Source organism: Apostichopus japonicus, chromosome 10 (genome assembly GCF_037975245.1).
Source record: "Apostichopus japonicus isolate 1M-3 chromosome 10, ASM3797524v1, whole genome shotgun sequence".
NCBI classification, from domain to species: Eukaryota; Metazoa; Echinodermata; class Holothuroidea; order Aspidochirotida; family Stichopodidae; genus Apostichopus; species Apostichopus japonicus.
Genome location: NC_092570.1, coordinates 9,007,004 through 9,131,281, shown reverse-complemented (window position 1 = coordinate 9,131,281; position 124,278 = coordinate 9,007,004). Strand labels below are relative to the sequence as shown.

The 124,278-nt window shown below is 38.6% G+C and overlaps 2 protein-coding genes across 6 annotated transcripts; one reads left to right on the top strand and one right to left on the bottom strand.

The window, feature by feature from the left end:
* The first annotated feature begins 17,223 nt into the window (after nucleotides 1-17,223).
* Nucleotides 17,224-111,490, top strand: LOC139974767 (unconventional myosin-XVI-like). Of its 5 annotated transcripts, none has more exons than XM_071982174.1 (30): nucleotides 17,224-17,379; nucleotides 21,340-21,395; nucleotides 28,956-29,219; nucleotides 33,730-33,800; nucleotides 37,542-37,685; nucleotides 38,331-38,439; nucleotides 39,599-39,723; nucleotides 41,843-42,044; nucleotides 42,270-42,411; nucleotides 44,228-44,486; nucleotides 45,877-46,170; nucleotides 47,035-47,149; nucleotides 47,722-47,869; nucleotides 48,947-49,052; nucleotides 49,625-49,817; nucleotides 51,313-51,524; nucleotides 52,867-53,016; nucleotides 53,473-53,640; nucleotides 54,829-54,904; nucleotides 56,250-56,419; nucleotides 60,211-60,291; nucleotides 60,733-60,938; nucleotides 62,790-62,889; nucleotides 63,399-63,495; nucleotides 65,166-65,290; nucleotides 85,467-85,588; nucleotides 101,938-103,127; nucleotides 106,429-106,539; nucleotides 108,458-108,741; nucleotides 109,065-111,490. In XM_071982174.1, exons 2-30 carry the CDS (start codon nucleotides 21,380-21,382, stop codon nucleotides 109,317-109,319), a joined length of 5,535 nt encoding a protein of 1,844 aa, XP_071838275.1. In that variant the 5' UTR covers nucleotides 17,224-17,379; nucleotides 21,340-21,379; the 3' UTR covers nucleotides 109,320-111,490. The 5 variants fall into 5 exon arrangements, with proteins under 5 accessions (XP_071838275.1, XP_071838276.1, XP_071838277.1 ...); XM_071982175.1 differs by having other exon boundaries at nucleotides 17,235-17,369; XM_071982176.1 differs by lacking the exon at nucleotides 17,224-17,379 and adding an exon at nucleotides 20,211-20,342.
* Nucleotides 111,491-111,771: 281 nt separating this feature from the next.
* LOC139975332 (glutathione peroxidase 2-like) lies at nucleotides 111,772-120,407 on the bottom strand. The gene is made up of 2 exons (XM_071983187.1): nucleotides 119,958-120,407; nucleotides 111,772-113,229 (listed from the first exon to the last, which is right to left on the bottom strand). The coding sequence occupies exons 1-2, from the start codon at nucleotides 120,219-120,221 to the stop codon at nucleotides 112,798-112,800; spliced, it is 696 nt and encodes a 231-aa protein (XP_071839288.1). The 5' UTR covers nucleotides 120,222-120,407; the 3' UTR covers nucleotides 111,772-112,797.
* Nucleotides 120,408-124,278: the final 3,871 nt, after the last annotated feature.

Genomic DNA, 124,278 nt, shown 5'->3' with positions numbered 1-124,278 from the left:
TTAGGTTCATAAGGATACTACGTAAGAAAGATAAATGAATAAACTGAACTGAATATACCAGTTTAACTTGTTTGAACTGCTCATAAAGGAAAGCCTGATTGGTGACCGCTGAACCCACGGTTACGTCATCGTTACATAAATGATAACGTTGGGGTACATTTTGGGAAACTTTGAACATTCATGTCATGTGTTTCACGCCCATCAGCCAGTTCTGTACAAGCTTTCAATGTATTACCAGTCCTGCAGTCGAGTTCAACAGATTCGCCAACCACTAATACGGATCCTATACCTCTATGGCGGGCCATCAGTCTCAAAACATGGGGAATCGACTTATACCGATTTAAATCGACATACACCAATTTCCTTCGACTTATACCGTACCAGTTTCCAGCAGCTTAAATTGACTTCTACCGATTTAAATCGACATATACCAGTTTAATTCGACATATCACTGATTTAAATCGATTTAGCCTATACCAATTTAAATCGACATATACCAATTTAAATCGACAAATACCAGTTTGAATCGATGATATGTCAATTTAAATCGGTATATGTCAATTTGAGTTGATAGAAACTGGTATAAGCCAAAGGAAATCGACTTCTACCGATTTAATTCGAAATATCATCGATTTAAACTGGTACCGGTAGATGTCGATTTAAATTGACATATACCGATTTATTTTACATTATCATCGATTTAAATTGGTATATGTCGATTTAAATCGGTATATGTCGATATAAATTGGTATATGTCGATTTAAAGCGATGATATGTCGATTTAAACTGGTAAAAGTCGAATTAAATTGGTATATGTCGATTTAAAATGACATATACCGATTTAATTTGACATATCATTGATTTAAACTGGGATGTGTCGATTTAAATTGGTATATGTCGATTTAAATTGGTATATGTCGATTTAAAGCAATGATATGTCGAATTAAACTGGTATATGTCGATTTCAATCGGTAGAACTTGAGTCAATTTAATCTGCTGGAAACTGGTATAAGTCGCAGGAAATGATATGTCGATTTAAATCGGTATAAGTCGATTCCCCATGATTTGAGACTGATGACCCGCCATATACCCAACCCTCTCATGCACAACTCAGTCAACACCATATAGCTATAGTAGGAAGGCAGGGTTAGGGATACATTCCCGTTGAGCGGTACTATCTATCTACCTACTAATGCACAGAATTAGTCAAATGTTCAGTCAGATTTGTGATACATATATATCAGGGGTTCCCTAACTGGGGTGCATGAACCCCCAGAGGGGGGGGGGGTGCGTGAGTCCATCCCAGGGGGTTCGTGAGACGTTTCTGAAAGTCAAACTAGAGTACTTTTTTCTGATAAATCATTTTTTAATTTTGTAAAGTACAAAAGTCGTAGGCCCTACCTATCGACAAACTTTACAATATTACACTATGAACTTGATCTTTTACGAAGCGCTGTTATATGCGTATTATAGTATAATAATGACTCAGATCGTGTCTCGAAAAGTTGGGGGTTCGTGGACAACTCTAACATCCACAGGGGGTTCCTGGGAGGATAAAGTTAGGGAAACCCTGATATATATCCTATCCTCTTTAATTATCCCTATGCGGAGATCTTGCAAGTCACAGAAATTTAAATCAGTTTTTAGAGGTCACCTTTCGGTCACAGAATGTCCTTTTGCGAACGGTTGTTATTTAAAGGCCACCAGAGTCAGGCAAAACACGGCAACCAAACGTGACTTCTTAGTTGATTTTTCATCTTTGCTAGAAATTGTTGTCCCATCACCTGGGATTCTTCTGATTGGTGGTGACTCCAACTTGCATCTCGGTCACTTCTCGAGTCCCGTGTTTCTAAAAGGGTTTTGGATTTGCTTGAGTCACGTGGTCTAGTGCAACACATAGTTGATGCCACACATGCGAAAGGGCACACCCTAGATCTGTTGATAACCCGCCCATCTGATCAGGTGATTAGTGGTGTTCGTGTTAGTGAGGACTTGGTCTCTGATCATAATCTTGTACATTTTGGCATTAACCTTTCTCGTCCACCGAATGACCAGACTATATACACACTCCGTCGTATCGTAAATTCAACTCTTTTGATTAATTGTGCTGATTTCAGCATTAGACTACGGTCGATATTTCCTGATTTTCAGGCAGGGGTGGGCCCAGATGGCTTGTACAACTTTTATAATGAGTCTGTCACTAGTATTTTAGATGAAGTCGCCCCATTGGTCACAAAGTCTGTCATTGAGAAACCACGTGCAACTTGGTGTTCGGATAATTCCGATGAACGTACTGCAATGACTGAGGAGAATGGTCCAACACTAACGTGAGCGCCAATGACGCAGTACTAGACTTGCTGTTCATCGTGATGCTTTTGTTGCCAAGAGGTTGGAGTAAGCCCGTCGCTGTGATGAGCCTGAAGCGTAATTACCATCGTAATATAATCGAGAATTCTGACATAAAAAGGCCTCTTCGTCATTTTTGACGAGCTTACTGGTAACAAGAAATCAAATTCACTGATTAAAAACCTAACGTCCATTCAAATCAGTTGTGCAGCGACGTGTTTGCATTTTATTTCCAGGAGAGAATAGAATTACTACGGAACGGTCTTAAACCAGTTTTGGATTTGTCACCACCTTTGAGTCATTCGTTCAACGAATTCTCTACTGTAACCCCCGATGACGTCATAAAAAGGGTAATAAACTCTCCAGCTAAATCTTGTACTTTTGATGTTTTATACCCATGCAGGCTCCGCTTTTTAAAGGCATTGAAGACTCGCCCAAACCGCGTGCCGCCGTCTGAAAAATTTAACTTTCCGTTGCTTGCAAGTGAAGTTTTTTCGTGTCGCTACAAAATGCAGACAGTAATGAAACGTGATACCTTGTTATCTGTTATCTAGACCTGAGATGTCCATCGCTGCTATGTACACTGTGTTGTGGGTATCGACCGTATCTGCATGTATTGTCTGTACACTAGTGTCTAAGTACCGACGGTAGCAAGCTGTGTGTGTACTTTCTGGGATCGATGGTGGTGTCTGACACTTCTGTTACACCTCATTCGAAACTGGGTCAGATTACCGGCATGAGACGTTTCTTTGTGCGCGAGTCTTCAATGTCTTTAAAGACAACATAACTATACTAGCTCCATTTCTTGCATCGCTTTTCAACTCATCGTTAACATCTGGAGTCGTTCCACAGGATTTCAAAACTGCTACTGGCAAACCACTCTTGGAGAAAGTTGGGCTCGATCACAATGATTTGAAAAGCTATCGTCCGGTCTCGAATCTTTCATTTTTATCAAACTGGACACTGGAACGCATTGTAGCTTATCAACTATGTGATTTCCTATGTCTGAATAGCCTGTTTGCTAAGTTTCAGTCAGCTTATCGAGCTAACCACAGCACATGCTGAGACAGCAATATTGAAGGTTCATATACTGACATCATGAACGCATTAAACTGCAAGAAGGAGTGAAGGACGTTGTGTTAGTTTTACTCGATCTTTCAGCTGCCTTTGATACTGTTGACCATTCAATTTTAATCCAGCGCCTTGAACATCGTTTTGGTATCGGTCATGGCATAGCTTTGAATTGGTTCAAATCCTATCTTGAGGACCGATCGCAAAGTGTTTGTGTGATGGATTCTGTGTTGTCTAAACCATCGAAATTATTATTTAGTGTTCCTCGAGGTTCTGTTTTGGGCCCGATCTTGTTTATTTTATATACTGCACCCTGATGAGAGGACATTTTTGCTCGACATGCTATTGATTCAATGCTTTATGCTTATAACACACAATTATACATGGTTTGTAATAAGCCTTCTGATGTTACTAACGTAGTCGAGGAATGCCTTGAAGATATTTGTACCTCGATAAAATCTAACCATACTTATCCTCAATTCAGACAAAACCCAGGTTATTCATTTTTCTTCGCGTCACAAGAAGGTTGTTGAAGAACTGAACTCCATGAGGATCGGTGATTCCGTTATTACCCCCTCAAAACTCTGTTCGTAATCTTGGTGTTCATTTTGAATCCAGTGTCAATTTGTCTAGTCACGTGAATCAGATCTAAAAAATCCGCTTATTTTGCGCTTCACCGTATTGGCAAAATTCGTATGTAATTGGACCAAGCTGCAACTGTGAAGCTATAGTGCATTTTGTTTTGTGACATCCAAGCTAGACTATTGCAACATTGCTCTCTATGGATGCCCTGTTGTTCAGCTAGACAAACTACGGTGACATACCTATGTTCCGACGTCTCTATGTCCAAAATATTTGGAGTACAAACAAATTTCGGGTCACATAAGCAAGTTTTGGTCACAAGCACTGTTTGGGTCACAACAAATTTTGGGTCACCTTTTCTATTATTTTTTTTTGGGGGGGGGGACAAAAATGTTGGTCCGAAAAAATTTGTTCCGAAAAAATGTTGGACCAAAAAAATTTAGTCCAAAAGAATTTTGCTCACGAAAATATTGGGGTCTGAAAACTTGTTTTCTTGGTACAAACGAATTTTTGGATAACAAAAATTGTCCCGCATTATTTCTTTTTGTCGGAACATAGAGACGTCGGAACATAGAGACATAGATCAAGAGATGTAACCCAAACTACAATCTGTTCAAAATGCAGCTGCTAGGCTTGTCAGATGCCAAAAAAATCTAAACATATTTACACCAATTTTATACAACCTTCATTGGCTTGGGGTACGTGAAAGAATTGTTTTTAAAGTTCTTCTGACTGTGTACAAAATATTGAATAATTTGGCTCCTTCATACCTCTGTGATGTAGTTGATTGGTACATTCCAGGTAGAGGTGGCCTTCATTATAGTAATACTGACCTGCTACTCTTGAAAAGGCAGGATTCTAAACATACTATGAAAAACATATGTTACACGAGCTATTAATGTTTACGCTCCGCTTTTATGGAATGACCTCCCGGTAATGATTCGACAGTCCAAAAGTGTACACAGTTTTAAGACAAATTTAAAGTCTCGTCTTTTTAGAAAACAGTTTAATGTTTGAATCTTTTATTGCTGTATAGTGACTTTATGGTATTTTTGTATACATCTGTTTATATTTACTTGTGAATCATTGCAATACTTTTGTTGTTGATTTTTTAGGCTTTCGTATCTTTTATTGTATTTTTGTGGTGTTTACTGCTTAATGTTTGTTCTTTTCCTTGTGTTTATTTCACTGTTAAGCGGTGCGTGACGCAGTGAGCGTCGCTATATAATATCATATTATCATTATGATTATTACTATTATATAAGTAGGTATGGGGTCATATATATTTTCTTTTTCTTTTTTCTCTGAAAAGGCATGGGTAACGTATATAGCGATATGCGGCGCTGATGATGCAAAATCAACAGCGCCATCTATTTAGCGCACAATAGCACGCAGAACGATCAAAGCAAAGAGCTTTAACAAATTCATACATACTAAATGTCTGCAATTGACCATCAAGGAGGGGAGTGCATACGAGGGAGGGGATGGAGTAAGAATCAAAGCCGTTCTCAGATCGATGCAAAGTCGGTCTTAAAAAGTCTTACGTCCAAAAATGTAAGAGTGATAAAACACAGAAGACGAAAACAAAAACGTTCTATATGTCCCTAACGTGTATACATTTCCCAGCATGGATAATATTAGAATAAGTGCTACAGATTTGCAGCCGGACCCCATCGGGATCCCCATGATCCCTAAACGAGGGCTTGAAATATATCCCAGGGAACTGTAATTTCTCTTTCAGGCATGTGTTTTTGTGATATGATGTCGCTATACGAGAGAATAATAAATATACCACCAAATGCTAAAGCTTATTGGGTCTTCGCCTATTGAACCCAGCTACCATGCAGGCGTGTAATTGAATTCCAGAGAGTTGGAGTTCTTCTCTCTCATATTTGGGCGTGTGTTTTTGTTTTTGTTTTTGTTTATGTTTTGTTTTCGTTGCTTTAAACTGGATAAAAGAGAACAAGAAAATAGAGTAAATCCTCTTTCTATATTCTTTTTCTTCTAAAAATGAAGCGGTTTCCGGTGACTTCACCCCACCCCTGTGCTCCCATACATGTTATTTGTCGGTTATAATAATATAAAAAAATTGTCGCTTATGTTGGTTAACTCACTTGTTCGGCTATTCTAGCACTATAGTCGGTCACAGAAAAGCTAGACGGCGGTCTCGAAATCGCTTTTCATCCCGCTTGAAAAAAGAAAATTGTGAACGTGCGCCCCTGCATCCAAGGGACGCATAATATTTTAATGAAATCATTTGTCCATCCTGACGACAAGGGCGGCGGAAGCACTTTCAATCTGGGGGGGGGGGCACCGATATCAAAGGGCACTTTGCAGAAATTCGATTGGACTGCCATGTAGCCTGATATTTAGTACCCTTTATAACTCTTATTTTATTATCTTATTTGCGTATACACATCACTCCATCAACGCCTCCCCCCCCCCCCCTCAAGGAAAATATGCATACTAGCACTGCAATATCCAATGTGCAAATTGGGAAACAAGGAACAAGTTTTCTATTGAGACAAATGAGGTGAAATCATGCTAGTTGCTAATGTAGGAATCTTCCGAATCAGAGTTTATTTCTTGTTAATATCTTAACAAATTGTTTCCATTCGAAATAGCTTTGAGTTTGACCCACATAAATTCATTAAAAGTCAGGGGCGTAGCCAGGATTTGCAAAGTTGTATGCACGACTATCTGAGCGGAGCGCCACCATCGGTTGGCGCGGAGCGTACAAGAAAAATTTTGGTTTTACAAACCCCTCAGATGGCCGGAAACGGCCCTCCCCGAGTGTTCATTCTGGTTCCCTGGCCTCTTGCTAACTTGATACACCTCAATTTTTATGTAGAAAAAGGGCACATTTTTAACCCTGAGGAAAAGTGGGGGGGCACGTGCCCCCTGTGCCCCCCGGTTCCGCCGCCCTTGCCTGACGAGGAGGCTGCCAACCAGCATTCACGGGCGTTTAGCGGTGGATTCTCTCGAAGACTCGAACTACATGACGTGTCGAGCCCTATGGTCCAGGAAACTCGAAAAAATTATAGTTTGCAAGAGCAAGCATTCGAATTGATTATAATTGGTCAATTGACGAATGTATTAAAAAGGTAGATTGATAATTAGCAATATCATATTACGCTGGGTTGAGTTGTATTCGGAAACCAGGGCATTTTTTTATTAAAGAAATGACAACGTGGGGAGGGGTGAGGGAAGGGGGTGGGGTGGAATAGCAAGCAGTCTACATTTTTAGATGTCTCCCCCCCCCCTTCTGCGCACACCATTGATGCGACTCTAATTTGCAGGCGATATGACGATGTGTTTTGTGGTCGAAGGTCGAAGACCAAATTCTAAGTCGCAATAAATTAAAACTTGGGTGAAATATGAAACAATGAGAAATTTTGCCCTATACCTTGCTAATGAATCAAAATATTAGTTAACATGAGGAGGTGCTTTTTGTTTGCAATACACACATAACAGAAGAAGTATCTTTTATCAAGTTTGATCAATTCAGCAATTCCGGTTTTAACTGGCGGAATTGCTTTTATTTTTAAATCGGGGGAATACGGGGGGTATACGGGAGACAAGATTAGCTGAGAGTATGCCTTTAAGATTTGGAGACAAAAGCAAGTATAGAAACATAACATCACATATCATACGGTTTTTCAATTTTTAACGTTTTTTGCGTTATTTGCTAGATTGTTTATTCCCGTTGATGCTGATTGTAGAGTATTGCAAGTTCTAAATATTACATGATGTTGGCATATCAATTAACGACACTTTTCATATTCAAAACTAAGTTAAACAAGAAAGAAATGCACATGGCAAATAGTAAGTTTGAGATGCACCTGTGGCAATAAATATCTTCAAAGTCATGGCAGTCCACTTAACAAGTATATATATAGCCTCCTCAAGTGAAGCATTTTGTTACAGTAATTTGAGTATTTGAAATGTCGGCAGAAAAGTACTATATATCAGTAAGTGCATTAGTTTTTCAACATTTAGGCGGTTTCATGCAGCACTTTGACAACTTTCGAACGGTAGGCCTACATAACAGATGGATAATTCGCAAGTCTGCCATCTATCAGTTCCCATGCACGTTAAGGCTATTGCTAGTCCGGGAGCCCAAAGGGGTCAGCCTAACTGGAATGTTAACCAATTTTCATGTACATATAAGCAATGGCCCATGTGCATGCCTATATAAGGTAATGGACGTCTGCCGGGCACATTCTGGTGGTTGTTGTAAGGAGGGCCACAAGAATGTGGTCCCAAAATCGGGCTATCAGCTCATGAGTATAACCTGATGAAACCAACTAGAAAATTTTCTTCCTATACCGGTTCCAAGCAAGGGCGTAGGAACCGGGGGCACTGGGGGGCGCCAGCCCCCCCAGTGAAAAATGTGGAGGGGCGGAAGTATCATTCCGCCCCCCCCCCCCCGCTCCGCAAGTCAGAAAACCCCTTTTTCATTTCCAAATGAGAAAAAAATCTCATTTGGAGCACCAAATTGCATCTAACGCCAGGTGAAAATACAAAATTAAGTTTACAAAATGGAGTGGGTGTTGAAGTGTGCTATATATATTGCACCAAATTGCATCTGAGGCCACCTGGAAATGCAAAAAATTCCAAAGGGGAGGGGGACACCCCCTCCCCTTAGACCCCTCCCCCAGGCCGGCCATCAGTCTTCAGCCCCCCCACTCAAAAGTACCTTCCTACGCCACTGGTTCCAAGTATCATGAATGGCCACTGGCAGACCTTTTCAGTGGCGGTGGAATGCCCGCCAGACACCCCAAAATGCCCCCCTCAATGAGCTAGATCAGCTAATGAATGGTACCATGTGCGGGATTACGGGGGGGGGGCAAGAGGGGGCATTTGCCCCCCACCCCCCACTTTTCCCCAAATCTTAGTTCACTTTTTTTTTTTTTCTATCAAATAGGCCTCTTTGTTTCGAATCTAAGTCGAATTTGTGTTTAAGATCGTAACATGTAGCATGCAGAATAACTGGAGCTGGAGCTAGCACATGGTTCGCAGCACAGGTTACGAATCCTGGAGCTAACACACTAGCGATTCAATTCTGCATGTGATGAATCCGCGGCATGTGCTACAGTGCTAGCTTCAGGAATTGATTTTCAACGTTGCTGCTCTACTGAACGCGTTGAATAACCAAATCCAGAGAAACTATTTACGAAAGCCAGATTTGCATATTGGGTATATCAATAATTAAATTCAAAACACTGACACATGACACCCCCCCCCCCCCCCGTGTCATTCAACAATATGCAATGGCAATGCCGATGTAATTTCTTTACTGCTAGAAATCACCCCTCCTCGACTTCAGTGGCGACGGAACCGGTGGACTTGAGGGGCTAATCCCCCATGAAAAAAGTGGGGGGGGGGGTAAAGGTATGTTCAGCCCCAATATTTGCCAAGTGCTCCAAGAAGTGGGGACCGCGGGGAGAATTTCGCAGTGGGTGCTGAACATATTCTTGATCGGTCCAAATGCGCAATATACTAATAAGTTTAGGGGGAAAGAACTGTCTAGATGCGATTTATTGTTACCGCTTAGATAGTGACGTATAACAAAAGTTGTACATCACCATCTGACCATATGCTGGGGCGGATCCAGGGGGGGGGGGCCCGGGGGGCCCGGGCCCCCCTTTTTGAAAATCCTGATTTTTTTTTTTACCGCGTTCGAGGGAAAGGGCCCCATGCGTGATCAGTGGCGTAGCTACGGGGGGCCTGGGGGCCGAGGCCCCCATGAAATAGGCTGCCCCCCACTGGCCCCCCACTGGGAATGGGGTTAAAAAAATGGTGTAAAAAAATAAAAATAAGTGAGATTCACTTATATTTTTTGTTCAATAATTTGGGAAATAGAGTTACACAATTATCTCGTCTGCATCTGGCAGAATAAGAAAATACAATATCTGTAGTAATCATGAGAATGGTCACACAGCATGGCATGGCAATGGTCGATGCGACGATTGCGACCATATACCACGAACCTTGTTGTGCTGCGCGATATCGATATCTGCTGAAAATATGTTCAGTGCTTCCACCTAGCGCAATAATCTATCAAAAGATTGGCTCCGTTTGTACTGAGCCGAGGTATCAGGTTTTCATATATTGCCTCGAGTCAAATGAATATATGCAGGCGCGGATCCAGCGGGGGGGGTCCAGGGGGTCCGGACCCCCCTGCTCTTGGCCAAAAAAAAAGAGAGAAAAAAAAAGAGAGAGAAAAAAAGAGAGAGAAAAAATAATTAAATTAAACGCCAATTTTAAACATGTAGGACGTCAGAAAAGCGGTTATCCTCACAAGTCATCCAGGTGTGTCTTTTCCGTCAAATGAACTATAGTGTGCACGCGTGCTACACGTGCCAAAAATGCCTAACGATCTCAATTTTCAGACCGAAAAGTTTCAAAATTGAGGTGGTGTTCGAATTTTTTTCGGCGGTGAGGTTACAGAGCGGTAGGCTGCTAGGATGCACTAACGAATTTTTCATGAGCAAACCCCTCACCCTTGCAGAATCCTGGATCCGGCCCTGCATCAAACAGTGGTGACGGAACGGGAGGGGATTGGGGGCTAAAGGCATTATGATTTTTGTATCATCTCAACTCATCTGATATGTAATACCATATATCATTGATTGTTTTTTTCTCATCAATTGAGAAATTGCAGACATGAGATCCATATTTTCAGGCTAGGTACATGCTGCTTAGAATACTCGGGAAGTGCCGTTTCCGGCCATCTGGGGGGTTTGTAGAGCCAAAAATTTTCTTGTTACGCTCCGCGCCAACCGATGATGGCGCTCCGCTTAGATAGTCTTACGTTCGGGCGCGGCTGGACCAGTCAGACCCCCCTGTCACAAATCCTGCATCCGCCCCTGATATGTCATTGAATATTCCACAAAACAACTTTTTTATGCCCACGAAACTGTCGAAACACTACTGGTAGAGATATAAAATATTGGGAATTCTGAAATTCCTGCAAACATGCGGCTGTGCCTGTTCAATACTCACTACTGTATCGCCTTTAAAAAATGATGAGTGGAAATAGTTTCTCCAGGACCGTATCGTATCGTGGGTATCGAGTGCGTCTGATATACGAACGTACGTAGTACGTACGTCTATGATGATATGCACTGTACTGTACTGATAAAAACATAGGTGAATTTCACTCCATGGGAGTAATCACTGAGCACATTCCGGTATAAGAGTGAATTTCCACTCCATTGGAGTAAATCTTTACTCCTAATAGAGTTATATTCACTCATATTAGGAGTGAGGGTTAACTCCAATAGAGTTAAATTTCACTCTTAATTTGAAGTGCGCCGAGCAAGGGCGTAGGAACCGGTGGGGCTGGGGGGCACCAGCCCCCCAGTGAAAAATGTGGAGGGGCGGAAGTATCATTCCGCCCCCCCGGTTCGCAAGTCAGAAAACCCCTTTTTTATTTCCAAATGAGAAAAAAATCTCATTTGGAGCACCAAATTGCATCTAAGGCTAGGTGAAAATACAAAATTAAGTTTACAAAATGGAGTGGGTGTTGAAGTGTGCTATATATTGCACCAAATTGCATCTGAGGCCACCTGGAAATGCAAACAAAATCCAAAGGGGAGGGAGACACCCCCTCCCCTTAGACCCCTCCCCCAGGCCGGCCATCAGTCTTCAGCCCCCCCCCCACTCAAAAGTACCTTCCTACGCCACTGGCGCCGAGTGATCACTCCAATGGAATGAAATCCATTCATTTGTTTTTAGAGTGTTGCTAGATATATGAAGAAGAAATTTACATACCAATACATGTTATCGGTCATCGATTGGCACAAAAACCCAAATTCTGATGACAGCTGCCTCAAGAAACCCAATAAATGGCCTAATTAGCACCGAGCCACCAATGTGGACCATTACCGAAACATCGATGCGTGTTAGTCTTCCATCCCCTTCCACTAATGCTATTTAAGTCCACATGTGGGCATATCCTGCAAACCTACCGGTAGCCCACAGGGGTTTTAGTTGGGAGAAAGGCCTTGACAGCTTGAAACGACAATTGATGCCAACTTCCCTCAAGTTAAAGTCTGGCTGAGTTGGCAAGGCCAGTCAGCATGAAAGAGAAAAAACTTTTTTTGCATTTCTGTCACCAAAGTTGCACATCTTTTTGGTTGCTATTTTGCCTCACAGGTGCCATCTCCTGCGATCTGGGGGGTGCTGAAATCTCAAATTTTCTCTGTACGCTCCGCGCCAACCATGGTGGCGCTCCGCTTAGATAGTAACCTCCGGCCCCCCACAAGAAAGAACAGCCCCCCATGGCCCCCACTCAAAAAAATCCTAGCTACGCCACTGTGCGTGTAATTTTTGTAAAATAAATTTGCGAAAAGAGTACACCATCATTCTGATAAAGTGAAGGTGAGAGGGGCACTCTGACTGCATCAATAGTCTCCATCTGCAAGGGGGCATCCAAGATGAAATGGCCTGGAGTAGCCTGGTAAAAAGTAGTTTGCATCACCACCTACTCCCCAAAGACGTAAATCCCAGCTCATTGCTCGAAATTGCAAATATATGCCCGGCAAACCATGAATACATGATTTATTGGAAATAAATTTTACTCCAAACTTTCACGAAAAGTAGCACGAGATTGCACCGAGGACCTCCATATTTTGTGAAATTTTCCAAAGGGGAGGGGGGCACCCACTCCCCTTAGACCCCTCCCCCAGGACGACGATTAGTCATTTCCCATCTGGGCCCCCCCCCCCCCTTCGGCGAAATCCTGGATCCGCCACTGATATGTTCTACTATCAATCCTCTTCAAATTTTTAAACAATAATTAACTATCTAGATACAAATTGCAGACATGAGATCCATATTTCAAGGATGGGTACATGCAGCTTAGAGCACTCGGGAAGTGCCGTTTCCGGCCATCTGGAGGGTTTGTAAAGCCAAAAAATTTCTTGAACGCTCCGCACCAACCGATGGTGGCGCTCCGCTTAGATAGTCTTGCTGGCAGGTTTGCCCCCCCCCCCCCCACTTTCACAACTCAAATCCCGCCCCTGAATGGTACATTACAGTATACTGTCTGTTGAACTTCCCTGTGTTATGTGGATAATTATAATGATACACCGATATTTACTTATAAATTGATATCCACTCAGATTCAGACTCGGATTGCAATGTATGGGAATGCATATAGGACTCTGTACAAAGAGAAACATGCATATGGCAGTTTGAAACTGGTACTTATTTTCTCTATCACCTGTCCACCAAATGGTATACACCTTAAAGAAATAGCTGAGACGTGTACCAAACTGAAACTCCAGCGTGATTGGCAGTGGCGTACCTATTATAGTTGGCACCGGGGGGGGGCGCATCCTTCCTTTGTTACTGTGACCCAGTGGCGTAGGGGGGGGGGCTGAAGACTGATGGCCGGCCTGGGGGAGGGGTCTAAAGAGTGGGGGTCCCCCTCCCCTTTGGAATTTTTTGCATTTCCAGGTAGCCTCAGATGCAATTTGGTGCAATATAGCACACTTCAACACCCACTCCATTTTGTAAACTTAATTTTGTATTTTCACCAGGCCTTAGATGCAATTTGGTGCTCCAAATGAGATTTTTTTTCTCATTTGGAAATGAAAAAGGGGTTTTCTGACTTGAAGCGGGGGGGCGGAATGATACTTCCGCCCCTCCACATTTTTCACTGGGGGGGCTGGCGCCCCCAGTGCCCCCGGTCCCTACGCCCTTGCTGTGACCCCGTGCAGGAGATGCCGTGCGGGGGGGGGGAGTGTTACTAAAACGAATGACAATTGCGTTACACATAACGAATGACAATATGTTGTACACACTAAAAAATTGCGTTGACTAAAACGAATGACAGTGAATGACAGCACAGACATTTGCTTCAACCGGATATCACAGTTCAGACTTCGTGGGTATACCAAAGTCACACAAACCGAGTGGACGCGAAGTGCGTGGCTTACAGATCTAGCAAAGTACGGACAAGATACAAACGCACCATATAGTAAGCGAAATTTTAAGTCTGATTTTAAAAAGTTAATGTAACGTCATTTTTCCGATATTAATTGTTAGAAACTAACAATACTATAATTTTGAACGGCTAAAAATTTCAGGAAGAGTCCTTATATTGGACATTTCTACGACAAAAAGAAAATGATTTTTTTAGGGGGGTGGGGTGCAAAAGGGACTGGAAAAGGAGAAAATTTGCGCCAGTTATATGGAGCTACTCTGTAACAGTGGCGTAGGGAAGGGGGGGCATCGTACGATTTGCGATTTTCTGAAGGAAATTCTAGTGCAACTTTATATTCTTCTTTTGTCATTCGTTGTCCTTCGCGAATGATAATTAACCCTGTACAAAGTCAATTGTCATTCGGTCATTCGCTGTCATTCGTTTTAGTTTGTCCTGTGCAGGGGAATGGTATAATGGGAGGGGATGAGTAATGTGTGTTTTGTAAGGTGGCTTAGATGCAAAATGGTGATTTAATTGGCAAAGCTTTGGGCTGATCATATGATCGATATGTGGCATGGCACCCCGCTGACTGCATGGTACCCGGGCGGACCGCCAGCCCCGCTTAGTAGCCACTGATGATTGGTCTCTCGTTTTGGTCTCTCCTTGTGGTCCAGGGGGCGCAGCCCCCGGAAGCTCCGAATTTTTAGCGCATTTTTGAAGAAGCCAAACTACTTGAAATTCACGCTAAAACAAAATATACAGGTTAAGTAAAATATTAGTAGTAAACATGCATGAAGTAACATAAGAACTCCAAAGCGTGTAAGTAAATTTTACCTTACCACAGATATGTAAACGTTTACATGTAATTGGGGTACGGATCGTATCCAGGGGCGGATGCAGGATTTGTGACAGGGGGGGGGGGGTCTGACTGGTCCAGTTGGATGGAACGTATAAACTATCTAAGCGGAGCGCCACCATCGGTTGGCGCGGAGCGTACCAGAAAAGTTTTGGCTTTACAAACCCCCCAGATGGCCGGAAACGGCACTTCCCGAGTATTCTAAGCTGCATGTACCTAGCCTGAAAATATGGATCTCATGTCTGCAATTTCTCGATTGATGAGAAAAAAAACAATCTATGAAATATGGTACTATATATCAGATGAGTTGAGATAATACAAAAATCATAATGCCTATAGCCCCCAACCCCCCTCCCGTTCCGTCACCACTGTTTGATGCAGGGCCGGATCAAGGATTCTGGAAGGGTAAGGGGTTTGGCCTCCAGTGATCCTAGGGTCTAAGGGGAGTGGGATTCCCTCTATCCATTGTGAAATTCTCGAACACCACCTCAATTTTGAAACTTTTCGGTCTGAAAATTGAGATTTTTAGGCATTTTTGGCACGTGTAGCACGCGTGCACACTATAGTTCATTTGACGGAAAAGACACAGCTGGTTGACTTGTAAGGATAACCGCCCTTCTGACGTCCTACATGTTTAAAATTGGCGTTTAATTTAATTATTTTTCTCTCTTTTTTCTCTCTTTTTTTTTTGTTGGCCAAGAGCAGGGGGGTCCGGACCCCCTGGACCCCCCTCTGGATCCGCGCCTGCGTATCTCATTGATTGATGGCGGGGTGGGGTGGGGGGATTAGGACATTCGGGGTGTCTGACGGGCATTCCCCAACCACTGAAATGCCAGTCTGGCAATTAATAGCAAATCATGATATTCCATGGCACCATGCCGGTTATTTTCCGGTAGGTTTCTTCAGGTTTACTGATTTAACCCAATGTTGGGGTCCCTTTCTTGTAACCCTAGCTCCTGACCATACCCACCAGAATGTGCCCGGCAGATGTCCATTTCCTTATATGGGCATGCACATGGACCATTGCTATATACATGACAATTGGTCAACACTCCCAGTTATAGATTTGACCCCTTTGAGCTCCTGCTCTATTTATAGAATCATTCATTTCCTTCTTCGTGTGAGTAGAACTATAGGCCTACTACTTGGCACGGATTGTATGGAAAAACTTGCAACACACATAAAATAGGCCTACTTATAATTCGTAAGAAAGAATAATAACTTTTAAGAAGGAAGTATAGCCTATATAGCTGCTTTTCAGTCTGATGCAGTGATGCCGCAGTCACATGCTATTGACTTTTGACAGTTTAGTCAAACTATTTGCTTTTTCTTTTGTTACAATGTTGAGACTGTGTATTGAAGCAGCATTTCTTTGAAGAGGCATTGTATATCCTGTTCAATCAGAAAGTCTGAACTTGTTTTGAATCACCCGGTCCCGGACATATAGTATAGGGTGAATTAGTATATCTTGTCATCCGTAGAACGTGCCCGACCGGTCCATATCCATAAGGAAATTATGTCCAGCTGGACTAAATATCCTACAAAATTTCGGATCGAAACCATAGGATACAATTGTCCCCCGCTCGAAAATGTCATGAGGAAAGGGAAATTTTGGGTAGGGATGTTTCCAAATATGGCAATAGTCATTCAGGCTGAAGGCAAATTTGGCCTATATGCAACTATATATCCCCATGTGCGAAGAACTAGAAGTTTGTGTGGTATATAGCTATATATAGGACAGGTTTAAGTCTATACTACATAAAAATGTTTGAGATTTGTTTCATTCAACTGCTTTCATTCGTATCGTTTACAATATGTAACGTCATATATACTCAGTGCCACCAGAAGATATCAAATAGTATTTGCAATGAAACTATTGTTAATCATTTTGATTTTCAATTTCTATATGAGAAGATCAGACAGTAATTCAAGGCACATGACAATTGATTGTCATGTTACTACAAACAGTTCAATTCAAAGGTAACCCGCAAAGGCCTTTGAAATATATGTTGTTCTACATGATATCAAATTCCCTGAACTTTGAGAAACATAAAGAGTCTTTTACAGTCGGACCTCAAATCCGTTCAGTTAACTCTTTTGATTTTTTTTATTCGGAAATCCCTCAACAAATAGTCACAATCGTTTTCTGTTTGCAATATAAGTTACTTATGTAATCACTCAAACCCAAATCCCAACTACAATTATTTTGTGGATACATAGTGTCGAGCACCAAATATTCTGGGTAGATAATATTTCAGGGGGAAGGACGAAAATATTTTGACGTGAAAAATGAGGTTCGTATATTTTAACCCGCAGAATATGTGTTCTGGGAAAATAGCATGGTCATTCATTATCTATAGCCAGGGGCACTATTTACTGTGACACCCGGACGTGTGTGTATTTGGCAGCATAGACTTCCTGTTCATGCAGCGCTCATAACAATCGCAAAAAAAATGTTTAACAACAGTTGGTATGGCGACTAGATCAGACAGAAGCAGCTTTTTCATATATTTCATAAGTAAGAAGCAGTGACCACAGCTAGCTACAGGTAGAAAAACTGCGGTACCACATCGATCGGTACGCATGGGTAATTAAACCTAATCTTCTCTTAATTATCAGTAACAGATTAAACTGAACTGACTTCGGCTGGCTCTTAAAGTTAGGCTAAGCTGGAAAATAATTAACAGGGTCTAACGTTAGTGATACTACTAGGCCTAGTATTACACTCAGACTTAGGATTCTAAACTCTTAAGGCCTATCTTAGCATAGCATACCTTTATGTCTTTGGTGAGAAATGGCCAAAGCTCACCACAATGGGCCTAGCCTAGGCTTAATCCAAACATTGTGCCCATACAAAAAGCAGCAATGCGGATAAGGGCTCACCTTTCCCATTCTCCCTACTGCTGAACAAGTAAGGAAATGCCTGACTAGGGCATATGTTTTTCACCTCTGAGGCATGTACCATCTCTTCTGTTCGATTTATGATAGGCATATACATACTGCTATGAAAGACACACTGGAAAATTATATTTCTGTGCAATACGAATTTTAAATTTGATCTACTAAGAGAAAGTAATGAATAACATTAAACATGCCACAGTATCATTGATATGCTGGCTTGAACCTGTGTTATCCCAAACAAGGACTGATGTCACTGCTTTGGGTACAAAGGTAGGTTGTCTTCTGTCAAAAACCTTGTAGCTAGGCTTGGGAGAGTAACCTAACTTCACTTCTGACTCATAGGTACACAGTACACGTGCTGTTAGTTACAAATTGTTTTGCCAAAATTCTTTGTTGCCATCTTCACAGTGGCGTAGCCACTAGCTGGGGGCATGGGGTGGGCGACAGCTCCCCATGAAAGCTTGTCACCCCCCAAGTTGCCCTCCCACTGGGATTTTGGGTGTCGAAGAAAAAATTACATGTGCGAAAAATATATCATTGGTCTGGATGGTCTCGAATCTCCATGATCACCACTCATGAACGACCCTTAGACCGCGGACTGGCAGTAGGCTATAGTTGCTGAAAAACCTGACGTGACATAGCGCATACTCCGAGAAGCCATCTACAGTAGTCGCACTGTACCGAAAATGCATGTTAACGACCGTCGAATTATATAATTCCTGCTGTTCACTACAACACACATAATGTTTACTACTGAATCTGTGTGTTCGACTGTTCGGGCAAACTTTGCTTTTGTTTCTCTTTTTTAAATGGACGTTGACATCACAATGGTACACGCTGAACATAGATGAGTTTGTTGACAAGTTCGCAGCAGCACATAACAACAGGAGGATCAAACTTGTCTAGGCATAATCACATTGACTTGATGGATTTTCCATTAATTAATTATCAGCCACACATATCCTATCCTTTGTCGTGGTTGGTCGGTTAGTTGAGTTTAACAACACAGCAACATTATCATGTTATGTAGTGTCTCCACAGAAAAAAACAGGGTCGATGCACACTGATTTACAAGAATTTCTCTAATTGGTTAAACACTATCCCTAATCCCTAACATACAAATAAATACTAATACAAACAGCCAATCAGGATCTTGTAACCAGTGCGCATTTACTGATCAAACAAGCTAGTGAGCTATACTACCCTTATAGAAAGGTGGTTTCCAGGTACTGGAATGCCAAAGAAGATGTTAAGAGGTAAAAAAAAATTCACTTCTGGGACGTACCCTGATGCTCTTAAAACCTCTAAAAAACCAAATTTTCAAGAAAGGAGACAATACTATCGCTGAGAACTACAGGCCAATCAGTCTATCACCCTAATTACATTTCAGACGCAATCTTTGATGTCAGCTTGACATATAGTTTGGTCATTTAATTCAGTATGTAACTTGACTGAAAGCCCAGTCAATCTTTCCTTATTTTCCATGCACAATTTGCAGATTTGTCGAAAAATGTCAATGCCGGTGTCAAACTCACAAAAGATATGTCATGATTTTTCAAAGTAACTTTCAACTGTTTTTTTCTTCTATTTCACTAAACTATTTCATGACCATATCAAGACATGGGATATCAAAATAAAGGATGTTGAGAAAAATTAAGAGCAGCTTACAAGGCCTGGGAAGTGTCATTTCCAACGATCTAGGAGGCCTTTTTAGCTAAAAAATTTTGGTACACTGCACGCCAACCCATGGTGGTGCTCCTCTTAGGTAGTAACAAGACGCCCTCCCAGGAAATGGTCAAGTCCCCCCCAGCACCCCCCCCCACTGAAAAAATCCTGGCTTCACCACTGCATCTTCAGTGCATGCTTTAGCCTTTAGGTAACACAATATGAACATTTGGATGTTGTTAAAAATGTTGTTGGTTATAAAGTTAAACCTCACCATACTTTTCTTATTTCTTGTTTATTTACATTTAAGGTTAAAGGTCATTTGAGTTCAAACAGAGCTCAAAGTCTGACAACATTGTATCTGTCTAGAGCAATAATCCCAAAATGTAAAGCTGATCTGTGTTAAGATCGCAGTTGGCAATACGTGGGGTATTTTTGTTGTTATCGTTGCTGGTATCTTTTATGTAAACTTGCATGATCTTTCAATCTTCTGGTAGTCTGCATGTCATGGTCACTATAGTCTGTGTGAGGAGTGGCTAAATAACAAACATGTCATGTCATGTACACAAGATGCTACTCTCCATCGCTGTACTACTCCTTATATATAAACGCAGGTACGTTTATGTGAAGAAAAGGAAAAGCTAGCCCATTTTACTCACTTGTTGCAGTTCAGTGGTTCTGAATGGAAGGGATCAAAGCATCTCTTTAAGCCTGTAGATAAACAACTACCACAGCTCTTTCTCATACTATGTATGCCAAAGGTTCATCCTACAACAAGGCCACAGTATTATTATAGGGATTGAGTGTAACTTTGATGATGTATGATTCAGGTTTGAGGAAACTTTTATAATCGTAAGAATGACTGGGCTGATAGAAACCAAATATAGGTCAGTTTTCTTGCGGATCTCTCTTCTCATCTGTCTTGAAAGTCTATCCAAACAAGTGTCATGCTGATTTAGTCATCTTTTGGAATACATTTACAGTGTAAGTTTTATTTGAATATTCTCACTAGCATTGTTTGTCTAGCACTGATATTGTGAAAATGCTGTACAAAAATTTGCAGATTGCTACACAATTGCAAAACTGTGTATTAGTTTTGGTGCATTGGACCACATCATTGTCAGTGATTTAATGGGAAGCATAACTCATAAGCGGTAATGACAGCTATACCAATTGTAAGCACTACACTATACCCTGCTTTGAATGGCAGATTTTGCATATGAGAAAAATGGTCAAATTCTAGACACTACACCGTTTTCAAGGGCATGTATAGATTTTGTGGGTGTACTCAAAACCTCATTATTTTATAAACAAACTTACATTACAATTTAATTCAAACACCTAGAAATATCTACACTAAATGTGAATGCTAAGTGGTTCCCTCTGAAGTGCATTTCTGAGAACACACTGAAACAAAAGGCTGTGTAAGATTGAACAATGGGCCACAGACCTGTTAATGTAAAACCAACATCTGCTGTTTAGCAGATCAGTACAATTTATGCTTCCTCAAAACAAAGACTAGTAATTCAATCCTTTCACAGTAGTATTTAGATCTGCATGTCTGTGTTTTACTTTTCTCCTAATTATCTCTAAATTATGTATCTTTGTTACATGTGACTAGGTTGATTGGTTAAACCTGCCTGTAATGTCAAAATGATTCTTCATGCTGAATGGTTGACTTCCTTGTAATGTTCTAGGATAGAATGTTTTCTTAATGCTGATTTGTAATGTCGTAGGATAGAATGATTGCACAATATGTTGATTGGTTGACTACTTGTAATGTAGTAATTCTTTATTTCTGTTTAGTTAAGCTGCTTGTAATGTCATATGGACGTCATCTTGCTTGAAATGAAAACCTGAAAAATATCTTTATCTTCTTTTCCTTTCATATGGTACCATGAATGTTTGATTTATTTCAGGGTTGTTTGGTTATACTCTGTCTGTGCAAATCATCAACTTATCTCTTTACCTTCATTTTCAGGTTTAATGAATAGACAACTGTTTTCACCGGATTACTGAAAATGCCGCTTGGAGGTGGTGAGTATTACCATCGTCGTCTTTGGAATGATGATGGCACAAGGGTGGCTTGGGGTCCTTGGGCAAACTTTATAGCAATGTGGTGAAAAACTTTTGTAGACTGTGTCTGTCAAAGTGGATGCAAGTGCCTCATGTTAAGTGCAGCTTTCATTTCAAAAAGCATGAAATACATTTGTGTTTAATAGCTAAGTTACCATTTTATTGCAAAGTACACAGATGTGTACAAATATGTAAGTGTAAGTAGGCCTAACGTAAACAGCCTGGAATTGTGTCAAGTAAATATTATGACCACTGGACTTTTGTTGACCTCATAGAAATCAGAAGTGGTACAAAGTACCTCATCACGATCGTGTGGTTATATACTACACAATTATACATACTTTTCGCAATCACTGTGCTTAGAAATCATGATGTAATGTCTCTCTAAGTTTTAAATAATGTTTCAATAGCAGAGCAAGCTGCTTGAAGGACTCATTGAGCAAATGCCCTTGAGACAATCCTTGCTTTCTAGGCAATTGAATACATGGCTGTTCTGAGTCCAATGAATATGTTCTCTGCATAGGCCTTTATGGTTTTTTAAATATTACGTATTGCTGTAGTTTTCAGTTGACTGTTTTGACAAGCACAGAACACTGATATTTTTGTTCCTTTTTTTTGGTTCCTTTTTTTTTTCTCGATCTATGCAAATGACTAATGAAATGAGACTCAATTTTGAAGCAAGAAAAAAAACCCCATCATTGCTACACAATATTGTGGGGATATTCCTGTTATGCTTTCTACTCAAACTCACTATACAAGAATATATAGGAATCTTGACGTCTGTGACCAGCAAGAAAAAATACAACCCATGACACAACACTTATTTGTTTCACTCAAGGAAGTGCTAGGGTTTAGACACTATGAAGTGTTGTGTAAATAGTACCACCCCAAGACAGAATAATTGAGGGTAGCCATGCATTTGATACCAGGAATCTGCTTCGTCAGAAGTGTGACAGCTACCTTCAGTTTATTTATTTCCAGTATAAATATTAATATCTATAAAAAGGACATCAAAACTTCAAAAAGTCCATTAAGAAAATTGAAGATGAATTAGTAAAGAGTTCATTTAAACATAAAATTAAAATATAAAATATGAATATTAGTATAGAAAATTAAATATTTAAACACATTTACTGAATATTAAAATTACAACAAAGGTTCACCTTTGCCATTTTGAATATATATAGCAGCTTGGTATACAAATGAATTTTTGTAAGCACATATTCTGTATTTGGGAGTTATTGACTTGTTTCTTAGATTATAGTTCTAAGTCGTTTTCAATAGAGATGTCAATTCATTGTGTACAGTAGTGGATGATTTTCATTTTTAGAAATATTCGTACTTACTCTTATAAAATCATTTGTGGCAGTATCATTTACCTTCGCTATCAAAGTTTCAAAGTCAAGTTTAAACATTTTGGCACAGTATTTTAAAAAGGTTATAATTCTTTGCTTGTCTTTGGCCAGTAAGAAGTGATACCAAGCAGGAACAGCATAAACAAGATGTGGCAATATACTGGCAGTTAAAACATTATCCCTTACCTCTCTAGTGAAATACAGAGCAATATAAATGAAAGTTGAAACAATAAAATATACTCTCTTAAAAATTCTGGAAATTGTAAAATTTAATTTATCATCTATGCAAAGTCCTAGATATACAGTTTGGGATGTGCGCTCTACTTCTGTTTCATGAATTACAATTTTTGTATCTTTGATGTAAGGAGACCTTCATTCTTTATATTTGACATCAGCAAATACCATTTCTTTTGATTTCTTCGAATTAAGTAACAAATTTTTTTAATCACATAGTTCAACTGTACTTGAAACAAACTTTCGATAATTGAATTGGTCACTCATATTTGTATGTTTTGTTATATTACATGATATAGCAGTATCGTCTGCATATTTAATAACATTACAATTTGAGCTAGAACGTATTTCGTCTGTATATATATAGTAAATAAGAGTGCAGATAAAGGGCCTCCTTATGGAACGCCAACATTAATATCTGATGGTTCAGATAATCCATTGGTTAACTTAATTTGCCTTGACCAACCTTTCATGAAATCATGTATAGAGTGTATCAACCATTGCTCGTTAGTGAACTTACAAAGGTCATGTATTAAGTAATTAGGGAGAACGGTGTTAAAAGCACTTGAGAAGTCTAGAGTTAAGACCTTTACTATAATTGTACCATTTAAATTCAACCCAGAAACCACGTTATGTAGCAAAGTACGTATAGCATCTGTACAAGAAAAACCTTTCCTATAGGCAAATTGGCAGTTATCACCGTATAATTCGATGGAACGTGTTATAAATGGTGCAATTAGTTTTGCATGCTATTGAAGCTTATGCTGGCCAAGTCGATTGGTCTATAATCAATCTCTGATATCGGATTCTGTCTTTTCAGAATAGGGGAAGTTAATGCGTTTTTCCAAATATATGGTATTGTAGATTTAGATAGACATTCATTAAAAATTGATGTAAAAGTAGATGATAATTCATTGCTACAAAACTTAAAAATCCACCATGGTTAATGATCAGACCCACATGCAACGCCTTTCTTGACACCTCTAAAGACTTTCTCAACATGGCTTTGTTCAATTATATACACTTCCCCATTATACACTTCCCCATTTGGAAAACTTAATTCTTTCTCTAATATAACAGCATTATTGAATCGTCCAAAATGTTCACTTAATTTATTTCCTTATTCTTAATCTATAATATTGTTCGTTTTTCTGGATTGCGTATTGTTCTCAGTAGGTCCCAAAGGGTATTGGAATTTGTACCAATGTCTCCAAAAACTTTGTTTCTGTTGGTATGGACTAGCCTTTTTGATATCCCTTTGAAGTTTGTTTCGCTTAGTTCTGTCACCTGCTTCTATTGCTTGTTTCTTTTCTTTTTGTAACTGTTTCATGATGCCTCATCATCTGCACTAAGGGTGTTTCTTTCTTTGGAACGCAGAAGTCGCTAGTAAAATTAATATAGCATGATACCACCTCTGTATACTCATTTCGATCGTTAAAAACATTCTTTAAACATATTCCAATCAGTGATGTTTAGCATATATGTCGTAAAGTATTTATATTATCGTCTGATAAGTTTCTTTCCATTTCCTTTTTCTTTGTTGAAATATTCCTGTTCCTGTTCCTGTTCCTACTGGACTTTATTTGCAGAATGTGTTAACTAAAATTAAACTTATATCTGGAATCATGAACTTTGCCATGCAAGGCTAACATACATTGCAACTAAATCATAATTAGAGTACAGTATATGAATATATTGCAGGGATAAACTTAATGTGTACATGTTGTTACTACCCCTCCCCCTTAAAACATTGCTCTTTAAGGAAATCATCAAGACTATGTGTAGAGATCTTACTTCAAGAGTATTAAGTCATTATTATGTAATTAAAATGAAAACATAGTTCTGTTTAGCTGCTTTCATCATCGGAGGACACATAGAATGAAAGCCAGAAGGAACTTAAACGGAAAAATATTATAACTCACAGAAAGATCATAGTCTAAAGTGATTGGCTGGTACAGGATAGCGACCTAGAAAGAAACTTGTCAAAGCACCATTTGTGTACATTCAGTGATCCATGACATACCTTTTGTGGTCATTATCTTTATATAAAATTCTTCGTCATAACAAACCGAGAAGGAAATAAGTTGACTTCAGATACAGTACTGGGTTAACGTTGCCTGTGGCAGATATTACCAGAAGTTACCGTAAAATCACTGAACAGTAAAATTATTTGACATGTATTCTGTGCATTATGACGTGTGTGTTATGATGTTCTCGTAGAAGTGTTTCATCTACGCATGGATTGAGTCTGACAACAGAATACAATCTCAGATGACATCTTCCAGGAACAGCTTCCTGGTCTAGCAGGCCAGTTCTATTTGAAAGATGTGAATAATCACAAACTTCAAAGTACTGACTTTTCTGTTGCTCAAAGTAGATATGTCTACATGCCGGAAAAACACCTTGCGGAGTACTTTACCGCGTAGGCCCTTAGTGAAAGAGCTATTTGTTAGCGAGCTCGATGATATTGGGGAAACTATTATTTCATGTGTCCCCAAAGCAGTCACTGCTCCTCTCTTTGACGGAAAGGAATCTTTGGTTCGAAGCCCAAGGCATGGGTCGTTAGGTAAGTTTGGGGTTTTATCATGTCTCTCGGTTTTGGTTTCGATGATAATTGTAACCTTCGCAATCATGATTGGGTGTGTGTGTGTTTGTGTTGTGTGCATTCAGACTGAGACCTTGGGACAAACAAATTTCCTCAGATGTCATTTGAATAGAGGCCAATGTTTTTAAGTGTAAAAACCTTTGTAAACACAATATCTCAACAGATCTCATACTTTGTATGTGAGTAGAAGAATCATATTGTGTTTTTGAGGAGGTGAAAGGTTATTTGATATCAGTTACTATGGTTGCTATGGTATTAAGCTGTTCAACTAACCCCTCTCCCCTATTCTAATGTTTTGCACCCTTGTTGACTGGACTGTTCCAGTGTTAGTTCTACAGCACTAAGTGGTAAGTTGGTAGCATAGTCATAAACAGTCACATAAATACATTCTTTCAGTTTGTTTGGATTGTTATACATTATATATGTATCATGATGTTTGTGTGTTGAAGACAAGTATAGGCCAATGGTCACATGTAGTACACAGTATTACTTGTCTATTTCTTGACTATTTTTTTCTTAGTTAAGTGTTGTAAAAGCAGTGATATATTTGAATATCACTTTTTTATACTTTGCTGAAGGCAAACGGAATCTTTGCGATGGCGATGGCTTGTGTGTGCAACTGTGCATGTGACACTTGCTTGTAATTACTCTAATTTTAGAAGGATAACTGGAGAACATTTTATATTTAGTATGTAAGTTCCCCTCAGGTAGAATTGGTTTGGGATTATTGTTGGAAGTGGTCAAATGTCAGTTGAGGTCAACAGGAGAAAATATCTCAAGGAAGGTTGCCTGTGCAGTTCTTATATTGGGCATGTGGATTTCTTGTAATTAGTTCAGGGAGCCCTATTATTTGTGGTGGAGGGAAAAAGTCATTCGTGGTTAGCAGAGGGCAAAATGTGAATATATCAAAAGTGCTATATCTCCAGAACCAGGACATGAATGGAGCTCATATATGCATAGTATGATAGTCTATAGTGTATTGTATAGTTTGTAGACAATTTGATGTAGGTCAGAGTTCATTTAAGGTCACCAGGTGTCAAAACTTGAACACTGTAAATAAGGATATTTCCAGATAGAAAACTGCAGTGCTGTGGCTGGTATGTATTGTTACATGGCTTTTCTATAATGAGTACAACAACCCAGATTGTCTTTGCTGCAGGGTACAGGTCATTTGGGTTCAGCAGAGGTTGCAATCTGGAAATATTAAAACGTGACATCATAAGATAGGCAGCTTCTTCAGATGTCATATTGGCATATGACTTTCCTATAATGAGTATAAGAGCCCAGTGATTCTTTGTGAAGGTCATAGGTCATTTGAGGTCAGCAGGGACAAAAGTTTAAAATCCTTTAAAGCACTAGCTGGATAATTTTGTTTCAAAGAGAGACTTGTAAGTTGCTTCAAGTCAGTGGTTGTTTAAGGCTAGCGGAATTCAATCCCTAGTAACCGTTATTCTTAGTTAGGGATGTGGCCAGTAAGAAGCTTTTAGTTTTAGCATAACATTTTGTGCAAGGACATGGTGTACAGAAAAGCACATTGGTCAGACCTTACAGTAATTGACATTGCTGTTATGAAATTGAGAATGATTTGTATTTTTAAGAACCTAATTAATAATTCCTGAAAGTTTATACCATGTCAGGGTAATATTTCATTGCTCTCAATATCTTGGTATACATCCATGCTCTCACCATAGTTAATTGGTACAAGTTCAAGATGCTTTTTAAGATGTCATTTGTATAGGTTTAAGTCAGAAATTACTGCATAATATGTATTCTTAAATATTCTGAATTCTCAATATTAAAGGGCTCAGGGAGTTAGTTTAACACAGAACACCAGACCTTAACCCATTACAGTTGCCCTTATTAGTGCTTTGCTACACTTAGTGACAGATATTTGTACAATTTCTTTAAGAGCTTTGAATTCTCAATATTAATGGCCTGGGGGGGGGGGGATTTACTTTGACACAGAACAATTGACCTTAATCCATCAGAGTTGCCCTTTATAAGTGCTTAGTACAGGCTGTTGTCAGAAGATATTTCAAAATATAGGAAAACTGAATGAGAATTTTGGTAGACTTGCTCAAATATGACCAGCCTGTTGCCAATCAATGCATGGACTTGCTTGCACTATGTTATCTACGTTATCACTACCAAACTCCCAACAACAACAACAACACTAACCAAGAAGCAATAATGAGTTCATGACTATAATCTCGACAAACCTCCATAAATGGCATCGTCAACTAACAACGCTGCCTACATGAGGAAATGGCCAAACATTTAGTATTCCAACACCTGCCAATGGATCTTCAACTGTGGCCTTCAAAACACCAGAGTGACACACCTGCTATATAATATGAAAAGAATCATACCCTTGATATGCTGTAGGAAACGATCAATTCTGTAACATTCTTCAAATTTACAATCAATCAATCAGAAGACATTTATATTGCGCCAAGATCAACAGAAATTGTTCAAAGGCGCTAAATGTACCATAGCGTGTACAACTTAGCCTTGGTCATTGGTAACTTGTCACACCTACACACCAAAGTGTGCGCAATTCAATCAATCTCTCCTGGGGCACCACAGTGCAGCCACAACCAAGTGTCCCCCGGGGGACTTCCCATAGGGTGCAGCCACAAACCTGCGCACGCAACTATTTTTTCAAGTTACCTCGCAAGTTACCATCAACCAGCACTACAAATGCTTTGCATAGTGTAACCATGGAGCTATAAACTGGGAGTTTATAGCTCCATGGTGTAACCAACACAGGAACTTTGAGAAGCAGATCTGAAGATACCAAGTACAGGTTGACAGTGTGTCAATATTAACACTGCTTTCTACCTTACCTGTTGAAAGATAAACCACACACCTGAGTCATACCTTCATTTTAAGGGGTTTTATACCAGAATATATATTCAGGCTAATGTTCATGCATGAATATATCCCTACATTGATGTTGTGCTCATTAGTTAGTGAACACACAAAATCTGGCAACAGACTTAACATCATTTTAATGTATGTATTTTTTGGTATGTATGTATTTTAGATCCTCCTGCAAGCAGGAACTCTTGAAGAAGCCTCAATGGCTTATCAAAGCCCCAAGCTGACCGAAGTCAGTCTCTTACATTCATATTTAACGTCCATGATTATGAATTGTTAATTGTCAACAACTCTGTAACTGGACGACATACATTAATCTGGGAGAACCGGGGACCTTATAATTGAAAGGCACCGGTGTTAACCACTTAGCTAACACTCCTCCATTTTAATGATGGCGAAGAATCACTTAACCGCTTGGCTTTCTGTTTTTTTTTGTTTTTTTGTTAGGAGGGATTGCGAACAGTGAAAGTTCAGCCTTGTTTGATGATCTTAATGAAACGAGTGGCACAAACCAACCGAGCAGGGCACAGAAAATCAAGAATGCCAGGGAACATAGGCAGAAGCAGTTGAAGCATTACTATGAAATTGTAAAAGAGGAAAAAAAATCTGGCCCTACTGCCCGGCCACGGCAAAGTGGGGGACGCAGGCATGTTAACTTTGACCTTTCCGTGAAACTCCAAGATGCGGTTCTCCGTTTCGATACAAAAGAAGGTAAGAAAGGATTTCAACTGGGTTAGATCTGGTCAATTTTGTTATGAAATGTTCGCTAAAGTTCTGTCAAAACGTTTGTATATATATGAGTGGGGCCTTCAGTTGGTATGGACCTTGCAAACCGATCAGAATATCCAATCAAGCCCTGGTCGGCCCTGCTAGACAAGGCCCTTGGATAAGATTACCTATACATAAAAGTGACCGGGCTTAAAAAAAAGTTTGTTCAGCCTTGCTGTGGTAAGCTCTTCAATACCTTTAGTCAAACAATGAATGCAAAGAAGTTAGAGAGCAACATCTACATTTGAATTTAGTTTGATAGCCATGAATTTACTTTTCCCTTTACCCAAGTCTTTTTATGTGGTTTACCCATAGCCATACATATGTATCTATGCATGAATTGTTCAGGTATAAAAATCAATTGCATTGTGGAAATCTCTATGTCACTATGACAATGTTAGATCCAGTCCAATGGTTTTATATTGTTCAATCAAGTAATTGTTTAAACTAGTACAGTACTTGTTCAAACTAGTAATGGTTCAAACTAAATTTAGTGTAACCATTTATTTACACAACAAATCTTTTGTGCTATTGTTACTGCTTTTAGTCATAACTGTCTACCTCGCATGATGTTAGCTGACTTTATTGTAATCAGGGCATGACAAGTCTGTGGTGAACACTAAGGTATTCCCCCTCGTCAGCTGATCCCACACTCATTAATTACACAGATTTCCTGCCTATTGTACATCAGTGTGCCCCCCCCCCCCCCATGTTCAAATGGAAATCTCCTGTAATTTTAGTTAATTACGGCCGTTCAAATTTCCTTCACGGAGTCTGTTCATACTGTATGTGCTCTTCTCAGTCAACATTAATTAGTCAAACTTTCATTATGTTTAATACTTGGAGACATTGGTAGATACATACATTATTCATGTAGAATAAGGGTTCCCTTACCTGAGATTAAGGCTAGGGAGTAAAAGAATCCTATTGGGATCTGTAGAGGTTAAAAGGTCTGACAAAAGTTTGAAAATTCAGTAAATTAAATTCAGTAAATTCAGTAAATTCAAAAGCAAAACTGGGATGAACTTCATATTCTGTATTATGCATTAACTTTAAATGTTTTCATGTAGACTAAGTGGCATGGAAACATTCAGTCTGTTTGCATTCTGGTTGAATGTATCAGTTGAGTTGAGCAGGTGCAGTAGTAAAATTGCCATTGTAGTTAATTGTTCCTTTTAAAGGACAAGTGCAGCAGTGTCGTGTTCTAATACAATTTCCATACAGTCAGTATGGAACATAACTGGACAAGATTCTCCTACTCAACTAGTCCCTCTCCCCCACCCACAACCCCCATCCAGTTCAAATTCTCATGGACAACCGATTTATAGAGGTCCAGGTTATTGTCCATACTGGTCGCAGTACGTATGTTGTAAGAAAAGAAGAGTTTTGTGTTCGGTATAATAGGTCATGGAGGAAGTTATAACGTTTTGGGGACTTGAATAATTTCCAAACTGGAGTTGATATTAACATTATATAGTTTCTGAGAGATTAAGATGTTATCAGCTGATGGAAGACCCCCTTAGAGTTATAGCAGCGGCTGCACATGCTTGTAAATATTTATTCTTTGATTGAATTAACATTGTATACATCTTTCTTCAGTTCAAGAATGGATTGAATGATATAATAAGGTAAGCAGATAGAAACTGATGTGCCTTGCATGAACTATTAGTTTATATCCGTTGGTTATTTTTTATATTTTTTATATTTTTTTTTGATTTGATTTGATTTGATTTTAACAAAAGTTACATGTCCAGAAATCTGGATCCACCTCTGTGTGGTATACTTTGCTTGCATCTTGCATGTAATGCTATTGTATGATTGTTATGTCTGTGACTGTACTGCTTATTTCATGCAATTTTTTTTTAAAGCCATTCCTTTTACCTCATTTTTTAAGTTATATCTTTAGTACTCACAGCAGTTAACCCTCAATACCTTACTGCATTTATTTTTTCCTGTCGTTAGGGTGTGAACCTACTGTATATTGATGCCTTAACAGGAACACAAATCTGACATCTTTAAAGTATATGACAAAGATCTTCGAAAGCTGTGAAGGACAACGGCTCAGAAAAAGCCATATCCATAGTGGAGATATTCTATTATCTGATTTAATATTGTGTCTTTGGCAAACAGTCATTTTGTAAATCTGTGATGTGAGAATGGATCGGTGTTCCATAAAGAGTGGTTACTTTCTTTTTTATTGATTTTCAAACCACTAGCTACGAAGCTATAATCGATACCTTGATCTAAGACACGTTCCTTGATTTGATATTAGAACATGAGCCCTGAATGAGTGTTACATTAATCTTTGATACATTCTAGTTCTCATTTGATGTCATGGTAAATGCCACTACCATGGAACATGGGGGTTATTGTTGGTGATACACTCATGGTTTAAATATGGGGAATTATTTTTGACTTTTCGTATTAGATTTACTTAGCTTTTACTTGGATGAATTATGCATGCATGTTATTTAAAGCAGATGTATTAACTCTTACACATTCTTTGCTTATAAGATCTTGAGCTCTTGAATCACTTTCAATGTTAAAGCTGCAAAGTGTCATCCCTCACCTGACACATACCCATTACGAGTTTTGCAATCTATTCTGCGCCTTCCTGGTTTATATTCAATTAAGGCCATATCACGGATCTTATCACGTCACAATGCAAAGTGTTGGTAGCCATGTTTGTTCAGTCACTTTTGCCTTTTCTGTCGACATGCATTTCCTATAATGCTTTGCATGAAATTGTACGTCATGATCATTTGCATGAAAGAAGCGAGGGAATTGCCCTCTTTTTTTTCTTTTCTTCATTTTTTTATTGTTGTTCTTATATTGGAGTGTGTGGTTTCGAAAAACTATTTATATAATTAAAATCATTCGATTCAATGTACAGGCCTGTCACCTACTGTACATGGTTCATATGTTTCTGTGCCACTACCTGGAGCACTAATAGAAAAGGGGGGGGGGGGGAATATATAATGGGCAGAGTTGTTGCTATTGTCAAAGAATTCACAGACACATGTTAAAACCAATAGTCATAACAATAGTACTACAGAACACACTTGTGACGTCTGATGTAGTGGTTAATGACGATTGCTACAGTTTTCAAAATCCAAAATGGACTAAAATTGTAAATTTGATAGCCACACGACACGAAGTAAATGTAATAGGCCATACGGTTCCTCCCACATGCAGCATGTGGCAGCTCAGTGTGGTAAAGTAACTCCCTTCCAGGCTGATATATTATTAGATGAATAACATTTCAACAAATGAACAATCGTGTACTACAAAAATATTGTTTAAAGGCATTGAAGACTCGCCCCAAACTGTGTGCGGCCATCTGAAAAAGTTAACTTTCTGTTGCTTGCAAGTGACGTTTTGTTTGTGTCGCTACATAATGCAGAGAGTAATGAAACGTGATACCTTGTCATCTTAAGCTGGACCTGAGATGTACATCGCTGTATCGTTTGTATACTGTGCTGTGGGTATTGACCCCAGCTGTATGTACTGACTGTACACTAGTGTCTAATTACCGATGGTAGCAAGCTGTGTGTGTATTTTCTGGGATCGATGGTGGTGTTTAACACTTCTGTTACACCTCATTCGAAACTAGGTCAGATTACGGGCATTAGACGTTTCTTCTTGCGCAAGACTTCACACCCTTTAAAGGGTAAATATGAGGAACTTCCTCTACCATGCCCAAATAAAAACTTGCTTTCTTTCTCTCGTGTATTGTTACTCCTATTACAGTATGCTCAATTATTTCTGCTATTTTCAAAATTTCCTTAGTCCAAAGAAGAATTAGTGCAAAGGTGGGTGGCTCTGCTGTTACAAGAGGCATTGATGTCTGTAGTAAATTATTTAGAATATATATAATCAATAAATTAGTAAATTATGCTTTGACAGGTCCTGAACTGGCTGATTTGCTTTGACCTTCCAACCAGGTGAAGAAGTCTTGTAGCAAAATTTAAATTTAAGTGATTACCCCATAAAGTGACTCTTAGTACTTCCATAGAGTGAGTTTGGTTATTGTTGGATTAAACTGTACTGTACTTCCAACCACCAAAGTTGTTTGATTTAATTGGGAAGGGTGAGTGTAATGGCCTGTGACAGGTCACTGGGGGCTGGGGGTGAAATGCAAGAATGTTACCACTTGTTGTAGGCAAGGTAGAGTGTATGGGAGACATTGAAGTATCGTCGTTCGTAAAATGCCGAAAACCAGTAAGTTTTTATCGTTGTTCTTTAATTAAATTTAAATAAACAGTACTAAACAAAAACCAACCACTTGAATGTATGTGTCATGATTGAAGCTGTTCTAGTGAAAAAGGCAGCTAACAGAAAGTGATGGAAGCATGGGGGTGGGGGTGGGGGGTTGGGGAGGGGGACAGGTACAAAGAGAGGGATACCATGCTTCTTTATCTTTATTATCCTCTCTATTATTTATTTTACACAGTTATATCACTTCTGGATAAAGGAGCAGACCCTAATACTGCCTCCACCAGCGGAGTTTCCATCTTGCATCAGGTCGGTAACTCTCCAATTTTTTTCCAGCTGGTCTTTGTATAAAGAACTCTGCGTGTCTTTGCTTTTTCAGGGTCACGTTTAAAACGTAAACAGAATGTACATCAATAAATCAGCTACCCCCTCGTTCCTGTATCGATTACATCCACAAAAGCATGATTTGTAATAAAAATTGTTGTTGTCAATAAACACACACATATATAATTACATTAAGAGAGTACTACTCAAGGAAAAGACAAAGTTACATTTGGAAATGTGCACTGGTCACTATTTTACAGAGGTAGGTGAAAGCTGAGACTGGTGTTCATCATTCCTTGTTCTACTGGGCACTCAGAATTACCTTTATTAGCCTGATAGATCTTATCGTATGTACCAAATTTAACCATGAGTCTTTGGTGAGTCTTTTTGTGTTTGTTATCTTGGTAAGCAATACCAGGTCTCTTCCGGCTTGGAATAACTTCATCACCAGTACATGTGATGTTTTTTCGCTCTATACTCATGTGTTTACACCGTCTAGAGAACGGCAGGTGTCATTTTGTTCAATATTATACGACTTGGTTTACAAAGTTCTGAGGATGTTTTCTTTCATCCAGTGATTGTTAGTGTGTTTGTGCATACAGGTTACATGGGAACCATAGTTACTGGTCTTCTAGTATTCCTGGTACTTTCTGCTATATTATTGTACCTCTGGTGATGAACATGGTGCGCATCATCGTGACTACTGAAGGTGTTTTTATCAGAAAGGCTTGTGATATATTCATATAATTTATCATATTTCATACTGATGATGAAGCTGTTGTGATTTCATACTGTTGATCAAGCTGTTGTGATTTCATACTGTGGATGTAGTTTTTGTGATTTCATACTGTTGATGAAGCTGTTGTGATTTCAAACTGTTGATGTATGTCACAACCCGTTCGGGGATAACCCCCTCAAGTATTTTATTGATTGCTTTACGTGTTTATTTAATTGGATGCTAATTATTTAGCCATGGTTTTGTGCATCCTTAAGCATTACGTAATCATTTCTTTGTTAACGAGTATCGGAATTCCGTCGGCATCGGGTATAAATAGCACAGTAAAGCCACGTGCTCTCTCTTTTCAATCTCGGTGTTGAACCGAAAGCAAAACCGTAAGTTGCTCTTGTTTAATTATAACATGTTAGCTCAGAATTTTAGTTCAAAAGAAACCAACCAGGTTACATGGGAACCATAGTTACTGGTCTTCTAGTATTCCTGGTACTTTCTGCTATATTATTGTACCTCTGGTGATGAACATGGTGCGCATCATCGTGACTACTGAAGGTGTTTTTATCAGAAAGGCTTGTGATATATTCATATAATTTATCATATTTCATACTGATGATGAAGCTGTTGTGATTTCATACTGTTGATCAAGCTGTTGTGATTTCAAACTGTTGATGTAGCTGTTGTGATTTCATACTGTTGATGTAGCTGTTGTGATTTCAAACTGTTGATGTAGCTGTTTTGATTTCAAACTGTTGATGTAGCTGTTGTGATTTCATACTGTTGATGTAGCTGTTGTGTTTTAAAACTGTTGATGTAGCTGTTGTGATTTCATACTTTTGATGTAGCTGTTGTGATTTCAAACTGTTGATGTAGCTGTTGTGATTTTAAACTGTTGATGTAGCTGTTGTGATTTCAGACTGTTGATGTAGCTGTTGTGATTTCAAACTGTTGATGTAGCTGTTGTGATTTCATACTGTTGATGTAGCTGTTGTGATTTCAAACTGTTGATGTAGCTGTTGTGATTTCATACTTTTGATGTAGCTGTTGTGATTTCATACTTTTGATGTACAAAGCTATGATGATTTCATACTGTTGATATAGCTATGGTGATTTCATACTGTGGATGAAGCTGTTGCGATAACATAGCAGTTGTGAGTTCATAATGTTGATATCTATATCAGCTGTTGTGATTTCATAATATTGATGAAGGTGTTGTGATTTCATACTGTTGATGAAGCTGTTGTGATTTCAAACTGTTGATATAGCTGTTGTAACTTCATAGCAGTTGTGATTTCATAATGTTGATGAAGCTGTTGTGATTTCATACTGCTGATGAAGCTGTTGTGATTTCAAACTTGATGTAGCTGCTGTGATTTCATACTGTTGATGTTCATAGCTATGATGATTTCATATTGTTGATGTTTGTATTATAGCTATGATGATTCCATACTGTTGATGATGCTGTTGTGATTGTATAATGTTGATGAAGCTGTTGTAATTTCATACTGTTGATGAAGCTGTTGTGATTTCAAACTGTTGATATAGCTGTTGTAACTTCATAGCTGTTGTGATTTCATAGCAGTTGTGATTTCATAATGTTGATGAAGCTGTTGTGATTTCAAACTTGATGTAGCTGTTGTGATTGTATAATGTTGATGAAGCTGTTGTAATTTTATATTGTTGAAGAACTTTTGCTTCCATTCCATAATTCAAAATGTCTGTGCCTCCATTCCATGTTGCTGATGTATTTATCATGTGATTCAATACTGTTGATGTAGCTTTTGATGTACTTATACCTTCATTCCATACTGTTGATGTAGGTACAATGTCATTCCATTCTGTAAATGTAGATATGCCTCTATTCCATACTCTTGATAATAAAGATGTGCCTTCATTGGGTACTGTTCATTTAGCTATACCTCCATACAAGTATATAAAATATCTATGCCACCCTTCCATACTGTTTACTTAGATATAGTTTGAATCTATGATGCTGAGGAAACTTTGCCACCATACCATGCTTCTGATGTATTTGTGCCATCATTCCGTACACAGTATACTACTGTTGATGTAGCTATGCCTCCATGTGCTTTATATGTATTAAACAATACTTCCATTTAACCAGGTTTATCATCAGTGGCGGAGCTAGGGGTATTGGTCAGGGGGGCGAGAATGGATGGTAGGGGCGCTTTCGACACTATCTAAGCCAGGGTTGTCCAACCTATGGCCCGCGGGCCACAGTCCGGCCCCCCGCAGGGTTGCGTCCGGCCCGCCAGGGATGCTCTACTGTGCGAAATTTTAGTGAGCAGATTTATTGATTTATATAATCAGTCACACGAACCTTCTGGGTCCAAAAAACTGCATACTGGTCAGTTTGTGTGACACTCTCTCAGTGGAGGGGGGGGGCGGCTGAACTTTATTCATCTGTTTTATCAGTAAGGAAAATAAATCAGTGCGCTCCGCGCGCAGTGCTCACATTTTGTTGCCTTGTGCTTCGGGCAAAAAATCAAAAATCGAGCGTAGGGTTCATGCGGCCCCTCATCATAATCATTCCATGTGGCCCTCCTCTGCAAAAGGTTGGACAACCCTGATCTAAGCGAAGCGCCACCACAGATTGGCGCGGAGCATACAGAAATTTTTTGAGTAAAGATACTCCCTAGATCGGAAATGACCCTTTCTGGGCCTTGCTAATTTGCAGATAAACGAAGAATAAATGGCTGTTAGAGCATTTTGTCAGAAAATTACACCAACAAAATGTGACAAATGTCCATATGGTAGTTGAGGGCGCAATAAAAAAGTCAATAATCGCGAATAAGTAAAAAGTGGTAAAAAGCTGAAAAGGGCGCCAGCAGTCCATTTGTGTCCGTCAGGGGGGGCATTCGCCTCTCCTGACTGTATGGACGCTCCACCATTGTTTATCATGCAGGTGTTAGTCCATATACAGCATGTACCCACAATACTTTTTACAGCTTACTTATTTCCTTTCTGTTTTGTAGTGTTGTATGGAAGACAATGTTACAGTGGCTTCGATATTAGTCCAAAGAAATGCGGACATTAATGTAGTTGACGATGATATGTGGACTCCCTTACATACAGCCTCTGCTTGTGAATCTGTTGAAATAGTTCAGTTACTCTTAGAGGTAAGTAGTAACACCATACCTCAATCCATGAATCTATCACATAAAATTAGATTAGATATAAGTAGCTAGAAGTTGTCTGATGGAGAGCATATGTTCTTAGCTAAATATTTACTATTTGGGTGTTTTTTTTATACTATGGCTATGTACTGTTTCTCCAAAAATCGTCTCTTAAATTTTCATTCATCCTTTGTAGCATATCGTTTCATAATGCCTTGTTTAAATTAATAATTGTTTAAATGTTGATTGTGCACTAAAATTAAGACATTATTGTTGTACATTTTTGGGGGGGATTGAAAAAGTGAGGTCCCAATTAAGGCTTAAATGGTTAATTATGATAGGTTTTTGTTGTTGTTGTTATTATTTATGGCATTATAATGTAAATGTCTCTGGTAATTACTTTGATATAACCCTTTGAGCGTGTATTGCTGTCATCATGACACACCAAGTCCAAAGGAAATTAAATGAAAACTGTCGGTTTTTGGTGAGCACATTCAGGATGTGAGACCCTCGGAATATTGCTGCGTGATACTATAAAGACCCTTAACCGTGTCAGAATTAATTTAAGAGAGGATAGCTATAATAATCGCCGACCTATTTTGGTCTCGAGTCAGTGATTATACGGCGGTCTTGATTGTGTTGTTTCAGAATAATGCTGTTGTGACATGTCTCGATGTGGACGGTAACCTTCCCATGGACCTATGCACCAAATACAGTGATACCTACACAGTGATTGAGCAGTTTATGAATGAGAGTGGTAAGTCTGTTTCATTCTTAACACACGAAAAAAAAGAACAGCCAATAGAAAGAACAAACATAATTGGATACAGCGAAAGAATGTTTCTCATGCACCCAGTGCAGAAGCAAAATGAGGCAGGCATGTTAATGTTAAGCTTAAAGTACTGATCTCTTCTTTATGCTGTACACAGTCTGCAAGTGTTTACCACAGCTTGGATGTAAGAGGTAGTTAAGGTGCAACTATTAACAACAGATGTATCACAAAGGCTTAGCTTCATGATTTATTTGCATTACGGAGGGAGTCTTTAGAGACCACAATAATATGCAGGGATCTCATTGCGGGGGGGGTTGGGGTGGGGGTAGCAACCTACCCAAACATGGTCGTCGCTGCACCACTGACTGCGGGCAGGACTTTTGAATTATGTTCGGTGGAGAGAAATTTATAAAACAACATTTTGTGTGATCACACAAAAGCTGATTGTTTTGACACTGAAAAGTTAGGCTAAAACCGACATGGTTTACTGCACTGAACCAACTGTTGTCGGGACTTTTACCAAGATTGGTGTGAGGCTGGAACCAATGTTATCTGAACGAGTACCACTATTATTTATTGGGACAGGGTATCAATTGTGTTACTGAGACTGACACCAACCGTGTTGGGTTAGCACCAACCGTGTTGGATGAGCACCAACGGTGGTACTGGGAATGGAACCTACCGTGTAATTGGGAATGGAACCTACCATGTGATTTGGACTTATACTAATAGTTTTACACGTTAGTAGTGTTATTTTGAATAATAAACAGCAGCAATATTGAAGCCTAAACAATAGCAAAGCTTCAGCAGGCAGGCAAGGATACAAACAAAACAAAAGACTAAGAAAGATGGATGCTGATTGGGTTATTATTCTCTTTGCATTTAAAAGATCATTTCATCAAGAGAAAACCATTTGACTAGTTAAGTTACATCATATTCTTCAGTTTTCAGTCTTACCTATTATAACTCCTTCTCTGACCGGTAAATAGATACAACTGTCCAAGATGTATTTAAAGTAGAAACATACATAAAGTATAAAGTGCACTTTGTTGTGCCTGGCCTCCCCTGCCCCCCCCCCTCACCCACTCAACCCATCCCTTAAGCCATAAAGATAGATAAGCTAATATAACTTGCTTTATTGTAGGTTACGACGCTGCATCTATTCGAGGTATCAAAGAAAGCGATGCCCTGTTGATGCAGGCGGAAGTCCAGGATTTTATACAACAGGGTGGTAGTGTCAATGCTGCAAACGATGAACAGGTTACTCTGGTAAGCAGTGTCCTCAAATATTTGACCTTGTTTCTAAATTTGTGGTGTAGCTTCCTTGTTTTGCAATGTCTAAACTGTATTTATTTTGTTGTTATTATTATTTACCGCTGTGCTCCCCTCTCACTGTACCTGTCTGGTATTGACGTTTGGTGAAAGTCAAAGATCATTTTGAGACGAGTAGACATATAACATTTTTGTACAAAAGTCTGATATATATTCTTGAGTACTACATAAAAATTAGACCTTGATAAGTATGTATGTATTTTAGAACTCGCGAAGAAGCCATCATTGGCTTATCAAAGCCGCAAGCTGACCGAAGTCAGTCTCTATGATCGATATTTAACGTTCATGATTATGAATTGTCAATTGTCAACAACTCTGTAACTGGACGACATTCATTAATCTTGGAGTGACTCGAACTGGGGACCATATGATTGAAAGGCACCGGCATTAACCACTGAGCTAACACTCCACGATATCTTTTCTTCATTTCGCGCATAACTATGGTGTTTGTTTTAGACAATAGATCCTGTTGTATTAGGGGACTTAAACACACTTCCTTCTCAGCAGCTCAGTTTGAATTGAAAACGTCAAGGTTATCTTTAAAAAGGCTGGTCTGAGACATTTGTCAGAGGTTCTGAACTTATTTGACTTTTTTCTATCAGTAAAGTGGAGTTGTTGGTGGCTGATTTAATTTGTTTGCTAAATTGGTCAAGAACATAACATATGTGATACCTCCACACATGAAGACTTGTCATGCTGGATATTAGAAAACTTTGGTAATCCATGTATATTTGGCAAAACTAATCAGATATTGATTGGTTGGTGTCCACAAGTGTGGCATATACAGCTATAACTGAAAAGAGAGTGGAAACACTCTGAACTTTTATAACTTGTAATTTACAATTTGGTTACATTTCATCCGTTGCCAATCAGGCAAATGTGTGTAAACTTTTAAGGTAAGGAATTAAAAGCCTTCTGGCTTTCTGGTCTTGTCTGCTCTTACCTACATATTTTTTACACAGAGGAGTATTATTACAACATTTTTCAAAGAAACAAGAAATCTCAAGAATTATTTCATCAGTTTTGTATATATGTTATTATGATGGGAGGTCAAAGGTCGTTTGAGATCAACAGAGGTCAAAGTCTGGAAAAATTTTAGCACAATAAATGCCAAAGCAAACTGGATGAACTGCATACTTGGTATGTAAATTAAGATTTGCAAGTCAAAGGTTATTTGAGGTCAAAAGAGGTGAAAGTCTGGAATTTTTGTAAACATGATAACTTCAAGAGAAAAGCTCAGAAAGAGCATCATACTTTATGTGTAGATTCACCCAATTGAGTACAAGTATCCTGATGTCTCTATGGAGGTCAAGGGTCCATTAAGGTTCAAACAGAGGTCAAGACATGAAAACATTGTAAACACAATAACTCCAACAGCAAAGCACTATATAAACTTGTCAGTTGCATGTGAATCCACCTCATTAAGTGCAAGAACCTTGTGTGCACAGTATACACCTCCTCATATGAAAATATGAAGAGGAATCACTAAAACCTATTAGCTTTATGACTTTTTAAATTCTCAAAAGCAACCAGATATCTAATAAATTGTGCTGTATCGGCAATGATACATCAGCTTTCTGGTCACTTCGCCCAACACCAAATGACCAGGCTGGTTGGGCAAAATGACCAGGCTGGTTGGGCAAAATGGCAGTTGGGCGAAATGGTTGTTGGGGGAAGTGACCTGCTTCCATACATCAGACTTTCACTCTTCTTTAAACAAACTCAAATGAAAGCATACTATACTTGTTCTATTAGCTTCACATTGCAGCAGACAACAATTTAATACTGGGATGTAGCTAGCTCTTAGTAAGGCATTGTTCTACTTCAGAGTAGTTACCCTTTTTCCCCTTTCGTTAGCTTCACATTGTTGTAAGTAATAAACTTACTCCCCATGTATATACCAAACTCTTAGCAAAGCATTTTTCACGGTGCTAGTTTAGAAGCACAATTTTTCTTTCGCCAACTTCCCTTGGCAATAAATAGCAAATAATCTGGATGTGACCAAACTCTGAGCAAGGACGATTGCCATTTGAAAATATCATTACTTTATCTCTAGCTTCACATTGCAGCAGCTAACAATTATTTGGAAGTGGCGAAACTCTTAATGAGGAATGGTGCAAGTTTGCAATTGAAGGATGATAGTGGGTCTACCCCACTTCATCTAGCCGCCAAGTTTGGACACACAGATATGGTCAAGTTTTTGCTATCTCTAAATGCCAACCCGGACGTTAGAAATCTCACCCGTATGACTCCTGCTGGTAAGCACTGATCCCTTACTCTCTTTATTGCAAATTGGTTTTTATCGAATCATTAAATTATTCCTTCCTAGACTCCCTGCGCACAATGTCAGAAAATGAGACATTTCCTATCTAATCAAATCAGATTAGGGTTAAGTAAAGGTATCATGAGATAATACATAATAATGTGACCACAACTTCTGTACAACATTATTTATTTTACATTGTCTTACTCTAACATGACAGATGTAGCTGCCACTGATCTTATTGAAGAAATGGTCAAGACAGCAGCTTTAACCTTTGACCCCAGTAAGCATGCTTCCGAACTGATAGAGGAGTTCTTTCCTGGCAGTCCAGAAGATGTACCTACAGAGACTCTGTATCGAAAGTAAGTATTGATATTCTGCGCAGACAAGATTATTGAGATGAAGAATTGAGTTTGTGGGATGTATTGTGTATCTGCCTGCAGAGTCCTGAGGCTGGTGTATCAAGTAATGCCCCCAATGTTAGAATTTGTGCTGATACTAAACATAACAAACCCTCTTTCCCCCCCTGCTTTGCCCACCTTTCCCCTGCTTTTCCTTTCATGGCTGCAGAACTGACTGTCTAATCATGTTACAGCTGTTATGGAATCATCACAGCTTTAGCACTGCCTGACAAGTCATGTTACTCACAGCTGTTATGGAATCATCGCAGCTATATAATTGATTGATATATCATGTTACAGCTGTTATGGAATCATCACAGCTATAGAATTGATTGATACATCATGTTACAGCTGTTATGGAATCATCACAGCTATAGAATTGATTGACATATCATGTTACTCACAGCTGTTATGAGATCATCACAGCTATAGAGTTGCAATGGCTGATACATCATGTTAGTCACAGCTGTAATGGAATCATCACAGCTATAGAATTGACTAACATATCATGTTTGTCACAGCTGTTATGGAATCATAACAGCTAAGGAATTGACTGACATATCATGTTAATAACAGCTGTTATGAAATCATCACAGCTATATAGTTGCAATGGCTGATACATCATGTTAGTCACAGCTGTAATGGAATCATCACAGCTATAGAATTGACTAACATATCATGTTTGTCACAGCTGTTATGGAATCATCACAGCTAAGGAATTGACTGACATATCATGTTAATAACAGCTGTTATGAAATCATCACAGCTATAGAGTTGCAATGGCTGATACATCATGTTAGTCACAGCTGTTATGGAATCATCACAGCTATAGAGTTGCAATGGCTGATACATCATGTTTCTCACAGCTGTTATGGAATCATCACAGCTTTAGAATTGACTGATACATCATGTTACAGCTGTTATGAAATCATCACAGCTATAGAGTTGGCTGATACATCATGTTACTCACAGCTGTTATGGAATCATCACAGCTATATAATTGATTGATATATCATGTTACTCACAGCTGTTATGGAATCATCACAGCTATAGAATTGACAGACATATCATGTTACTCACAGCTGCTATGGAATCATCACAGCTTTAGAATTGACTGATACATCATGTTACAGCTGTTATGAAATCATCACAGCTATAGAGTTGGCTGATACATCATGTTACTCACAGCTGTTATGGAATCATCACAGCTATATAATTGATTGATATATCATGTTACTCACAGCTGTTATGGAATCATCACAGCTATAGAATTGACAGACATATCATGTTACTCACAGCTGTTATGGAATCATCACAGCTATATAATTGATTAATATATCATGTTACTCACAGCTGTTATGGAATCATCACAGCTATAGAATTGACAGACATATCATGTTACTCACAGCTGTTATGGAATCATCACAGCTATAGAATTGACAGACATATCATGTTTCTCACAGCTGTTAAGTAATCATCACAGCTATAGAATTGGTTGATACATCATGTTTCTCACAGCTGTTATGGAATCATCACAGCTATGGAATTGACTGATACATCATGTAACAGCTGTTATGAAATCATCACAGCTATAGAATTGGCTGATACATCATGTTTCTCACAGCTGTTAAGTAATCATCACAGCTATAGAATTGACTGATATATCATGTTACGGCTGCTATGGAATTATCATAGCTATAGCACTACCTGAAATATCATGTTACTCGCAGCTGTTATGGAATCATCACTGAGATATCTTGTTGATTTATTTCTCCAGAATTTCAAAATTATCAATGGCCAAAACAGAGGCCCAGTATGAATCTGAAACTAGACTGCCCCCTGATGGTAGTGAAGATGCTTTTCCCTTGGTTGAACGGTGTAGAGATTATCAAGCGAGTTTGCGCATTGTGAATGAAGATGATGCTACCTATTTACCAAATCCAACCGCCTCAGACAATTTATCAGCTCTACCAGAACTGACAGAGAATATTCTCCTACAGGAGATAATGCTGCGATACAGCAAAGACTTGGTTTATGTAAGTTGATATCATTGTTGTCAGTTATTCCATCATTGTCTCGTTGTAATTCATTACCTATATATATATATATATATATATGTACATATATATATATATATATATATATATGAAAATCGTAATGAGTTGGAAAATCAAGAACAGTGAAAAAACTTCCAGCCTCCACCGGGATTCGAACCCGGGCCTCCCGCTTTGTACGCGGACACCCTAACCAACTAAGCCATGGACGCTGATTGTATGTCCAGAGGTTCTATACCGGTAAGGAAGGTCGTAATTCCACTGTAGGCGTTTGTCACCTGTATCGAACTGTATCGAATACTAATTCTGTTTTGGTGACATATTTTGCCTTACTCTAGAGATCAAACATGATGCTAACCAACTCGAAAATCATTTGTGATTCCTAAAGCCGGATCTCGAAAGAGATACTTTATATATATACGCATGATGAAATGTTCCACGTGTTGGATAGAAATAATATTAGAAAAGATAAGGACAGCATGTAATGCCTTTAAATCCAACATTATATTTAGAATAGAATAGATATAACTACACGCTACACAAATTTTCGGACACCCTGGTCCTTCGTCAGGTGTAAAAAGAGTGATTGAAATCACTCTACCGTAAGCCCCAGACTGCTCAAAGTGCTTGAACCCGGAAAGAAAAGCCATATCCATATTAAGACCATGACAGTGTGAACATACTTAAAGGATCAATTCGACTTCCTTTAAGTTTCTTTTATTATGGTCAGACAAATTACCTAGGATTATGGGAAACTTAAGACAGTCGATATTGTGTTGTGGAAGATTAAAATGTTCAGCCACTAGATAACTGGTTTTGTTGAATTTGATTGTGCTTTTGTGATTATTTAGTCGTAAACGAAAGGGAGTGGAGGTTTGGCCAATGTATTGTATATCAGGACAGAGAACACAAGTGATAAGATAGGCCTATATCACAAAGGGAGTGCCACAGTTGTACGGGCCTAGATGTAAACACACCCCTGAGGGAGAGAGATGAATGTCAGGGTCCGTTTTCATATGATGACAGACCTTACACCGGGGTTTACCACATTTAATATTCCCCTGGGTTGGGGAGTGTCGGTGGAGGGTAAACAACTCCTAACAAGGATGTTACGTAGGCTGGGAGGTTGTCTTCTAGCAACTACGGGGGTTAATAAAAATAATATATATATGTAAATATATATCTATATAAGCCATGTTTTTCTTGATGTTTTCTGCATGCGTATATGAACATTTCTTATCTTTGATGTCTCTGAAACATAACAAAAGACAGCTCTAGTGATGACAAAGGCCTAAGTGTGGAAATACTGCATTGAAGTCCCTGATGTTGCGTTAATAGCCGCATTAATTGATTGATTTTTTCTCATCGGTAGACTTACGTAGGTGACATTCTGATCGCTGTCAATCCATTTAAGTCGTTGCCCATGTACTCCCGGAGGGTATCGAAAGTGTACAACAACATCACGGACAGAGCAAGTGCGAGCCCTCATGTATTTGCTGTGGCTGACAAGGCCTTTCAGGCCTACGTCTGCGAGAGGAAATCACAGTGTTGTATCATCAGTGGAGAGAGCGGCGCCGGCAAAACGGAGACGGCAAAATACTTTGTTCAGCATCTGTTATCTCGAGCCAGCAGTTATGAATGTGACATGAATGAGAAGATTCAGCAGGTAAAAATAAAGATATTTCAATAGCTAGCCAGTCAGACATAAGTTCAAAGACTATACAGAATGTATGTAAACAAGACACACTGTAATGTAAATGACGTATAAATGACGCATTTACAAACTCACAATATAAATCCGAAATCTGGTGAAAACATCAATTGGCAAATCCTACATCAGAACCTACCCAATACCAGTGAAAGAAAAATAATCGAAGCCCTTACCATTAAAGCCAGTAATAACTTAATGAACGGCTGTGCTGGACGTCAATTGGATATTTAATTTTTTCGCCTTTTGCCGGTCCATCTGTGTGCTCCGAATACAGTTTGTTCGCTGGTGCGTTTCAGCTCAGGGGAATTGGTTGTAAAGTGTTTACTTATATACACTGAGTCGGTAGTTTGCATCTCATTCCTTGATAAAGCCTTAACCGGCGAAATATTGGAACATACAACTTTGTATAATTTCTTACTTTGCTTGTTGAAGTCTCATATTCTACAATTAAATATATATATATATATATATATATATGTATATATATATATATATATATATATATATATATATATATATATATATATATATATATATATATATGTATATATATATATATATATATATATGTATATATATATGCCATACTATATAACTATGTATACTGTAGTATACCATACACAGTACATAGTTTATGCCATATAGATAATGTAGGGAATATTATCTTTTGCCATGCACACTAATTTAAGCTTGTATATAAGCTATATCATGCAGCACACATAATATGTAGTATATATTGTATAATATGGTATGATATATTATACAGTATGTATCATAAGCTAAATATACTGTATATCTTTCACTTGATCTTATTTACAGGTGAACCCTCTCCTCGAAGTCTTTGGAAATGCTCAAACTATCATGAATGACAACTCAAGCCGTTTTGGAAAATTCATTGAGCTTTTGCTGTCGGAGACTGGAGCAGTAGCTGGAGGTACAGTAGTATTTTTTCCTGCTGGTCTTTGCTGTTAGTTGGGGTTTGGTGAATGTTGTGGAAGACACTGTGGGATGGGCAAAAGGTGTAACGAGGAATAGAAAGGTTGGAATGGAGGAGAGGTAGGCAGACAGATAGGGTGGGATTGTGAGCTGTAGGGTGGGATGAGGATGAGGGTGGGATGAGGGTGAGATGAGGATGAGGGTGGGATGAGGATGAGATACCAAGGGAGATTAGTTAGTGATTGTTACATCCATCGTAATTGGTTGGTATCGCTGCTAATCTCATTGCTTGTGATATTTACATCTTCTATCACTTCCAGAAGACCCAAGACCTTGCTCTTGTCATCAATATAAGCATGTAGAGCATGTTTGTCATGAATTTTAATCTGGAAGTGTCTTAACATAAATTTTATTTATTTGCTCATGTTTCAATATTTAAGATTTTCCCTTTTTGCAGTGTGTGCGTCAATCTTCTAGGTTCTGTATGTGAAAGATGGGCTATTGTTACTTTTCAAAATGGTTCTTTGCATTTTTCCGGTAAATCTGTCATATATTTTTTCGTTACTCCAGCACGTATTTCAGAATATCTACTCGAGAAGTCTAGAGTTACCCAGCAGGCAGAAGGAGAGAGGAATTTTCATATCTTTTATTTACTATTCAATGGTATGGACCGGACGGAGAAGGAAAAACTCGGCTTGAAGAGTCCTCATGATCACAGGTATTTAGCACAGCTGCCTAATCCCAAATATTTATCCATTTTCTACATGCATTATTTCCAAAACGATCAAGTTTGGGCAGTCCTCGATAACAGAGTCGACTTTTGTTCTCAAGTTATTGCAAAAATACTAGTTTTCGACCACTAATTGACCTTTGTTGACTTTCGATCACATGACCATTATGTTCGGAAACGATCCCTTACCCCATTCACAACTACTCCCAAAATATCAACCATGTAGGACCCTGTCAATGGGAGTTATTGCTGTTTTCAATATTTTGGTTTTGGGCCTCTAACTGACCTTTGGTGACCTTCACAGGCACCATAAACATAATAGGGCACACCTTCTCACTATGGCGGATCTATATACCAAGTTTGAGTTAAGTCCAACTTTCTCTTGTTGAGTTACAGTGTACCCAAGCAAGTGTCACAGACGCACACACACACACCAGGGGTCAAGTAAATTTAGTGTTGCTTCAGCCTCTGCTTATATAATACATGTCTTTGGTTGGAAACTTGTTTCTTTAAGAACACAGGGAGGCTCCATCTAGTGAGTGATTTTGTATCTAAAGCCGGGAATAAATTTAGTGAGTGACTTTTGTACCGCACTATTGCAGGCTCTGAATGTTCCCTTGGTAAAATATTATAATAATAATAATATGTGCTATATATAAAGCACTTTCCAATAAAATCTCAAAGTGCTGTACAGAAATAAATACCTAAAAGATATCAAACAATACCAAAAATTGCACCAGGTAACTTAAAATAGCAATACAAAGAATAAAAAGGAATATTTAAAACATAAGAGCAAATATTTACATTACATTACAAGTATAAAGTGTTCATATTAAACATTTAAAAATATGTATTTTCAAATCCCTTTTAAAATGATTGAGATTGGCTAAGGAACGGATATATCCTGGAAGACTGTTCCAAACCGTGGTACCTTGTGTACAAAAAAACCTGCTATACATCTTTGCAAGCTAATTTGCCCATTTTGCATAGCATTTTGGGATACCTGATGTAACTTATTATTCCCTGTAATGTTCAGTTTTTGTGGCTGTTTCTTCGTCCGTATAGATATCTGAAGAAAGGAGATCTGACCAGTCTGGACGATACGGAGGTCTCCGGCAAGAGATTCCAAGCCGTAAAGAGCTGCTTGACATACATTGGATTCTCAAACGATGTAACTTTTTTGTTTCCTTTTTCTTTCCTATTTTGATCTGTCATATTAATGATCTTCATTTATTTTTCAAACTCAAATTACTATTAAAACAGCAAATCTGTCATACTGTGGGTGCTGTTGTCTTCAGTGCATACAAGAAGTTAGTCAGATATGTTAGTTTAACAGAGAAGCTTTTAACGTCCCAGTACCAGGCGCGTAGCCAAGGGGGGGGCGAAGGGGGCAGCCGCCCCCCCCTTGAGCATATTTTTTTTGTATGTTTTTATGATATTGCTAATAATTTCAAAGAGAAAATGCTAAGATGCAACTTACAAGGCCTGGGAAGTGCCATTTCCAGCGATCTGGGAGGCATTTTCAGCCAACATTTTCTTGTACGCTTTGCGCCAACTCATGTATCTACGGCTCTGATAGTTTGCCTACAGTTTCGCCCCTCCCTTGGCAATTTTCCCGCTACGTGCCTCCCCAGTACCGCGAAGGTTTTATTGCTGCTGAATGCAGGCTTGTATAAGAATGACTCTCTACACAGATCAGATTCAGAGTTGTAAGTTGGATTCCAATTCTCTTGTCTCTTTCAGGATCAGGAGAGTTTGTTTATTATCTTAGCTGCAGTCATTCTCCTGGGAGATTTAAAATTTGTAACAGATGCAAATGTGGATGGTGTAGTGGCAGTTCAGGACAGAAGCACTCTGTCAAAAGTTGCTGAATTGCTACAAGTGGATTCTGAAGATCTGTTGACTTCGATTACATCGGAAGTCATGATCACCAGAGGTGAGTATCAACATGATTCATTAATCAACAGGGGTTTGCATAAAAAGATGTCGTAATCACAGGGAAGTGTGTGTCAATTGATGTCACAATCACCCTAGGTGTGAATAAATAGATGTCGTAATCACAGGGAAGTGTGTTTAAATTGACAGCACAATCACCCGAGGTGTGTATAAATAGATGTCGTAATCACAGGGAAGTGTGTTTAAACTGATGTCACAATCACCCTAGGTTTGTATAAATAGATGTCATAACCACAGGGAAGTGTGTTTAAATTGATGTCACAATCACCCTAGGTTTGTATAAATAGATGTCCTAAACACAGGGAAGTGTGTGTCAATTGATGTCACAATCACCCGAGGTGTGTATGAATAGATGTCATAATCACAGGGAAATGTGTGTAAATTGACAGCACAATCACCCTAGGTGTGAATAAATAGATGTCGTAATCACAGGGAAGTGTGTTTAAATTGACGGCACAATCACCCGAGGTGTGTATAAATAGATGTCGTAATCACAGGGAAGTGTGTTTAAATTGATGTCACAATCACCCTAGTTTTGTATAAATAGATGTCGTAACCACAGGGAAGTGTATTTAATTTGATGTCACAATCACCCTAGGTTTGTATAAATAGATGTCCTAATCACAGGGAAGTGTGTTTAAATTGATGTCACAATCACCCTAGTTTTGTATAAATAGATGTCGTAACCACAGGGAAGTGTGTTTAAATTGATGTCACAATCACCCTAGGTTTGTATAAATAGATGTCCTAAACACAGGGAAGTGTGTTTAAATGGACGGCACAAGCACCCGAGGTGTGTATAAATAGATGTCATAATCACAGGGAAGTGTGTGTCAATTGATGTCACAATCACCCTAGGTTTGTATAAATAGATGTCGTAATCACAGGGAAGTGTGTTTAAACTGATGTCACAATCACCCTAGGTTTGTATAAATAGATGTCCTAAACACAGGGAAGTGTGTTTAAATTGACGGCACAAGCACCCTAGGTGTGTATAAATAGATCTCGTAATCACAGGGAAGTGTGTGTCAATTGATGTCACAATCACCCAAGGTGTTTATAAATAGATGTCATAATCACAGGGAAGTGTGTGTCAATTGATGTCACAATCACCCGAGGTGTGTATAAATAGATGTCGTTATCACAGGGAAGTGTGTTTAAATTGACGTCACAATCACCCGAAGTGTGTATGAATAGATCTCATAATCAATACAGATATCTGTAAACTTGATTAATACCAGAGGAGGCATTCCTTACAGTAGATGTCATCATAATTAAGCTTTAATATCTGAGCTGTGAAGTGAGAAATACAATGAGAAATCACAATGATTTTATCTGGAAGAGTGATTAGACTAGCAGTGATAGCAATAGGTTTTTTTCTGTAAAAGATCAGAATGAAGGACACTTATTTGGTTGGAAACAATAAACAAACATTAAACAAACAGGCTCATGTCTTCATATAATTTTTTTTTCAGGTGAGGAATTTAAGAAGTACCGCACCACACTGCAATCAGAAGACTGCAGAGATGCATTAGCCAAGGCACTGTACAGTCGTCTTTTTTCTTGGGTCGTTAATAACATCAATCAGCTTCTGCAACCAACTGACAACGAACAAGCAGATCTCAAGGAAATTGGTGTATTAGATATTTTTGGATTTGAGAATTTTAAGAAAAACAGCTTTGAGCAGGTTTGTTTCCATTTGCAGTTTAATATTTGGGTTATCTTCCTCTCCTCTCCTCTCCTCTCCTCTCCTCTCCTCTCCTCTCCTCTCCTCTCCTCTCCTCTCCTCTCCTCTCCTCTCCTCTCCTCTCCTCTCCTCTCCTCTCCTCTCCTCTCCTCTCCTCTCCTCTCCTCTCCTCTCCTCTCCTCTCCTCTCCTCTCCTCTCCTCTCCTCTCCTCTCCTCTCCTCTCCTCTCCTCTCCTCTCCTCTCCTCTCCTCTCCTCTCCTCTCCTCTCCTCTCCTCTCCTCTCCTCTCCTCTCCTCTCCTCTCCTCTCCTCTCCTCTCCTCTCCTCTCCTCTCCTCTCCTCTCCTCTCCTCTCCTCTCCTCTCCTCTCCTCTCCTCTCCTCTCCTCTCCTCTCCTCTCCTCTCCTCTCCTCTCCTCTCCTCTCCTCTCCTCTCCTCTCCTCTCCTCTCCTCTCCTCTCCTCTCCTCTCCTCTCCTCTCCTCTCCTCTCCTCTCCTCTCCTCTCCTCTCCTCTCCTCTCCTCTCCTCTCCTCTCCTCTCCTCTCCTCTCCTCTCCTCTCCTCTCCTCTCCTCTCCTCTCCTCTCCTCTCCTCTCCTCTCCTCTCCTCTCCTCTCCTCTCCTCTCCTCTCCTCTCCTCTCCTCTCCTCTCCTCTCCTCTCCTCTCCTCTCCTCTCCTCTCCTCTCCTCTCCTCTCCTCTCCTCTCCTCTCCTCTCCTCTCCTCTCCTCTCCTCTTCTCTTAGAGTTAATGGTGATGCAATTGCGTGGAAGTGCAGAATGTGCAACAAGATTCACAGGAAATATTAACACTGTCACAAGGATATGACTATTTGATTAACAAGACATAACTAGTAGAGCCAGTACACTTAAAAAATTCAGGGCTTTCACCTAGATGTGTTGGAGCAACTGTACAATTTTTCGTTCTCGACACTTCTTCAGAACAATTAATGTAATGCAAATGGAGTAATATGAAGTTACGCAGAAATTAGATCATGAGGAGTTAATTATCTGAAGTGGTTAGGTGTTGTACTTCAGTTTAATATGCTATCGTGTGTGTAGTATCTGATCCATAGTAAAATCCATGTCGGAAAATAGCTCTGGTAGTGTTAGAGTTAACAAACTTGTGTCAGGAGTTAGCGCTTGGACTTTGGGTTTTATAATGTTAAGATAAGTAAAGATCACACACAAAGGGAAAGTGCAGATACACTGAGATACTGGAAAGACTGTACGCAGAGATAACTGAGCACATGCACAGAAAATTCCTTCATCTTTCTGCCTTTTTTATATTTATTTTTATTTATTCATCAATGATTGCATTTGACATTTTTTACTATCTTTGTTTAGATTTGTATTAACCTTGCAAACGAAAAGCTACAGGGATTCTTCAACGAACATGTCTTTCAACGAGAGAAGGAAGATTGTGAACAACAAGGACTGGACATGTCTTGGTTTCAGTTCACTTCCAATCAACCAATCATTGATGTATTTCAGACGGTAAGTGCCAACATATTTCTCACTGCCATTCATTTTCAGCTGTAGGCCAAGACTCGCTTACAAGTTTCTTTCCCACATCTTCCTTTTTTACAAGCAGGTTTAATACAGTGACATTGATTTGACATATCACTAAAAGTTACCGACTAAACCCTCAGAGAAAGTCATCATATTCACCTCAGTAGTTGCAGAAGTTTTGCATTATGTCTGTTTACAGAATGACTATATTTGTAAAAAGAAGGTTATTATCAAATTCAGAGGGCGTGACGTTTAGATCCGAGCAGGATCTCTAAAGCCACCTTTCTCCTTTGAAATAGATCTGGCTGACCATCTCAGATCAACAGTTTGTTAACTGTTTTGTTTTTGTCTATGTAAAATACAAATGGCAGATGTATTAGACGGACGGACAAAAATGTGACACAGTTTGAATATCATTATTCCTCCTCTATCCATCCTTAGAAAGCAGGTGTCTTGGATCTTTTGATTGAGGAAAGTAAATTTGCAGCAGGAACAGATCAATCATTAGCCAATAAACTCCACCAAGGGCCAGGAAACTGGGCAAAATCCATCTACTTTAAGCCTCGTGATGAAGGGAAAAGCTTTTCCATTGTTCACTATGCTGGCATTGTAAGTAGACTTTCCATTTGCATGATAATGAACATACAAGCCTTTCCATTGTTCTGGCAATGCTGACATTGTAGACTTGCCATTTGCATGATAATGAGCATACAAGCTGTTCCATTGTTCACTATGCTGGCATTGTAAGTAGACTTGCTGTTTGAATGATAATGAACATACAAGCTGTTCCATTGTTCAGGCAATGCTGGCATTGTAAGTAGACTTGCTGTTTGAATGATAATGAACATACAAGCTGTTCCATTGTTCAGGCATTGCTGGCATTATAAGTAGACTTTCCATTTGCATGATAATGAACATACAAGCTTTTCCATTGTTCACTATGCTGGAATTGTAAGTAGACTTGCTGTTTGAATGATAATGAACATACAAGCTTTTCCATTGTTCACTATGCTGGAATTGTAAGTAGACTTGCTGTTTGAATGATAATGAACATACAAGCTTTCCCATTGTTCAGGCAATGCTGGCATTGTAAGTAGACTTGCTGTTTGAATGATAATGAACATACAAGCTGTTCCATTGTTCAGGCATTGCTGGCATAATAAGTAGACTTTCAATTTGCATGATAATGAACATACAAGCTTTTCCATTGTTCACTATGCTGGAATTGTAAGTAGACTTGCTGTTTGAATGATAATGAACCTACAAGCTTTTCCATTGTTCACTATGCTGGAATTGTAAGTAGACTTGCTGTTTGAATGATAATGAACATACAAGCTTTTCCATTGTTCACTATGCTGGAATTGTAAGTAGACTTGCTGTTTGAATGATAATGAACATACAAGCTTTCCCATTGTTCAAGCAATGTTGGCATTGTAAGTAGACTTGTCTTTTGCATGATTTTTAATACACAATATGCTATAGGTATATGAATCAGGTTATCATCATACACAACCCAGCATGGAGGGGGTTGCCCCCTCCCCCCTTTCAAACCTTCCCTCCCCACCCCACCTTCATCCTACCCTACATCATTTCAATCAGACCATACTTAACTCTTACTGTTGTTGTTTTTGGAGGTGATTGACTGCACGTTTGTTAAATTGATATAAAAAGTCACCAAGAGTTTTTGTCAGAAATGTCTACTTTCAAACTAATTGGATCATACCAGGAACAATTACTAAACTACCAAAGTACTAAATTTGTTGAGTTCATGTTTGCTAGCCTATTTCTCTTTCGCAGGTTACATATAGTCTGGAAGGTGTAGTGGAGAAGAATAGAGATAAGCTGGCCAAATCTCTTACATTCACCATGAAATGTATGTATGGGTGTTCTGATATTGTGATGTATCATGTGACTATAATGACAATAATGTCCAAGTCATAAAGCTCCCTTCCCCCCCCCCTCCCAAAAAAAATGCAAAAGCAACATTTTAAATGTCTGTATTTTACTTGAGAATATGGAGTTTGATATTTTAAGATGAGGGATTTCTTGTAAATAATGTTTCAACCAAAATAATTTTTACATATTACTTTGTTTGCACTTTCTGTTGTGAAAAGTAATATTAAGAAACCTTTCCATGACCACTGGGAACTTTTGCATGGTGAATTTGTGTATTAATCTCAAGGGGGTTGGGGGGAGGTGAACAGATTTTGCCTTTAACAAATATTTATGGATAACTATTGCAAACTTTATTTTCTGGGATAGTTCATCAGGTCTCTCAAAGAATTAGGGATTACGCTTACTTATTGCCAAGGCTAATGTTTGGCTATAACCTATGCATTGGTTAAAACCTATGCATAGGTTATAACCTATGCAGTCAAGTTGGCGTGCGTGTGTGTATGTGACGCCCTAGCTTGTAAACACAATATCTCCCGATAGGTAACCTGTGCAGTTCTCATATGTTGGCATGTGGCTTCCCCATAATAGAACAAAAAGCCTATTATTTTGGGTGGAGGTCAAAGGTCATTTGAGGTCAGCAGAGGTCCAAATGTCATCAGGTTAACTATTACAAATGCAAATTCAGCTCTTTGTTTGTTGTAGTTAGCATGCAAAATAAATTATCAGCAACAAACAATTTCCCTCTGTCTACCATCGTTTTGGTATTATGTCACACTATACCCAGTCATTAAACCATGTGAGCTCTGACTCTGTTTAGATTTATACTGCTCTCCATCTATAGTTTAAACTTCAGCCAGGGTTAGCTTGCAGACTACTCTTGTGCTGCATTTGTAATGTACTTAAAGGCAAGTAACTGCTGGGAGGGGTTTCCCTCTGGTTAATTTGTGACTAGCTAACAAGATATCATGCCTTACAGTGAGTTTTTAAGAGCGTGGTGGCCAATTGGCTAAGACGTTGGACTCGTGATCCAAGGATTGCTGCTTCGATTCCTGCCTAGTTCATTACGCTGTGTATTTGGGCAAGATGCTTTATCTCGCTTGCCTCTCTGCACCCAGGGGTTAAATGGGTACCTGTGAGGTAACTTGTCATTGGGCGCAGTATATAACTGCTGCCGACTGGAGGGATTGTCTCTGGGACATGTTATCATTGACCAGGGGTAATATAACGTCTGTAAAGCGCTTTGAGACCTATCGCTGGTATAAAGGGCTATATAAAAAGCAAATATTATTATTATTATTATTATTTATGTCTTATGTCTCCAGGCAGTAGGAATAAAGTCATTCGAGAGATGTTTGCAACCAAGCTAACGAGGAAGGGATCCATAGCTCCTAGTATCAGACAAACTGAGCAGAGAAAGCCAACAGGGGACACCAATGTCACGTCGCTGCTAAAATTTCATCAGGAGAGGAATAAATCCCAGCGGAAAAGTATGGTGAGTTTTCCTGATGTTATTGTTGATCGGTATAAAGCCCAAAATATCTTCCAAAATAAGTCTGTGAAATGATACACAAGCCATGTGTAAACCCTAGATTATTTGATAACATATTTCTGGTTTATCCTGTACCATCCAATCATTCCCTTAACACCATATAAATGTTTACAGGATGGTCACTGATGTATGTGGTAATCTGCAGGTTATTAAGTTTTTTTCAGGATGGTCACTGATGAATGTGGTAATCTGTAGGTTATTAATTGTTCACAGGATGGTCACTGATGAATGTGGTAATCTGCAGGTTATTAATAGTTTACAGGATGGTCACTGATGTATGTGGTAGTTTGCAGGTTATTAAATGTTTACAGGATGGATCCTGATGTATGTGGTAATCTGCAGGTTATTAATAGTTTACAGGATGGTCACTGATGTATGTGGTAATCTGCAGGTTATTAAATGTTTACAGGATGGATCCTGATGTATGTGGTAATCTGCAGGTTATTAATAGTTTACAGGATGGTCACTGATGTATGTGGTAATCTGCAGGTTATTAAGTATGTTCAGGATGGTCACTGATGTATGTGGTAATCTGCAGGTTATTAATAGTTTACAGGATGGTCACTGATGAATGTGGTAATCTGTAGGTTATTAATAGTTTACAGGATGGATCCTGATGTATGTGGTAATCTGCAGGTTATTAAATGTTTACAGGATGGTCACTGATGTATGTGGTAATCTGCAGGTTATTAAGTATGTTCAGGATGGTCACTGATGTATGTGGTAATCTGCAGGTTATAAAATGTTTACAGGATGGTCCCTGATGTATGTGGTAATCTGCAGGTTATTAATAGTTGACAGGATGGTCACTGATGTATGTGGTAATCTGCAGGTTATTAATAGTGTACAGGATGGTCACTGATGTATGTGGTAATCTGCAAGTTATTAATAGTTTACAGGATGGTCACTGATGTTTGTGGTAATCTGCAGGTTATTAATAGTTTACAGGATGGTCACTGATGTATGTGGTAATCTGCAGGTTATTAAGTGTTTTCAGGATGGTCACTGATGTATGTGGTAATCTGCAAGTTATTAATAGTTTACAGGATGGTCACTGATGAATGTGGTAATCTGTAGGTTATTAATAGTTTACAGGATGGATCCTGATGTATGTGGTAATCTGCAGGTTATTAAATGTTTACAGGATGGTCACTGATGTATGTGGTAATCTGCAGGTTATTAAGTATGTTCAGGATGGTCACTGATGTATGTGGTAATCTGCAGGTTATAAAATGTTTACAGGATGGTACCTGATGTATGTGGTAATCTGCAGGTTATTAATAGTTGACAGGATGGTCACTGATGTATGTGGTAATCTGCAGGTTATTAATAGTGTACAGGATGGTCACTGATGTATGTGGTAATCTGCAAGTTATTAATAGTTTACAGGATGGTCACTGATGTTTGTGGTAATCTGCAGGTTATTAATAGTTTACAGGATGGTCACTGATGTATGTGGTAATCTGCAGGTTATTAAGTGTTTTCAGGATGGTCACTGATGTATGTGGTAATCTGCAAGTTATTAATAGTTTACAGGATGGTCACTGATGAATGTGGTAATCTGCAGGTTTAAATAGTTTACAGGATGGTCACTGATGTATGTGGTAATCTGCAGGTTATTAATAGTTTACAGGATGGTCACTGATGTATGTGGTAATCTGCAGGTTATTAAGTGTTTTCAGGATGGTCACTGATGTATGTGGTAATCTGCAGGTTATTAAGTGTTTTCAGGATGGTCCCTGATGTATGTGGTAATCTGCAGGTTGTTAATATTGTACAGGATGGTCACTGATGTATGTGGTAATCTGCAGGTTATTAATATTGTACAGGATGCTCACTGATGTATGTGGTAATCTGCAGGTTATTAATAGTGTACAGGATGGTCACTGATGTATGTGGTAATCTGCAGGTTATTAATAGTTTACAGGATGGTCACTGATGTATGTGGTAATCTGCAGGTTATTAATAGTTTACAGGATGGTCACTGATGTATGTGGTAATCTGCAGGTTATAAAATGTTTACAGGATGGTCCCTGATGTATGTGGTAATCTGCAGGTTATTAATAGTTGACAGGATGGTCACTGATGTATGTGGTAATCTGCAGGTTATTAATAGTGTACAGGATGGTCACTGATGTATGTGGTAATCTGCAAGTTATTAATAGTTTACAGGATGGTCACTGATGTTTGTGGTAATCTGCAGGTTATTAATAGTTTACAGGATGGTCACTGATGTATGTGGTAATCTGCAGGTTATTAATAGTTTACAGGATGGTCACTGATGTATGTGGTAATCTGCAGGTTATAGGATGGTCCCTGATGTATGTGGTAATCTGCAGGTTATTAATAGTTGACAGGATGGTCACTGATGTATGTGGTAATCTGCAGGTTATTAATAGTGTACAGGATGGTCACTGATGTATGTGGTAATCTGCAGGTTATTAATAGTTTACCGGATGGTCACTGATGTATGTGGTAATCTGCAGGTTATTAAATGTTTACAGGATGGTCACTGATGTATGTGGTAATCTGCAGGTTATTAATAGTTTACAGGATGGTCACTGATGTATGTGGTAATCTGCAGGTTATTAATAGTTTGCAGGATGGTCACTGATGTATGTGGTAATCTGCAGGTTATTAATAATTTACAGGATGGTCACTGATGTATGTGGTAATCTGCAGGTTATTAATAGTTTACAGGATGGTCACTGATGTATGTGGTAATCTGCAGGTTATTAAATGTTTACAGGATGGTCACTGATGTATGTGATAATATGCAGGTTATTAAATGTTTACAGGATGGCCACTCATGTATGTGGTAATCTGCAGGTTATTAATAGTTAACAGGATGGTCACTGATGTTTGTGGTAATCTTCAGGATAATAATAGTTTACATGATGGTCACTGATGTATGTGGTAATCTGCAGGTTATTAAATGTTTACAGGACGGTCACTGATGTATGTGGTAATCTGCAGGTTATTAAATGTTTACAGGATGGTCCCTGATGTATGTGGTAATCTGCAGGTTATTAAATGTTTACAGGACGGTCACTGATGTATGTGGTAATCTGCAGGTTATTAAATGTTTACAGGATGGTCACTGATGTATGTGGTAATCTGCAGGTTATTAAATGTTTACAGGATGATCACTGATGTATGTGGTAATCTGCAGGTTATTAAATGTTTACAGGATGGTCACTGATGTATGTGGTAATATGCAGGTTATTAAATGTTTACAGGATGGCCACTCATGTATGTGGTAATCTGCAGGTTATTAAATGTTTACAGGATGATCACTGATGTATGTGGTAATCTGCAGGTTATTAAATGTTTACAGGATGGTCACTGATGTATGTGGTAATCTGCAGGTTATTAAATGTTTACAGGATGATCACTGATGTATGTGGTAATATGCAGGTTATTAAATGTTTACAGGATGGCCACTCATGTATGTGGTAATCTGCAGGTTATTAAATGTTTACAGGATGATCACTGATGTATGTGGTAATCTGCAGGTTATTAAATGTTTACAGGATGGTCACTGATGTATGTGGTAATATGCAGGTTATTAAATGTTTACAGGATGGCCACTCATGTATGTGGTAATCTGCAGGTTATTAATAGTTAACAGGATGGTCACTGATGTTTGTGGTAATCTTCAGGATATTAATAGTTTACAGGATGGTCACTGATGTTTTTAAATGTTTACGTTCTGCGTGTCTTTTGTTTTTCAGAAAATGGGAAGATCGGTCAAAGGGAAACGAGCAAACAAGGGGAAAGGACCACAGTTGACCACTGTTGCTGATTACTTTAAGGTCTGTTTAAGACTTGAAACTATCTTCAGTTTGATGATGTGTTGACCACCCATTACAATGGATCTACAGTTTTAACCAATGCATTACAATTCGTTAGTTGATAACTCTAGTTGAAATATGTGACACCTTTCACTACATCTGTACTGCATTTCAATTGATTATATCTGGCTTTTTCATGGTATGTTAGTTTTATTATCAGGCATGAGCTTTTTCCGCGAATTCGCGGAATATCCGTGATTTCTGTTCTACCTCGGGGACAAAAACTATTATCCTAACACACTATAGCATACGCAAACTGGAGCCTATACCGCAAGTTTTGCAAATTTCTGTGATTTTTTTTTTTTACCCCAGGCTCATCCCTGTATTATGAATGTCTTGCTCATCATTAGAACTGGCTTTTAATTTAACGTATCTTTTTTCTTCTTTTTCTTTTTTCATCAGAATTCTTTGAGTGAACTCATGGAGAAGATGCAGCGGTCTACTCCACATTTTGTTCGATGCATTAAACCAAACACCGCAAAGTTACCGGACAAGTTCACACCCGAGTATGTGATAGCACAGCTACGTTACACTGGCATAATGGAAACCACAACGATACGCAGGAACGGTTATCCCTTGAGGTTGACGACTGCTGAACTCATCGAAAGGTACGATCAGTGATAACCTGGACCTACCTCCAACCGGGCTACCCCCTACACCCCCCTCCTCCTTGTCCCTTCCACAGTCCCATAAAGTGTCCATGCCTCTCACAAGCATAATAGACATTAAAGGCATTGAATACTCGCCCCAAACCGGCCATCTGAAAAAGTTAACTTTTTGTTGCTTGCAAGTGACGTTTTGTTCGTGTCGCTACAAAATGCAGACAGTAATGAAACTTGATACCTTGTTATCTTGAGCTGGACCTGAATCGCTGTATCGTTTATACACTGTGCTGTGGGTAATGACCGTAGCTGTATGTACTGACTGTACACTAGTGTCTAATTACCGACGGTAGCAAGCTGTGTGTGTATTTTCTGGGATCGATGGTGGTGTCTAACAATTCTGTTACACCTCATTCGAAACTAGGTCAGATTGCCGGCATGAGACGTTTCTTTTTGCGCGAGTCTTCACACCCTTTAAAACAATGTACAGGACTGGATGTCCTCTCTGCTTAACAACTGATGCACTAATTGGAAGGTACTCTCATTAATACGCTATATCTATATGTTGTTGTCCTCTGAATCAACCTTGCTCCCTAAACCACCCCCCCCCAACCCCCACAACCTTCCCAGTCGGAGCCTCTCAAAACAATGAAGACCACAACAAGACCTAGCAATGCAGATCCTGCCAGGTTCACCACTGATGAACTAATAGGAAGGAACTCCCATAAATAAACTGGAGCAATTTTCTTTACAACCTAACCCTACCCCCCCCCCCCCCTCCTCTCCCCAAATATATCCCTACATGCCTCTATCTCTGCTGCCAAGTCCCTTTAGTACTAACGATTAATGAACAATAGAGGAATTTTATGCTCTACATTTCGATTCACATTCATGTTGATGTCAGGAAACCATATTTAATAACATTACTCATGCGTCGAGCATTAATGCCACTGTTGCTCATGGATGTATGGGTGTGAGAAACTCACATAGAGGTAAAGGTGACAAAACTGTCCCAGTTAGTTCACAAGCAGAGGGCGAATCCTATAAAAAATCAACTGCACAGAAAGCTGTACTGGAAAGTCGCTTTTAAATGCAGTTGATATTATAGTGTTGCTTCGTCCTGCCAGCCCCGACTACAGATGTCTGTCCTATTGATTTAGTGTAGACGTCTATCCTAAAGAATGGATGTAGGTTATTACCCTGACATTGTTTTTATGTTTGATCCACCTTACGATGAATGGAAAGAGTTGTCTCGGTTACCCATCACTTTCAGTCATGTTATGACGGTACACAATACTGTCTAGATACACAATAGAACTCAAAGTGATGTTTATAGTCATTGACATATTTAGGAAAAATCACCTGTCTCTTTTGCTGAAATATTTTACCAGTAAGCTACTAAGGTCACATCAGCTTTTGCCTTGTTTCGTTTTAATAATGGAAGTTAATGTAAGACAGTTTAAGGTTGAAGGAATTGAAAGTAATTTAACATTTATTCTCTAAAGGGATACAGTAACAGAGCAGCTGAAATCAAAATAAAATAAAACTGTTAGCAAACTGCTTATCCACTAGAGAGCCTGTGTAAAAGTAAGTTGGCCTGATGTTTCGATCCTAGCAGGATCTTCTTCAAAGGCTAAATGACAAGTAACAGTAACAGAAGGGACAAAATCACACACAGAATAAACTGAAACACAAGAATTTTCTTGAATTGTCTTTCTAATTTGCCATAATCAGTCACATATTTCAACTTAGACTTGAGATCTAGTGATTGTCTCTGGTTTTTGACCTCTTCATTTAATCATAAATCTATAGTTGCTTTCAAATTGTCTCAAGTCAAAGTCTTTTTTTTCGCTGCAGGTTCGGTGTTGTGATACAGCTTACTCCTACCAATATTCAAGCACCTTCACCACAGAAATGGAGGGAAGCACTGAGTTACCATAACCTGCAAGGATTTGTGGTAAAATATCACAATTTATGTTGGTTTTTTTCAAGATGATAATTGGGTTTTACAGGAAAAGGCAGAGACATTCTGCTGGAGGGGGGTTAGGGTGGCAAAGGTTTGAATAGCTCTGCAAACTTTTGTTAAATGTTAGGAATAGAGCTACCTAAGGGTCTTACAGCTGCCCCCATTTCCCCCCCACCCCCGACCTCAATTCTCCCAACTACCTGACCTTTTTAATTTGGTAAATTACTCTGATGTTAATCTGCATCATACTGATTGTAACACTACTGATTCTAATTTCACTATCTTGAAGTAGATAAAATGTTAAACTTTTGGGTACTTTGCTCCTGCAGCGCTTCTGAGCAATTTTTTTTTAACTGGATAAATGCGCTTTACAAATTCTTATATTATATTATATTATATTATGAACTTGTCTGGTTAGAGAGCATATAGCTCATGCATTTCATTTTACATTATTCATCATTCTGAATTCTGTTTATTATTTCTTCTTCTCTGTGATGCAGATTGGGAAGACCAAGTTTTTCTTCAAGCACTATCACACAGAACAGCTGCAGCAACTCACCTATAATCTCGTGAAGAAAGTCATCATCTGTCAGAAAGGTACATGAGCGACCCTTTTCTGACTTCATTAAAATATTCTAAACAGCCAGACTGCTATGATATAAGTAGCAGGCGATCTGATCCGATTTGGTTACAAAAAGAGCCAGACAGCTGTGACGCAAGTAGTACTTGATTAGCTAAAGTAATGATAGCTGAAACAATTAAAAAATATGATCATGTTAAGCTCCTAGAGCTAAAGTCGGTGGTAAGGTCACAGGGTCAAGGGAATCAAAATTCATCATGCACAAAAACAATGTGACTCAAAAACTTACAGGAAATATATCACTAAACCTATAATAGGTTTCTGCTCCAATGATTGTAACTACTGCTAGCAGGGGTATCAAATATGGGGTTGATAGGGGACACATCCCCTCACTTTCTGAAGGGTGGGGGACACAATATCAAATGTCCCCCAGGTTTAGTGACTGACTCATGTAGGCACCAGGCCTATTAGGCTTATAATGACTTGTGTATCTCATAAAGGAGCTCAAACATTGTGCTGGGAGATTAGTAGTTATCAATGTTTTATTCTTAACTGCTCAACTGCTGAAAAGTAGAACTTTTCAACTGGGTTGAAAAAGGAATTACAGATTTTATTGTAGTGTAAATTAATTGAGGATTCACTTCCATATACCGCTGAGGCTATATGTTAAGCCAACAGATTAGTTTCACATTCAGATGAGCATTCGCTAATCTCTTTTCCAGTATATTGTGTTTTTAATATTTTATTGTATGTTGTATGATCACGGACAAGCAATATAACACTACACTTTAATTGTATTGTGATGAATTGTATTGGTGATGAGCCTGGGTGCTAAGCTCCTAGTTATGTCATTGTAACCTTGTTACTCATGTATACCTCAAATTCTAGTTTAGTAGTTATTTGTGATTAAAAACTATGCCAAGTACAGGGCCATAGCCTGTGGAGGGGGGGGGGGGCAGGGGGAAATTGTCCCCTTGAGAGTTGCATTTCCTAGATGGAAGTAGGCCTACGATAATGTGAACCCCTGGACAGTATGCGCTATTTCAGTCAGATTTAGCAAAATATTCATATCATTTCTTCTGTTAGTCATGAGTCAGTAGTGTGCAACATAAAGATTAAAGGCACGTATTGTAGGACTGGCGTTCAAAATGAACACAGGGTTTACTTTAACCGCTAATCACGTATATGCATGATCCCGAATGTGATGACTGCGTTTGTTTGGTTTTTACGAGTTTTTGTTAGAATAACAATAAACATAGAGTAGCAGTCTAATATGAAAGTATTGCTCATTAGTATAGTTATTATTTCTATATGTTTTATATAGGCCAATCACTTTCATCATTAGCTCTAATGTTATAACTAAGAATATCGAGGCACAGTTCCTATACAGCCCACCCTAAATAGAGACAAACTTGAAGACTTCTAGATGTGAGTCTGCCCCTGGGTCCCCACCGAGGCTTTGCCCCTGGGCCCGTCAGGGGCCCTAATGCGGGCCCCTGGACCCCACCTGATAAAGGCTCTGTGCCAACACCCTCGCAGTGTGGGCTACGTGTGCACTCTTTCAGTTTGATCCATTTTCAGTCATTTATGCCCCTCCCCCCCACCCCACTTTTTAATTGGGATTGATGCCCCTGACTGCTAGAATCAGTCCTCATAACATCACTTCAACTATTCATGTTCTCCACAGTTATCAAAGGATTTCTTGCTCGCAGAAAAATGAAAAAGCATTTCCTCAAAGTTGAGGAAGAAACTACAACTGCTGTGAATCATTTCCTTAGAGATGTTGAACTCAAGATGCTAGCCATTGTAGAGGTGAGGCATATATGTCTGTATTGTGTTGCCTATGTATTTGTTTGGGTTTTGTTTTGGTCTATTTTTGGTATGTTTATAAATTTACATTTAGCTTCCTGCTTATTCTTATATCTGAGTTCAGTATCTACTACGTATTGAGATATTATAATGCTAGATGGGAACATGGTTTCTTCGCTTCTGCTGCCAGATCTCGTGGACATTATCTTTTGAAAGTTTTTGGTCGGTGGGTTACTGTATGGAATTGCTTAATACAAAAAGTGACTTCTATTTTTGTAGCCTAAAACCATTCCAGAGACAAATTAGGAGACATTTTGCCACATATTTTGGTGCATGAAACATCTAAGGTTTACATATAACCTCATGTAAGGTTACTACTTCTTATTGTTCATCGCTGTTTCGCAATAACCAATGTACATGTTTCCAGACCCTTCTATAATGCTCTCACGCATTGCTACTGCAGAGATGAAACAAAGGATGTTATGCATCAGATGTTAAGGGAGCTACTTACACACTTGACCGAGCAATTATGTAATAGACTGTGCTTTGTTTATTTTGAGAACGACACTTCACATCGTTAACCTATTTTAATTCAGTGAGTTAATATTATTATTATATGTATAATTATCAATCTTGGATACTCTATGCCAACCTTTTACCATTGTTAAACTCGGCCCGACCTATTATCAAATGGCACAGTCCAAAAGTATAATGACCGACGACGAATGGGACATGATCCGTGGCTTGCATGCTGGAAAATGAAAATTGTCGTTTTAAAGTGGCGTGCCACATATAAATACCGTTGTGAAATCATAGGAAGGTTCAAAGTTGTCTTTAATGGCATTGAAAAAGTTAACTTTCCGTTGCTTGCAAGCTACAAAATGCAGACAGAAATGAAACGTGATACCTTGTTATCTTTAGCTGGACCTGAGATGTCCATCGCTGTATCATTTGTACACTGTGCTGTGGGTATTGACCGCAGTTGTATGTACTGACTGTACACTAGTGTCTAATTACCGAAGGTAGCAAGCTGTGTGCGTATTTTCTGGGATCGATGGTGGTGTCTAACACTTCTGTTACACCTCATTCAAAACTAGGTCAGATTACCGGCATGAGACGTTTCTCTTTGCGCAAGTCTTCACACCCTTTAAACTTATTTCTGTTTGTTGGGATTGACTTATAGGCAATTATTTTGTCCTTGAGTCTTTTTGTCGTGTTTTTGTCATTTCTTTTGTAACTTATGCTCTCTGTGCAAGAAAATGTCTGTAAAACAACCATACGAATAACTTCCATCTACTGTAGCTGGTAATACCTGTCTAAACTGATACACTGAGCATCAAAGTACAAGCTCATCGATAGTATTGAGATTTTGCAGAGCGTTAATAATAATAATAATAAATTACATTTATATAACGCTTAATACAGCGTTTCAAAGCGCTTTACAAAGTAGGAAAGAGACAAAGGAAACCAAGGGGGGAAAAAAGGAAACTAGGAATCAAACAGAAATGTTTTAGGTTGTCTCTTAAAATACAAAGGGAGGGAGACTCACGAACGTGAAATGGGAGTTTGTTCCAAAGAGAAGGCGCAGCGACAGAAAAGGCACAATCGCCATAACGAGTGCGGGTACGTGGACCAGGAGTTAATTGCAAATGCGCATGATAGGAAGAGCGAAGTGTAACTGTAGTTGACCGACGCAAAGGAGTAAGAAGGTCAGTGATATATTGAGGGGCAAGCCCGTCGATCGCTTTGTAGGTGTGAAGTAGGATCTTAAACTGGATGCGCTGAGAGACGTTGCTGCTATAGTCGTGTTTATGTCAATGTGTGTCAGCGTGTGGTGAACTTGATAGCTTTTGCAGTTAACTGATTTGTACAATATCATCTTGGAAAAAATTCGGTGAGATGTCACTGTCTCGAAACAAATATGGTAACATATTCTGAGACTTCAAGGGATTTGAGAATGGCTTAGAGAGTATAGTCAGTTGATCTTTCATTGTTTAAACACTTCACAGTACAAAAATAAACTTGTGTTAGGTCAACAAAGGACCAGACTGAAACAAAAAGTCCAGTTCAAGCATCTTAAGTGCTGGATTGTGTTTCAAAGTGAAACCTGCATGTAAGCTATCCAAGCATTGTTTACCTCCACTTAACAGTGATAATGAGCACGAGAGGTGTTCTTGGTCAGGTTTAATAAAGGTAGTCACTGAAATACCTTTCGCAATGAACAATTTCTCAGTCAAAAGTTAGTCAAACACGACCCCTTCTTCTTCCTTCTTTCTATTCTAAAAATGTATTGCAATATTATAGTGATAGATAACAGGACCCTGTTTAGGTTTGTGAAGATTAAAAGTGGAATAAACCACATGAATTACATATGTCACACATTGCTGCACCCTGTGCAATCAATAATGGTCAAATTAAGATTCCTCTGTGCCGCCTGTAAACTTAAGATTGCAGGTTAGCAGACTAACAGAACTGGTAATCTTCACTGGTAGAATTTGAAAGGCTATGAATAGAGATATCTTTACTGGACATGTGGTCATAATTATAGTGTTATACTAACCTTCCCCCTCACCCCACTTTTGTGTTATGAAGTTACAATCCAATGAATTTGGACATCAGTCTGGGGTTTAGGGAAAGTCTTCCACAAAAAAATTATGACTGCTGATTACAAAGGTATGGTTGATATTGAGAACAGGCAACATTGATGTAGGTAATGGTAGACCTAAATATGACATTGGGTACTGTAGTGATACCTTTCAAGTAAAGTCACTCTAGAAAGAACCGGGGAATGGCAAAGAGAATGTGATATTGAGAATAGACAGCATTGAGGTAACGGTAGACCTATATGTGACCATAGGTGTAGGAGGCAGGGAGGGGGGGCCGGGGGGGCCAATCAAATATATTTATGAAAATTCGGGCAATATGCTGAGAATTTTTCGGGCACCTACTGAAAGAAAAATAAATTTGAATGTGTTTTTCAATGGTTAAACTAATATCATTATTATTATCATTATTATTGTAACGACCTCCCAAAAATGATAACCAATATGGAAGGGTAATAACACGGCAAACGATTGTATGTAACTGGCATGCGATGTAATAACTGATGCATGCCTATACCAGATGCACTTTAACTCTGCCCGGAAAATTTTGGTTATATTTTTCGGGCAAGTCGTCACTCAAGAAAGAACCAGGGCCACGAAAGACCAAACAAGCCAACGACTGATCCGTTCCCAACTCCAGTCCCCTTGCATCGTGACTGTGACTGTGTGATCATCGTCAGGTGTGTGTCACTGTTCACCCTACAAGAGGAATGTACTGTAATGCTACACATGATGTTCTGGGCCAAAGGGCGAGAAGCGATATTGTAGTAAATTGTTACAGATCTTCAGAAGTTGACTAGGGTTATATGACATATGAAGAGGTCAATATCAATTATGATATACTAAGTGGATATAGCATTGAACACTGTTGATTTTGGAAGTAGACTAAAGAGGAAATCAATTTCTCCGCCCATTTTCCTTGCTTGCTTGTTTTCAATTTCGTTTCTATAAACGAAAAGATTAAAAAAAGATATATAAGATGCATATTTATAAAGCCATAACTAAGCTCGAATAGATGTTTCCCTCCTGTATAGCAGTATTGTACATGCAGTGGTAGAGTAAGGCTGTTAGGGGATATTGGACTGAGTACCAATTTTCTTGCTTCCTTGTTTTCAATTTCGTTTCTTAAACGAAAAGATTAAAAAAAAAAATAAGATGCATATTTATAAAGCCATAAAGCTTGAATAGATGTTTCCCTCCTGTATAGCAGTATTGTACATGCAGTGGTAGAGTTAGGCTGTTAGGGGATATTGGACGGAGAACAATGTTGATATAGGCAAGGGAGTAGGCTAAGAGGATATGACCTAGACCACAAGGAAATTGAAGGGCTGAGCAGGCAAAGCTATGTCACAAAGAAATGAAAGTACATTGGATGATTAGGCTCATTACTGAAATTACTTTCAAAATTGCCGTAGCTTGAAAGTTAATCATTGCCTGTCATCGCCTTAGTTTCTCTCTTTCACATTTCGTTGCTGTTTGTGTCCTCACTGTCTTATATCACTAAACATCACTGTCAGGATCTTATCTCTTTTGGTTCCGTTAAAACTTTCCCAGTGATATTTTTTGTCGAGGTTTGTCGGACTGTCATAGGCAGGACCTACGATTGAAGAGTCTGGGTGAGAGATTTGTGTTTTTCTTGTTCATGCTTAGCTAATGTTTCTTGTCGGTATCATGTTCCAGTATCTGTTTTCATAAGTCAAAGGGAAAGTTGAATTTGTATAGTGTAGTAGTTAAACAGCTCAGCTCTTTCAATACTGTGTCAATTGTTCAACAACAGTTTGCAATACCAGTATAATAATTGTTGAAAATGTTTCATCAAGCGGTGACCACAAATGCATTCTAATTTTTGCTATGAGTGTCACTGTGAACCCCACGTTCTTCTGCTCCTGTAGCAGTCGAGGGAGGTAGATGTCTGCTTGGAATTGTTTCCAATCACCACCATTTGTCTTCAGGTTCTTAACGATAGCAGCTTGTTAATGTCTTTAACAGGGTGTGAGTGCTTACATCATAATGTATACTTTGTTGTTTACATAGACATATTGAGTGTGGGAAATTAATAAAATATGACCATTTCTCCTGAACTTCCAAGCATTATTAGAACAGCGTGTCTTAGTGAACATTGACATTGAAATGCAATTTTTATTATATGTGTAAGATACATTTCAGATTCAAGAGGAGAATGTGAATGAACTATATATATATACACAGTGTTGTTACACTCGGTGCCATTCTCACCCATTGTAGGAATTAGCCAAACATAAAATTTTACTATAAAGGCATTGGCGTGCCATGCTCTGAAAAAGTTAACTTTTCCGTTGCTTGCAAGTGATGTTTTCTGCTTGTCGCTACAAAATGCAGACAGTAATGAAACGTGATACCTTGTTATCTTTAGCTGGACCTGAGATATAGTCCATCGCTGTATCGTTTGCACACTGTGCTGTGGGTATTGCAACTGTATGTACTGACTGTACACAAGTGTCTAATTACGGGAGGTAGCAAGCTGTGTGTGTATTTTCGGGGATCGATGGTGGTGTCTAACACTTCTGTTACACCTCATTCGAATTCGAATTCAGATTACCGGCATTAGACGTTTCTTTTTGCGCATGGTCTTCACACCCTATAATGTATTTAAGTTCCATACCAGCAATGCTGACATTAGGTTCTAACCTCACAGGTTTGGATTTGACAAAATATACAATCGTGGGACACTGATTTTCTTTCTTTGACTTTAATAAACCTGTGCAACTAACCAGTGTTGTAGTCGAGTACTTTTACACGAGTACCAAGTACTTCTGAGTACTTGAGGTTTGTTGTTGTCACGCAGGCAACAACAAGTACAGTTGGATTTTGTTGTAAAATCCGTCCGTCCATCAACAGTGATACAAGTTGACTGCATCTTCCCTCATCTTTGGCACTTTACCCTTTGTTTTCTTCATAAAATATATATTTATAAAAGACTTACTATGATTTATTTCTTATGTATTTCTGTATTCCAAATATCTTATTCGGAGGTTTGACGGTTTGATATAAGACGGTTGAAATAAATCCTTTTGTCTCATGTTGTATTGTGTCTGCGTCCTTGGGGATTGCAAAAAGCATAGATTGCTTCCAATTGTAACAGTCAAATGTATGTGTTTCAGCCATTATTTCTCTATTGTAAATATCAATGAACAGCTAGGTGTGAGCTACTGCAGTATTGCTTGCTCTGGGTTTGTTTCATTCATTTATCTATTTCCAGCAAATGAAATTTTATTTTACAAAATTATCATATACTATAAGTGCATGAAAATAATATTTATATGCTACTGTTATCATTACTTAATATTGTGCATTTATTACATGGAATAAGAGACAAGTGTATGTGTGTTTGTGTGAAGAAAAACTCCCAAATGGTAACTCAGGGCATGGAATGTAGTGAATGCATGACTTATGACATCATAGGAGGGAGGTCACAGGTCATATTTCGATCAATCAAACAAACAAAAAAACAGCCATGAAGTTACTGAACTGCAAATATATGTAAGAGGTGTAGTGTGTAAAACTCCATATAATCCATAATACGCATGTGTGTATGTACAACAATGTACCTCCGGAATGATGACATCATAGTCGTCATATTTCAATACCAGTTTTGGTATGAAATCCACACCGATTGCCTACATGCTTTTGTATTTGTTGATATTTTCATTTCTTGGAATATATATATTTACCCATTTTTCAAACCATTGAACAAGTCAACCTATTTTCTAGTGTGCAAAACATATGTCCTGATGTTAGTCTGTCAGCTTCAATTTCTCACAGCATTTCAACACAAATGGTCATTAATAAGTAATTAATTTATTAATTAGACACTAGTGTGCATTTCATCTAATGGTCTTCAAGGCCATTATCAGGATCGCTTGTACTCTCATAATATCGTTCTGAATACTTACAGGACTAAAACAATCAGTAGACCAGTCGTTTTTCTAACTTTTGCTCAGAGAGGATAAAAAAACAGAAATTTTCCATTATTATGGAAATTGTTCTTGTGGCGTGGCAGGGGACAGCACACAAGGCTCCATAGAAATGAAGCTTAGGCCTAATACAGAACATTTGAAACTTTTGAGAACCAAGCCAAATAACTTTCTTACAACAGGCCATAATAGAAAAGTTACTGTAAAGATGCTGCTAAAATATCACAATATTGTAAATAAGAAAACATGTAAAAATATTCAATAGTTTTTTAATAGGTGGTACAAGATTTCCCCAGCAATCGATAAATGTTGAATGACAGGTTTTGGCACTGGAATAAAGAAAACAAATTCTGTTTATTGGCTGACTCTGCACTAGGACTCTGGCCAGGCGGACAAGCCGCACATATAAAGTGTGTATGTGTGTGTATATGTGTATAGTTTACGTACTTGCTTTGTGATCTAACAACACCATTATAAAGGCTACTGGCCTTGTTCATCAGAGTCGGACTGTTTTGACACCAGCTCAGTGTTGGAACATATTGAGGGAGAGGGGGAATATAACTATACATGTTTGAACCAGGGATAGACAAAACATGAAGATTTCCAGATTTAGATAATGACAAAGAATAAAGAACGGTCCTCGAAGGAACAGACAGAAGTTACGTGTTGTAGGAAGTAGGATAGATAGATAGATAGATTTAGCAGAGAAAAGAAAAAAAAAATCACCAATGGATCGACGGTACTCAAATACCAGTCCTAGTTAATAGTACCGTGCATACAGAGCTACAAATCGACACCCAACCTTCATAGTTTAACATACAGAGGTTATTGTCTTAAACTCCAAAAGTCACAGAGTAGGATTAATATTCGGGATAAATTTTTTCTAATAGGGTTGTGAATGAGTCGAATGGATTGCCTGAGAAATTTGTACTTGCAAGTAGTGTCAATGGGTTTAAGAATGCTTTGGACAAGCACTTTCAACATTGTAGTCAGGTCTGAGTGTTTGTGTCTCCAGTTTTTTTTTCTCTCTATAGGGTCCATGATGAGGACTTGAGTGTCCCTCCTGATCCTTTTTTTCTACTAAACTAAACATACATTTTTGTAGCAGGTGACACTTGTGTTTGCTTCTCTTAAAAAAAAAAAACATGCTAGCATATCAGGTGTGTTACATTCTGGTCAGGGACATAGTTCCCCCTCCCTCCCTCCCCTCGTGATGTCAGGACCTGAAGGCCTGAAGGCAGAAGATCTCATAAATACTTGGATAAAAACATAGCTAAGTAGGCTTGAGTTCTCATATTTGGCATGTATGGTTGTGACATAGATAGGAGTATGCAAGTATAAGAGAAATCAATTACATGTCACTTGACCTATAATTAACTATTTAATTGAGTCACATAGAGGTATCATAGAGCTGTAGTGTGGGTTTACATTATACTTGTCTTACTAGTTAACTAGTCTGTGTGTGTACGCACAACACCATATACCTGTGGAGTTGAAGGAACCCATCAATTACCCATATTATATACCTCCTGAGACTTTTGTCTACCTTCCCCTAAAGTAATGCTCTATATTTAACCCCGGGGTGTGACTCCATTTCCCTTCATTATTCTCTTAAAAATCAAGATAGGAACTATTAACTAAATCGCTCTGTATATATTGTGACACATCAGATGACCCTTAACTGAGAAGAATGATTTTAACTAGTGACCTGGTTTATTGATTGTGCCTTCACAAACAAAAAAGTTGACACACCTTCTTCCTAGTTCCCTCTTCCAATCCACAAATTGACACTGAAATGGGAACTATAAGCCCTTACTTCAGTTATTTTTGGCCCTGCTGGGAAATAACACATTCCCTTGATTTGCAGTGTTGTGTAGCTAGAATTCTAGTCATGATGGTGAGTGGTTTTGCGGGCGAGCAAATGTCCAATGACTGTTTGGCATGTTCTAGGAGAGAGTGAGAAAGAGAGAGAGGGAGAATTAAGGCATGCTAATATGTGAAACAAGAACTGGATCGATATTAAATTTAAGGTAATTTATTGTGGTACATACTGACTGCAGCTAATAGTATACAACATACATGTATGTATGAGCCTAGGTAGTAATACTTGGTCAAAGTCATCACTTATAGCAAATTGATTTGATCAAGTCTTTATGTATGTATGTGTGTATGTATGTATGTAAGTATTTTAGATCCTCCTGCAAGCAGGAACTCGCGAAGAAGCCTCATTGGCTTATCAAAGCCGCAAGCTGACCGAAGTCAGTCTCTCTCATCTCTTTATCACAACCATTTGACTGTTTTTGCTTAGCTTTCCTTATAAATATTGATCTACCGTCAAAACCTTTGCGACAGCAAAAATTTGTAGAGTCTTAAAGCGTTTACATAAATACATTTGATAAATTGATTCTTCTCTTTGACCGTGCTTATTCCTGTTGATTCAGACTCACTTACTGTAGATCGCAAAGTACATTGCACTGTGGTATCTATCAAAAAAATATATGTAAAAGTTTGAAGACCCGATGTTTCCATCCTAGCAGGATCTTCTTCGGAGGGCTCGAACTGAAATCAAAACAAACTAAAGTTACGGTGGTTGTCAGTTTGTTTTCGTTTCAGTCGGCTCCCAATGGACATCCTGCTAGGATTGGAACGGTCAGCCCCTGTAGAACTTTTAACATACTCGCCTACGCAGGATTTTGGCAATAGACTTAGCAGCTTGCTGACAGTTTTAATTTTCCCCCCTTTTCTCTCTCTTTATAGCAAAATATACATATCTGACTTGATTTTCCCTGAAGTTTCTCCATATTCTCGTTGGTGGTTTGCCTCATATCATCAAGGACATAGTTTTACTTTAAAACTCTCACCTGCCATATTTTATAAAAATCCTGTAACACTGCCGAAGATTATAAGGCAAGTTCCATGTTGTGCGACAAGATGCTACTTTTGTACATTTATGTGCAGCCGCCATCATGTGACACTTTCTTGCAATCATAATAGAGGATTTTATCTGAAAATATTAATCTCATAATGACAATTTTGAATGTTCTCAAGGACATCTCTGTGAAATCCCATATATAGCTCTGAGTCATAGCTGAGACACTCACAAAAAAATCACTCAAAATTCTGCTTTGTCTGTCCAAATTAACATATTGCAATTTTGGTTTCAGTGATAACCAATGCTGTGTAGTAGTGGTGGTAGTAGTAGTTGTTGTTGTGTGCCTTGAAGGGGTTGTTGAGTAGTATAAGTGAGGAGTTTTTATATTAGTCCAGTGTAGATGGATCAATGGTGGTTGTAGCTAAGTAGTGATGACTCAACGCATGCTCTCTCTCTGCTGATTTAATTACGCTACAAATTTAATCCTTCCTTGTTGTGTAGTAGTCGTAGTGGTCATTCCAGTAGGCCTACACTAATTATATTTCCAGGTGTGTGTGTGCCTTTAGAAGGAAATAACCTGTCGAATTGTGTGTAGGAACTCATAGAACAACTGAAGCAGACAGCTAGCAGAGCTGTAACAATGTTATAGGAATTCTCATAGCATCGCAGACTGTACTGTGGGTGAGTACTACCTCAAACCAGGGTTCATTTACCTTATTCTATACTGGAATGAGGTCTGTTAACACTATAAGCTATACTGTGGGTGAGTACTACCTCAAACCAGGGTTTATTTACCTTGTTCTATACTGTAATTAGGTCTGTTAACACTGTAAGCTATACTGTGGGTGAGTAGTACCTCAAACCAGGGTTCATTTACCTTGTTCTATACTGGAATGAGGTCTGTTAACACTGTAAGCTATACTGTGGGTGAGTAGTACCTCAAACCAGGGTTCATTTACCTTGTTCTATACTGGAATGAGGTCTGTTAACACTGTAAGCTATACTGTGGGTGAGTAGTACCTCAAACCGGGCTTCATTTACCTTGTTCTATACTGGAATGAGGTCTGTTAACACTGTAAGCTATACTGTGGGTGAGTAGTACCTCAAACCGGGGTTCATTTACCTTGTCCTATACTGGGATGAGGTCTGTTAACACTGTAAGCTATACTGTGGGCGAGTACTACCTCAAACCGGGGTTCATTTACCTTGTTCTATACTGGAATTAGGTCTGTTAACACTGTAAGCTATACTGTGATTGAGTACTACCTCAAACCAGGGTTCATTTACCTTGTTCTATACTGGAATGAGGTCTGTTAACACTGTAAGCTATACTGTAGGTGAGTACTACCTCAAACCAAGGTTCACTGCCTTGTTCTATACTGGAGTGAGGTCTGTTAACACTGTAAGCTATACTGTGATTGAGTACTACCTCAAACCAGGGTTCATTTACTTTGTTCTATACTGGAATTAGGTCTGTTAACACTGTAAGCTATACTGTAGGTGAGTACTACCTCAAACCAAGGTTCACTGCCTTGTTCTATACTGGAATGAGGTCTGTTAACACTGTAAGCTATACTGTGATTGAGTACTACCTCAAACCAGGGTGTATTTACCTTGTTCTATACTGTAATGAGGTCTGTTAACACTGTAAGCTATACTGTGGGTGAGTATACTACCTCAAACCAGGGTTCATTTACCTTATTCTATACTGGAGTGAGGTCTGTTAACACTGTAAGCTATACTGTAGGTGAGTACTACCTCAAACCAGGGATCATTACATTGTTTTTGTATTGCGATGAGGTATGCTGGTACTGTGGGCTGCACTGTGTGTGAGTACTACCTTAAACCAGGGTTCATTACCTTGGTTTTGTACTGGAGTGAGGTCTGATAGCACTTTAGACTTCACTGTGTATGAGTATACTACCTCAAAGAAGGGTTCATTTTGTTAGTTTGTACTGGAATGCGGTCTAGTTTGGTGTTACTGGTATAATTGCACGAATTTCCCCTTTAATACAGATATTGATGCCTCTGTTCATTACAACTATCTTTCTGTTGCCTTAATCTCAAACTAGCATGTTTGTTATTCACCAATGACTGGTTAATAGCTTTATGTTTTGCTATTGTCACTATGTACACTGTGACTGTAATGCTTGGGTTAAGGCTTGGAGGGGATCATGTAGAAACACTTTCATAATAGTGTCCATCATATCAAATCCTTTGGATTTTCTCTCCGTCTCTGTCTCTCTCCCTCTAACTCGTTCTTTTCTTTCCCTCTCGTCTCTGAAAACAAAACAAAAAACAAAACAAAACTTTGAATGAATTTAATAGCCTAACTTCCGTCTTAAACTACTTTTGCCTTTTAAGAGAACCTGCCAAGCTCAATTAAAATTCACGACTTTTCCTGAACATGACACTTTCCCCCAAATGGTTTTCACAACTCTCTCTGTGGAGAGAGCCTGTAGTTTATCAAGGTCTGGTGAGGCTCGAGAGGCTTTAAACACCGTACAGGAAGTCACACGGAACACATTTCTGTCTGTGCCATCTTTTGGAAGAGTTCAGGTTTTCTATATTTCCTGTTTTGGAGAAAACGAGCTGTGTTTTGTGTTCAGTCCTGTGCATTCTTGCAGTAGAGGATCTTGGCTGCCTGTGTTTTTATACTAATCATTCTCTACCAAAAAAATGGTACGTAGTTGCTTTTGTGACCTTACAAGATTAATATCTCGCTGGCTTTGTAGATTATAAGATCTAGCTTTAAGGTAGTTCAGGCTTTGTTTACTCAGATGAATGTAATCCTACTTAAATAGTGAAATTAAATATTAAAGAAAACAATGAGTAGGGTGTTTTTATTAAATTTAACAACTTAAATACCATCTATGCTTGCAAGTATAGGCCTTCATTACTCAGATATATGTAATCCTAATTAAATAGTGAAATCAAATATTAAAGCAAACAAATAAGTAGGGTGTTTTTATTAAATTTAACAACTTAAATACCATCTATGCTTGCAAGTATAGGTCTTCATTTCTCAGATAATTGTAATCCTACTTAAATAGTGAAATCAAATATTTAAGCAAACAATAAGTAGGGTGTTGTTATTAAATTTAACAACTTAAATACCATCTATGCTTGCAAGTATAGGTCTTCATTACTCAGATAAATGTAATCCTACTTAAATAGTGAAATCAAATATTTAAGCAAATAATTAGTAGGGTGTTGTTAATTTAACAACTTAAAGACCATCTATGCTTGCAAGTAAAGGTCTTCATTACTCAGATAAATGTAATCCTACTTAAATTGTGAAATCAAATATTTAAGCAAATAATTAGTAGGGTGTTGTTAATTTAACAACTTAAAGACCATCTATGCTTGCAAGTATATAGGTCTAATTTTAAGGTGATCTTTAGCAAGAATTTTGTAAATTTTGATCAAGATTTATTTGATTTATTCTATCGTTGAACATGCATGCATGTTTAATGTGCATCTTAAACAGCCTGCAACAGCTCATTTGAAATATCTGGTAATATGTAAGAATATCTGGAACTCTTTTGTAGTTTTAAAAATGGCTAGAACAGGTGACCTCAAGTTTACAAGCCCCCTATGCTCTCACCAAACTGAGCTATCCAACCCTTAGTTGGTGGTGATCCATATTTATCCATTTCTTTGCCGAAAAAGCAAAGATGTGACAGCAGGTAACAAATTGTAGCAGAGTTAAAACTCATTATAGGATGATTAAGATTGATTGATGACAATCATTGTAAATTGAAGATTCCTCAAGCAAGTCAATATATAAACACCTTAAACAAACATTACAGATATTGTAGACTTATAAAGGAGACAAGAAAATGAAGAAGATGTTGTCATGGTAACATGATTAACAGTACTTATGTGATTGTTCTGCTGGAGCTTTGAAATGTTTGTCTGACAAATTGAACAACCACATCTAGAGTTAAGAACCAGAAAGTAAGTGTTCAAAATAATATGGGATATATATATATATATATATATTGGAAATTGTAGTGAGTTGGAAAATCCGGAACAGTGAAAAAACTTCCAGCTTCCACCGGGATTCAAACCCTGGCCTCCCGCTTTATATGCGGACACCCTAACCACTAGGCTAAGAACGCTGATTGTATGTCCAGAGGTTCGAAACCGATAAGGAAGGTCGTAATTCCACTGTAGGCATTTGCCACCTGCATGGTGTGGCGATTGTCACCTATATATATATTTATATATATTTATATATATAAATATATATATATCCAGGCTCATTTTTAAGAAAAAGTTTTTTTTCTTTGGACAACCTTGCCTTCATATTTGGTCGTCGGAAGGATTTTTTGGTTGTCCAAATGAAAGCGCTTGGATTTTTAAAATGGTGCTCTGCAGATTAAACATCCAGTGTTGCCATCAAAGGGCTCTATATCATAATTGCTCCTACATTAGTTGTAAAGATTGCATTGTTAATAATCTAGATATAATTATTATTGCACTTTGGATGAAAAGCCTGGACTGTAAACTTTGAAATTTTTGAATAATTGTGAAACTGTAGTAGGTTGTAAGAAATAACATGCATCTAGACTAGTTGGCCTCTTGTGATGTCACACACAGGCATCCAGAATCACTTGTCTGAGAATAAAATAAAATCAGCCTAACTTTCATCGATGATTGATTAATAGTCAAAACTTGCTCAAATATTCAGTAAGTCTCTTTTGAATACTTGGTTTTGAACAATTAAAATTATAAATAGGCATATATATCGCAATTCTTCACCAGTGCAAAACTAATTTTATAGCTATGGCACGAAACTCACTTGGACCTAATCTGTGTCCAGACTCTCCAGCTACAAGGTAAAGCTAGTTTGGGGATGCTATGCAGTCTTACCATATTGGATTGAGTTTGCCCAATATCTGTCTGAAACATTCATAATTATATGGAAGTGGTTGCGCCAGTCATTTTATGATTTCTCATTTAGCTTCGATATTAAACCTGCATTGTGAGTTGGGATCGATCGGATTCCAGTCAGTGAGTATTAAACTACACCTGTTTGATATGTGTGCCGTAGCACAGGAAATACAACTATCATAATATATTTCATCCAGCCAGTCTCGTAATCTTTGCTGGTTTGTAGGCAATACAGGAAACCACTGATATCCTGTCGAGTGAGTGTGATGATAGGCCACCAGCAATACCATTGCAATAAGCTCAGAAAGCAATGCACAAAGAGTGTAAATTCAATACTAAATCTACTCTTGAACTGCTTGCTAATTCTTTTTTCCAAGAAACTTAAAGATTCAAGTTCAATATTGTCTTTGGAATTCTGTGGAATTACCAGATACACAGTGCTGGCACACAGTAGGTACCTTGCGTTAATGTTCATATCTATTTAACTAGCTCTGTATTGTGGATGATTTTGAGAAATTTCTTTGAAACTGGTATTTATTATATATTGCATTAATTTTTCATTTCATTTCTATCTTGGTAGAAAAAGAATCCAATTATTAAACAGGCTATTGGACATTATGTTGAAGGTCTATGCACTACTGCACTGTTAGGTATCATTTTAAGCTGGTCTATGCACTACTACACTGTTCAGTATCTTAATAAGCTGGTCTATGCAATATTGTACTGTTAGGTATCTTTATATGCTGGTCTATGCACTACTGCACTGTTAGGTATCTTTACAAGCTGGTCTATGCACTATTGCACTGTTGGGTATCTTTATAAGCTGGTCTATGCACTACTGCAATGTTAGGTATCATTTTAAGCTGGTCTATGCACTACTGCACTGTTCAGTATCTTTATAAGCTGGTCTATGCAATATTGCACTGTTAGGTATCTTTATATGCTGGTCTATGCACTATTGCACTGTTAGGTATCTTTATAAGCTGGTCTATGCACTACTGTACTTTTAGGTATCATTATAATCTGTATCTTTATAAGGTGGTCTATGCACTACTATAGTGTTAGGTATCATTATAATCTGGTCTATGCACTACTGCACTATTAGGTATCATTATAATATGGTCTATGCACTACTGGACTGTTAGGTATCTTTACAAGCTATGCACTATAGGTCACTATATGCACTACAAGCTATGTGCTATAGGTCTATGCACTATTGCATTATTAGGTATCTATATAAGCTGGTCTATGCACTTCTGCACTGTTAGGTATCATTATAATCTGTAATATGCACTACTGCACTGTTAGGTATCACTATAATCTGGTCATTGCACTATTCCATATTGTTACCTGCCAATATCGAGGATGCTTCAAAAGTTACGTAACAGAGCCACATGTCATTTTCAAGAAAGAGATGTCGCCACCATGAGACAAAAATGCAAATTGCCTTTGTGAGAATGGGGAATACTAAAGCAAACCAAAAAAAAAAAAAAATTTTGTACATAGTTAATAATGTGTTCAAAAAATATTTAAACCATTGGGGAAAAAAGGATCTAAGTGAAAGTGACAAAATATAGCAATTCAAATGGTTTTCCATCGTGTAGCTTCTATGATTAATTACAGCACATTACAATGGTACTAGTGACTTTCAGATTCGCTCTGATCGAAAATACAAACTTTAATTTCTGTGAACCTCAATGTCTACGGGTTGCTAGGGAAAGCAGATTTTGATGCCCGTGGATTAGAATCGTGTCACTTGGAGCCATAATATTCAGGGGAAGAAAAATAAAGGAAATGAGAGGAAGCTGTTACACTTTTTGCAATTTTTGCACTGATTTTAGCAAAAACGAGGTTTGCTATACAATTGATTGTTTGGACGACTTTGACGGCTGTGTTTCCAGTAAGCCAAATTCACTTAGTTGTGTTTGTACCCAAATCAATTGTTTTAGAGCTCTGTGGAGTTCATGAGGTTTCCAACTTCAGCTACAGTGAACATGAGGTATAGGTTTGCATGTACTTTGCATAGCCCAGCAGTTAATTATCAATGTGGCCCACTTACATGAATTTTCGAAGCGCCCTTCATTGCTGAAAAGTAATCAAATGGATGTTTACATATGAAAAACAAATGAAACTTCCTGAAAAGTCTGGGAAATGTTTTGTGACTAGTTATTGGCACAGATGTTATTAGAAAATTACGATTCTGTACTTATGTATTCACTTCAAAACCCAGGGTTTATATTTCCTGTAAAGGTGGCAAGAAATTTTAAAGGTGTGATCTTATGATCATAGTGCGAATCTGCACCCACTCCAGCTCAGGTCATCGTATCAAACTAGGTCGCTACATGTGTGACTACTCCCACCTTGTATATATTTATATTTGTTCCCTATATCCTTTCACACAAAGTAACATACAGTCTAGACTTCCTGAGGTTCCTTATTGTAAATGGTAACCTTTAAGATGACAACAAAAGGTGTACATCTTGAAACCCAGCTCATTGTTAAACCTAAACCTGGAGAGGTGGGGGCATGTCAGGCATTTCCTTGAGTTCGTTAAATGGACCAGACGATCGGGAAATTTGTTTTACTTATTTTTGCATTAACTCTGTTGGATTTTAGGTATCAATTTCTGTTTTGTTTTGAACTTTACAATTGTTGACATGCTATTTGGTTTACTAGTGAATGTGAAAACACATTCTTGATTGTTTGCCAAAGGCCAAAAGGAATCCATGTTGATGGTGATGGCTCCACTTTGGTGATACATAATATAAACTTCTTCACATGACACTGCTAATGGTTGTAATGATTGCCTCTGTGTGTATCTCTCAAACTCCCTTTTCTTTGAAAAAGCAATTTATGGAGAGGTGTTATGTCTGTCCATTTAGACTATAAAAAGAGTTGATTTCTTCACAGTTCTGTAAGTGACAGCTTTTATCAAGATTGCAGCTGGGACTAATATCTTCATTTAAATGTCAACATGAGGTGAAAATTATGCCAACTAGCAGTGAGGGTGCGGTTTAAGGGTTTAGGATTATTTGTGGTTATTGCTGCTGGTTGCCAGTATGTAGTAAATAACAGGGTATCTTTATTGACTTTCACTGTTTGCTAAAGTGAAAATTTCAAAAATATGAATATGAAAATAGAGGAGGTTACTGAATCCATCATTTGGTTTTAAGTTTTGTGAAGTTACTACAGATTGGCTATTCTTACCTTATTGAGGGTATCCTGAACTGAGATTAGTCTCAGAGAGTAGCATATTGAGGGTAACCTGTACTGAGATTAGTCTCTGAGGGTAGCCCTATTGAGGTTAGCCTGAACTGAGATTAGTCTCTGAGGGTAGCCCTATTGAGGGTATCCTGAACTGAGATTAGTCTCTGAGGGTAGCCCTATTGAGGGTAACCTGAAGCGAGATTAGTCTCTGATGGTAGCCCTATTGAGGGTATCCTGAACTGAGATTAGTCTCTGAGAGTAGCATATGGAGGGTAACCTGAAGCGAGATTAGTCTCTGAGGGTAGCCCTATTGATGGTAACCTGAACTGAGATTAGTCTCTGAGAGTAGCATATTGAGGGTATTACCTGAACTGAGATTAGCCTCACTGAGAGTAACCCTATTGAGGGTAACCTGTTCTGAGAGTAGTCACTGAGAGTAGCCCTATTCAGGGTAACCTGAAGCGAGATTAGTCTCTGAGGGTAGCCCTATTGAGGGTAACCTGAAGCAAGATTAGTCTCTGAGAGTAGTCCTATTGAGGGTAACCTGAACTGAGATTAGTGTGTAGATGATCCTCTTTTCAGAAGACTTATCAACGGTAGTTGCTTTAGTAATTCTTCCAATTAAAGTGAAGATATGTCCATAAACATGTTCCAGAATACAATGATATTTTCTAAAGATATATTTCAAAATTTTAAATATTTTTTATCATTTATTTTACATTTGTTCATTTTGCTAAAGGCGTTGTTGTGGAGGAAAGTCAAAAAGTTCAAAAAGAAGGTATAGCATGTCTTATTTTAATTGGAGGAATGATGTTCATTGGCCAAACATTATGGTTGAAGGATGAACACCCTACTAGCTTAGTAATGTATTGCAGTGTGGATGCATCCAGATACCAACAGGCCGTGTGGCTTTGGCATTTTGTCCAAATTTTGTAGTGTAGTAAAATATGTTACTTGTATTTGTTGTAGCTTAGAAAATATATAGAATGAAAGTATCCACACGAGTACAGGGAAAGCCAGTTGTCGGACACAATACAGGCTGTACTCTGTATTTGGCAGTACTATTAGTACAGGGTTACGCAGTTGGCTCATCTTATCCAACACTGATATCTTGTGTGTGCATCTCACAAAAATTCCAAGTCCCACACACTTGATCCCACTGTAGCTAATAAAAGCTCACACAGATGCCTTCCATAAACTTCATCAAACAGTTATTAATAGCAATGCTGCAATCCTGTGTACTATGCACATGTCAGGCTGTTGAAGTATAGCTATTTTGTACCTAAGATTGTGCTTGACCAAATCTTGCCAAATGATGGATGGTAGCACAAATGATTTTACCAACAAATTAGTCATATCAGTGGTTTGCCAACTGAAATTCAGTTTATAGTTTTCCAAGTTTCATTTTAATAAATGCTCTTTGGAATTGATGATTTGCTGTGGTAATTATCTCTGAGAGACTGATTTTTAGAGCACATGTCAATGGGTTTCCTCTTCATTTTACTCAATGTGGTGATATTTTGTCTATATTTGTATTTTTATTGTGACTGCTCAATGTGGGACGTGTATGTGTTGCATGATGCAAGAAGAGTGTTATATCTCAACGGTCCACAAACTGTAGGGCATAATTAGATCCAAAAGTGGGTCACGAAGGACTTTTGGGAATTGCCGGAAAATTTGTCTGCAGTTTTCGAAGCTGTCGGAGGGACATCGATTGAGTTATTTTGTATCGTCATGTCAATAGCCTTTAGAAGTAAGCTTAAATAATGTATTCTCAGCATCAATTCAAAAAGTGTGGTTTCATGTGGCTCAGTCCTTATGGAAGATCCTGGGCCATAGGCCCTAAGAGTTTGTGGACCGCTGTTGTAGGTAGATTAAGCCTCCTGTAGTCCTCCTGCAATTAAGGCTGGCATGTTAAAAATTCAACAGAGGTAACTCAAGTAAGAGAATATGTGGTATTTATGTCATCTAATCAATGGAACATTTTCTTCTCTTGATTGAGAAAGTGGTGGGATATCAAAAAGGAGACCAAACAAAAGTTTGGTAAGAGAGAGAGGGGGAGGAGGGAAGGGGAGGGGGGAGGGGCAGCAAGGGGAACAGAACTAGACATTTTGCACACTAACTGTACCTTTCGCTCTTTAACCACTTTTTCAACCTCACCACAGAAATGAAAATTTAATGTCTGAAATTAACTGGGCGGTGCCACACTGGTTTACAAGTATATAATAACAGATTTGTGTTGCCATAATTGGCATGTGCTGGTCAGAATCATTTCAATGATTGGCCCTGTTTGGATAAGAATACCCTTATTCTATGTTGCATGTTATTTTGTTTTCATCTAACTATATATATTTGTCTCCTAGTTACTGTTGCTTAGAACCTTATTCTATATGTGTGGCCATTCTAGCAGATTTTATGACAGAAGGTCCTTTATTCGATGACATTTCTCATAGACCTGTTTTAAAATAATTGAGTTTTGATATCCAGGGCATTTCTTGACAAGTCATTGGATACTGTACCAATGAAAGCTCCTCCCTGAGTGCTTGTTGTCCCTCTCCCCCCCCCCACACACCTCCCCCTCTCCCATCTCGACATCTTGAGTTAATTTTATGAGTATTTATGATAAACTATGTTTTTAATCGTAGGCTCAGAAGGAGAAGAAAGATTCTGATGAGGCCCAGCATATGGAAGACACGTTAAGAGAAGTGGCAGAGGCAGAAGAGAGTAAACAACCATCACAGATAGTGGCCGAGATGGAGCAACAGGAGTGAGTATTGGGGTGTGTTGGGGGGGGGGGGTGGGGGGTCAATTTCACATTTGCACTAAATCATACTAAACAGTTCCTAGATTGGAATTACAACTATTTCATTTCTAGACGGTAATAGTGCCCTATTATTAGAATATACTATTCTCTATTAATATCCAGATTGGCATAGTTCCCTATCATTGCAATATACTATTCTAATCATTTAACTCTTAGATTGGAATAGTTCCATTTCATTGCAATACTATCGTATTTATTTAAATTCTAGATTGGAATAGTTCCCTATCATTGCAATATACTATTCTAATCAGTTAACTCTTAACTTGAAATAGTTCCATTTCATTGCAATACTATTCTAATCATTGAACTGTTAGATTGAAATAGTTCCATTTCATTGCAATACTATCCTAATTATTTAATTTCTAGATTGGAATAGTTCCATATCATTGCAATATACTATTCTAATGGTTTAACGTTTAGATTGAAATAGTTCCATATCATTGCAGTATTATTATAACTGTAAGTTTATGTAAAAGTAAGTTGGCCTGACGTTTCGATCCTAGCAGGATCTTCTTCAGAGGCTAAATGACAAGTGTATTAGTGCTGTGCCGTTTACACGGTTAAACGTGTAAACGAACGAAACATCGTTTAAACGTTTAATAAAACCTTATGAACGTTTAAACGAAACTATGATATCAACTGAAAATTAAATTATTGGCAAAAATCGCGTATCAATTTCCGTGTTTATTTTGTCTACTACGCGAAATAACAACACAACTTACGATCAGTCGAATCATAAACCGCGAACGTAATCCTTCTTTTGTCCCCCCCCCGATGTATCCGGCGATATGAATGGCTTAAACTTGAACGCTGTTATCCTTTTGTGAAAACTTCCTGATTCGCGGCACAAGTGTACTTTATATCGAGCCGACAGCGGCGGCGCAGATAATCCAGTCAATGCATGTTCGATCGAAATGATTACAATCCCTGTCCATCACGTTGAACTCTCCGACCAGACAATACCGAGTCGAATACTCGACTTGGCAATAGTTGTTCAAATACATGATCAAAGGAAATGTATCGATTGCAGATCGTAAAAAAAACTCTGAAAATCAGTAGAGAAATTACCAATTGTGTACGAAAAGTAAGTTGGTACACCTTTCAAATTTTACGAAAGATCCAGCAAAACACTTTCGAAAAATTCACGCGAAATTGGCATATCGCGCTAAATGCAACTAATGTCATGTATACAAGGCTCTAGTACATCCATTTATGAATAAACCGTAAGACCACATCTGGTGTTAAGCGGGAGAAAAAGTATTTTCTAGAATTTCCAAAATTACGCAAAAATAATGTCCTACCATAGTTAAGTGTTTAGCAAATAGCCTAACCACCTCGTCTGTTACGGATCTCACGTAACTACAAAAACACAACTACTGTAATTGTATTTTGCGAACTTGACGTTTTCTACAAGAACATGAAAATAATGTTAAGCATTAGTTAATCATGCCGTGTGGCCTAAAACATATTTTATTACAAGGTTTACTTTCATAAGGATTACCATAGCTTGATATCTTGTGCTGCGTGTATGAACTGTGCCTCGTGTATCATGGGGAAAACTCCATTAAACGTTTCTTGGAAACGTGCCAAAAATGTTAACAAACAGGTGTTAGACAGGGGATGAGCGCACAGTTGTTTGGAAAGGTACCTGGGAAAATTCTGAGCACATGTACAGTACATCCTACAGTAGTATTTAAGTTGGGTTAAACCGTACTGCAGTTGTAAACTGATGTACGTTTAGTGCGCGCTATTCATTGTTAGGCAGTCTAGAAACGGGGCTTTGCCGAACATTTTTGGTTCATAATATCGGAGGTTCTGTATGTTAAACTTTTTAAAGATTGTAAGACAGATTAAATCTCTTTTCATTTTATAACAAAATATAGCTACTCTAACTTGTCATTTAAAATTTTCATAAGCTTCGTGACAATTTAAATTAAAAAAGTTGTCAGTATTTTGCATCCTCAACTGCGAATTTTTTTATCGCCAGACACGCAAAAAAATCCTTTTCCTTTTCCTTTTCCGGGGTCTTCGCCCCACCAGGGCGGTACCCTGGACCCCACGCCTTTATGCTCGCACGCTACACGTGCTCGGCATTTTCTCGCGATTTTCGCGAACGTTTAAACGTTTAAACGAACGAAAAATCGGCTGTTTAAACGTTTAGGTCTTTAAACGAAAACTCACAGCCCTAAAGTGTATTATGAAGGCTAAAACCTAATCAAACTGTAAGTTTACACATAAGTAACCATTAAACAGGGCCGATTCACACCGATACTGAATGTCTGAGTTGATTGTCAAATAAAAGCAAAAATGTCTCTCGAAAGTTTCTGTTATGTCACGTAGCCCAATCTCATGTAATACATGCGTGTGCAATATGTATGCAAACGCCTATACAACCTACTGCAGCCGAAATGAAAACTCTCTGAAAAGTTTCCTGTTATGATGAATGCTAAAACCTAATCAAATTTGTAACTGCTGCATGTTTTGAATATCAGTTACAAAAACAAGCAAGAACATTCGATACATATGCGTATATGTATTGTATGTATGTATTTTAAATCCTCCTGCAAGCAGGAACTCGCGAAGCCTCATTGGCTTATCAAAGCGGCAAGCTGACCGAAGTCAGTCTCTTAGATTCATATTTAACATCCATGATTATGAATTGTCAATTGTCAACAACTGTTTAACTGGACTACATACATTAATCTTGGAGTGACTCTAACTGGGGACCATATGTTTGGAAGGCACGGGCGTTAACCACTTAGCTAACACTACTTAACATAATCTTGATTGTAAATATATTAAGCTAAATTAATAAAGTTTGTTAATTCTTGCTATGTGATTTGTGATTATAGGGGGGGGGGGGGTTGGGGGTTCTGACACGTTGTATTAAACCTTTTTTCTGAGAGACGTGAAGCACTGCATTGATCAGATCAAAATAACACAATATACAATCCTAAGAATAGCGGTTTGTTGGATGGTATGAATAATACATGTGTTGATGCTTTCATATGTTACATCATGTCTGTTAAAAGTTCTCCCCTAACCCTCCCTCCCCCCCCCAAACCCCCAATATTTCATTCTTTTACATAAAGATAACTGGAATAGTCCCATTTACCTATCGGACACAATGTACAGTATTGAACACTGTTTAAAGTGTAAACATTTCTGCCTCAAATAAACAGAAACCTGTAACAGTAAACTTATAATCATTTAATTTTCTAGATTGGAATAATTCTCTATGATTGCAACATATTATGTTAATTGCTTACTTCCGTGATATGTACAAAGTTAATTGATAAATGGTGAAAAGAAAGCCAAATTCTTGAGCATGTACCTGGATGATATAGGAAATATATTGAAGCTTTTCAGATTAATATTACAGCCCTTCTGTTGGCTAAATCCATGTCTCTGGTTTGATTTTAGTCTTGGATATTTTCCCAGATTACTTAAGACTAATTGATTTGTAAAAAAAAGAGGCTAGAGTATTGTGCACTAGATGTTTCCTGTGATTAAACTGATGAAGCTGAACTTTCTCTGCACATTAATATCAAATACTTATATTTAATTAGGAAGTGAAGTGTACTTGCTTACAATGTTATTTCTAAAATTGTGGAGTCAGTTTTGTTACTCACTTTCCATCCTGTTTTCAAGTGGTCCCAGCCATGCAGGAAGTGTAAGCTGAGAACCATTTCTGTAAATAATTGACTGCAGCTCACAGCCTTCAGAATACTGCCTGGTCCTAATTATATACTGTTAATGCAGGCCTCTTTTAAAGTGGCCAGCATTATTGAGGTTCTATCTTTCTGCATAGATTGTGTTCAAAGTATGAATTCATAGTTGCAGTCATGTATGTCAGATCATTAATGAAACATGGTACGTACAGTGGTGTTCTAAATGGTAGGAGAAATGGCTGGTAGGAGAAGTGGTCTCATGAAAATGAAGGGCATAGACCCGGGGGGTGCTTAAAGGTTACCAGTTCGTTCTAGGCACGGTAGAAGGGGGTGCTAAGGTTGTGAGGAGACAGGTAAGCTTGTCACTCATAAATATCCAAACCAGTAAGTTTTGGAATATCTTTTGCTGGACCTGAGATGTCCACTGTGCACTGTACACTGTGCTGTGGGTATTGACCACAGCTGTACATACTGACTGTACACTAGTGTCTAATTACCGACGGTAGCAAGCTGTGTGTGTATTATCTGGGATCGATGGTGGTGTCTAACACTTCTGTTACCCCTCATTCGAAACTAGGTCAGATTACCGGCATTAGACGTTTCTTTTTGCGCAAGTCTTCACACCCTTTAAGCAAAGGGAAGGTTCCCTTGATGGTATCATTCTCACAAGGCTATGAATATCATTAATTGAACTAATATCTCCAAAACTATGAAAAATGATCAAAATGTGTTGGAAATATATTTATTACTGGTGTACTGGTGCCGTGGCCAAGTGGATAAATGGTGGCATATGAAGCTAGAGGCTTATCAGTTGGGAGGTTCCGGGCTCGATTCCCGGCAGGGTCATAGTAAAGTGGGTTTTCATCCAAGGGCAATCTACCGTTTTCCCATCTAAAATGACTTGCTTCTAAATTGAAAAGACTCCAAATTTGAGTTAAAATGTTGACTTGGAAGCCACTGACATGTAAGTTGTAATCCATTTATAAACCTTTGTGGATTTCTCTCACAGTTGTTGTCGCTTAAGCATCTTAAAAATAACTGCTGATTATTATTATGAATAAAATCATATTTGACTGTATTACATGTTAAGCCTTAAAATCGGGTGAAGAATATAAATTTTTGCTTTTTCCTTTGGTCAATGCTTTCCATATACACCAACTTGCCTGCTTCAAGGTACATTCGTAGTTCAAATTTACTAAAATTTCCATGTGTCCAATATCGTAAGAATGGCAGGTAAGAATTGTATTGAATTTGACTGGGATAATCAAAACACCACAGACCCAGCATCTGAGAGACATAAAACAATGCAAGCTTCAGTTATTGTGATACATGTTAAAAGCACTGACCTAATTGAAGACACCCTTGTCAGATATCTACATATAAAGATATTGATTATGATCTCAGTATTAAATCAGATTACATATAATATGTGATTTGCCTTATTTTTGTTTTCTTCTTGTGGCTTTCTGTTCTGTTCAGCTAGTTTTGGCACATTCACAAAGTCAATAATTCGGTTTAATAGTTACCCTTTAACAATGACTTCCTCTCCTTCCTGATCCTATTGCTACTTAATATACAGTACTTCATGAAGCGCTGGCTCTCTAACATTTGTTTCCTATGAACTACTGGACCGTGGCCTTGTGGGGGGCTATATGAGACTTGTTTAGACAATCTTGAAATTCTAAAATCTGCTTCCTGAATAAAGAATTTCGACTTTCCTGTTTGTATTCGTCAGATTCTTGAGCTGTTTGGCAGCGAGAATCTGTTTTAACCTCGGTCAGGTTACGATCCATTGTTGCTTTTGTTTAGAATTCATAAATATTGATCAATACTAAACAAAGGAAGAGATTTAATTAGCGTCTTGTGGGATAGGTCAACTACTCAACTACATGTTGCTTAAACTGGGTGTGTGAATAAAATGTATATGGAAACAGTGTATAGTATGCTCCAGTTGGCAGGCCACACCTAAATATTATGTTTCAATAATATACATAGAGTAGCATTGGTTATATGATATTGACATACCTTACATAAAGTGTATGCTATATGACCGTACCTTACTGTATCAAGTCAATAGTAACCATACACCATTAAACTTTTGTCAACCACTCCCTTAAAAGTGTTGCAATGCAACACACTGCACTTACACTTGTGTTATCTTTTAACTCTGTTTTTATAATTTCCCTACCAGCAAATGTGCTAGAAAAGTAAGGGTTGAAAACATTACAGTAGTTCACTTCATGCAGTCGGCCTTATAACAGCACAATCCAGGGCGATCTTTGGTAGTATAAATCATAGCACTTGTGTGTGACATTGGTACATTGTTACACTTGTTAGTTCATGGTACGTCCTTGATACTGTATTTTTATCAGACATAGGATTTCTCCCAAAAGATAAAGTAAGTACTAAATAGATTTGCATATAAATGACATGACCAGTAGCACAAATGCTTCTATTTATTATTATTTTAGATATTTTATATATTCCACTAAGGGATATAGACATCGGTTAGCCGGTAGAGTTTGGCATATGTTCTGTATGTCAATTAAGCCTACCGTTCGTTATGTACAGCATTGCTGGGTTATTCATTAGTTATAGCTTTAAAGAGTTATTCGTACATTGGTATATGTACAGCGGTACATAGTTACCCATCGGTATATGTACAGAGGTACATAGTTACCCATTGGTATATGTACAGCGGTACAGAGTTACCCATTGGTATATGTACAGCGGTACAGAGTTACCCATTGGTATATGTACAGCGGTACAGAGTTAGCCATTGGTATATGTACAGAGGTACATAGTTACCCATTGGTATGTACAGTAGTACATAGTTACCCATTGGTATATGTACAGCGGTACAGAGTTACCCATTGGTATATGTACAGCAGTACATAGTTACCCATTGGTATATGTACAGAGGTACATAGTTACCCATTGGTATATGTACAGAGGTAGAGAGTTACCCATTGGTATATGTACAGCGGTACAGAGTTACCCATTGGTATATGTACAGCAGTACATAGTTACCCATTGGTATATGTACAGCGGTACAGAGTTACCCATTGGTATATGTACAGCGGTACAGAGTTACCCATTGGTATATGTACAGCGGTACAGAGTTACCCATTGGTATATGTACAGCAGTACATAGTTACCCATTGGTATATGTACAGCGGTACAGAGTTACCCATTGGTATATGTACAGCGGTACAGAGTTACCCATTGGTATATGTACAGCAGTACATAGTTACCCATTGGTATACGTACAGAGGTAGAGTTACCCATTGCTTATGTACAGCAGTACAGTTACCCATTCGTATATACATACAGCGGTACAGAGTTACCCATTGGTGAATGTACAGCAGTACATAGTTAACAATTGATATATGTACAGCGGTACAGAGTTAGCCATTGGTGTATGTACAGCGGTACAGAGTTAGCCATTGGTGTATGTACAGTGGTACAGAGTTAACGATTGGTATATATGTAAAGCTGTACCGTTACCAATTGGTATATGTGCAGCAGTACAGAGTTACCCATCGGTGTATGTACAGCGGTAGAGTTACCCATTGGTATATGTACAGTTATACAAAGGTTCTTTGGTTATATACAGTGGTACAGAGCTACCTGAAGGGAATTGCAGATACTGTTCAGGGTGATAAATATAATCTTAATTTAAAGTTCTTCCCCTCTACCTCATAAGTTATTGACGAGAGTCGCATGGGTGTCCCTGCATGGGAGACAACAACAACCATTCTGGAGACAATAAACCAAAAAATTAAGAAAATCTTCCAAATGAACAAAATGAAAATATATTGCAACGGATCGTGATTCACATCATTTTACATGGGAATAATAAACAGTATAACAATTCTTCCTACACACGAGGGGCAATTCTTTCATTCAATAGTAATATTGCAGTTAATGATACACTAATACAGTGAAAAACATTACAATGTGTAAATTATTAGCTTAATAGACTGATCAATCAAATTTTATCAACTGAAGGATGATACAGGAATACTTAATAAAATATCAATGGTTCCTCATTGGTTAAGGATGGTACATTTTCTAACCTTAAACCAACTTCACCCATGACTCACTGAAGCATTCTTCACAGGGTACTAGCCAGTAGATAGCAAAAACCACAATACTGTTTGCAAAATTGCAATATCAACAAGCAATCACTACAGGTCGATTGAACAAGAAATATAAGTTTAAACAAATACATGTGGGATAAACAACTTCATCGTAAAACCTTATAATAAATGCTATAATAAATGCGGTAGTCACTCTTTCAAAATCAAGGAAATGAAAACGTTGATATTTCTATGAAGGCGTGATACATCCTAACTTGAGGGAAATCCCTAAACACAAAGAACCTTGTCCCGAATCAAGAGTGTCACGTGTAACTTACGATAACTTGAATAGAACACAAACTCACACATATCCCAACAAAACACTGTTACACGGTAAGTAGGAACCTAGCCTAAAGCTTGGGACATAACAGTATAAAATCAGACCATCCTGAATGTTACAAGATATGATCTTTCAACAATAAATTGCGATTCCAAATGGAGTTTCTCAATACTCTTACTCAATTCACTGCTCGCTCGCAATCGCCAGCGGAATAGAAATAACCAAAGTTCACAGCGTGAATCATACGCTTTTTCATAGGGTATGAATCAAAAGTAACAAGCAAATTTGGAAATATTTTCATTTTGAATTAAACTTTACTAAATTATAAAAGCACAGCAAAATTGATGAAGATTAATTCATTTGCTGCTTTAAGTGTTAAAAAATAAAGGTAAAAACCACATGTATGGAAACTGTATGCATTAACTTACCCAATGGGTGTGCTGTTTCTTTAAATGCGAGATTTCTGACATATATGTAACTCTAACAGGAGAAAGTGATATTAGACTACTTCCTGCACAACACTTGGATGCCATATCAAAGTTTGAAAGAAATATTCATACTTATGTCATGTTCATTCCAGTTCTAGTTGATGGTATATTTTCTATCCAAAAGATTTGAATTTACATTTTTTTGATCAGGTCTGAGGCAGTAAGAGAGAGAGAGAGTAATCTTATGTAATGTAAATAATATCTTTATATAGCGCAATATGCGCGATGCATCTGTGCGCTAGAAAATAAAAAACAAAAAACAATAAAATACAATGACATAAAACATTAAATAAATACATATACCATCTTCAGATATATACAGGAATATGAGATCGAAAAACTATTAAAGCACTGGTGAAGAGTAAAGCGATAAAACAGATTGACTACAAAATCTACAATTTGAATGCTAAAACGTGAAAAATCCAATTGAAGTTAGAACCTTAAAACCAACACGACAGAGTATATCCACGGTTCACGATCGTCGGTTGTTTTTCATTAAAGTTGACTAATGTGGTGACCGGATTCCAAGGATTAATTATCCGGTTTCATCGCATCGCAAAATGCCATGCATAATGGTCATATCGCTATACAAGTCCAAAGATAGCAGTTTTCCCACAGGAATCATACTATTTTATAGGGGGGGAAAATTTGGAACACTAGAAAGTTTACCCTGGATTTTATTGTTTGATTTTGTCACTTTGCTTGTTAACCTATGCAATATGTCTGTTGTTTGCTTAGGGCTTGTAGAGTTCATATCCATTTTGTCTTTCTTGGGATTTTTTTTTTTTTTTTTAAACAAAGCCAGAAGTGTGAATGGCTTTGATGGTTTGGGTATTGTTTTCACTTGGCTTCCTTATGAGGAAGTGACCTGAGTTACCCAGTTTATTGCTTGTAGTTTGCAGTAACTGTATAGACATTCTTCAACCTTTACTTATTAGTGGAATTGTTGTTGTTTGTTGCTGAAGGTTGAAAGCAGATTATTGGTGAGTTTGTTAGTTTTGTATTCATGTTTATCATAGGTTTAAAAGTGCATCATGGCCTTCACTGTGTACGATATATACATATGTAAGGAACAGGCCGTTCCAAGTCATGGTATAGGCTGTATGCCAGTTTATCTAACTGGATACTATAGGCTCAAGGCTATAGACTGAATCACTGATATGCTCTGATGTCAAAATATGCATTATCGCCTCATATCTGCAAGTCTTTAGTGGTATTAACTAATATGTGCTTCAGTTTTTAAGTGTAGTAAAAGTGTAGAAATAGCTGCAATGAGATTCATCCAAGAATTGTGCCTAATTCCTCAGTGCAATACTGCCAGTGTAGTCTTACTATAACATGAAACCTTTATAAAGTGATGTGGTAATAATGCAGGGGGACAAAATATACTCTTGTTGTTTGTAAAATTAAGTTGGATACTAATTTGTGATGAAATCTTCTACGTTAATAGTTCCCATATTCAATGTGACTGGAAACTAGATAGTTCAGTAGTTAATACTTTTTAATCAAATAATCCTGGACATATGTACTATATAACTAGTCTATGAACTAGATAAGTTATAACTAGTTTAGGTCATTACTTAATACTTGTAATTCTATCATCGTACACAAGTCTATGAACTAGATAGGTTATAACTAGTCATGTCATTAGTTATAATACTTCTTATTCTATGATCCTGGACAAGTCTGAGAACTACATAGTTCATAACTAGTTAGGTCATTAGTTAATACTTGTAATTCTATCATCGTACACAAGTCTGAGAACTAGATTGTTCATAACTAGTTAATATTAGTTGTAATTCTATCATCGTACATAAGTCTATGAACTAGACAGTTCATAACTAGTTAGGTCATTTACTTGTTATTCTATCATTGTACACAAGTCTGAGAACTAGATTGTTCATAACTAGTTAGGTCATTAGTTAATACTTGTAATTCTATCATCGTACACAAGTCTGAGAACTAGATTGTTCATAACTAGTTAATATTAGTTGTAATTCTATCATTGTACATAAGTCTATGAACTACACAGTTCATAACTAGTTAGGTCATTTGGTTTAATACTTGTTATTCTATCATTGTACACAAGTCTGAGAACTAGATAGTTCATAACTAGTTAGATCATTAGTTAATACTTGTTTTTCTATCATGGTACACAAGTCTATGAACTAGATGGTTCAAAATAATAATAGTTAACAACTTGTTATTCTATCATTTTGGACATATCTGAGAACCAGGTACTGTATAAAATATCTTCAGTTAATTGAAGGGTTCTCAGGGTGTTCGCTATTCAGACTAGTGTTGTCGACGTGTGATTCCCTAGCCCAGTGTCAGGCACTGTGGCACTACTATTAAGTTATGTTAACAGGTTAACTTTCACAAAACTTGGGGGCCAGGTGGAAGCTAGTATGTCAGTAACTACAGTCACATTACGTCAAACTTAGAAGACAATGAACTACTGAGTTCACGGTACACAAGTGCGACCGACGTTGATCGAATCATATCTTCATTGTTTTAAAGAAACAATCGACAGGCTGACTGTCAGTGTGATTTGTAATTAACACAATGACAATTAACAATGAAACATGCAATTACTTTAAGCAAATCTACTACCATAGCACAAGGCTTCCATGACAGTAAATTTGCAGTGCGGCAAATGCAGTGTGTCTAGTTCATACAGTATATTTGTTATATTTTTTGTTTTATTATTGTCATCTGAGGGTAGTCCTGCTCAGTGTCATCTCATATACCAACGTCATCTCATAGTTTAGGTAAGGAACCCAACAGTATTCCTCCCAAACTTGAAATCATCAATTGATGTAGATCTTGTCAATCAAACACAGGGGGTTCAGCAATATGGATAAGGTGTATATAAGCTGCATATTCTTGTATATAAGTTTTTCATTTGTTTGTTCTACAGCCCTACCTTCCCCTAAACCTGATAGCCGTTCATGGTTTGTAAAATCAAGGATCAGTCTCATATTTTCCATCTTGCCTTTGCTAAATCCTTCTTTGTTCAACTTTACCACAGACTTGTTAATGCCAGAATTTGGCAAAGGTCTCTGGTGGGTTAGAAACCAAAACTCCTGTGAATGATAAAAGCAGAAGCCTTCTATTTGCAAGGGAATAAAAAAATGACCTTGTTTTGGGAAGATTGAATATGATTCTAGGGAGGTGGCCTCGAATATTAACTCTGGAGTCAAAAGGACAAAGGATTATATTCAGTTGACAGCCCTTGGGATGAAGTTTTATATTGTAAAGCTGCTTTCAAAATGACTGTATGCTTTAATGCGATCTAGTGAAGAAACTGATGAGGAAGTTTTAATGGATAGATCTGTGACTATCTGTAGGAGTTATTTAAACTGTACCAGTGTAATGCGAACAAAATAAAGACAAAATTCTTTTGGAAAAGTTTGAAATAAGTTGTACTGGACAATGTAAGGTAAGTGATAGTGTACTCATTACATCTCCAATGGGAGTATATTACAGATTGAAATTATAGAGCTTTCTGTGAAGTGAAATATGAAATATGTAGCATTTGAGGTTTAGATGATCCAAGTCATATGTTTGTGTATAAATGGAGGCATGAGTATGTATGTATGTATTTTAGATCCTTCTGCAAGCAGGAACTCACGAAAAAGCCTCATTGGCTTATCAAAGCCGCAAGCCGACCGAAGTCAGTCTCTTACATTCATATTTAATGGGTGTAATTGATTAGCTTTTGAAGGTCTTTACGATGGAGTGTCTCTGAATGCACATCAGCGTAAATGTATTTGTGTGTAGGCACAGAAACCAATGTACAACAAACTGTGCATGACCATTATAGCAGATATTAGTGTTGGCATCGAGTAACTGGGTACGTATTTGCCGGCCATGGCATGCTACCTGGTTCCAAAAATACTACCGTGTTCGAAACATATGTAATAAGCTGAGTATTGACACAGTGAAGGGAGCTACCATTGTCCAAAAATGAGATGCCACAAGAAGATACAATATACGGTCTTTAAGTTCGGTTTCCCTTTGGTTTTGTGTTCACATTCTTAGATTAGGTTACAGACATATTATAAACATGTAACCTTTTTGCATATGTTAAGAACTTAACATTTTTCACAAATCAAAACTACATCAATACACATCATTTGTCAAATATGGATGGACGACATTTAAAAACTGCAGATTTGCAGAAAACTGCAAAATTTGCTTGTTGATTCAGTTTTAGATTTATACAAGCCGGAAGTCTAATATTTGAAACAACAAGGAAGCCTTGATAGCCCCACATAGAGGTTGAAAACATATACTGCATGTCTTGAAGAATCCATATAATAACAGTCAAAGTTTGAACAGGCCAAAGTGAAAAAAGATTAACATGATTTCCATCTTATGCTGTTTAATATTGAAGACCAAGACCACTATAATATTGGACAGCAAGAATGTTCAAGACCACAGAGCTTTCAGGTGGTCTCAAGTCCTTGACTGGACCTACAACACTGGTGTGAGTCACAGTCGATAGTAAACTGCGGGGAGGGGGGAAGGGAGAGGAAAGTATGTTTGTGGGAGGTGGGGAATATTGAATGTAAGCAATTGGAATAGCAGAATTTAATTTACCTAGAGCTTGATTATTTAACAATTCAGGCATCCCTCCCCCTCCTCCCTTAAATTGTAGAATACTTTCATGTGCTTATGAGAAGGTCACTATTCTTTATCTCATATTTGCTCTGGTTCCCCTTATTGATCTTGTGCCCTAGGGCAGTGTACAGTAACATTAATGTTCAGATGGCTATTCACTGCTTTCTGAGTGAGCTAAGTGCTGGTCACATTCATTGTGAATGCATGCAGAGTTGAATATCTCTGAGAAATGACAGTACATTAACATATTAATTTATTGGCATCAACCTATACTAGTTAATGTAGTGGCGGTCAGCTTATTCACATATATTAGTTAATGTAGTGGCAGTCACCATAACATGTTAACTTAGTGGCATTGTCCTATAATAGTTTATGTAGTGGCAGTCAGCATAATATGTTTTTGTAGTGGCATCACCTCTATTAGTTGTTGTAGTGGCACTTATTGTACTTAAGAGCAAAGCATCTATATAAATAAGTGGTGTGGTAGCTAATTTACTAATGGGCAATTCCACACAAAGGTGGACATGACCATCCTATTTTCAAAAGTGTCCTATTTAAACAAATTTTACTTCAAATTCAAGCTTAAAGTGTGAGGTTTTCAGATATCATATTTGTTTTTAAAAATTGTTGATGTTTACACACTGAATCAATTAAAATCATTCAAATTGAACAATAATTACTGTTAATATCAAGCTTATTTTACAAACTGTCAGCAAATAATTGTTTTACTTTTGGGAAATTTGTACAAATAGAAATTAATTAATACTTGTAATAAAAATCACACTCTCACAGGCCTATAACACCCATGCACCGATGAGAATTTATTTTTTCTTCATAGTTAATGAACTATACCAATTGAAATTACATTTGTGACCCACAGTGATCAATTATGTAACATTTGTGCCTAGCTAGCTATATAATTTTCAGGTCATAATCACTTTGCTGCATCACCATGAGAAGTGTTTATTTCTGAGTAAGACATATATATATGGCACAAGATGGCAACACTTCTAATGATATCTTTGTTTAACAACACAAATTTCCACACCAATGCAAATATTTCACATTAAGACAATCAACGTTATTCAGATGTCTAGTCCTGTACAAATTCCAACTTGTAACATTAATATTTAACATTAATATGCTGTGGTACATGAGCTTCTTTACTTTACATATCCATATCATGTTATAAGCCTTAGGTCACGCTGTCATGCACCCTCACACTGTTACCATACTTTTATTTGTTTAAGACATTATATTAATCAATAATCATTAATAGTATTTTTTTTTTTTTTTTTTTTTTCACTGGAATGTTATAATTGAGATACTAGAACATGAAGTACATTCAAAGTACTAAAACAGCAAAAGGTTCTTAAAGCTCACAGAGTTTTTGCATTTTATAAACAAGGAAAAAGCCCATGATCTTTTTAAGCATCATGCTGTTACCCCTCTTAAATGATTATTCCTGCATTTAAGGGAACTTTGAAAATATTTTTCTCTCTAAATGAATGTTGCAATATTTAGAGTTGAACTGCAATGAAAGTTTGATGTGAACCTATACATTGTCTGTACTATTAGGAACTCGCAAGTCGCAAGTTCCTGCTTGCAGGAGGATCTAAAAATACAATACAATACATACTATTTGCACTTGAAATGTAAACATTCCTTCCAAAGCATCACAATGTTACCATGGAATTGCCCAAATATAGCATTTATATGTCAGGACAAATTGTTAATCAGGCATTACATTTTGGTTGTCCATCCAGTAAATTTGTCTAAGAAAGTGTAAGGAAATTAACAGTGACCAATTGGTACACTGTTAGAGAGTTGTATAGGTTTTTCAGTAGAACACCAGCTTCAGTGGTGATACTAATTTATGATATTAACTATTTGGGGGTTGTATAGTTTGATGTAGATAACTACTGCAGTTGTCCGCAGGACGACCTCCATAGCAATTTTGTTTGTCGGAACAGAAATTTGTCAGTCTCGCACGACCAGACTGCCATTAAAAATTTGGCCTGTTTCTGTAGTGGTTAATGTTAGTGACAGTCCATTGACACATTTACCCATAACAGTTTCTTTTGGATCCAATCTACCAACCTGAAAATTATTTGATCGTGGCTTCTTGTATACCTTACCTAAGACAGCTACTATTTAGTCTATTTAAAAGTTTGACTTTTTCTAATATTAGTCATGTCAGTGATGCTTAAAATACTCTTTTTTTTTATGATGATGATGAAATCAAGAGTAAAAGGTTAATTTGAAAGAGTAACTTTATCCTTGACGAAGCATATTTGTCATGACAGCAATCAGCCTTCAGCTGATTCCCATAATTAACGTCCGTGTCGGTGATAACACCGCCCAATTCTCTTTTGCACCTGGCAATGTTTAAGTTTGTGAAATGCTATTAATTCTAAGGTGTGTCAGCCAAAAACTTGTGCACATGTGTTGTGAATGTGACAGGGAGAGAAGGATGTGTGTTGGAACGCGACTTGACTTAAAAAGTTTTGTTCAGTTTCAAATTTAGCTCAGCTTCATTCCCAAAAGTACAGGCAGTAAGGATTCTGGCACAGATGTACACTGAGTGGTAAATACTTGGTGCTCAGTTGGGGAGCGTCAATACAGTCAGGGGGGGCGGATGCCCCCCCTGACTGACTCAAATAATCTGCTGGCGCCCTTTTCAGCTTTGTACCACTTTTTACTTATTCGTGATTATTGACTTTTTTATTGCACTCTCATCTACCTATTGACATTTGTCACACTTTGTTGGCGATGACACCTATTTATTCTTCGTTTATCTGCAAATTAGCAAGGCCCGGAAAGGGTCATTTCCGGCGATCTAGGGAGTATCTTTACTGTACGCTCCGCTCCAACCTGTGGTGGCGCTCCATTTAGATAAAGTCGAAAGCCCCCCTACAGACCATTCTCGCCCCCTCTGACCAATACCCCTAGCTCCTCCACTGTTGGTGCTGGTGTGTCTCATTGTACCTATCATAATACAGCTGGAAGTGAAATGAATTTATTTGCTTTGTGTTCTGTAGTTTATTTTACTATATACTTTTTTTTGTTGATTCCTTGTTTGCAGGCTTTATGATGATGTGGAAATTGAAGATCGACTAGATGAGCTTTCCATCAAAGCAAGCACAATATCGTCGCTCTCCAATTCATTCAACGATCTCGAACTTCCAGATACTGCAAGCGACAATACTGAACAATTGCCGCCAGAAGACATAACGGAAGCCTTGACCGGGGACGAACTCTATGAAATAGCTCCCCCATACCCAACGTACCCCGAGGGTGCAAATATAACCAACGCCAGGGAGTCAGGTTTGGAAGTCGGTCAGACACAGCCCTCGGTGGATTTTATGAAGTTGAAGGAAGGAGAAGAGGACTTCCCTCCACCCCCAGAGGATATGGAGCTGATGATCGGAAACGATATGAGAGACCTGCCCCCGCCCCCACCCATGTCTGACGTCAGTGAGGAGAGTCGACAAAAAATAGCCAACACGCGAAATGCATTCTTAGTGAAGGAGCAACAGGCATTACAAAGAGCCAGTCAACCACCAAAATTAACAAGGGTTAAAAGTAAACCCTTCGTTTACCCTCCTCTTCCTCCGATCCCGCCAGAAAACAGCCACTCCTCCGACTGGTCTCAACCTGCTCACCATTCGCCACAGAGATTGCACAACAACGGACAGCCGGCAGAAAACGAAGTTTACGTTAACGATCATGTACAAAGGAACAATTCTCAAAATGCCGTTGCGAGCAAGAGGCCGCCAGCCCTACCAAAGAGATCTCCTTCGACCAGGATAAAGTCCGCTCTCATACAACCGTTAGACTATGAAGATATCATAATGGATGAGGTCATTCCACCCCCTCCGTCGTATCCTGCCCCAGTACCCCCTAAACAGAACAGACACACCATAGCTGAGTTTAACATGGACAGAGCCGTACCACCGCCTCCTTCTGAACAGCCTCCACCACCCCCTCCCCCTCCCCCTCCTCCTCCATCCAATGATATCTATGATGATGTAGAGAGCTCATCACTGCCACCTGAACAGGATATGACGTATGATTATTTGGAACCATACCCACCTCCAGGTGTGCTTCCACCTCCACCACCTCCGAATCACCCATTATCTGCTGGATACAAGCCTGGTCCTCCAGCACCACCTGGTCCTCCGGCACCGCCACCACCACCAACACCACCACAATCATCAATGGCCAATCAACTAGTAGGTGTGAAACTAAAACCAGCCAATCAGAGAAATAAAGGTAAGTCAGAAATCAATGCCAAAGTTGTTTCCCTGAGAGTCACATATGACTGTGGAATAAAAGTGTACTTGATGAAGCAAGACTTCTCAAATTGATTTGGGGCATTTTTCCATCAATTTAAGCCATTGACCAAAACTTCTGTCACTGCAATACTGATTTGTAGATTACCTTCCACATTCTTAGCTTTTAAGCTTTATGGAAGACTTCCTCCACTCTGTACTTTTGTGGCAAACAAATAAATAAATAAATTTTATAGTAAATTTGGATTTCTTCATTATGATAGAGATGTACTAATGTTGAGTTACAATGTCAGCAGTTGTTGTTGTTGTAGACTTTTTGTTTCATCTCTTTACTGTAAACAATACCACCTTTGTCCGTATAGTCCGACTCTGTTAAGCAACTGTGTAAATCAGAAGAGAGAAAAGGGAATTTAAAGTGGATCGTTGTTTTCCTTTCTGATAATTTTTTCATAGCCTTTTTTAAAATGCAAAGTTGATGGGCTTCCTGTGAAGCCAAAAGAGATTCTAGGTTATAATGATTCTGTGTAATTATGCAAATTATCTCTAAACATTTTATAATAAATGTTAAAAGCAAATCATATTGCAATATGAGTTGGATATGATCATTGGCTTGTTGAAGCAATTGCCTTTTATTATTTCTTTAAATGTAACAGCTTCAAATTTGCAAGCTAAATATAGCATATGATGTAATTTTGATGTTTCACTACTTTTATTGGATTCTGTAAATCCTGATCCCTGACAGATCTCTCCATGTTGTCTTTTTTGTAATCCTTGTCGGAGGTGAAAGGAACTTATGTGATGGTGTGTGTATGTGACCATTGCTTGTAATCACAGTAATTCAAAAGTTCATAGTGCATTAACTTCATACATAGTATATGGATATGTCTTATATAGTTCAAGAACTATATTCTTTTCTGTGAAGTTCCAAGGTCATTACTGGTCAACAGAGGTCAAAGTCTGAAATCTTTTTAAACAGTATAACTCAAAAAGTATATCTTTGTTGAACTTCATACTTGTCATGTAGATCCAGCTTTTCTGAGTACAAGAATCCTATTGAAATTAGTGGAGGTCAAAGGACATTTGCTGTCGACATAATTCAGTTCTGTAAAACCTTGTGAACATGAGTTTTACCATGTTATGATTTTCTTTTGGTGAACATAGTTTGGATAATTTCATATCAGTTTTAGTTTTATGGACCTATTATAAACTAGATCTCAAGTGATCTTCAACAGTACTTGTGCAGTCATCCAGGAAATGGTATCTGCTTTAAATAGTTCACCGTGTATAAACATTGTCATATTATTCTCATTCATTAATTCTTAAAGGGAAGGTTGGTGGCTGATTTGCTAGCTCAAAAATTTTTTATAAGAAAATGTCCATATGCTCATACATGTATGTGTCTATTTTTCACCTAGGGAGACCGTTCTGTCGGGATATTGAAACATTTTAGGATAAAAATTTCATACTGTAAAATCCTTACCGCTGAAATAATTGGTTGATACCCACAAGTGAGTGCTAAAAATGAGAGATGGACATGTGTGATCTATTTTAGTTCTCACTTAATCCTTGGATAAATTGAACTCACTTACTCTGCAGTTGTCAGATACGTGGAATTTTGAGCAAATTACTGTACATGACAAGGCCAACTGGCTTTCTGGTTTCCAGTTCTTAGGATATCATGTACATATTTCGTCTACTCCACCATTGCTATTGTATAGTCCATGTATAGTGTATATATTATATAGTCCATGTGCAGCCTATATATGTATGAATTATTTTATATAGTCCATGTATAGTCCAATGTTTACTTTTAATAATGTTCATGTATAGGTTATGTATAGTCTATAGTATGGTCCAGGATGGATACAAAGTATAAAAGTAAAATAAAAGTACAACAGTTATAGTATACAAATCATGAATGGTTATGAGTGCAATAGTGCAAATATTTCATGAGTTGAAAGATGGAATGTTCCATTCAACAAGGCGCAGCCGAGTTGAATGGAACAAATTACATCTTTCAACGAATTATATTAAGACATATTATAATAAGATGGGTAAAATGCACTCATGCAACAGATTGGTTTGAACAGACAGGTTTCTCTGCTCTCTTACCATTGAAAAAAGTGCTACCAAAAAAGTGTAACCCATGGTTCTATTTCATAGAGTGGAATTGAGCGGATTTTGCATGCAATCAATTAGCAATTGACCAATCAAATGACCAGAATACAATTAGGTGTTGTATAATACTGTTTATTGCAATGGATAGAATGGCCCAAACAAAATTTAGTAGGAAACAGCACATTATGTGTTTAGTGCAGTGGGTAAATGGCCCATACCAACTCAATAGGAAACAACACAGTATGTGTTTACTGCAGTGGGTATAATGGCCCATATACCAACTCAGTTGGAAACTGCACAGTATGTGTTAACTGCAGTGGGTATAATGGCCAACACAAACTTAATAGGAAGCAGCATAGTATATGGGCCATTATACCCACTGTAGGACACTTACTGCAGTGGGTATAATGGCCCCATATGAACTCAATTGGAAACAACACAGTATGTGTTTACTGCAGTGGGTATAATGACCCATACCAACTCAATTGGAAACAGCACAGTATGTGTTTACTGCAGTGGGTATAATGGCCCATATGAACTCAATTGGAAACAGCATAGTATGTGTTTACTGCAGTGGGTATAATGGCCCACACAAACTCAGTAGGAAACAGCAGAATATGTGTTTACTGCAATGGATATAATGACCCATACCAACTCAATTGGAAACTGCACAGTATGTGTTTTAGTGCAGTGGGTAAAATGGCCCATACCAACTCAATAGGAAACAGCACAGTATGTGTTTACTGCAGTGGGTAAAATGGCCCATACCAACTCAATAGGAAACATAGTATGTGTTTACTGCAGTGGGTAAAATGGCCCACACAAACTTAATAGGAAGCAGCATAGTATATGGTCCATTATACCCACTGTAGGACACTTACTGCTGTGGGTATAATGGCCCATATGAACTCAATTGGAAACAGCACAGTGTGTGTTTACTGCAGTGGGTATAATGGCCCACACAAACTCAGTAGGAAACAGCAGAATATGTGTTTACGGCATTGGATATAATGACCCATACCAAATCATTATATGAATCTGACATGAAAAAGAAAATTCATTTAAAATAAACTAGGATTGGAGACTCATCTGAAATAAAAATAAGGTAGAGATAAAGTAAATTGCATTTTATTGATTAATGTGCTGTTTCTGTTCAATTTTAGGACCACAAAAGCCAGTTCCTTCTTCAGGTAATAACCAGATGGAAGAGATGCTTCTGGAAATCAAGAGAAAACAGAATCAAAGAAAACTCTCAGAAATCTCGCAGGAGTCTGGTGAGAATAAAACTAATCGCTGAATTCACAGCACATACAGAGTTGTATTACATATGGCAGCACACACAGTTCATTCACTTATGTGTTCTATGTGATTATATACAAAACAGTGCGCTTCCTCAGATGTGTTGCATATATTCATACATAGTTCATTCACTTTGACAATACTTCGCACACTTATGTAGAGATGTATTATTGTCTGACCGATGCTATGTTATAAGACCTTCCAAATTTATAAAGTGTATTAGTTACAAAGCCTTCCATCTAGCATTAGTTATGCTTACAACTCTAAAACAAGAAAACAAGCTTTTTACTCATTTATGGATGAGTAACTGGTAGAGATGACCATACTAAGAATGGAGTTCAACTGCCCTACTGGAGATGACCAGATCAATTATAGAACTGCACTACTCAAACACTGAAGACTCCTTTTTACATAACATGTTAGTGTAGGCGCAGCCACTGAAGACAACTTATGTACATATAATGATAGTGTAGGACCTGCCTTAGCCACTGTTCCAGACTCTTTATGTACATATGATGATAGTGTAGGAACTTGCCTCAGCCACTCAAGACTCTTTATGTACATATGATAATAGTGTAGGACCTCCCTTAGCCACTACAGACTCTGTATGTACATATAATGATAGTGTAGGACCTGCCTCAGCCACTGTGCCAGACTCGTTATGTACATATGATGATAGTGTAGGAACTTGCCTCAGCCACTAAAGACTCTTTATGTACATATAATGATAGTGTAGGACCTGCCTTAGCCACTGTGCCAGACTCATTATGTACATATGATGATAGTGTAGGAACTTGCCTCAGCCACTAAAGACTCTTTATGTACATATATGATAACACTGTAGGACCTCCCTTAGCCACTACAGACTCTGTATGTACATATAATGATAGTGTAGGACCTGCCTCAGCCACTGTGCCAGACTCGTTATGTACATATGATGATAGTGTAGGCCCTGCCTCAGCCACTGTGCCAGACTCATTATGTACATATGATGATAGTGTAGGAACTTGCCTCAGCCACTAAAGACTCTTTATGTACATATGATAATACTGTAGGACCTCCCTTAGCCACTACAGACTCAGTATATACATATAATGATAGTGTAGGACCTGCCTCAGCCACTGTGCCAGACTTGTTATGTACATATGATGATAGTGTAGGAACTTGCCTCAGCCACTAAAGACTCTTTTTGTACATATGATAATAGTGTAGGACCTGCCTTAGCCACTACAGACTCTGTATGTACATATAATGATAGTGTAAGACCTGCCTCAGCCACTGTGCCAGACTAATTATGTACATATGATGATAGTGTAAGAACTTGCCTCAGCCACTAAAGACTCTTAATGTACATATGATAATAGTGTATGACCTCCCTTAGCCACTACAGACTCGTTATGTACATATAATGATAGTGTAGGACCTGCCTTAGCCACTGTGCCAGACTCTGTATGTACATATGATGTTAGTGTTAGGTTTGTCTCAGTCACTGCAGACTCCATGCATTGTTTCTGTCATGATATCCCTTACAGTGTACATATCAGATATTGCTGCCTCAGTCACCGCAGACTATCATATTGCAGGACCTGCCTCAGCCACAGCTAATTATGTTAATTGTTAAGGTACATGGAGACTCTCTACAAGGCGTTGCTGCTTCTAATAGTCATTCTGTTAATGTGCACAAACTTGAAAAAGTAAAAACAGTTTCCTTGAGTTGTTTTTGCTTTGTTTTTTTTTTTAATATTTTAATAACCGTCAAGTGTATGGACTGTTTCCCTGAGATACCTTCATGTTTGATGCTGTTTACTGTCACATGCTTTCCCTATGATATTCAGCCGACTGAAGTCTAATCACTGAAAAGCAAAAAATATCTCTTTCTACCTTCAAATTCAGGAGATGTTGGTGGACCAAAATCACCACCACCACTTACATCCCCTAAGCCAACAGCGAAAATTCATTCAAATCGGCTGCCATCATCACCACCACCAACGACTCGACCTAAACCAACTAAAGGCCCGGGCCCCCAAGACAAGCCATCATCACCGAGAAGTCCATTATCACCAAGAAGTAAGAGTATGGCCCTACCGGCTGCAAGCGTCCCTAGTGTGGAACCGACCAATGGCGCTGTACCACAGTGGAAAAAAGCCATGTTGTTGAAAAAGCAAAGAGAGGAGAAGGTGAGTCTTAGAAACAGCCATTTGCAGGTTTACATTCATCTTAGATCTGCTTTATTTGTTTATGACATGATATTCCAAAAGTGTGCTATCCAGTTACACCAACTCCCCCCCACTTCCTCCCTTAGTGCCTTTCATATCACTGTAAATCCTCAGCTATCTACATGAATTTATTTCCATGTTTAAGTTTGAGCAGATTTTTTACTTTGAAGGTTGTGTCTTCACGGTGCAAATTGTGATGAAATATTCCCCCCCCCACCCCACCCCACCCCGAGTAAAACCGATTTTTGAGTCGTATCGATTTCACTTTTTTTTTAAACGTTTAGGCAAAGCAGCTGGAGGAAGAGAGAAAGAGAGAGGAGGAAGAAGCCAAATGGAGAGGAGTTCCAGAATGGAAGAAGAAGTTAATGATAGCCAAAGAACAAAAGAAGGCGGAGGAAGATGCTCAACATCAGGAAGTAAATAAGGAGAAGATAGAACTGGAGGCCAAACTAGCAGAGATGCCAGAATGGAAGAGAAAGATCTACATCAAGAAGCATGGATTGGATGTGACGGGAAACGATGAGAACGATAATCAGTAAAATCAGTTGAAATTGCTTTGATGTGTGAATAATAATAATAGTAATCTTGTATATGTAAAGACAAATGAAATAAATAAATAAAAGAATGAATGAAAACTGAAAGCTTGGATCGTAGGCCAAAGAATCACGGTGACGGCATGACACTGTCTATTCTGCACTGTGGGTTTCATACTCTCACATCCTTCCTATGCTGTGTACTTGTCGCTGTCCTTTACGGATACCAGTTTTAATCGTCTTGGCAACCAGTACCCCCGCTGTGTCATAGACGCTGAAAGCACAGCCTGGTTAAGGTCCTAAAAGAGTCAATTTCTTCTTGGTAGCGAAAGATGCTACTTTCATCTCATGAAGGCCCATTGTTTTCAAGACCCCATAGCAGCTGGTTGAGTGAGACAGTGGCAAATTTATCCCTTATCCCCCCTCACTCCCCACCCCCCACCCTCCATCTCCTCCCTGCATTTTATAAAGTGATAAGTTGTTCAAAGATAATAATGAACCAGTGAAGGTTACATCAGGTCAAAAATGTGAAATAACAAATATTCAAATTGATTTTTCTTTGTAGGGCTTTCACCAAAATTTGACAAAATAATGGAAGAGAGTGGCCTGGGTTAGCTGTTTTTGGAGTTATTAGTGGCCAAGCTGTAGAATGAATGAAGGTCGCTGCAGTGTTAGAGAGCCATGTTGAGCTTATCTTTAGCATGTTCATAGTAAACACATGAAATAACTGGATGTTCATAGCTATATCAATAATTCATCGTTTTTGACTCAGTATTATTTTATTAAAAGAATATCTTGTGATTTTGCAGGTTTCAAGAAAAAGCTAACTTTCACTGCTAATATTGTAAAAACAAGACTTCTACAGTATTTAGTCTACTGTATGTAAAAAGACTTATTTAGGGAGAGAGTAAATTTTATAAAACTTGTCAATGAGAACAGTTTAGGTCATAGACCGTATCACTCAGCTAAAATAACAGAAAAGTGAGAAATGAAGCTCACTGGTCATTCCATTGCAATGAAGAAGCAAAACCCATGAAATGTTGTTTCCTACTTGGGCTTTAATCTGATGAATGAAGTGTGCCGACAAGCTTTAAGTCGCATGAGTGCAGTGTACACAAAGTTAATAGTAATTGCAAACAACAGGACATGTGTTTGTTTTAAAGTATGTAACCATGACATGATTATATGGTCACTTGATGGAATGTTTACAGTTGTATCATAAATTAGGTCATTGATGATGTTGGTCAGGTGTTATTGTTTTCAACTTGCTTTAGAAGTTTGAAGAATGATAGCAACATAAATATACTTCATTTTCTGTTGTGTTTAGTTGTGTTTTGTTCATGCTTACATATGATATGAAGGGATGAATAGATTATATATCACCCCACCACCACCCCTATCACAGCATCTTTTACCCCTCGGAGAGGTGACCGTCTTGGAATGGTCCTTACAAAACTGTCATTCTGGACTTTGCTGCTCATGGTGCAGTGACTACGAACCAATTAGTCTTATTATTATATAAACATTGTGAGGAAATGGAAAAAAACCACAAAAATAAATAAATGAAATAAATTAGTCGGTGCGTGTGAGGGTTGCGATTCACTGTTGTATGCAATGGATACATCAGATGTACACTAGAACTCATTCACTACTATTAAAGAGTTATTGAACTAGGTAGTGTAGATGCACTGCAGTTAATGATAACAATATGAATAATAATACTAGTAACATATTATGTATATAAGGTAAGATGAAGCAATCTTTTGTAGTATGTGGTCTGTTAGCAGTGTGCTTCTATTTGCAGTGTCCAATTTTGTATTTACTACTACTGGATCATGCAATATTGAAAAAGGGTGTTTTCCTAGAGTAATATATTTTCTTAGATTTTGCTTCTCAGACAAAGCTGTATTAAAGTGATTTGTAGGGAGGTTAATACATGCTATGTTTTGTTCTCCAATGCCTAATTTTACAGGGAAATGTTTATTTCTTAACTTAATAAGAATGGATTGGGCAAATTAACTCACATGCCTTTGAGAATGTATGCCTGATATTGAACTAACCATTATGTACAGCTCATACATATTCATAGAGATAATAATTAAGAAACCAATTAAGTGTTCTGAATTGTATTAAGAAGGTAACATTGAAAATAGAATAAAACAGCAGTACTTGAAAAGGTTTTAAAGTTTCCTAATACTTCTTCATGAAGAGTTGTTACTGTTTTCTTAACTGTTTGGTGTAGAATTCATACTGTTTGTAGCGGTTAGTGTTCCTTACTGAACGTTAATTTTCATAACACAAAATCTACCATTGCCTTGCTTAGCTCAATGTTTGCTTTGATAATTACTCTATCCTACACTACCCCACCCCTACCCCACCCCTACCCCTACGCATTCTGCAGATGGCAGTAATCTCCTCTTGGTATACAATTCCTTTTGTTGACAGGGTAAGCTCGCCTTCCTTCTAATGTACCTCCCCCCCCCTCCCCCTCCTGCCCACATAGATAATATACTTTCCTTCAGTGAGCCCACCTCACCACCTTACCAGTCTGTATGTGTACCACTGAACTGTAAAATATTTGAGGCACATAAACATAGCAAAGGAGATAAGCAGCCTAAGGAAAGCATGTACCACAAAGGCTGTATGTTCTTTAGAACGTTGCACAACTAGCCTTGCCCTCCACTCATCAAAATGATTTAGTTTCTATTATCCCACAACTGCAAGCTATAACATTCACAAACCAAACCCGAGTAGCGTATTATCCCTTTCAGCAATGTTGTCTATCTCTAAATCAGTGGTGAGTCATCGCTTAATCAGTTGTGTGTCGATTTGTACATCAGTGGTTTGTCGAAATCTTCATCAGGGTGTGTCCATCACTTGATCAGTGGTGTGTCCATCATCAGGTGTTTGTTGATCTCTTAATTTTGTTTAATAGTGTGTCGATGTCTTCACTCTTCATCAGTGGTGTGTCCATCTCTTCATTGGTAGTGTGTCATTCCGGCCTTTATTAGTGGTGTGTCGATGTCTTCATCAGTAGTGTGTCATCTCTTCATGAGTAGTGTATCCATCTCTTCATTGTTAGTGTGTCGTCACGGCCTTTATTAGTGGTGTGTCGATGTCTTCATCAGTAGTGTGTCATCTCTTCATGAGTAGTGTGTCCATCTCTTTATTGTTAGTATGTCATTCCGGCCTTCATTAGTGGGGTGTCGATGTCTTCATCAGTAGTGTGTCCATCTCTTCTTCAGTAGTGTATCCATCTCTTCATGAGTAGTGTGTCCATCTCTTTATTGTTAGTATGTCGTTCCGGCATTCATTAGTGGGGTGTCGATGTCTTCATCAGTAGTGTGTCCATCTCTTCTTCAGTAGTGTATCCATTTTCATTGGTAGTGTGTCATTCCGGCCTTTATTAGTGGTGTGTCGATGTCTTCATCACTGTCAGTGGTGTGTCCATCTCTTCATTGTTAGTGTGTCATTCCGGCCTTTATTAGTGGTGTGTCGATGTCTTCACCAGTAGTGTATCGATCTCTTCCTCAAGTTCAGATTGTGTAGATGCTGCCGTTAGCCTCTTTACTGGTTTCCCATCACGATTTATCAGGAACTTCTCAAAGTTGTCATCAATGTCACTCTGAAATGTTGCCGATGGTGTTGAAGTACATGAATGGTTTCCTAATTTGGCATAGTACTGGACCAGGGGAAGGCGCTGCTTCAAATATTTATATACTGGGTGACATTTACTGCCATTTACGTCGACCTTTGCCATGAGATTGAACCGAGGCTTGAAGTTTGCGCCAGGTCTGACATATCGGAGACAATTCATAATTTCTGAGTTGTTCCAAGGCTCGCTGTTATTAAGGTCACATGGGAAAGCTAGTATAACCAGTCCACGTTGCCATCGACTAATTGATAATTCATTGAGCTGTTGATCAGAAAAGAGGTAAAATTGACATATTTTTAGTACTGTAAAGACACTGAGAAACGAGAGCAATCAGCCAACAATTATGTGCTAGACTTGAACAAGTGGCAGATTACCAATGCCATTTGTAGAAAGTAATGTTCCTATTTCGGAGATGTTGCAGTTGAACTTTCCGTCACAGGAAACGGTTTGGTCAAGTGAAAACTTGACATCACGTCTGTTATCTTACCATTAATGGAGCTTTGAGATTTATTTGAAAATTTCTTTTTAAACCTTAACGTTTTCACATTGGTTGAAACTGGTGTATATATCACTAAGAACAATTGTACAACTTTAGTCATCAACAGACAGACAAAGAAAAGTAAACCACTGTTTCTGGTGCAACTATGACATTAAACTTAGACAAAAGGAGAAGAGGCTGTTTCATAAATAGAAGATTATTTTAGGAGACATTCATGCCGAGCATCTCTCGTAAATCAATGCATGGCTGTTATAAGGATTGAAGTCTACTTTTCCCTCGTTTACTCTCTTGGACAATCCGTGGTCACATGATCACAACAACGTGTGCAATCATTTGTTTATAGGCACTAAGTACATTAAAGGTCTGTTGTATAGACCCCAACTATAGCACGCTATCATGGAAAAGTTTCTTGAGATTACGTAATCGACTTGCCTTGGTCGTAAAATGACCTCTTTTTACAAATTAGTCTGCAACCCCTGCACATATTTTTTCTTGTATAAGGGTCTTTTTGTGACCGCTGTATGATTAACTACACTGTAGTCATGAACATAGTTTCCACACAGTGTTTACACAAAGAGCCTAATTGTGTTAAGACGCTATGCAGGCTCATTGTAGAGCCTCAGGTCGATTTACGACCGTGGCAGGTCGATTACGTAATCACAAAACTTTCCTAGCTATAGCGTGCTATGATTGGCGCCAAAAAGCAGTTCTTTAAAGGATAAGATACACTGCATATGAAGTGATTAGCAATAGTAGTTCTTTCAGCCTGGTACTTCAGGCGCGGATCCAGGGGGGTCCAGGGGGTCCGGACCCCCCCTGCTCTTGGCCCAAAAAAAAAAAAATTAAAAAAAAAGAGAGAAAAAAAGAGAGAGAGAGAAAAAATAATTAAATTAAACACCAATTTTAAACACGTAGGACGTCAGAAGGGAGGTTATCCTTACAAGTCAGCCAGGTGTGTCTTTTCCGTCAAATGAACTATAGTGTGCACGCGTGCTACACGTGCAAAAAATGCCTAAAAATCTCAATTTTCAGACCGAAAAGTTTCAAAATTGAGGTGGTGTTCAAATTGTTTTGGGCAGTGAGGTGGCAGAGCGGTAGGCTGCATAGGATGCACCGACGAATTCTTCATGAGAGATCGTTTTCTGCGGTGAGAAGGCATGAAACTGTTCTCCGATCAACAATGGGCAAGGAACGTCTCACAGCTCTTGTTCTCATGAACACGTATTATAACACTCCTATCGACACTGACGAAGTGGTCCAAAAGTTCATTGAGAAACATCCACGGCGTTTGTTCTCTCCAATCTACCATGAATAGATCATCAATAAAACTAGCTAACTCGTACTGATGCAGATACATTTCGAGTGAGTTTTTGCAGTGGCGGAGCGTCCATACAGTCAGGGGGGCGGATGCCCCCCCCCCCTGACGGACTCAAATGGACTGCTGGCGCCCTTTTCAGCTCTTTACCACTTTTTACTTATTCGCGATTATTGACTTTTTTATTGCGCTCTCATCTACTTATTGACATTTGTCACATTTTGTTGGTGTAATTTGGCGATGACACCTATTTAGTCTTCGTTTATCTGCAAATTAGCCAGGCCCGGAAAGGGTCATTTCCGGCGATCTAGGGAGTATCTTTACTCAAAAAAATTCTGTACGCTACGCGCCAACCAGTGGTGGCGCTCCGCTTAGATAGTGTCGAAAGCGCCCCTACAGACCATTCTTGCCCCTCCTGACCAATACCCCTAGCTAAGCCACTGAGGCCCTGCATCAAACAGTGGTGAGGGACGGGAGGGGGATTGGTGGCTAAAGGCATTATGACCATATTTCATAGATTGTTTTTTTCTCATCAATTGAGAAATTGCAGACATGAGATCCATTTTTTCAGGCTAGGTACATGCAGCTTAGAATACTCGGGAAGTGCCGTTTCCGGCCATCTGGGGGGGTTTGTAAAGCCAAAAATTTTCTGGTACGCTCCGCGCCAACCGATGGTGGCGCTCCGCTTAGATAGTCTTTCGATCAGGCGCGGCTGGACCAGTCAGACCCCCCCCCCCTGTCAAAATCCTGCATCCGCCCCTATACTTATGTACGTAAAATGCCATTAACATTGACGGTAAGTCAGTGAATCTATCCTAAGGATTCCAAGTTTTGAACCACAGAGAAAGGCAATCGAGCACATCACAAGTGAATTGGTCTCCAATTTGCCATTTGTGTTGTGATTTATACCAGATGGCTTGAACGTTGTCAAAATATACCCTCTGTGCATGTAAGCAATCTCTTGTAGGCTCTCAGTTTATGATAACAAATCTTAAAAGGGATTTGCTTTAGGAATTGGAACAAATATTCTATAATGTATAAACCTTACCAGTGAATTAAATGGTTGATGTTTTGTCAGCATGATAACTGAATATTGATACCTTTCTATATATGTTGCCACATTAGTCAATAGATAATCCTCATCATGATTTTGGTGTGCACAAGTTCATGTATATTAACATGTATGGCTTACCACACTTTTAGTATGTTTAGGCATCGAAACCACTAAACGTTTTCTGGTAAGGGTTAGCACAGATCTTAAAACTGTCCACAGAGTAAACTTAAAGCAATATGCAGTCCACGTCAACAGTTCGATGAAACGCATGACAATGTAATAGATATCGTGCACGTTCTCTATAAGGAAGTACGTGCTATGTAACCTATGGCGTTAACGTACCTAAAGAGACCTGTATTCGTATAATGCCGATAAATTTTGATTGGATCAAAGTTTTTGTTTCGGCGCAGGCGTAATCGAGGTTAGCTTAGATCTTAGTGTAAATAAATTTGTTTACCAAACTTTGGTAAGTTATATCAACACAAGTCCTATAATGGATCTGACGTTTAGTGAATCAAATTTACCAACCGTATAAACTAACCGAGCCTGCACCCACGAGGAATAATAACTTTTTACGCTGATTAAGTGAGATTGATAATATGTAACAGTATACACGGAAGCTGGTATCTGGCACCAGTGGTGTATCAAGCACGTTTGGTAGGTGAGGCCTGTTTCTAGTAAGTCGACATTACATGTTGGATCTAAAAGACTAACCGATGTAAGTCCTTACCGTCGAAGGGGGGGGGGGGATTGAGGGGTCCATCGAGTTACGTAGTTCATCCCTTTCATATATCCTGCACTAAAGTATAGGTAGAAGTTTCAACTGTATTGATCCTGTCCATCTCTTGACAGCTATTAGCTTGGTCAATCATGACATTTGCTTATTTCTGTACAGAATCGTCTAGATTTTATAGAACACTCGACCCTTCCTACTGATGTAGCTCGGAGTAATAGCCACATTTTAATCAAATCCTGTCTTAAATAGGTCAATACTCTCGATTATACCTCAATCCTAATTTATTTTCAAATCATCTGTAGTCCTGCATAAACATATCCTCGCTAACATTCTAGCAGCAAAAACGATGATATTATGTGAAAACAAGTCACAACAAATCACCACATGAGGTCAGTTTTTACAGTTTTACCGACAATTGTAACCACTCTGAGCGGATGCAGACTACTCTTAATGTGCTATGGCTGTTATATATATTGTACCTACACAAAGTGTTATCATTTTACCTATTGTATAGTTCAGTTGCGTCAGTGGCGGCGGAACCGGGGGGGGGGCTTGGGGGGCTCAGCCCCCCCAATAAAAAAGTTGAGGGGGCAAATGCATGATAAGCCCCCCCAATATTTACCAAGGCTCCGAAACGTGCATCTGCCCATTTTTCAATGCATACTTGTCGATCTGTCCGATGCACACGTATACTCTATAGGTGTAATAATTTTAGTAATTGCTGGGGGAACCTCGGCCCGTCCCCTGGCTATAGACCACATTGTCACCCCAACCGCGTCTTCACGCCCCGTGAAAAGTGCAAGCAGTGAGTGTGAGTACCGGTAAGCGTAACACAACTTCGTCTTAGGCCAATGACTTGCCTCATTTCAGCCAGTTCTCCAACATCCCCTTACTTAGTGGCGGAGCGCCCATATAAACAGTCAGGAGGCGGATCCCCCCCCCCCCCCGACGGACTCAAATGGACTGCTGGCGCCCTTTTCAGCTATTCACTCCTTTTTACTTATTCGCGATTTTTGACTATTTTATTGCGCTCTCATATACCTATTGACATTTGTCATATTCTGTTGGTGTAATTTTCCGACAAAATGGCGACGACACCTATTTATTCTCCGTTTATCTGCAAATTAGCAAGGCCCCGGAAAGGGTCATTTCCTGCAATCTAGGGAGTATCTTTACTCAAAAATTTTCTGTACGCTCCGCGCCAACCTGTGGTGGCGCTCCGCCTAGATAGTGTCGAAAGCGCCCCTACAGACCATTCTTGCCCTCCCTGACCAATACTCTAGCTCCGCCACTGCCCTTACTATACACTCAAAAACATCTTTGCGAGTACACTAAGAGTAATAGCTACTCTCTTAAAAAACCATCGAATATACAAATAACAATGTTTTTACAGACTTTTACGTGCAATCTGAGAAATTGCAGCCTTGAGACCCATATTTTAGGGCTAGGTATTCGCAGCATAAAACACTCGGAAAGTGCCGTTTCCGGCCATCTGGGGGTTTGAAAAAACCTAAAATTTTCTTGTGCGCTCCGCGCCAACCGATGGTGGCGCTCCGCTTAGATAGTCTCCACACATTAGCCCCCCCCCCCCCCAATAATTTTTCCGTTCCGCCGCGCCTGAGTTGCGTAACAAAGCTGCGTCAGGCACGTGAACTAATTCTCGAGCTATACTGCAAGGTTATTTTTACCACCGGGTTCTCACAAACAACCATATACGCAAAAATATATGAGACGGCACTATGGCTAAGATCATGTGCAGCAATATGATCCCCTTCTGGTGGGGGGGGGGGGTGAATCGGTGATAACACACCTGAAGATGAATCACACAGTCACGGTCTCGATGTAAGGGGACTGTGGTTGAGAGCGGAACAGTCATTCGATTGTTTGGTTTTCGTGCCCATGTTCTTCCATGGGTGACTTTTCTTAAAACGGTACGATACGGACGCGTGTTATAACGAGTTGTCTGTTTGGGATCACTAAAGCCCAGGGCCAGTGGGTAGGAGCCGGGAGCACTGGGGCACGTGCCCCCCCCCCCCATTTTTCCAAAATAGCAAATGTGCCCTACTGGCAATAAAATGTGCCCCTTTGATGAGGGACTATCTTTTGGATATCTTATAGCCTTTGTTTATTTTAATATTTTATTTTAATTATTTATTTACAAGGGCGTAGGAACCGGGGGGCTGGGGGCGCCAGCCCCCCCCCAGTGAAAAATATGAAGGGGCGGAAGTATCATTCCGCCCCCCGCTTCGCAAGTCAGAAAACCCCTTTTTCATTTCCAAATGAGAAAAAAATCTTATTTGGAGCACCAAATTGCATCTAAGGCCAGGTGAAAATGCAAAATTATATACAAAATGGAGTGGGTGGGTTGAAGTGTGCTATATTGCACCAAATTGCATCTGAGGCCACCTGGAAATGCAAAAAAATGCCAAAGGGGAGGGGGACACCCCCTCCCCTTAGACCCCTCCCCCAGGCCGGCCATCAGTCTTCAGCCACCCCATTCAAAAGTACCTTCCTACGCCACTGTTTATTTATGGTCTGTACATGCTATTTCTAAAATGGCATCCCATATCTTTTTGTAGAAAGGTTAACAATAAACAATCTCAATAAAGTATTGATAGCATACTAACACATCATAGATATTTAAGTGATATGGCCGGTCTGTACGGGGGAAAACATAACGAGTGGCGGTTGTGGAATGAGAAATTGCCTCTCTGATGTTCTGCCCCCCTTCCCCACTTTTTGGAAGCTTCCTACCCCTTCCCAGAGCGATGGAAGAGGTTTCAATCTTAGGAGAGGGGTGTGGGGCAAACTTTGCATGACATTGGGACACATTATTCTTTTGATTTGTGGAGGCAAACCGCAAAGTCACCTCAAAAACGTCTCGACAAAATAGATCCTATGGCCTATAGCCTATTGTGTACATTCTGTACGGTACCACAACATTACAGCATCTGAATGTTTGTAAACAAAGCAGCACTTGCTATGGACTTTTGTTTAGTCTTCAAGAAAAAGGCACTTTATTAATAACAAATTGGCACTTTTTAATTACAAAGTGGGAAAATTAACTGATTAACTAAAGAGGCTTTTCTAAGTTTATGAGAATGGACACTTTGATGTTTTTCATAAAAAAATAAGGGAAATTTTCCCTTTCCTTCGTCACACTCCCCCTCCCCCCCCCCCCCCCACACACACACCTTACCACTGGTCCGCCGCCCTTGCGCAAACTCGGTGGTCTTAATGCATTCGGGATTGTCTAAATTGCTCAATTAATTGAGGATAAAGAGAGCCCCTCGCCTCGGAAACACCGCCCCTTCCTATTTCGAAACACATCCCCCCTACATAATACATTCGGCATGGTTGTGTTTGTTATATTAACTTTCCTTACCTGGATGAAATGTCTGCTAGATTGCACATGAGCTGTTGCCGTGTTAACGACGAGGATGACTTTTCCTTCAAATCTTGAGAACTTCATATCCCGATTATCCCACTGAAGTGCCGAGAGATCATAGAAAGATCTAACCATGGACATCGCCTGATGGTGATACAGACCATCATGAACCACTGCAGATTTGGGCTGGCCTGCTAGGTTCCCATGACTACCGCTTGGTCTGCGTAATTTCCAGTCACGATGTGTTTTTCTGTGTTCCATTTTTTTGGGCAAAGAATTTGCTTTAAATGATTATATATTTATGGTTCAAAAATGTAGGACGTATTCTGCGCTATATTCGCATGGAAAGGTGTGTCATCTCAAGACAACAAACCATGTACTGAGTTAAAGTATGGTATTCCTATATCGAAGGCAGTATTAATTCCATGGTACACCAGCCATACTATAGAGAAGAGATATACGCAGTCGATTAACGCATCATTAATTGCAGGTGGTTTCAATTGACAACCTCTTGACGTAATTTTAGGCGTATTGAATTGAATTGGAACAAAGATCAATTGTTGAGTTTAGTGTGGATCATTGTCTTCTTCCAGATATCAACTAGGTACTGGATTTCCGAAACCAAATAGGTTGCATTTTCTGCTCATTTCGTTTTCAGCTATTGAATTGTTAGTCAACAAAGGCTACTACTATAGTATTTTACCAACGGATGAAGTTCATGTAATTGTCAAATAGTCGCTTCAGTGGTTAGTCATCCACATTAATTCCAGTACATTCACAGGTTTGTTGGAAATTGTTAAAATTACGATCAATCGTGTTGTTTTGAGTTATTAGAAATTTATAAAACAACGGATTAACATCGAGGTTTAAAAATTCACTTGATAGGAGCTGGCATCATTACCGATTTAAACTTAAAAGTAGCATTCCAGACATTAAGCAGATACATAGGCGTAGGAGGCGGGGGGGGGGGGCTGGGGGCTGCAGCCCCCCCAACCAATTTTTTTGGTGAAAATTCGGGCAATATGCTGACAATTTTTCGGGCACCTACTGAAAGAAGAATAATTTGCAGTGTGTTTTTCAATTTTTTGGGGTGAAAATTCTGGCAATATGCTGAGCATTTTTCGGGCACCTACTGAAAGAAGAATAATTTGCAGTGTGTTTTTCAATTTTTTGGGGTGAAAATTCTGGCAGTATGCTGAGCATTTTTTGGGCACCTACTGAAAGAAGAAAAATCTGCAGTGTGTTTTTCAATTTTTTTGGTGAAAATTCTGGCAATATGCTGAGCATTTTTTCTGGCACCTACTGAAAGAAGAAAAATCTGCAGTTTGTTTTTCAATTTTTTTGGTGAAAATTCTGGCAATATGCTGAGCATTTTTTCGGGCACCTACTGAAAGAAGAAAAATCTGCAGTGTGTTTTTCAATGGTTATGATGATATATATCGTTATTATTGTAACGACTTCCCCAATAATTATAACCAATATGGAAGGGTAATAACACGGAAAATATATCAAAATTTTTCGCGCTCCGCGCGCGTTCAACATCTTAATGTGCATATCATATAGGCATTTATCAGTTATTTGCATGTGATGTAATACCCGACGAACGCCTATATGATATGCACATTAAGAGGTAAAGCGCGCGCGGAGCGCGCGAAAAATTTTGGTTATATTTTTCGGGCAAGTCGTTACAGCCCCCCCCCCCCCCAAATCAAATTAGGCTCCTACGCCTATGAGCAGATAATAGCATAATAGCATATAATAGCATATAATATATATGTGTATAAAATCTTAAAACTGGATATAAGCTATAGAAACATTCCTATCGCTCAAACGTTTCTAAAATTCTCCGACCAATCATTTATCGACTTAAAATTCTGCCTAAAGTCACCCCACAAGTGATGTGCCTTTCTTTAAATTCATGATTATTCCCACAATTTAGATGGCTAAAATCATATAAGTTATATTTAAATATCGATTCCTACATAGACCTGCATACATACATACACTGCAGATGTTGTAGTGCCTGTTCACAGAGCTGCTGCTATATCACAACGAGATTAAAAGAGCATGTCACAAGATAAATTGTGACATTCGACACAAATCCGCAAATCCCTCCGTTAATTGAATGAACGTTAAATTGAGCGAGTAAAAGAATAGTAATCATTACCTCTCCTCTCCTCTCCTCTCCTCTCCTCTCCTCTCCTCTCCTCTCCTCTCCTCTCCTCTCCTCTCCTCTCCTCTCCTCTCCTCTCCTCTCCTCTCCTCTCCTCTCCTCTCCTCTCCTCTCCTCTCCTCTCCTCTCCTCTCCTCTCCTCTCCTCTCCTCTCCTCTCCTCTCCTCTCCTCTCCTCTCCTCTCCTCTCCTCTCTTATCCTCGCCTCTCATCTCATCTCATCCCATCTCATCTCATCTCCTCTCCCAATAGATGGACGTCCGTCATCATCTCTGCTGACGTTGCTTCTTCTTCTTCTTGTTCTTTATATATTTAATGGAATTTCATGGCTTGTCACCTTTGTCGACCGTTCTTTTTCAGCCAACAAATGAAATTTGCAAGACTTTGTAAATTTTAAATTTTGTAGATTAAACATAAAAAAAACAGAAAATTTTCCAAAGTTCCGATTGCTTAATAGTTATCCTTATAACTCTTACCAGTTTTTCATATCCTATTTATACATATGTACTTTCATATATTTATACTTGAAACTATACTCAGTATTCACAGTGTGTCACATATCTATCGCTATATCCGATTCGTATATACGGCTCTGCACTGTATAATAAAATAGCGCCACCATTTCTACGGAGTTTTGCTCCGCTTGCTAGGTCCTACCTGCGCTTTGTAAATGGTCAGGCGAATATCGTTCTGACCTACAGCAGATCTCACTCACATTCTCCCAAGAGAAACTTTGGCATGTGAACATTCCTAGTGAGAACCATTCCATTCCGTCCATATTAACCCCCCCCCCCCTTCCCATATTAAGTCTAATTTGACGTCACCGTATCACACTGTTTTATAGGACTAATATAGGCCTACGTATAACTGAGCCCAAGAGAGCTTCACTGACGTTCAAATACTGCGAGTTGATCGGAGTCCGTTTAGCCTAGTAACCACACAGTGAGTGCTCAATGATTTTGAATTATCCTTTATTTTATCTGCGAGCTCCTCCCATGGTTACGTTGAAATATATTATGGGTGTTTTAAGATATTTAAGGTATATTAATGTGGCCAAGAGTGCGTAAGCTATAGGGGCGTATATTGACCAATTTTCAAGAGGTGAAGATCGATTTCGACACCGAAAGCTGAAGTAACAAGTTGAAAGCACAAAATACTTGTGCAAGAGAGGGGGGAGGGGGGGGGGGCTGGAATTAGCTTAAACTAAGCATGTCGAGATATTTTGTGTTCTCTCGTAGCGACCTTAAACCGCTAAAACACATGTGAGAAGGATATATTACTCTAACATTTCTATGGAATGGAAAAGAGTCCGAGTGAGGTCCAGGGGAGCAACGACTAAGGAAGCTGCAGCGATTTTAGATATTTCGTGTTCTCTTGTAGCGACTTCAATGGACAAAATCACACCTGAGAAAGCAGGAATTTACATTACAGTTCTCCCGAAGGATCTTCTAAACCTTGGTAGGGATTAGGGCTGGGGATCAGTGGCGGAGCTAGGGGTATTGGTCAAGGGGGCGAAAATGGTCTGTAGGGGCGCTTTCGACACTATCTAAGCGGAGTGCCACCACAGGTTGACGTGGAGCATACAGAATTTTTGGAGTAAAGATACTCCTTAGATCGCCGGAAATGACCCTTTCCTTCGTCCTGCTAATTTGCAGATAAGTAAAGAATAAATAGGTGTCATCACCAACAAACTGTGACAAATGTCAATAGGTAGATGAGAGCGCAATAACAAAGTCAATAATCGCGAATAAGTAAAAAGTGGTAAAAAGCTGAAAAGGGCGCCAGCAATCCATTTGAGTCCGTCAGGGAGGGGGGGGGGTGGGCATCCGCCCCCTGACTGTATGGACGCTCCGCCACTGCTCGGGATTTCAGCTGCAGCTTTGCAGATATTTCGTGTTCTCTTGATGCGATTTCCAATCATAGAAATACACTTCAGAGAGGAATTCAGTTTCAGTGGATTGCATTTCAAAGCCCCGTTTGAGGTCCTTCGGCGAAGTCCCGGGGAGCTATTGACTTTGTTGGCTAACATTAATCTTGGAAGAGTAGACGTAAGGGAAAATCACAAGTCGGTCCCAAATCGGTGCTAAACTTGAAGACGAGTTCCCGTAAAAGAGTAAAAGAAAGAACGGTTTTGTTTTCGTTATCT

What these genes read in the sequence shown, in the direction of transcription:
- LOC139974767 (XM_071982173.1), top strand. Translation starts at nt 25,403, where the DNA reads ATGTCTACATGCCGGAAAAACACCTTGCGGAGTACTTTACCGCGTAGG. An exon ending in ACAGCAAAGACTTGGTTTAT is followed by an intron (nt 44,487 to 45,876) that starts GTAAGTTGATAT and finishes TCTCATCGGTAG; the next exon opens with ACTTACGTAGGTGACATTCT. An exon ending in GGAAGTCATGATCACCAGAG is followed by an intron (nt 49,818 to 51,312) that starts GTGAGTATCAAC and finishes TTTTTTTTTCAG; the next exon opens with GTGAGGAATTTAAGAAGTAC.
- LOC139975332 (XM_071983187.1), bottom strand. Translation starts at nt 120,221, where the DNA reads ATGGAACACAGAAAAACACATCGTGACTGGAAATTACGCAGACCAAGC. An exon ending in CTAGCAGACATTTCATCCAG is followed by an intron (nt 113,230 to 119,957) that starts GTAAGGAAAGTT and finishes TCTGATCAACAG; the next exon opens with CTCAATGAATTATCAATTAG.